At 37.5% G+C, this 144,179-nt stretch overlaps 1 protein-coding gene across 1 annotated transcript; it reads right to left on the reverse strand.

The window, feature by feature from the left end:
* Positions 1-136,926: 136,926 nt before the first annotated feature.
* Positions 136,927-141,541, reverse strand: LOC131073367 (cytochrome P450 78A4). Its single transcript, XM_058009783.2, has 2 exons — positions 140,339-141,541; positions 136,927-137,749 (listed from the first exon to the last, which is right to left on the reverse strand). The coding sequence occupies exons 1-2, from the start codon at positions 141,419-141,421 to the stop codon at positions 137,111-137,113; spliced, it is 1,722 nt and encodes a 573-aa protein (XP_057865766.2). The 5' UTR covers positions 141,422-141,541; the 3' UTR covers positions 136,927-137,110.
* Positions 141,542-144,179: the final 2,638 nt, after the last annotated feature.

Genomic DNA, 144,179 nt, shown 5'->3' on the forward strand with positions numbered 1-144,179 from the left:
AACAAAGGACTATAGTAGCACAACCATTAATTGTATTAATAGTGGATTTGAATTACAATGTTAAATGGTACATGATTCATCCTTGAAGTTATAGATGAATTACAAATTGACACAATTGATATCAATCTGCTACAAATGTTATAGTGGAAGCAAATTTGATCCAGTTGATAGAAGAATTGAAACCCATTTCTAATAGAAAATATGCTTCTAACATCTTCGTATAGGATCAAGCAATCAAGACAGAAAAAGGATGGAATTATAGAGGATAAATCAGAGAAAGGAAACATTCAAAATTTCTTAGAAACTCCAAAGTTCCTATTTGAGGGCCCCTCTCATGCCTTATTCCACCCATCCCAATCTTTCCAATTCCACCCATCCTTAGTCTGTGCAAAATCAGTCTCTTTTTCCCTCTAAAAGTACATAACTGGAGGGAGGAGAATTTACAGTACCCCCAATAATACATTTGCATCATCTTTAATACTTTTTAACCTAAGAGAATACTTATCAGAACTGAGAAATGAGAACATTGCATTCAAAACTTATGATGATCCATCCCTCGTGCCTCTTCATAGCAAAAATATGTTGTTGACAAATTACTCCATCATTAATTAAATATCAAAATTATATCCCGATGTGGATTTTGTAGAGCCTTGAAATTAGAAATGACAACAATCTCCTTGAAAAGATAAACTCAAGTTCAGTTATGTACAATCAACATCAAAGTAACCTCGAAAAAATATATTCAACTATCATGATCAGTCATTTACAATGAAAATCACATCGATAGTAGTAATAGTTACCCTTATTGACAAAATAAGAACAAAACAACCCCTTTGTCATTGTGCAAATGAATAACCCTAAGAAGACCTCAAAAGATACTTAATACAGAGGTTCAACTTCCTAAATTGCATAAAAAGACCCCATAAAGGACCCCCTTAGTTGACACCTTCACTTTCACCTTCACTTGCTTGAAATACCAGTACAATAGAGGTTTTGGTAGAAGACTACAAGTGTTCACCAATGTTACAAGTGATCACCAAGGTTAGAATTAATCTAGTTCTGAATCACCACCAAAAATAATAGAATAAGGTAGCAGAGTCCTCGAGTAATGATATGAAATAGGACTCTACAACATTCAAATAAGACCTCACAAGATGCTTAATATAAAGCTCCCAAAGTTACACAAAAGCCCCACAGTTCCTATTTTAGTAAGAGTGGCTTCTATTGTGGATTTATTTGTTAGGTGTACAAGTAGATTTAGTGATACGAAAAGTTGTATCATTAGCATGTATTGGTATCAATACTTATGAAGAGAGAAATATGGCATTAATATTCCATTACCCATTTTTGAGAGCCTCTCTCTTGCCTTATTCTACCCATTGAATTCTTTCCAATTCTACCCATGATAATTCTAAATGGAATTAGTCTATCTTTTCCTTTAAGACTACATAATTGGAGGTAGAAACATTTACAATACCCACAATAATATGATGGTGTCATCCTTATTAACCTCAAAAATCTCATCCTTATCAAAATTTAGTACTAAAAACACTCAATATTGCATTGAAAACCATTATGTGGTTGATTCCAATCCAACTTTACATCCCTATTTATAGCAAGTTTCAATAGTTATTGTTAACTAAGTACTTGATCATTAAATTAAGGTGATGATTTTGTATCAAAAATATATTAGATGTGATGTGTTAAAATCCTTGTGTCAGAAATCACACTTGAAAAAACATTGTCAAGATCAGTTAGGTACAATCAACATCTCATCAATATTAATGCTAAATGCATTGAGATTCTAGAACATGACACTGTATTTCAGAGAGGTTTTGTACACAGATTAGAAACTACCAATTCTTTATGAATTTTTTCATTTTTGTAGTCTTTTTTTAGAAACTGCTAATTCTTTATAACTTTTTTCATTCCTGTGAATTTAATGACTGGAAAATAGGAATATCACGACAAATCGTTCACACAAGATCAACTCCAGATAGGACAATCAAAAAACTCTATGTGTGGCTGATCCAAGGAATTCAAAATGGCAACATGAAAAGCTGCATGGGTATGAATAATGGATTGTGATTGAGGAAAACTAAAGAGGCGGTTAAGTGATTATAGAGCTTGACTATTTGTAGAGCTTTTGAATTTCGTGCATTTTCCAAATTTCATGATAAATAGATTGGTTGAGTGGTATTTTGAATATCCCTCTCTGTGCTTGATCAAGAATGATTTTAGAAAAGGAGCGCTCATATGTGGGTATGGACTGTGTATGTACAAGATATAAATTCTATGATACCAGGTGGAGGATACTACAATGAATTGCCTTGTAGCTAAAGTGATACTGAAAATCCAAAAGGTAGCTAAAGGGATATTAAAAGGCAACTAAAGTTGCAAAAGGCCTTTCAAAATCTACTAATCATTATCCCTTCCTCATCTGATGGATGAGAGGCAAGGGAAGAGGAGAGGAGAACAATGAGGGTAGGGGATAGCCGACTCTAGTAAAGAGCCTATTAAATTTGAATTGATTGCCAGAGATGGAACCCTTGTTCTCATTACAACATTGCTTGATGAGCTCCTCCTCTAGCTTTACTAGCCTTTTGGAGCTCCTCTTCTAGTTTGTTGAGCTTTACTAGCCTTGTTTAGCTCCTCTTCTAGTTTGTCGAGCTCCTTTGATAGTTTGTTTAGTTAGTTTTCCATCTTCAAGGTCATTCAATAATGCAATGGTGGCACGACTCAAGTAGTTGGACTTCAACGATTTTTATTCTTCATTCCGGTGATTCATCAAGGGTTTTGACGCAGTCTATTTGTAAGTAGCTTGAAGCTTGTTGCATTCCTTGTTACTATAAAAGGAATTCCAAGGCTGTGAAAAGGGATTCTGGTGGGTGCATAGTTTAGGGGGGATACTATTGGAAATGTTAGTATCATGAATACTTTTTCAGAAATTGTCTCCACAATGTATTCCTTTCCTTACATGAATAACAATATTAACTTTTAGGGTTTTGTTATTTGTCTTTAGAAAGATCTTGTGAATGTGTAATACTGTTTGTGGGTTCTCATTGAGGAAGAGATTAATTTCCTAACATGTGTAAATATAATTTTTTTTTAATGTCAAAAATAAATATAATATGTTTTACTATGCTATTCAATATTTAAATTACAATTACTAAAAAGCAAAAAGGCAAGTATGCATCACTATGTGTAATGTGGGTAGCATTACATTAAAATTATTGCATGACATGTGTAAATATAATTATTATTTAATGCCAAAAAATATAATACTTTTTTCTATGCTATTCAATATTTAAACTACAATACTAAAAAGTAAAAAATCAAGTATTCGTCACTACGTGTAACGTGGGTATCATTACATTAAAATAATTGCCCGACATGTGTAAATTTAATTATTATTTAATGCCAAAAATAAATATAATATTTTTTTCTATGCTATTCAATATTTAAATTACAATACTAAAAGGTAAAATGGTAAGTATTCAATACGTGTAACGTGGGTATCATTATATTAAAATAGTTACCCTACATGTGTAAAACTAAATATAAATTGTTATATATCTTAGTAGCAATGACTGTTGTCTGATCACTTTTTACATTTCGTTCAACTTCAATAAATTTTATTCTTCAATATTGAGAAGAGAGTGGGGACTTGACACTCGGGAGTAGGGTTTTCTATTTCTTCTTAATAGACCTGATTTCAAATTTCCTCTTTGGCTATTCAAATTATGAGTAAGGTGCAAGATTTCAATTTTTTTTATAATTGTAATTTCTTAAGGTGCAGGGTTGTCCGTTTACAAGCAGCAACACTAACCCTAAGAAGAATATGAAAGAAAAAAAATAGACTATGTCAAACTAATTAAAACCCCAGGTTTAATTGGTGAGTACCATGATATTTATGATCCTGTAATCTATGATTATCATACCTCAAGACTTAGATATTCATGTGAGAATAAGGGAAATGCCAAGGTGCATGCTCAAAAAATACCAAACCCTAGTTGGGGGGCATCATGGATGAGTGCATTGGGTCGCATGATGTTGTCTGAGGTCTTCCCTTGCCTAGAATTTATAATGGCTTATGCCCAAAATTATGATAATGAAAAAGAAATCGTTAGGAAAGACGACCAGGAAGCAGTGTTACACATTACTGTAGAAGGACTTGGTCAATTTTTAGTGTTTACTAGCACCGCAGAAGATTTTGGAGTAATCCCCATTAACCTTGAAAGTCTAGCTAGTCAATATGAAGGAATCACTCAGTATCAAAAAAGTGATTTTCTAAAAAAAATTAACATGAAGGCATCGAACTCAAACATAATCATAGGCCTCCTCATGATATTTAATTTTTTAAAACATGGGCTCAAGAGACTTTCTCGATGTTAGCATTTTGCCTTGGATTAGATAGTAATAGGGAAGTGGGTGCAAGCCTCCTTGAAATGTTATATAATATCCATTTTGTTAGTCCACCTGCTAAATATAGATTTATTGAACATGTTGCAAAAACCACACATAAACAATTTACAATGACTAAAGGAGGTTCCACTAAGACATTCAGTTTCACAACCTACTTGTGCTATTTATCTTCAAAAATATAGTAGAAAAATTGTGGAAATGGACAACAAACTTGAGATTACATTCCATAAGACTCATGGTATTCCACTTCCAATATATGAGTGGACCCATAAGATAAGAATGCATGATAATAAGAGGAACTACAAAGATTTTGTAGACAAATTTTTGGCTCCATTGTATCAAGCAATTATAGATACTCCAATGTCTCGATTGCCCAGTTCTTGTAGAAATTGCATTCAATTGAGATAAAAAATACAATTCGCTGATTGGTACTTAATGGAAGATTTTACTGTGTTAAGATATTATGGATCAACATAACAACCCTACAAACTTCTCATTCATGTCACAAAGAGGGTTTTTGCATTGGAATATGTACGACAATTAAGTAGTATAGATGACATACACTTCCAAAAATATAGTAAGAAGACCATATTTCCTTTGTTACCTTTCTCATGTGGAGGGTTCACATTTGACAAAAAAACATTTAGTGTTGTAAAGTCTTTTTTTGAAATTTATAATTTTGAATTTGTCAGTCACTGGCAGTATGACCCATGTGATGTTATCAAACAAAAAATTGTAGCCAATCATAACAAAGCAAGTTTAATTCAACATGAAAATAAACCCATGCCAGAAAGATTGAAAAACAAGAACTCTTGGGAAGAGGTCAAATAAACAATGGAGGAAACAACCGCTGAGATAAGAGTTTCTTTTGATTAGATTTCAGCCGAAATAATAAAATTACACCAACATAAAACATCAGAGATGCCATTGAATAGCTATAAAACTTTCTATACAAGAGGTGCTAAACCATGTGCCATACAAAAAATACCAGAGAAAGTAGATAAATCTTGTAAAGAAAAAATTGGACATGGTAAAAAATCACTAAGTTATGGTCTATGATGAAGAACCTAGGTGATCCAAAGAGTACTGTAGATCTTGATGACATCCCAAAGGATGATGGATTTAGAAAATTGTGGAATAAAGAGCATCCCAATGAAGATGATAGTGACGTTGAAGATGTTGGTGATGATGATGAAACTGTGGAACATGATGGTGGTACTAGTTAGGTAAAATATGGATACACACCTTGGTAAAATATGGATACACACCTTTTGCAAATGAAGCCACAAAACCAAAATATTCTTCAGGGGCACAAATTGATGAAAAAATGGGTTATGATGGTGTTGCGTTAGTATCTAGTGGACAAGGAATTTTTGTTGTAGCAGAAGTAACCCCTAGAGATGTGCATGATAAAACTAGAATTGGAGCACCATAACAATCTAAAAGTAAAATTTCCAAAGGGGAAACAATTGCAGAAGGACCAGTTCAATTTGTTTCATCTCAAACTTCAATTCCACAACCTCATATTGATAGTTAGAAGAGATAACATCTACAGGAGTCTGAACAACTATAGGATCTCAGTGAACAAACCATTACAAAGAAGCAAAAGATTATTGCAGCTCAAAGTCCAAAGGAATTATTTCTAGAAGTCACCCCTCCAAGTCCATTTTTTAGTATGACCATGATTGCAAGTAGTTCCATTTCTCCATTCAAGCATTCAATTGTTTCAACAATCCAAGGTTTTGATCACACACAATTTGAAGTTGAGATTAAAAAGAAAAGAGATACGTATTAAAAAGGAAAGAAGCAACTGTTAGAGAAAATTATTATAACTTTAGATCCTGCAACAACCAGGGTGCTTCCTACATATAATCTAGATAAAGAAACCATGGAGTACACGATTTTAGTGCCTAGAGTCAACAATAAACCAGAGCATCAGATGGATCCATCTGAATATGAAGTTAGCACATACCAAATATATTTTTTAGGAATGAAAAATACTGACAAAATCAATGTATCAAGAGGAAAAGTTTAGGCATAGGTGAAACTAAGTAATAGAAAGGAAAAGTTAGATGAATTGAAGAACAATTGTGAAAATATGAAGAAGAAATATGAAGATGAAAGAGCCCATAGGAAAAAAATAGAACAAAACCTAGCACAAGCCAATGTTGCAAAGGACAAAAGCAATAAAAAAGGAGTACAATTACAAATTGAGAATAACAATTTGAAACATGCCAATGAAAAGTTGATTGAAGACATAATGAAAGAATGAGAGGTAAATGAGTCATTTACAAAAATACTATTTGAAGTATGTAGTCAAACAATAAGGAATACAAAACAAAAGATTTGGGGGGAAATAATGAAGATGACCAATAAATTGTTAAAACCCCTAAGGCCTAAATTCTAAACCCTTAAGGCTTTTGCATTAACCTTCTTTGGCCTTATTCTTTTTATTCATTGACCGGACAAGGTGGTCATTTCACTTAAGAAATTACTAGCTGGAGGGTCCGTTCTCCATGGCGGGACTGACCCCTTTCACCCGCTACTGATTAGCAGAGTTCTTTGTTATTGCTGTGTTGCGTAGTTGGGACGTTTCCACTTTTGTTCCCTGCTACAACTATTTTATTTTCGCGCGACACCGTGATGAGCGATGCTGGCGGGAGTTTTTTGCTATTCTCACTTGATAGGAAGGTCATCATTATTTTCCCACAAACTGGAACACTATGATTGTTCTATTTTCATGCAATACAACGATGTGCGATGTGGCCAATGATATGAAGGAAGAGTGCTATCACTCCTTTGCAGTGATCAAGAACTAGGTCCCACCCTTGGCTACGAAATTGCGATGCGATAGGGTTAAGTAAAATGTTATCGCCATTTTGCAGTGGTCAGGAACAATGGTTTTCCTGAGGCTACGAAATAGAGATGAGGCTCATGGGGCCAGTTGATTTAACAGTTAATAAGGGCCATCCAATATGATTGAAGAGCTAGTTTGACGATCCTATTTTAAACTCTTTTATGAGCCCTTTTGAAGACTTCATGGCACAATCTCTGTTGTCCACCTTCATGCGATAAGGAGGATCTAATGGTCTAAATTCAAATTGGAGGTGATTGTTGAAATTCAAACAGGTACAGAGGGTGGTTGCTAACTTAATGGGCCAAAAATTAGTTTATGACCCATCGGTGGCCCAAATTAGATCAAATTCCTTCCAACCACTTTCAGATGGCTAGGAGGCAAGTGCCATTACTTTGTAGAGGATTTTCATACTCTGTCCTTGTCCATTTATTGTAGAATGAAGACTTTTGGGATAGTAGATGATATTCATATGCTTCAACATAGGATTCTCCCTATTTTGTAGGGATCATTTCTCTTTCCTAGCTCTGAGAGATATTTTTAGACAGATAACCATCAGATCAATATGTTTGATCTGATTCTCCTCTCTTTTTTGTAACCTAACCTTAACTAGTTAGGGTTTTTGAACCCAATATTCATCTGATTTATGCCTGACCTATAAAGGCAAATTTGGTATCTCTTTCAAAGGGTCCTCTCCCTGTTTCTCTTATAGAAAATTCATACTTTTCTACAACTGTAATATTTGCCTTACATTTATATCAATAAAATTGTTTGTCTTGCCTTTCTTTTAGTTCAAATATTTTATGTAATGCATATTACCTCTTATTTGAATGCATTCTTTTTTGATTCTTAGCTTATGTGATTTTGTTAACACCCTTATAGATGTTATCTATGAATTTCTTTAATTCCTCTCTTCATCTTCCAGGATTCTAACCTTTGGTTCTTAGGGAGTTGATTAGGATAGAAAATTGTGCATATCCTTGGGTAGTTTTCATTGATGTCTTGTGTAGTTATGGGCAGGGAGGATCAACTTTCAATCTAGGAGCATCACCTCTTTTCCCTTTCACCATTCCTTCTACCCTTTTCCCCTCAGATTATTAGAATAGGTTTCATAAGTATTAGGTTGGTCCAACATCGCACCCTGATTGATAAGGAAGCTGATCTTCTCTAGAGACTCAACCTAACTTTGCCCAAGGTCCCATACTTGGAGGTTGTTTCCATATTTCACACAAGGGTGCAAAATTTTGTGACAATAGTTTTTGGCATACTCAGTGGGACTGATTGAAATATTTCTAGTTCAAGCTCTCTTATCTTATTGATGATAGTGAATGTGTCTGTCAACAAGTTTTTTCTTTGGAGGCAACATTTTACATACCTAGCAACTCTAAGAAGAAATCTACTAGTCAAGTAGTCCTAAGCCCAAACCAACTGAATACTCGATGTGTTCTTTAGTTCATCAAGCCTTTTTGGGGCAACATTTTTCAAGCACTTAGCAACCCTACAATCGTTTGGTGAATCTATGGTATGATATCTATCTTTGGTTGGGCATATCTATTTGCCCTTTTAAGCATTTTGTTTAACAAGATCTATTTCTTTTACATTCTTTAACATGAGTTCATACCATGGGTGTAACTTCTATTCACCCCCGTGTTATGAGAATGCAAACATTTCCTCCCCTACTTACCAACAAGCCCAGACTATAACTGCTCCTAGTTTTAACCCCAACAACTTTTCTCCAACAACAGGTGGGTATTTTCCTAATGATCACCACACACCCACCCCTGCTCAACCTTCTTGGTAGTCTAATCAGCCCCAAAGTGATGAAAAAATGATTATTGTTGAGATGACAAGCATGAATAGCATGATGCAAAATATGATGCTCGATTTCAAAAAGCAGATAGATGAGATCTAGGAGATGTTGGCCCATCAAGATAAACGTCGATAGCAGGAGGAGATGGCCTATCAGGCTCATCAACAACAACAAGAGTGGGAGGCCCAAAGACAACAACATGAAGACTTCCTTGTAGAGAAACTTGCTTATGCTAGGAAGGAAGAAATTAGGCAGTTCACGGCTTTGGAGATGCAGATTATGAAAGAGGAAGGTTCTGCACCTAAAGACCCTAAGGTCAAAGTCACAAGATTCAAGAAGAGGAAACCTTCCAAGTGTATTCAGGATTCTACACAAGAGAGCCCCAAATTCAAAGTTCCAAGTTTTAGACAAGGTGGGTCTCATGCATCTCCCAGGTCTAAAATTCCTAGTTTTAGGAGTCCTCCCTCATTTAAAGAGCCTGTTCTTGAGAAAGTACATCCTTATGAGGAGCCCATTCATTAAGACCAATCGGTTCCTTATATTATAGATGAGCCTATAAAGGAGGAAGTTCATCAATTTTCCTTCCCAAGTTTTAGAAGATACCCTCCTTTGCATGATTATTGGACTACACAAGTTGTAATTTATCAAGACCATCAGGTTGTAGAATAGAAAGAAGTTATGTTTGAGGAGACAAAGATAGATCTTTCACATGCTGTTATGACTGTGCATGAGGTTGAAGATGATAAATCAGATCTACAACACAAAGTAGAGGTGGTTGTAGATGAGGAACATCAAGTTCTAGATCATGAGGAGGTCGATAGTTTTCAGCTTCAAGATGATTTATTTTCAGAGCTTCCCTCATTTGTTAGTTTTGATGAGATAACAAAATTGCCAGGTTGTGATTAGCAAGAGAAAGAAAATTAGCAAGGCATATATTTCCAAGGTATCATTGAAGATTTTTGCTCCAACCTTGATTATATTTTGACACCTTTGGAAAGAGAGGATGATCAATTGTAGCACGCTAGTGTTGAGGAGGCCGCAGTGGGTAATATTTTGTAGCAGATGGCATGGTGGATGGGTCGTGCCATGAACCCAACTTGGGTGTTGTAGTTAGTTGCCAAGAAGAAGAGACAAAAATAGAGAGACAACCTGAAGATTTTAGATCTTCTTGTGAGGTGTCTCATAAGCCTAAAGTTTATGCTGATTAGTCGGTTGTCAACACATAATATTTTGATTTGCCTGAGGAGTCCCCTTATGCAAACAAAGAAGGAGGTATGAAAGGATTCACATCCTCATGTGAGTTTGAGAGCTTTTCTTTTGGTTTCAACTCATACCTGGAGCAGGATAGTGGTGATAGAAATGATTCTCCCTTGTGTGAAGAGGTTTCTTTCTCTTTTGTAATGGTTAAATCTGATACTGGCCTACCCTTGGTGCATTTTCCTTTTGTTACTGAATGTGCATTTGATGCATCTCCATTTGCTTCATAGGCTTATCTTATATGGATCCCTTATGGCAGCAAGGTGAATGGTGAAGTGTTCTATCACCATGTGAGGAGTATGTATGGTCTGATACATGCATACAAGAGACTTCAACTATTGTAGCTAGGTGGTGACTACAACCATGGCATGACAGAGATCAACTCGTTCATAAGGTTCATTTTTCATAGAGGCATAAGGCATTAGTTAACTCTTATTGTATCCATGCAAATATTAGTTAGGTTTCTTGTTTTCCAAGAGGTGCACGAGCACAAGCCATTCTTTTCCTAGAATGACAAAATTTTATTTTTTTGCAGGTTGCGAGGGTAGAAGTTTATCTTCATTTTTCAGTCTTGACTCTGTGCCCAATGGATCTCCCATGCTATTGATCATGTGCCAAGCAAGCTTTCCATCCCTTACGAGTCACCAAAAATGTTGACCATTTTTGTGTCAACCTTATCCATGTAGACAATCGATTTGAGATATCTTCAACGGCTAAAAAACCCTGTTAAAACCCCTAAGGCCTAAACCCTAAACCCTTAAGGCTTTTGCCTTAACCTTTTTAGGCCTTATTCTTTTCATTCATTGACTTGACGGGGCAGTCATTTCACTTAAAAAATTATCAGCTGGAGGGTCTTCTTCATGGCGGGATCGACCCCTTTCATGCGCTACCAACTGCCAGAGTTCTTTGTTATTGCTGTGTCATGTAGTCGGGACATTTCCACTTTTGTTCCTCGCCACGACTATTCTATTTTCATGCAACAACGTGATGAGAGATGTTAATGGGAGTTCTTTGTTGTTATCACTTGATAGGGTGGTCATTTCTCTTTTCCCACAAACTAGAACATTCTGACTATTCTATTTTTGCGTGACATGACGATGTGCAATGTGGCCAGTGATATGAAGGAAGGGTGCTATTGTTGTTTCACAATGATCAGGAAATAGGTCCCACCCTTGGCTACAAAAACTGTGATGCGATAGGGTTAAGTAAAATTTTATTGCCATTTAATAGCGGTTAGGAACAAGGGTTTTCCCAAGGCTATGAAATAGATATGAGGCTTGTGGGGCTAGCTGGTTATATAGTTAATCATGAACGTCCAATTTCACTAAAGAGCCATATCGACGATCCTATTTTAAACTCTTTTATGAGCCCTTTTGAAGACTTCGTGGCGCAATCTTTTCCATCCACCTATGCACGGTAATGAAGATCTAATGGTTCAAATTTAAACTGGAGGTGATCATTGAAATTCAAACAAGTGCCCAAGGGTGGTTGCTGACTTAATGGGTCAAAAATCAGAATTTGACCTCGTTAGTGGCCTAAATCACATCAAATCCCTTCCAACCACATTCAGACGGCTAGGAGGTGAGTGCCATTAATTTGCCATGACTCTGTAGAGGATTTTGATATGCCAACATCGCCCATTTATTGCAGAATGAAGACTTTTGGGCTGGTAGAGGACATTCAGTTGCTTCAATGTAGGATTCCCCCTATTTTGTAGGGTTTGCTATTATTTCCCATTTTTGGGAGATATTTTTAGACACACAACCATTAGATCAATCTGCCTAATTTGATTCTCCTCTCTTTTTTATAACCTAACCCTAGCTGGTAAGGGTTTTTGAACCCAACATTCATTTGAGTTATGCTTGACCTATAAAGGAAAATTTTGTAGCTCTTTCAAAGGGTCCTCTCCCTATTTCTCTTATAGAAAATTCATACCTTTTTGCATCTATAAAATTTACCTTATCTTTATATTAATAAAATTGTCTTTCTTGCCTCTCTTTCAGTTCAAATATTCTAATTAATGCATATTACCTCTTACTTGAATACATTCTTTTCTAATTCTTAGCTTATGTGTTTGTGTTAACACCCCTATAGATGTTGTCTGTGAATTGGTTTAATTCCTCTCTTCATCTTGCAAGATTCTAATCTTTGTATATTCTTAGGGAGCTGATTAGGATAGAAAATTATGTATTTCCTGTTGGTATTTTGGTATGGTTTTGTCATTGATGTCAACACCCACTGAATACACCTACTTTGGAGACCCAACAACATTCATCGGCAAGCAGTAATATGTGCAACAGTTACTGGTATATGATTCACCGACAGGATATATTGTTCATCGGTACCTGAAATGACATGGAAGACACTTGGTAATGTCGAAGAAATTATGTGGACACTTTATTTTGAAGAAATAATCATTGGTATATTCATATCTGCATATTTGCTTTTACCGACAAATAGGTCCAGGTTATCTAGGGTTACACCGACAAGTTTATCTTTTCCAGATCAACATGGCACACTATGGAGATGATTTATTATTGTTGTAAATGCATTAAGCCGACATGTTTAATTGATTATTGCATTGGATATTATATTATTTGGAAAATGTTTTTATTGTAATATCTTGTAGAGCCGACCTACTAAAATTGGTCTTAGGGTATGGTATAAATGTAAGATCTTATTTGTAAGATCAAGTGTGGAATGCGAAAAAGAATTAAGTGAAGGTATATGCGAGATCAAGAAAAGGCATACACAAAGACATCATTTGAAGGTGAAGTTAGGTTTTTGTAGAAGCATATCAGATTACACCGGTACTGAATCCAACATATGAAGATGCTATTTTGTGCAGTACATTCTTATTGGATTTAACCATCCAACTGTAGTAAGTGTGACTCCCATTTGTGATTGAGCAGTGAGCTCTAGACTGTTGGCCTTTCTGCATGTGCAGACCACTTTTGTACACTTACTATCTGCAGTAGTATCATCTGATTGTGGGTAAGGTTTCCCACCGTGGTTTTTCCCCTTACAGGGTTTCCACGTACAAATATTGGTGTCATGTGTTGTGGATGACTTTATGTTTATGTTTCATGCATTAATCCTTACCGGTATAGCGATTTACTGTTAACTGTCTACCGGCATACTTAACTAGTTTACCGGTATTAAGCATTAAGTTGGTTAATTAGTTTTTGGTTTGAATTTATTAGACAACTGATTCACCCCCCCCTCTCAGTTGTCTCTGGGACGTAACAATTGGTATCAGAGCCTAGTCCTCTTTTTGTAGAAGTTTAACAACTTGAGGAGATCCAATGTCTACTAATTATTTCAGGAAGGATAGTCCTAAAATTGATGGAACCAACTATGGGATATGGAAGATCAGAATGGAGACACATCTGAATTGCATTGGTAAAGACATCTAGGAAGTTACTAAGAATGGTTATACTACTACTGTAGTTGGTCAGACTGCTCCAACTACCTTAGCCAAAGATGAAGAAAATGATTGCAAAGCAAGAGAAGCACTCTTGAGTGCATTATCAGATCAACAAATCATGGGATTATCAGATAGGTCTACTGCTAAAGCTATCTGGGATCATTTGGAAACACTGAATGAAGGAGACTCCACAGTCAAAATTGCAAAACTTGAAAGCTTCCGAGTCAGGTATGAACATCTGAAAATGGAAGAAGATGAAAGGATTTTTGCTTTTATGGAAAGAGTAAATGAAATTGTTTTGGGTATCAAATGTTGTGGAGGAACCTTGAGTGAGGATGAGATTGTTTCAAAAATCTTAAGAGGTTTGCCACCAGCATATAAAATGAAGGTTACTGCTATAAATGAGTTGAGAATAATGCCTAATACATCAGTAACTAGGGATACATTGATTGGAAAACTTTCAGCTTTTGAGATTGAGGAATTTGGTCCTGTTGCTACTGTATATGGTGAAAATGAATAACAATAATAACGATATTGAAAGGCTAAATGAATTCAACCACAAAACCCTAGCCTAACAACAACAAAGATCCACCATAACATATGAAGATTACCTAAGACAATGCAAATCAAATGAAATCACAAAGATTATACCATCATATGTCCAATAGGGTTTGGATCTCCATTCTTCCTATCTCCATTGATCTTGCTTGATATATTTGCTTTTAGATTTTATATGCACAAGAGCTCAACAAAGAGCAGAATGTGGTTGCAAGTAGGATCGCATATGCCAAGTAGTCAAATTGATCAAGTGATTAGCCATGGTTTGATAATGAAGAAAGCATCTCTTTATATAGAAGACACTATATGAAATGAAGGGATAAGATTGAGAGGTGTAAAAGGAGGTCGGCTATGATTAGAGGGTAGGTAAAATAAATAATAAAATAATGAAAGGGGTAGGTAGTGTATGAATTGAGAGATGAATGACATGTGTCATGGGTAGAAAAGGCTAATGAATTAATTAAATAAATAAAGATTTATTTAATTAATAGAAGAAGTGGGATCAATTAAATAAATAAGATATTTATTTAATTTGGGAAAATGATAATTTAAATAAATAAATGTATTTATTTGAATGAGAAATAAGGCTAGAAGAGGATAAATGAATTAATTAAATAAATAAGGATTTATTTAATTAATAGATGAATTAGGCTAAAGTAATTAAATAAATAAAGATATTTATTTAATTAGACATGACAATTTTAGGTGTCTACATTTTGCCCCTCTTTGAGACAATGCGGCTTGTTGCATTGTTTCAAAGAAGATAAGACTGATACAGAGTTACCCCAAGATGGGAATGATATGCCCCCTCGAGAGATTGGATGAAAATGTCTGAAAAGATCGCAGACAATCTCTCGATAGGAAAGAAAGGGATAGAATGGACTGACCGGATAAAGTGACAGAGTCACGGGATAATGAAGATTGACTCGGGAGACGAGGGCTAGGGCTAGGGTAGTCTATAAGATAGACCACGAGGGAAAATACATCCTCATTGTCATCCACACATCCACGAGAGAAGAGTGCAGAGCAAAAATAGAGCAGCAGCAGTCAGCAATGATGACTTTTGTTGACAGATTCGACCGCGTTCGCCGATTCCAGAGGCCAGCAGAGGTAGGAGAGCTGGTGAGTACCACAAAACCACCTCGTACTTTGTTGCATTTATTGTTGTCATTAATGCATGCTAGATAGGGTAATAAATGCACTCTAGGTTAGGGTCCAAAAAATGTCAAAAACATCCAGGTGCATCTGCGTTGGTGCCAGGCGCGTCTGTTCTTGCTAGGCGCATCTGTGTTTGTGCTAGGGGCGTCTGTGCTAGAAAATGCATCTATGCAAAATGCGGCCGCGTCTGTGCAAAATGCAGCCGCGTCTGTGCTATGTAGGTGCGTCTATGCTAGGTAGGCACATTTGTGTCGTCTAGGCGCGTCTATGCAGAGCATAGGCACGTTTGTGTGCTTATGGCGTGTCTGTGTAAAACAGGCGCGTTTATGTAGTCTGCAAGCGCGTTTATGTCAGGAAAGCGTGTTTGTGTCCAAAAATGTGAATTTGTGTCTTCTAGGTCAAATCGACAGTTCTGTGATGAACATATGCTGTCGATTGGATAAGCTGCTAAGAGGATACACTCAAGCAGGTCCTCTAGGGAAGACTAGGATAGCAAATAGGGCTAGGATTGACAATTCTGTGATAGAACATACGTTGCCAATTAGGAAACTACTCAAGAGGATTCACTCAAGCAGAGGCCCTAGGATAGGATAGATCAAGGCACTTTGTGATGAACACTGAGTACCAAGATATAGTACTTTGTGATGAACAGGGAGTACTAAAATATGAGCAACACTTTGTGATGAACAGTGAGTGCAAATGTGAGCAGTACTTTGTGATGAACAGGGAGTGCAAATGTGAGTAGCACTTTGTGATGAACAGTGAGTGCCAAACACGTAGTACTTTGTGATGAACAGGGAGTACCACTAGGATAGAAGCAACACTTTGTGATGAACAGGGAGTGTCACTAGGATAGAATACCATATGCACTTAGATAAAAAGTAGCATTTTGTGATGAACAGTGAATGCCACTATGACTGACATGATTGATTTGCTTGACTGTAGGAGTATTTGCCTATGTTGAAGTCACAGGAGAGATTCCCGTCGACGTAGAGATTGCGACCTGAGTTGACCTTCGAGGATCAAGCAACTATTGAGGCTATGGGTCTGAGACATATTCTGTATGTGCCTGAGTTTCGGGCAAACATGGGACTGCTGACTGCACTAGCGGAGAGGTGGCACTCCGAGACTTGCACCTTTCATTTGCCGATGGGTGAGATGACAGTCACCCTAGAGGATGTATACAAGATTCTAAGGATACCGATCGATGGGGAGCTAATTCCCTATGATAAAGATGGAGACAGGGAGGCCCTGAGATGAGTGTTCCGAGACCCAGGACTAGAGATGAGGGCAGGGCATGTGGCTTAGGATACCATGACACAGACATGATTGGCACTACCGGCAGTATTGGTAGGAGTTATCAATGGGTTCCTCTGTCTAGATAGAGCGACACGAGGGTTGGCTGTAGGCTAGGGGAGCACATTGGAGACACTGGTGACACAGCACACCAGATATGCCTGGGGACCGTGCGTGCTGGCGCACCTACATTACGAGTTGCATCAGTTTGTGTACCATGGGTCAGTGGGATTGGGCTATGAGGTCACATTGTTACAGGTGTGAGCCTATGAGAATCTACCAGTGACGAGACCGATACACTTCAGGGGCAGAGGTCACGGACGCAGTTTCATGCATTTGTACGACATGATCACCTTGCAGCCACGGATTGGCAGGTTAGAGCACTGGCGACAGGTTATAGATGACATTGATATGGTTATATGGAGGCCATACCTGGGATGTGAGCAGTGGGAGGATGATGTAGTAGAGCTACCCTACACCTTCCAGAGCAGGTATCTGATTGGGCGGATGCCCTATGTACTAGAGAGGCAGCTAGTGGACAGGCAGTTCGGTAGGATCCAACGGATGCCACAGGGTTTAGGCATGTATGCACGGACTGTCAGGGATCAGGTGCAGTTTGGGCCCTTACTATCATATGATCAGGCTATTACACAGCTAGTAGAGATGATGCCCCTACCCTGGGACATATGGCCAGAGATTGAGGATGCCGGCATGGATGCTGAATACACAGCATACTGGGCCAAGCATCCATTCCCACGCCTCACGGATCCAGGAGAGCTACTAGATGGAGATGGTGGTGGGGATGGTGATGATGATGGAGATGATGGGGGTAGAGGTTGATGGAGGAGGAGGGGGGCAGTTGGAGAGAGGAGGGTGGCACCGTGGAGGGAGGGTGGAGAGGACAGGCAGGCTCGGGTGGTGAGGGGTCATGGTGGATTACCGCTACAGGTGCCAGCAGCACAGGGTCCCAGACAGGTGCAGAGACAGGGATAGGTATAGGGACAGGTACAGGTACTGCCACCAGTACAGGCACAGGCATAGGGATAGGCACCCATACAGGGGGAGCCATAGGGGGCTGAGGCAGAGGAGGATGAGCTGATTGAGCTGAGGGAGATCTGCCAGGGATAGGTAGATGAGATCTAGGACCTGGAGAGGGAGAGGGATAGACTCAGGAGGCAGCTCAGAGATACTGAGCGGGAGTGGGACCAAGCCATTCAGCGCTACATAGAGGCTGAGACAACACTAAGGGTTGGGAGGCAAGCAGTAGAGGACACAGGGGCTGGATATGCCTACATCCTGCAGGCAGGGGAGGAGATAGGCTACTAGCAGGATCTCTATTATGGTGCGGTGCCAGCTGATCAGTGGGTGAGGAGCTTCCATAGACCATCGCGGACAACGACAGCTATGGGAGGGAGCTGGAGGAGACAGGCATCTAGTGGTGGGGTTATGGGTCCTCCACCACCACCAGATAGAGGGGACAGGAGGGATGATCCTAGGGCAGGTCCTTCGGGGGCTCAGATTCCATCAAGGCCAAGCGGCTCCGAGGGAGGGAGTTCATCATAGCCGTAGAGAGCTCCCTATGTATCAGTATTGTATCATTTTTGTATGATGATGTAGACACCTGCGGGTGATTGTAGCCATATGATTTTGACATCATTGTATCATGAAAATTTATATATATATATGAGATGATTCATCTTTGCGGTAGCTATATGCATGTATACCTATGTGATGAGATGTTCTTATGTGATGCTTATGATATGGATGCAAATATGTATATGATGCAATGCAATATATTTTTTTTTGTTCTTTTATGTTTTATATGTGTATGCATGATGCAAATGTGAATGTATGTAATGCAGATGAATATGATAATGCAAAAGTAAATTGTGCTAACAGGTGTTGTGTGCAGGATGTGATGTAGTTGTGATATCTATATGTATGTATGAAATGCTTATATGTGGTAATGCAGGTGCAACTACATGAAATGCAAATGTTTTTGGTGTGTCATTATACTCAATCATATGATAGCAAGCTACGCAGACTCGAGAAGGATGATGGAAGTCAATCAAGAAAGGGGGATGAAAGATAGAAGATATGAAAGTAAAAGAGCTTCTTGTGCTTTATCATCATTTAGCTTTATTATGGCAAGTAGGTTATGACAATCGAGGCATATGTTCGACCCAGAAAGTCATTGTACCTGTTTGCATGGAGATAAGATAGTCACAAACAAGGAATGGCCCAGTTCACACTAGACTCATAGTGTCCTCATATCCTTGGACAAGTCATAGCATTACTAAGAGACAATCCACAGACAACAAATACAATTAGGTGACAATACCCCATCCTCACCTTTCTAGTCAAAGACATCCCGGAGATAGAATCTCTATTCAGAGACATCCTGGAAAAGCTAAAAGACATGTCACCAAAAGATAAAATCAAAAGAAAACCAAGACTCGACACCAATATCCACTGTAGTCCTCAAATTTAGTGTCTCTTGTCACTTGTATAAGTCTTATTTGATTGTGGTCATAATGTTCACTTTCACAGAAAGGATAGATAGCACTAAACCGTATGTTGTCCGAGTCTGTTGAAAGATTTGATTTGTTGAAGCCCATTATTGCTACTGTGTCTCATCTGAAACTGACAGAATCCATGAAACTAATATTTTATTGCTGAGAAGATGAAACTTTATTGCGGATCTGTGATGTAGATGTTGCTTTATTGCGGATTGTGCACGGATAGACTGAAGGAAGCTGGAAGAAACTGTACTCCTCGAAACATGTGATGTTCTTAGTTTCACACCCATCACTAGACGTAGGATTTGCCTTAGCCACAGATAGGATCTGATTTATTATGAATAGAAAGGGAGTGAAAATGGAGGTTTATTATGAATGGCAAACCAATCTTGGGTAGATGAATAACAAGCCATGATGGGAATGTGTAAGTTTATTATGAACGAATAGGTTGTGAGTGTGTGCAAAGTGAAAGGATGAAAGTGAATCCCGAAGGAGGGAGGAGCAATGTCTCTACACATGGCGCCGGTGACCCAGTTTTCACCATGGTGCTTGCCCAGGGCGCCACCGAAGTGGTTTTCACAGTTGGACGAAATTATTTCTCTTTACTTTTTTCGATTTTTCAATGTTTTTTTTTTTTTTGTTTTATAATTTTTTTTGTATTTTTGAATTTTTTGAATTTTTTTGTATTTTTTGAATTAGGATACTATGAAGAGCTATGGGTAAAACCTGTGAAGGTGCATGCTATTTGTAGCTAGGAATCTGGAAATCATCACAAGCATTATAAAATATTAATTTAGCCCAATCACGAAAGCTTAAATGTAATGATCTATCCTAAACACACTCAATAGAGACATGAAAATTGAAACATTCAAAACTAAATACTATGCAAACCAAACATAGATATGAATGCTTCCTTCATGCGGCTCCATTGTTCTTCTTTTCTCTCCAAATAGCCTTTGTTTGTGGATCTCACTTTCAAGTGCATACACATAAGATGAAAGCAAATAGACAAGATTATGGCGCAAGAGTACTCGAAATGTGATTTGACAAAGTGATTAGAAATTCGATAATCTGATTATTCTCATTCTCATTCTCATTATTAGCCAAGATTGAAGAAATTCATCCAATTTATAGAAAAATTGGAGAGATGACAAGATTAGCATGATTCAATTCAAATGGAAATTGCAAATCAATTATGTCAATTATGACAAGTTATGACAAATTATGCACTTTCTATGCAAAATTTGTTGATTAATAATTTATGACAAAATTATGACAACTTTCTATGTCAAAATTGATTGATTGTCAATTATGACAAATTATGACAAATTGAAATGTCATTCCCATGAAATTAGGAGGAAAATAGGAGAGAATTGAAAAATAGATGAAATATAAATTAGGAAATTAGGAATTAGAAATTGATGGAAATTAGGAAATAGGTAAATTAATTAATAATTTGTCATTTATTAATTAATTCACAAAAAGAGGAATAATTAGCCAATTAAATGAACATTTTAATTGCGATGAGAAGACTTAGGATAAATAAATAATTTATTAATCCTAGAGAGAGAAATGACAAACAAGGTTAAATGATTAAATCACGAAACCCTAGAAGATGAATTAGAAATGCAAAGACGACAATTAGGTCTTGACAAAGGATAATTGATATCGATTCGATCATGATTTTGAATTAATAAATGATTTGATTGATAAATGCACCGAGGAACAATGACAAATTGATCCAAATTGACATGATTGAAGAGGACAAGGATCGATGACAAATCGATCGTAAAATGACGATATTGACAAGTTGATAAGAGATTGACAAGATCGACCAAAATCATGATTAAAGATTGTTATCGACAAGACCAAATTCGAAAGCGAGACAAATGAAGAATGCAGAAGAAAGACTCGATGCTTGCAAATGATAAAGACCAAGTGCATAAAATAGGAGAAATGTTAATGCGATGCAAAAACCTAAAATGAGGCAATGCGCAAATGTTAAAGTATGATCCCGCAAGCGTTGACCATTTTTAGGTGTCTACATTTTCCCCCTCTTTGAGACAATGTGATATTAAGCGTTGTTTCAAAGAACAACAATGAATATGCCCCAGACAATGACAATGACATATGCATGCCCCCTCGAGGAATTGGCCGGAAACATGCAGAGAAGAGGCCAATTGATCGATAATAATGATAGAAAATGATAGGTTCAAACGGCTCGCCAAGACTGATGGAAGAAATGTTAGTAAGAAGAAATTAGACAGAGGACAGTTAGAGATGAAGAAAAACTTGCTTTCACCAATGCACAGAAGTAGGTGAGAACCTTTATTTAATGTAGCAAAGTGGATGCAGAGCATCATGGCATTGAAGGCCAGAGCTGGAACACAACCCTTTTTTGCAAAAGACAGACACATCGCAGACAAACAACAATCACAACAAAAAGGAAAAGGACCATGAACCATCCCGGTCACTCTAAATCACTCAGTGACATCATCGAGCAACATAGGAACATGATCGAAGCCAAAGATAAATCAGTAAAAAGATAAGATGCACAAATTCCAACAAATCAAACAAACATCTTGATCTTCATTGTCAAAAGTTGAAAGTGTTGATAGGACGATCATGCTGTCTGATTTCAGGACATGCGGTACCCCGTCTAAGACAGGACACAGTCTGGTTTCGAGTATACCACACCCTGTATAAGACCCATGATAGTAGAGACAAGGACAAATGATTTTGAGGTTGATTGATATGACAATGTTGATCAGTTTGAATGTCTGGTTTGATGGAAAAAGTTCATCTATTAACACATGATTTTATTTAAAGCACAGTGTTGGATTGCGTGTCGTTGGAGGGATGCTCAGTGATTTGTCTTATGCACAAAAAGAGATCCTTTATTGACAAAATGCTTGTTTTTAGATTTTAATGTTTTGAAATTTTTTTTTTTGTTCATTTTTTCAAGACTTTATATGACCTTTTTGGATTATTCCAGGACATTATTTGATTTTTAGGGATTTTTTTAGGACATTTTTCAATTTTTAAGAGATTTTTTCAGGACATTTTTCAATTTTAAATTTTTTTTCAGGACATTATTTGATTTTTTTTTGAATTATTTCAGGACATTATTTGATTTTTATGATTTTTTTCGAGACATTATGTGATTTTTTTTGGTTTATTTCAGGACATTTTTCAATTTTTATGAGATTTTTTCAGGACATTTTTCAATTTTTTAGAATTATTTCAGGACATTTTTCAATTTTTATGATTTTTTTTCAGGACATTTTTCAATTTTTTAGAATTATTTCAGGACATTTTTCAATTTTTTTTTTTATGATTTTGCCCCCAGTGTCTAGCAAGGCAAGGAATATGATAGGTGAATAAATAGGCTTTTTGAAATGATGGTGGATAGGGGGAAGACAAAGGCCTTTTAGTATGGAGACAATACGGATGCAATTTTCAAGGGCTATTGCATGATGGGACAAGAGATTGGATATGACAATGTAAAGCAGTGACATGGCATGAGGGACATGTCAAGAGGTTTTTGAAACCATGTTTAAATTTTTGCGTCCTTATGTCAGATCAAGATCAAGGAATGAAAAAGAGTGTATGGATAGTGATAAGATATGGATAGGATAAGCAAGACCAAGAATGGATAAGGGACATGGACTGAAGGTCGGGGTAGGCTAAGGGATAGTGGCAGAAAGTTGCAAGAAGATAGGGAATATGGATGAAAGGTTGTAATAAGCAAATGGATAAAGACCAAAAGCTATGATGGACTAAAAGCTACAAACAAAATGCATGATGCTCATGAAGATCCTCAGCCTTGTCAAGATCAAATGTGGAAAAGGGAAACTGGACATGAGGGACAATAGGATATGAAGGGTAATGACAGGGGTTCGATAGGATAATGAAGGGTAATAGGATATGAAGGAGGAAACCTGCCCCCAAGTGTGGTGTGCAAGAAGTTCATAGACTACGCATGACGCCTGTTTGCCAGGTTTTCATCATGGTACTTGCCCAAGGCACCTGTTTGCCAGGTTTTCACCAGTGGACTAATTATTTTTGCTTAACTTTTTTCTTTTTTCTTTTTTTTTTACTTTTTTTTTTTTTTTTCACTTTTTTTGTATTTTGACTTTTTCAATAGAAGATGGACACATGATAGGGGATGGAAGAAGGACTCAAGCGTCTTTTTTTTTTGGATAGTAGCCCTGAAAAAAAATGGACCATGACCTTTAAAAGTATGCTCAAAGACGTTGGTAGGATAAGGACATGGAAAAAGAGATGAAACTAAGGCAAGGATTTATGCAAAGGATCGGATCAAAGGGATTGAAGGATGGAAAATATGCATTGGATAATGGATAGGGTATTGGAAGAATTGGGCTTCAGTGGATGGAAATGAAGGCAAGATCGACATTGGCACACACCTTGAGGGGTGATGGACTGATGGAGGAAAAATGGATCTCAGATTGTGAGATTTGGATGGAGGAAAAGCTATGGATTTTGGGACATAAGGGCCCAAAATGGATGAAGAAGGTGATGGAGGAACAAATTTGAGAGGTTTGGATGGAGGAATATCAATTTTGGATGCCAAGTTGGATTTTTCTTTAGGCTTTTGTACTTCAAGGAGCTGCTTAGGGATCCACATGGTTTTTGATTTTTCATGCTTTTGTGGTTCCTTGGAGTGCATTGCTTGCACAAGGGATTTAGGAACCCATATAGATTTTAACTTTGCTTTATTTTTCTCAATGGGCCTTTGTGGCCTTTTGGATATTTCTTTTTCTTTATAGATCATGGTGTTCTTTGTTTTGACATGTTGATTATATTGGACATGTTGATCCTTGAATACATGTGGATTGCTAGACTTGTGACGTTTACACTTGGCATCCAAATTGCTTGGAGGAGGAAAGGAATGCATGGATGGATATGAATGAAATGGACTTCTTTTAGATTGATGAAATTTACTCAAGGATGTGTGCCTTTACTGACCTTACATAGAGGACAAATGGATATAAGGACCTAAGATGGATGGAAGGGATGATGGGGAAGGGATATGTTTGGATTTTGAAGGGATGTTGGATTTAGTAGGGGTACCCATGTCTTGAGGAATTTCACTGAGGCCATGACCCTTAATATTTTCTTTAACATGAAGGGATTCTTGCTTATGGAAATCTACTCCTTTGCCTTTATGAATATCTTGACTTGTAGGATACTCTTTTCTTTGGGAAGAAGACGCGAGTCCATTATGAGGTGGATATGATATGAGAGAAATGATGAGATCTTGAAGTGGATCGGATTGCACCAAAGTGGAAGAACCCATTATGCATGTCGAGGGTTCATGAACATCTTGCACTGACATGTTAGAATCATGAGGGATATTAGGATCATGAGGGGGACTAGGATTGTGTAGTGGACATGGTTCAATGACAGGCTCTTCAAGAGATGGAATGGAAGAAATAATGGGATCATCAAAAGAAATGCGATTTTGGAGTGTATATGGAGTATTAAGACGTGGAGATGGAGGAACAAGTGGATCTTGTGGAGGATATGAAGGAATAATTTGATCTTGACAAGGAGGAAGATCATTGGAATCCTCTTTAAAGGTGCTTTTCTCTTGACTTTCAATGAGATCATCGAAAAGGATGGAAGGGATATCCAGAATGTCAATGGGATTTGAAAGGACATTTTTTTCATGAAATGGAAGGGGATCGTTTGGGATTGGATGGACTAGGATATCTTGATCTTGCTCGGGGAATGGAGTGTCAATAGGACTTTGGATAGGATGGACAAGAATAGGGGAATCATCGTGAGTGTCTGGGGAAATGGGATCCTAGTCAACAATTGGATGGGATGATAAGGTTTCAAGATCTTAATCTTCATCTATTTCAAGACATGTTTCTTCATGCTCTAAATTATCCTCTTGACATGGGGTTGGACTTTGGATATGCATGGGGGATTCTGACAAGGAATCAATGTTTTGGCATGAAGGAGATGCACTTTGAACATTTGTGATGGATTCTGGCAAGGAATCAATGCTTGAACATGAGGAAGAGGGACTTCGAATGGGGTCCTCTAAAATAGGTAATGGCAATAAAGTGCATGGTTGCATTGGGTCTTGTATTTCTGAAACATGACAAGGATGTGCATCATGAATTGGATTATCTTGGCAATCAATTATGGATAGCTCTTGGATAATTGCATCCTTGGGTGTATTGTTTGATGAGGACAATATGGAAGGTTCTTGTGAAACTTCTAAAGGTGTAGGGATAGATGCCACTGGAGAGTCAATTTGTTTGCGAGGGGATGAGGCATTGCTAGACATAAGTGTATTATCTTGATCTTCCTCAATAAACTCACTTGGTAATTTCCTTAAGAGCATTGCAATAAAGCCACCTTTCTTTCGAGGTTTTGACATGATTGGATCTGGAATTTGAACTTTTTTTTGGTTAGATGGCATGTTTTGATATTGGACTTGGTTCAATTGTTCCGACATGTTTGAAACTTGGGTTAATGTGTGCTGCAACCTTTTCTTTTGAATGTTTGGTTGTGGTTGTTGACATTGATATTCCACCATTGGTTGAACCATTTGTGGACATTGTATAGTTGGTTGGACATATTGTTGAAATTGGACCATTGGTTGTATTGGTTGTATATGTTGAAATTGTTGAACAATTGGTTGTGATGGTTGAAAATCTGATTGATAGTGAACACCTTCTTGTTCTTGTTGCGGAGGCACATAATGTTGAAATTGATGTTGTCTCTTTTCTTGAAATTGTTTCATCATCTCTATTTGGGAGAGGAGAGCTGGTATGTCTGATCGTTCAAGAAGAGATCTTACATCAATTGGCTCAATCTTTGGATTTTGACCTGGAAATTTTTGAAACACTTTGGACATTTGTGATCTATTCTTCTCAATGTTTTTCACTCTTTGTTCCAATATCTCTTCTTCTTGAGCTAGTTTCTCCTCTAGTTTTTGTATTTGGACATTTACATCATCATGATAAGTTTGATCGATGTTGCTTTGTTGTTGGGTTGGATAGAATTGTGATTGCATTGTCGGTTGATATGTCAAACTTTGTTGCATCATTGGTGCTTGGAACCTTATTTCAATAGACATGTCACTATGCAAATGCAACATTTTTAGAAATTTTCAAGGATAATGTATGATATGCAACTAAATGCAAACTAAATAGATGAAAATGCAATCTATGGTAAGAATGCAACCTATGTTTTTGTTGTTTTTCAAGTTTTGGACAAACTTTTTGAATGCAATTCTAAAAATGAGACCCTTAGGAAATTGAAATGATGTCTAGACCTCAAAGGACAAAAGGACCAAGTGACAAAAGGACAAAATGACAATGTCTCCCCTATATGCCTGGATACTAAGCAAGGTTTGACCAAATGGCATTGATGACAAAAAGACAAAAGTTTGACAAGGTCTAGACTTCCTAACAATGACTTAGGTTTTATCAAAGATTTGGATTACTCAAGTATGACAAAACCTAGTTTTGGCACTATATGCAAAGGGACAATTACTATGCAAGTGACCCTAATATGATATGATAATGACCCAAGATTGATGAAGAGACCTAGGGTATGCAATGTATGACAATGTCAACCTAAGGCAAAACCTAAGGTTGAATTATGAAATGGTATTGCTCTAATGCAAGAGGACACATGCAAATGGATGACCCTTATTGATATGCAAAGGAGTATGACCTAGGTGAAACTTAACCTTGGTAGTTGACAATGAACTTTGCAAAATGCAACCTAGGATGAACTTAAATGTAAGTGACATGAATGTTAAGACAAGATTTTGAACAATGTTTGACAACCATGTTTTGAAAGTGTTTTGAAGTTTGTTGGATGAAATGCTCTTATGTTTAACCTTGTTTTGAATCAATTTGTCTTGCTTTTGAAATGAGATGCAATTCAACTTTTGACAAGTAAAGAAGACAAGATATTTTAACATAGACTCAAGACAATCATGCTCATTCCCACATTTCTTATGGTAGGCAAGGACATTAGGTACTTGAGAGGTAGACTTGTTATGGAATTCAAGGAGAATACATAGATGCTTGACCCCACGGGCTCCCCTCCATGACACTCACTTCTCAGGGCAGCCAAGCATCAGTCCCCATGGAAATTTCCCCATGGCGAACTTAGTATCTCTTCCAAGTATCCGAACTTGTCCTTCTCAAGCAACTAGAAGGGTTTTTGGCCTCTAAAAACAAGGTGTTTAGTAAGGATTTTTGTTAAGTGTTACTCCTTGATGTCATGCAAGCATGATTGAGACATTAAGCCCACCAAGATACCAAACAAATGTAGTTGCGCAAGCACGATTTAGACCGTGAGGTCCTACTTAGATGTTGATATGAGAAAGAGTCCAAGGGTCATCACTTCCCAAGTAACTGCAATTCCCACGTAACCCTTCCTTCAAAGCTTTCGCTCATCAGGTATTTGTTTATAGTGAGTTAGAATGCCAAGGTATTCTATCTGTACTCACTTTGGGTCATTCCCTTCTCATGATTATCACTTGCTTGCAAAAGCAAATGGTCGGGAAGGCAGGCCCTCTAAAGGTGACACACAATCAAAACAATGAGCATGGTATCGAAAATCTGGATTTCTGATCACCCTAAGAAGGATGAGAGCATACTCTCCTACTCAAATGTCACACTCAACAATCAAAGCAAAAAAAATGTTCATTCCAACCTATTTAGAAATCATACTAGGTGCCTATAACATTAATGGCAAACACCAAGTTTAGTTGTTTCTCCAAGGCAACCTGCAAAACCCAAGTTAGAAGTTTGAGGTGCTTATTCTTTGACTATCGATTCTGCATAAAACATGTTAGTAGTTTCATTTGTTGTCTTTACCATGCGTATGCCAAGATGCTGCACAGATAATTAGTACCAAAAACCAAAAAGCAGAAAACAGAATGCAAAAACAAACAATTTTCAAGTAAAACACTGCATTTTTACCTCTGTTTCTGGACTTTACACAGGCGTAGAACTCATGACACAAGCACAAAACTCATAACATAGGTGCAGGTTGCTTGACACAGGTGCAAGTTGTCTTACACAGGCGCAGAAGTCCCTAGAAAACCCTGCACTGCCCTGTTTTTGGGTTTTTTGACCTGCAAATCAACTCAAAAGCACTCAAAAACACAGTTAAGGGGTTAGATGGTTAGTGTTCATGTCGGGTTCACCAATTAATGTAGCTAGGAATCTAGAAATCATCACAAGAATTATAAAATATTAATTTAGCCCAATCACGAAAGCTTAAATGTAATGATCTATCCTAAACACACTCAATAGAGACATGAAAATTGAAACATTCAAAACTAAATACTATGCAAACCAAATGTAGATATGAATGCTTCCTTCATGCGGCTCCATTGTTCTTCTTTCCTCTCCAAATAACCTTTGTTTGTGGATCTCACCTTCAAGTGCATACACATAAGATGAAAGCAAATAGACAAGATTATGGCGCAAGAGTACTCGAAATGTGATTTGACAAAGTGATTAGAAATTCGATAATTTGATTATTCTCATTCTCATTCTCATTATTAGCCAAGATTGAAGAAATTTATCCAATTTATAGAAAAATTGGAGAGATGACAAGATTAGCATGATTCAATTCAAATGGAAATTGCAAATCAATTATGTCAATTATGACAAATTATGACAAATTATGCACTTTCTATGCAAAATTTGTTGATTGATAATTTATGACAAAATTATGACAACTTTCTATGTCAAAATTGATTGATTGTCAATTATGACAAATTATGACAAATTGAAATGTCATTCCCATGAAATTAGGAGGAAAATAGGAGAGAATTGAAAAATAGATGAAATATAAATTAGGAAATTAGGAATTAGAAATTGGGAATTAGAAATTGATGGAAATTAGGAAATAGGTAAATTAATTAATAATTTGTCATTTATTAATTAATTCACAAAAAGAGGAATAATTAGCCAATTAAATGAACATTTTAATTGCGATGAGAAGACTTAGGATAAATAAATAATTTATTAATCCTAGAGAGAGAAATGACAAACAAGGTTAAATGATTAAATCATGAAACCCTAGAAGATGAATTAGAAATGCAAAGACGACAATTAGGTCTTGACAAAGGATAATTGATATCGATACGATCATGATTTTGAATTAATAAATGATTTGATTGATAAATGCGTCGAGGAACAATGAAAAATTGATCCAAATTGACATGATTGAAGAGGACAAGGATCGATGACAAATCGATCGTAAAACGACAAGATTGACAAGTTGATAAGAGATTGACAAGATCGACCAAAATCATGATTAAAGATTGTTATCGACAAGACCAAATTCGAAAGTGAGACAAATGAAGAATGCAGAAGAAAGACTCGATGCTCACAAATGATAAAGACCAAGTGCGTAAAATAGGAGAAATGTTAATGCGACGCAAAAACCTAAAATGAGGCAATGCGCAAATGTTAAAGTATGATCCCGCAAGCGTTGACCATTTTTAGGTGTCTACACTATTGATAGGATCCTACAAAGGTTCACTTTCTGTAGTTGAGAGCTGATATGCACCAGATCGATATGCTGCTATAATGATGTAAGGACCAAGCCAGTTTGGTTCGAACTTGCCTTTATTCTCTCCGTCTTGCTGATTTTTGGGGTTTTCTTTGAGAACTAAATCACCTACCTCAAATGTGCGAGGCTTGACCTTGTGATTGTAGCTGTGACTCATTCGTTGTTGGTAAGCCTTGAGATGATTAAAAGCAGTTTGTCTTCGTTCATCCAGTAGTTCAAGTTCTTGTAAGCGAGAGACCCTATAGTCTTCATCACTGATAATATTTTGCAAAGAGACTCGTAAAGAGGGTAGCTCGACCTCGATAGGAAAGATGGCTTCAGTGCTATAGACAAGTGAATAGGGTGTAGCTCCCGTAGGTGTGCAAACACTTGTGCGGTATGCCCAAAGTGCAGGATTAAGTTGGATATGCCAATTACGGCCAACGTCATCGACTATATTTTTTAGGATCTTAAGGATTGTCTTATTAGACGCCTCAGCTTGACCGTTACCTTGGGGGTAATATGGCATGGAGAAATGATGGGAAATATGGAAGCGGTCACAGAGTTCATGAACATCCTAATTTTTGAAGGGACGCCCGTTATCAGTGATAATGGAAACAGGAATACCGTATCGGCAAATGATGTAGTTGAGGATGAACATAGTAATCTGTTTTCCATTGACTTGTGTGAGAGGCATGACTTCAATCCATTTTGTGAAATATTCTGTAGCAATGATAATGAATTTATGACCATTGGAAGAAGGAGGGTGAATCTTGCCTATGAGATCGAGTCCCCACTGACAAAAGGGCCAAGGAGACGCAATTGGTTGAAGTTCTTGTGCTGGCGCATGTATGAGGTCTCCATGAATTTGACATTGCTTACATTTCTTGACAAACTGATATGAGTCTTTTTCCATATTGGGCCAGTAATATCCAGTCCTGATGAGTTTCTTGGCTAAGGTAGGACCACTAGCATGTGGACCACATATCCCTTCATGTACTTCACGTAACGCAATCTGAGCTTCGTTGCTTTCTAAACATCTAAGAAGAGTGCCATCTAGACCTTGCCGGTATAGGATATCGGCCAAAATGACATATCGAGAGGATTGGTGAATGAAAGTGCGACATTGGTTATTTGATAGATGAGGAGGTAGGGTATTGTCATGAAGGTATGTGAAAATGGAACCATATAACTGGGACTCGGGACCAACAACACATATCATCTCAGTAGGAATGATTTCATATGAAGGAACCAAAAGGTTACACACCAAGAACTCATAGCGGGTTTCATTTGGAGGTAGATCGATCAGTGAAGCAATTGTAGCCATGGCATCTGCGGCTCGATTCTGCTCTCTTGGTATCTACTCAAAGTCTATCTTTGTGAAATGTTGTTTTAGGTCATCCACCATTTGTTTGTAAGGCATTAATTTTTCATCTTTTGTTTGGTAGTCATCAGTTGCTTGACGGATTACAAGTTGAGAGTCCCCAAAAACATGAAGTTCCTAGATCTTCCACTGAACTGCAATCCGTAATCCAGTTGTTAATGCCTCATATTCTGCTATATTGTTAGTGGAAGGAAATGATAAGCAGTATGATTTGGGTATAGAATCCCCTTGAGGAGTTCTAAAGAGGATGCCAGCTCCTACCCCATGCTATGTGTATGAGCCGTTGAAGTACAGTTTCCATGGCTTTGCATGTGACATTGTTAAAATGGATTCATCTGGAAATTCTGAACTTAGAGGAACATCATCTATCATGGGGGTATCTACTAATTGATCTGCGATGGCTTGTCCTTTTATTGCTTTTCTGTCCACATACTCGATGTTGAATTCACTTAGGATCATTACCCATTTGGCCAGTCGCCCAGTAAGTGTTGCTTTATTGAGAAGGTATTTCAATGGATCGATTCTTGCAACCAACTTAGTCTTATGAGTGAGCATGTAATGTCATAATTTCTGTGAAGCAAAGACCACGATGAGACATGCACGCTCAATTGGTGTGTAGTTTAGCTCATATCCCACCAAGGTGCGACTGATATAGTATATTGCTTTTTCTTTGCCCTCAGCAATTTGTTGTACTAAGAGTGCCCCTAGTGCTGTTGGAGTAGCTGATATGTATAGTAACAGAGGCTGATATGGAACTGGTGGCATCAGAACTAGTGGATTCAGAAGATAATCTTTGAGTGTCTAGAAAGCCTATTGACAGTTATCATCCCATTTTAATTTGATGTTTTTATGTAGCAGGTGCTGAAAAGGACTACACTTATCTGCAAGTTGCGCTATGAATCTTCGTATGGACTGGAGTCTCCCTTATAAAGACTGAAGTTGACTGATATTTCTTGGTGGTTGCATCTCTAGGATGGCCTTGACTTTTGCTGGATCAAACTTTGATTCCTCTTTTTGATACAATGAATCCTAGGAGCTTCCCGGAGGTTACTCCAAAGACACATTTCTTGGGGTTTAACCTTACTTTGTATTTTTCCAACCGATCAAAGACAACTGAAAGTATGTCCAAGTGTGTATTTCTATCTATTGATTTGCCCAAGAGGTCATTGACATAATCTTCCACAGTTATGTGCATGAGATCATGAAAGATAGTAGTCATGGCTCTTTGATATGTAACACCTGCATTTTTTAGCCCGAAGGGCATGACATTCCAGCAGAAGGTTCTCCAAGGACAAGTGAATGATGTTTTATGTTGATCCTCAAATGCAATCTTTATTTGATTATAACCAGAGAATCCATCCATCAGTGATAACATTTCATGACTTGCTGTGAGATCGACAATCAAGTCAATATTTGGTAATGGGAAGTCATCCTTAGGACAAGCTTTGTTGATGTCTCTGAAATCTGTACATATTCTGATGCTATGATCTGGTTTACTGACAGGCACTAAGTTGGAGATCCATTCAGGATAATCAATTGGACGTATGAATCCAACGTCCAATAATTTCTCAAGCTCTGCTTTGACCAATAATGCAACTTGTGGATGCATCTTTCTTAATTTCTGTTTCACTGGTTTTGCCCCCGATTTAACTGTCAAATGATGCATTACCAAATCCAGATCTAATCTAGGCATATCAGCATATGACCATGCAAAGTTGATTTGTCGTTCTTTGAAGAAACTTATGAATTTTGACCTTTTTGACTTCGTCAATGATTGAGCGAGGAATATGTTGTGTGGAACCTCTTCTGTACCAATGTTTGTTTTGATAGTCTCCTCTACCAATATGGATGACTTTTCCTCATATGATGCTAGGAGAATGTTGAGCCTTCCATCTTCAGGTGCCTTAGAGAGGTTTTCGCTCTCAGATATGTCCTTTCTTTTTACTTTTTTGGGGTCAGATAGCACCACAGTGTGGTTTTCACCATAAGACCCTTGGTTTGTTCTTATTTTCACATTTTTGTGATTGGAAGGTCTGAAGCCCTCACCAAAATATGCCACGCTATTGAGTTCTATAGTGTATCCTACTTTATGGTCCCCAGGGGGAAGATCATCTCGTATGCCAAGATAGTCAATAAAAGCTTCATCATTTTGGAATGTGTCAAACTGTGCAGGTCCTTCATGATCCCAGTCAATGAGTTGGTGGTGAACAAGGGGAAGGCCTTTAATGTCTTCGAAGTTAGTAGGGCTAAGAGTGAAGATGCAGTTATATTCGGGCATGTCAAGGTAATTATCGAGGTCATCGATGGCACTCTCCTCATCAGTCTCGACCGTGAACAAATCCAAATTATCATCACTAGTAGCGCATTCTAGGACAGTTGTTCTCATCCTATGTGATTTCAACCTATGACCTTGAGACAAGGACTGTGTGGAATCCTCATGGGTTGTTTCTTGACCAACCTTGAATCTTTTATAAAATTCCTCTTCTTCTGTGGGTTCATCTGGCTCTCTGAATGTCTCAGTGAGCTCGTAGTCACTGGAGGATTTGTCTGAACCCCATTCCCATTCATTGGAGTCTGTGGAATAGCGATCCTCTTGTTGAATTTTGGTAGCTTTGATTTGTAAGGCTTCTTCTATCCTTTGAGTGTGGACCTTGGAAGTCAGGAAACCAAGTCCCTTCGAGCGTTCCTTTTTGAAAGTCAATTCAGGTTGTAAAGGTTCAATGATGCCTTCCTTTCGTAACCCAAGAGGGCTTTTTCCATCATACCCAAATTTTTGTAGGATCTTGAAACCTTTGCCATATTTCTCACATGGTAGACTGATGCAATCTTGTGTATCATCTTCAATGTCTTTGTAAAGCATTTTGTATAAGTCTTCCTCTTCCAGTTCGCCCCATCTTTGAAAGGTAGTAGGGTCCCATTTGAGTACAATGATGGATACTTGCTTGTTAGGATGTGGTCTTCCATATTCTTTTGGTGAACTCATGACTTGTTGTAAGTACATGGTCTAATTTAAAGTGTATTCCCCCATGCCCTTGTCCTGAAATTTGCCTTTAAGCTCACCTTGTTTTGATGTCGAAGGTTTAATGACTCAGGATCAATGTATGCCGAAGAAGGAACAACTTCGCGATTACTGGGAATGATGGTCTCAGTTTTTGATCTCAGGTTATTGCAGTATATGAATGGATTAGGATCACCGTTAACTGTTACCTCCACTCCATTGTGAGGAAATTTAATGCATTGGTGATATGTAGATGGGACTGCCCTCATTTCATGAATCCAAGGACATCCTAGCAATATGTTATAAGTGAGATCTAGATCTAGAACTTGACAAACCACATCCTTCGTAACTGGCCCAACTCTAAGAGGTAAGGTGACTGTGCCCTTGGATGAATGCTCTTCATCATCATATGCCTTGATGGTGATTTTGTTTGTAGAATTCACAGTTTTATCAGAATATCCCAATTGTTTAATTGTGCTCAATGTACAAATGTTTAGACCAGCTCCTCCATCTATTAGGACTCATTTTATTTGATGTTTGTGTATGAAGACTTCAATGTGTAGTGGTGCATTATGTGGCTGACTTACGGAGGCATCGTCGACTTCTGTGAATATAAGGGAATGTGGAACGGAAAGGTATGCCACCATGGCTTGAAACTGGTCCATGTTCAGATAAGTAGGAACGACAGTGTCTCTCAAGATTTTGTCAAGAATAGCCTTATGTGTGAGGGATATGCGTAGGAGCTCAAGAATGGAGATGAGCACAGGTGTTTTCCCTAATTGTTCTACAAGGTCATACTCAGGCTTGGTTGATGAAGAAGGGGTGTTTTTGGATGGAGCACCTTGCAAAGTGAATTTACCTCGATGGGTTGTAACATGACATTCAGAGGTAGGTTCAGAAGAAGATCCAACACCTTTTAGGATAATCTTGGGTCTCCGGGTAGAATTCTCATGGTTTTTGTCCTTGATGATAATGGTAGAGACGTAATTGTCCATCGAAATGTGATTGATAGTTGAATCATAGTTATAGGTTGCTCTGGTATAGTTGGTTTGGTCATCTGTGGCTTTAGCTTTTCCCTTGTCATGTTTTGGGAATGGTTCCTTAAACATCTCATGTTCTTGATTGGATGAGTGTCCCTCAATCTCAATGTCACCTCTATCAATGAGATCTTGTATGATGTTATTTAGTCGATGACAATTTCCTATCTTATGACCCTTGCTCTTATGAAATTCACAATACTCATCATCATTCCACCAATTTGGTTTAACCTTTGGTTCATATGGAGGAAAATCTGGAACTATGATTACCTTGTTTGCCACTAGCTTCTTGAAAATTGACTCAAGTGGTTCTCCCAATGGAGTGTACTTCCTTCATGATCTAGAAGTTGTTTGAGTATTCACTTGATTGTTTGTAGAACTTGATCCTGAAAAAATGAATTTGGGTCACACTGTGTTGGCATCAACAACACCATCATTGACTGTGTTCTTGTTTTTATTCCAAAATCTTGGCTTGTCCTTTCCTTTAAAGTCATCTTTGTTTTCCTTGAATATCTTAATGACTCCTTGTTCAATTAGGACCTTCTCTGTCGCTAAACCTTTTTCAATGATGTCCTTGAAGGTGGACAAACAAGCTTTCCTTAGATCATATCCAATGTCTTTGTTAACATTTTGGGTGAACATCTCTACCATTTGTTTTTGTGGAATTTCACAAGAGCATCTGCTGGCTAGATTTCTCCATCTTTGTAAAAATGATGAAAAAGATTCTCCATCCCTTTGCTTGGTGTTGCACAAAGTAGTGACTGATATGTCTGTCTCTATGTTGTAGGAGAAATGTTGGATAAATGCCTCTGCTAAGTCACCCCATGACTTAATACCAGGTGGGAGTTGGGAGAACCATTTCATAGCTTGATCACCTAGGCTTTGTGGGAATAATCTCATCAAATATGTCTCTTCTGCTGCTACCTCAATACAAGTTGTGAAAAACTATCTTATGTGTGCCTTCGGATCCCCTTTTCCTCTATACTTATCAATTTTAGGCATCACAAAGTGTGTAGGAAAGGGAGGCATTGTAATGCTCTTGTCAAATGGATAAGGACATATGTCTCTCATTGTGTATGTTGGCTTTGGTGTATTTATGTCCTCCATTTTCTTTTGTAAGTCCCTGATTTGTTGTTCCAAATTGCTCTTAGGTGGAGATCAACTTCTTGGACCATACCCCATGTTTGAGGCACCAATTGGAGGAGAAGCATGTTGCATATATGGATGATATTGATCATACACATGTTCATATGGAGGAGGTCTATAGTGATGCTGCATATATGGACCACTTGGTATAGATTCATGTTGAGGAATGCCATATCTATTTTGTCCATGTATACCATACTCTACAGGTATGTCATGTTCTAATGTGTTACCCCCAAATTTGACATGAGGTTTCCTTGTGTCCAAATTTTGAGCATGCCTTTGAATATCCAATTGCTTTGGTGGTTGATCCTTAGCATTGGTATGTGATTGAGCATATCTTTCTGCATAAGACTTCCATAATGGTCTGCGAAGGTGAGTATCATATGCTTGACCATGTGTATGTGGGACCTCTGGTTTTTGAAACAAAGATGATGGTGATTCAAGTACCATATGTGGTCCTCTATTGCCTCCACTATTAGGTCTCCTTTGATTCATGTTGGAGTGAGTTTGTTGCAAAGGTCGATTTTCCATTATTTGAGACATGTCAAAATCATGAGGTATCTTGGCTCCACTTTGTGCCATCATTTGTAAGAAGTATTGTCTATCTCTCCTCATTATTTCTTCAATCAATCGATTGAAGCGGGGTTCCATAATGGATTCTTCCACATCTGCTGAATGTACGGAAAAGTTGTCCACATTGTCATTGTGTGTATCATTGTTGTTTGTAGTGTCAATGTTCTCAACATTTGGAATGTTTCTATAGGCATCCATGTCAGGTAATGTGTTATGATCAGTATTGAAAAAGACATCATTGTCATACTCATAGACACTCATGTTTGCGGACTCTTGAGCCTCTTTAGTTTCTCTCCTAGATCTTTGAAGACGGGTTTCAACCATGAACTAGGTATTGACTGAGATGTGTTAGACTAGATGAAAATGGAAAAAGTATGGAAGACCAAGAGTTGGATGGAATGTAAATGAATCTGAGATGTACTTGCAATGTCCAAAGTGTAAGACCAAGTATGTATGTAGTAGAGTAGGTGTGACTTCCAAAGAGAGGATAGTTTCTCTTGATGAGGTAAGTTGACCTTGACTCTAAGTAAAACCAAATGAGACCCAAAGGTGATAGACCTTGATGAGGGACCACTTAGCAAAGTGTTTGTTGTATGTAGTGTGTTGACAAAGTATGATGAGGACAAGCAAGTGACCTTTTGACTCAAGTTTTGACAAATGTGAATGTAATGTAAGGTGTGAAGCAATGATGGACTATGTGAGACCCAAAGATAGGTTGAATACTAAATGAAACCCTGGAGAAACGACCTAGGAAGCTCAAGAATTCTGAAACTGACTGTGTTTGTTTGCTGGACTGTAAATTTTTTTTCAATTCTGAACACAGACGTGCCTGTATATTGCACAAACGTGATTTCTTGACATAGACGTGCTTCTGAGATTTTTTTGTAAAGTGCACTGTTGATTCTTGAAACACAGATGCGTTTCTACCCTTCACAGATGTGGTTATACAACACAGACGCTATTATATCAGACATAGACGCGTTTCTACAAAATTTGTGCAATTTTTTTCAATCTGTGAAGTCATTTTTGTTGTGACCAAATCTGACTATTTGACTGTTTTCGTGACAAGAGGACACAATGTTGATGAAGACTCAATGTTTGCAAGTGTCTAGACTCCAAAATGACTCCAAGAAAAGTGTGTTGTTTGATGTAAAATTGTTCTGCATACACTTGAAGACACAAAAGACACAATGTTTTGTTGTTTGGTCTTGAATGTTTGAATGTTTAAAATAAGTCAAGCACAATTCTTATGGCTGGCCAAGACAATAGTTGTTGATCCCACATGGGGTTTTACCCCCGAGGCTATGCTATTCAGAGTGGATACTTAGATGCTTGACCTCATTGGCTCCACCCTCGATAGTCACTTCTTGGGTTAGCTAAGCATCAGTCCCCACGAAAACTCCCCGTGGTGAACTTTGTATCTCTACTAAGAATCGTATGTGTGTGGGCCGCTACCAGAGGTCCGACCTCCTGCCTCAACAACTAGAAGGATTTGGGCTTCTAAAACAAAAAGGTGCTAGTAAGGGCATCCACTCGTGTGGCCATACATGTGACACTTTCAGCTCTGTAAATATAGAAGGCTCCCAGCTGGTAGGGGTTACGCCCTACAAATGATCAAATAAATTTGATCAAATGGGTTTATGGGGAGACATAGTGTCGGTATGAACTAATCAGCACACATTATTCATAGTTTTCACCATGAATACAGTTATTTATAGTGGTTTGGAAGAAGATGGCTTTTCTTTTGCTACCACTTGGGTCATTCTCTTCTCACTAGTAGTCCTAATGACCACACGAGAAGACAGGCCCTCTAAAGATTAAACAAAAAGAGCCTATTGCTCAAGACACAAAAGACGATGATTCAATTTTAGTGAACCAATTGAAGTGTTTGCTAGTCTATGAAAACAAAGCACACAATAAAAACCCAAAAAACCCTTGCCAAGGACCTGCACCAAAGAGTTGTTAGTAGTTTGGATTGTTTCAAATAATCACCCCTTCCTGCAAGCACACAAGCTAGGTAAATTTCAAATCCAAAAGACTTTGTGAAAATAGGGGCCTTCAACAAAATGATTTTGCTTTCAAGACAAGCTGCACCAATTTCGTTAGCTAGATTTGAAAATGTTAGCTCAAAATAAACCGGATCTGAAACCTTAAATGCAAGACCCAAAACTAAATCAATAAACTCAAAAAATAAAATAAAAATGAAACCAATGCACATAGAGGTGGTTACCTTCGACACAGACGTGACTCCCTGATGCATACGCACTTCTGTGAGACACAGACGTGGCTCCGAAACCTAGATGCGACTTCTAGACACAGACGTGTCTAAAAACACCGTAGACGCGACTGAGGAACACAGACGCGGTTTCCGAAATCTATAAAATAAAATACTATCAAGGACATAGACACGATTTCAGATGTCACCGATGCGCTAGAAAATCAAAAATGTGATCCGAAAGTATGCATATGCAAAAATATCAAAATGCTATCAAAAATGTCAGATCTGCAACTTCAAAACACAAAATTTGCAACAAGGATGTTAAATGCAAAAAGGGACAAGTGTCCCACCGGGCATGCCAAAATGTATATGGTGAAAATGAATAACAATAATAACAATATTGAAAGGCTAAATGAATTCAACCACAAAACCCTAGCCTAACAACAACAAAGAGCCCCCATAACATATGAAGATTACCTAAGACAATGCAAATCAAACGAAATCACAAAAATTATACCATCACATGTCCAATAGGGTTTGGATCTCCATTCTTCCTATGTCCATTGATTTTGCTTGATATATTTGCTCTTAGATTTTATATGCACAAGAGATCAACAAAGAACAGAATGTGGTTGCAAGTAGGATCGCATATGCCAAGTAGTCAAATTGATCAAGTGATTAGCTAGGGTTTGATAATGAAGAAAGCATCTCCTTATATAGAAGACACTATATGAAATGAAGGGATAAGATTGAGAGGTGTAAAAGGAGGTCGGCTATGATTAGAGGGTAGGTAAAAGAAATAATAAAATAATGAAAGGGGTAGGTAGTGTATGAATTGAGAGATGAATGACATGTGTCATGGGTAGAAAAGGCTAATGAATTAATTAAATAAATAAAGATTTATTTAATTAATAGAAGTGGGATCAATTAAATAAATAAGATATTTATTTAATTTGGGAAAATGATAATTTAAATAAATAAATGTATTTATTTAAATGAGAAATAAGGCTAGAAGAGGATAAATGAATTAATTAAATAAATAAGGATTTATTTAATTAATAGATGAATTAGGCTAAAGTAATTAAATAAATAAAGATATTTATTTAATTAGACATGACAATTTTAGGTGTCTACAGCTACTATAAAGACTGATTTGGCCTTAAAGCATCAACATCATCTGCTCCATCATTTGACAAATCAGATTGGAGAGCCTTTTATGCAAGAGAACTTGAAGAAACCAGAAAGGAGAATGAAGAACTTGAAGAACTTGAAGCACTTTTTGCAAGGAAAATGCCAAAAGGTCCAATTGGAAGTAAGTATGAAGGTAAAGCACCCTTTAAATGTTTTAACTGCAATAAGATTGGTCATATGGCTTCAAGATGCCCTGATAGACATGCTAGACTAAGAGAAGAAGCTAGAAGAACATACAAGCCTAATCCTGAATATCAAAGATACAGATTTAAGAAGAACAAAGATAAATCTTGTTACATTGCTGATGAAGGTGTGACTAATGATTCTGATGAGGACCCAACAAACAATGGATGGGTTTTTGTTGCTATAACAGAAGATCAATCGACACCTATTGCTCAATTGGTAGAACAAGCCCTAGAAGCTAAAGTTGAATCAAAGGATGAATGGATTATTGACTCAGGATGCTCACATCATATGACTGGAGACAAAGGTAAATTCTTGAACTTTCAAGAATACAATGGAGGTTTAGTAAGATTTGGAGATGACAAAGCCTGTTCAATCAAAGGTAAGGGTTCAATATCTCTTGATGGTAAACATAACACTGGCAATGTCTACTATGTTGAAGGATTAAACCATAATCTTTTAAGTGTTGGTCAATTAGTTGAGAAAGGTTTTCAGTTATAATTTAAAAATGGAAAATGCAAAATCATGAAAAGAACTGGTTTGGAAATTGCAACCAGTAATCAGACTAGAGGGAATATCTTTCATTTGAATAACAGTGAAAAGGCATGCTTAATTGCATATATAGATGAAATTTGGTTATGGCATAAGAGACTGTGTCATGTAAATTTTGATTGTATGGTAAAAATCAGTACTTCTAAGGCAGTTAGAGATCTACCTAAAATTGTGAAACCTCAGAACACAATTTGCAAGGAATGTCAATTTGGAAAACAAGTTAGAGCTAGTTTCAAAAGTATTCCAGAAAAATCCAATAATGCTCTTGATTTAATTCACACTGATTTATGTGGTCCAGCTAGAACTAAAATCTTACAAGGTGATAGATATTTCATGCTAATTATTGATGATTATTCTAGAATGTGTTGGGTTACTTTTCTCAGAGAAAAATCATAAGCACTTGGGAAGTTCAAACTATTCAAAGAAATGGTTGAAAATGAAACCGGTAAGAAAATCAAATGTTTAAGATCAGATCAAGGAGGATAATTCACATCTAAGGACTTTAATACATTCTGTGAAGTGAATGGAATCAAAAGATAGTTATTAGCACCTCGGACACCACAACAAAATGGAGTTGTTGAAAGGAAAGACATAACTATCTTGGATGCAACAAGAAGTATGTTATCAGAAGAAAATCTACCACATGTGTACTAGAGAGAGGCAGTAAGCACTGCTGTCTATACATTCAACAAAGTTCACATCAAAGGTGAAACCGGTAAGACCCCTCATGAACTATGGTTTGATAATATTCCTACTCTTAAGTATTTCAGAATTTTTGGAAGTAAATGTTATATTGAAAAATTTGATCCTAAAAGTGATGAAGGAATATTTCTTGGTTATTCATCTAAGAGAAAGGCATATAGATGTTTTAATAAAAGATTGCAGAAATTTGTTGAGAGTACAAATGTAAAGATTGATGAACAATTCAGAGGAACTTCAAGGTATATAGACTCTGAACCGGAAACAGAAGTTATGACAAATAAACCTACACTGAATCCACCGGTACAGAATGAAGATCCTGTTACCCCGGTATCATCAGAGGATTCCACAGTAATTGAAGAACAACAGCAAACTAAGACACCCCGGTACGTAAGACTGAATCATTCTGAAGATCAAATAATTGGAAACAAATTTAAAGGAGTTATGACAAGAGGAAGATTGGGAAATGAAGAGGTATATCTTATTTCTCAAATTGAACCATCATCTATCAATGAGGCATGTGAAGATAAATTTTGGATTAAAGCTATGGAAGAAGAATTAGGACAAATTGAGAAAAATAATACTTGGACATTAGTTCCCTGGCCTAAAGATAAAAATGTAATTGGAACCAAATGGGTATTTAGAAACAAACTTAATGAAGATGGTAAGGTTGTCAGAAATAAAGCAAGACTAGTGTGTAAGGGATATTCTCAGAAAGAAGGAGTTGATTACAATGAAACCTTTGCACTGGTAGCCAGAATTGAGGCAGTTAGATTATTCTTGGCTTTTGCAGCTCACAAGGATTACAAAGTTTATCAAATGGATATTAAATGTGCATTTTTGAATGGAGATCTTGAAGAGAAAGTTTATATTGAACAAACTGATGGATTTTCTTTGACAAATGATAATGATATGGTTTGCAGGTTAAGAAAAGCTCTGTATGGATTGAAACAAGCCCCAAGAGCTTGGTATGCAAGATTGGATAAGTATCTTTTAAGATTGGTTTTACTAAAGGAAATGTAGATAGCAATTTATATTACAAAGTAACTAATGATGACATCTTGATTATTGAAGTATTTGTTGATGATATAATCTTTGGAGGAGAAGATGGATTATGTAAAGAATTTTCTCTTGAAATGCAGCAAGAATTTGAAATGTCTATGATTGGAGAAATAAAATTCTTTTTAGGATTGCAGATTTTACAGATTGATAAAGGTATATTTTTGAGTCAATCTAAGTACTTGAAAGAATTACTTAAGAAAATTGGGATGGAAAACTCTAATCCGGTAAGCACACCTATGACTACAAATGACAAATTATCTCAAAGGGATGAATCTACACTTGTTAATCCAACTAGATACAAATCTATGATAGGAGGTTTACTGTATTTGACACAAACTAGGCCTGATATTATGAATGCAATATGTATTGTTTCTAGATTTCAGAGTAATCCTAGGGAAAATCATGAATCAACAGTAAAAAGGATTTTCCAGTACTTACAAGGCACAACAAATCTTGGATTATGGTATCCTAAAGATGAAAATTTTGATCTATGTGCATATACAGATGCAAATTGGGCAGGAGATGTGGATGATAGAAAAAACACCACTGGAGGAGCATTCTTTCTTGGAAAGAGATTAGTTTCTTGGTTGAGTAAGAAATAGAGTTGTACATCTTTATCAACAGCAAAATCAGAATATGTTGCAGCAGCAACAAACTATACATAGGTACTTTGGCTTAAGCAAATGTTGAAAGACATAAAGGTAAAATGCAAGGAACCTATTACTATATACTATGATAACACTGCAGCAATTGATATATCTAAAAATCCGGTATTACATTCTAAAACAAAACATGTTTCTATCAAACTGAATTTTCTAAGGGAAAAAGTTGAAGAAAAAGAGATAAAACTGGTTTATGTGAATACTAAAGAACAACTTGCAAATATTTTCACAAAACCTTTGCCTAAGGAAACTTTTGAGTATCTCAGAGATTAGCTTGGAGTCATACCACCACCGGTAGAGACTTAGACAGTTGATGATTGTCATCAACTAGTAGAATTAAATGGACAAATATTTTATTCCGGTATTTGATGAGGAAGCTACTTCTCAGGGGGAATAGTTGGTATATTAAATTGGTTGGTATTTTGTATGAACTTGAATTTTTGTGACTTTGGCATTTGATGTCAAAGGGGGAGAGATATCTATGGAAAACCACATTATCTTTTTGATAAGAAAAAGAGATTTTAGGGGAGAGATTTTGAAAAACACATTTAAGGAGAAATTGGTATGAAAGATTGGTATAGTTACTCCCAAGGGGAGAAATAGAGATTGTTGGTTTTTGTATTTGGCATTTCTGTTTTGGCACTGTGATGGTTTTTCCATCTCGTGTTGCCATCAATGCCAAAGGGGGAGATTGTTGGTATTTTGGTATGGTTTTGTCATTGATGTCAACACCTACTGAATAAACCTACGTTGGAGATCCAACAACATTCACCAACAAGCAGTAATCTGTGCAACAGTTACTAGTATATGATTCACTGGCAGGATATATTGTTCACCAGTACCTGAAATGACATGGAAGACACTTGGTAATGTCAAAGACATTATGTGGACACTTTATTTTGAAGAAATAATCATTGGTATATTCATATTTGCTTTTACCGGCAAATAGGTCCAGGTTATCTAGGGTTACACCGGTAGGTTTATCTTTTCCAGATCAGCATGGCACACTATGGAGATGATTTATTATTGTTGTAAATGCATTAAGCCGACATGTTTAATTGGTTATTGCATCAGATATTATATTATTTGTAAAATGTTTTTATTGTAATATCTTGTAGAGCCGACCTACTAAAATTGGTCTTAGGGTATGGTATAAATGTAAGATCTTATTTGTAAGATCAAGTGTGGAATGCGAAAAAGAATTAAGTGAAGGTATATGTAAGATCAAGCAGAGGCATACACGAAGACATCATTTGAAGGTGAAGTTAGGTTTTTGTAGAAGCATATCAGATTACACCGGTACTGAATCCAACATATGAAGATGCTATTTTGTGCAGTACATTCTTATTGGATTTAACCATCCAACTGTAGTAAGTGTGACTCCCATTTGTGATTGAGCAGTGAGCTCTAGACTGTTGGCCTTTCTGCATGTGCAGACCACTTTTGTACACTTACTATCTGCAGTAGTATCATCTGATTGTGGGTAAGGTTTCCCACTGTGGTTTTTCCCCTTACAGGGTTTCCACGTACAAATATTGGTGTCATGTGTTGTGGATGACTTTATGTTTATGTTTCATGCATTAATCCTTATCGGTATAGTGATTTACTGTTAACACTATCTACCAGCATACTTAAATAGTTTACTGGTATTAAGCATTAAGTTGTTTAATTAGTTTTGGTTTGAATTTATTAGACAATTGATTCACCCCCCCCCCCCCCTCTCAGTTGTCTCCTGGACCTAACGTTTCCTTGGGTAGTTTTCATTGATGTCTTTTGTAGTTATGGGAAGGGAGGATCAAATTTCAATCTAGGTGGATCACCTCTTTTCCCTTTGAACATTCCTTCTCCCCCTTTCTCCTTAGATCATTAGAATAGGTTTTATAAGTGTTAGGTTGGTCCAACACCACACCCTAATTCAAAAGGAAGCTAACCTTCTATGGAGAATCAACTCACATTGTGCAAGGTCCCACACATGGAAGTTGTTTCCATGTTTCATAAGGTTGTTGAGCACAAGTGTTTAACAAGGGTGCAAAATTTTGTGACAACAATTTCTAGCATGCCTGGTGGGATTGATTGAACTATTTCTAGTTCAGTCTCTCTTATCTTATTGTTGATAGTTGGTGTGTCTCTCAACAAGTTCTTCCTTTGGAGGCAAAATTATACATACCTGGTGACTCTAAGAAGAAATCTACTAGTTAAGTAGTCCTAAGCCCAAACCAACTGAAAATTTGGTGTGTTCTTCAGTTCATCAAGTCTTTTGGAGACAACATCTTTCAAGCACCTAGAAACCCTGCAATCATTTGGTGAATCTATGGTATGTTATCTGTCTCTTGTTGGGTAGATCCCTTTGCCCTTTTAAGAGTTTTGTTTAACAAGATCCATTTCTTTCACAAGATTTAACATGAGTTCATACCATGGGTGTAACTTCTATTCACCTCGATTCTATGAGAATGCGAGCCTTTCTTCCCCTGCTTACCAACAAGCCCAGACTAGAAATGCTCCTTGTTTTAACCCCAACAAATTGCAAGTGGGTTTTTTCCTAATGCTTAGAACCCACCCACCCTTGTTCAACCTTCTTGGCAACCTAATCAACCCCAAAGTGATGAAAAAACTATTTTTATTGAGATGACAAGCATGAATAGCATGATGCAAAATATGCTGGTTGATTTGAGAAAGCAAATAGATGAGATCAAGGAGGGGTTGGCCTATCGAGATCAAATTTAACTGTAGGAAGAGATGGCCTATCAGTCTCAACAATAAGGACAAGAGTAGGAGGCCCAAAGAAAACAATATGAAGACTTCCTTGCAGAGAACCTTGCTTCTACTAGGAAGGAAGAAATGAGGCAGTTGGCAACTCTGGAGATGCAGATCATGAAACAAAGTCTGCAAGTTCAAATTCCCAAGCTTCAAGCAAAGGATACCTTACAAGCCTATTAAAGAGCCTATGCAAGAGAGCCCCAAATTCAATGTTCCAAGTTTTAGACAATGTGGGTCGCTTGCTTCTCCCAGGGCTGAAATTCCTAGCTTTAGGAGTCCTCCCTCATTTCAAGAGCTTGTTCTTGAGAAAGTACATCCTTATGATGAGCCCATTCAAGAAGCCCCACCAACCCATTATATTCTAGATTGGCCTATAAAGGAGGAAGTTTGTCAATTTTCCTTCCCAAGTTTTAGAAGATACTTTCTTTTGCATGATTATCAGACTTTACAAGTTGTAAATTCTTAAGATCATCAGGTTGCAGAACAACAAGAAGTGATGTTTAAGGAGACAAAGATAGATCTTTCACATGCTGTTATGATTGTGTGTGAGGTTGAAGATGATAAATCAGATGTACAACATGAGATAAAGGTGGTTGTAGATGAGGAACATTAGGTTCCAGATCATGAGGAGGTTGATAATTTTCAGCTTCAAGATGATTTATTTTTAGAGCTTCCCTCATTTGTTAGTTTTGATGAGCTAACAAAATTGCCAGGTTGTAATCAACAAGAGCAAGAAAACTAGCAAGGCATAGATTTCCAAGGTATCATTGATGATTTTTTCTCCAACCTTGATTATGATTTGACACCTTTGGAAAGACAAAATGATCAATTGCAGTAGACTAGTGTTGAGGAGGGCACGAGGGTTAATGTTTTTGTAGCAGATGGCATGGAAGATGGGTCATTCCATGAACCCAAGTGTGTTGCAGTTAGTTGCTAAGAAGAAGAGACAAAAACAGAAAGACAACCTGAAAATTTTAGATCTTCTTGTGAGGTGTCTCATAAACTTGAATTTTTTGCTGATGAGTTGGTTGTCAACATATGTGATTTTGATTTGCCTCAGTAGCCCCCTTATGCAGATCAAGAATGAGGTATGACACACTTGCCATAATCATGTAAGTTTGAGACCTTTTCCTTTGGTTTCAACTCATGCTTGGAGAAGGACAATGGTGATAGAAATGACCATCCCTTGTGCAAAGAGGTTTCTTTATCTTTTGTAAGGGTTAAATATGATACTAGCCTACCACTGGTGCATTTTCCCTTTGCTGTTGAATGTGCATTTGATGCACCTCCATGTGATTTAGAGGCTTATATTATATCAAGGTGAATGGTGAAGTGTCCTTTCACCATATGAGTAATATGTATGGTCTGATACATGCATACAAGAGACTTTAGCTATTGTAGCCAGGTGGTGACTCCAACCATGGTATGGTAGAGATTAGCTTCTTCACAAGGTTCGTCTTTCATAGAGATAAAAAGCATCAGTTACCTCTTATTGTAGAAATGTAAATATTAGTTAGGTTTCTTATTTTCCAAGAAGTACATGAGCATAGGCCGTTCTTCCCTACAATGGGAAAATTTTGATTTTTTGTAGGTTGCAGGGGTAGAGGTTTATCTTCATTTTTCAATCTTGACTCTGTGCCCAATGGATCTCCTAGGATACTGATCATGTGCAAAGCAAACTTGCCAACTCCTCCGAGTCACCAGAAATGTTTACCATTTTTGTGTCAACCTTAGCCATGCAGACAACCGATCTAAGATATCTTCACTGGCTAAAAAACCTTGTCAAAACCCCTAAGACCTAAACCCTAAACCCTTAAGGCTTTTGCCTCAACCTTTTTTGGCTTTATTCTTTTCATTTGTTGACCGGACAAGGTAATAATTTCACTTAAAAAATTACTGGTTGGAGGGTCCCTTCTTCATGGCAAGGCCAACCCCTTTAACCCGCTACCAGTTGGCAGCGTTCTTTGTTGTTGTTGTGTTGCATAGTAGGGACATTTCCACTTTTGTTCGCTGCCACGACTGCTCTTTTTTTGCACAACACCGTGATGAGCGATGCTGGTGGGAGTTCTTTGTTGTTATTGCTTGGTAGAGTGGTCATTGCTCTTTTCCCACAAACTGGAACACTGTGACTATTTAATTTTTAAATGATATAGCGATGTGCGATGTGGCCAACGATATGAAGGAAGCATGCTATTATTGTTTCACAGTGATCAGGAACTAGGTCCCACCCTTGGCTGGTAAACCACGATGGGATACGGTTAAGTAAAATGTTATCGCCATTTCACAACAGTTAGGAACAAGGATTTTCTCGAGGCTACAGAATAGCAATGAGGCTCGTGGGGCCAACTAATTTAACAGTTAATCAGGTCCGTCTGATTTTATTGAAGAGACAGATTGTCAATCCTATTTTAAACTCTTTTATGAGCCCTTTTGAAGACTTTGTGGCACAATCTGTGTTGTCCTCCTGCATGTGATAAGAAGTATCTAATGGTCCAAATTTAAACTAGAGATGATTGTTGAAATTCAAACAGGTTCCCGAGAGTGGTTGCTGACTTAATTGGTCAAAAATCATTTTCTGATCTCGTCAGTGGCCCAAATAAGATCAAATCCCTTCCAACCACTTTCAGGTAGCTAGGAGGTGAGTGCCATTACTCTGCCATGACTTTGTAGAGGATTTTCATACACTGACCTTGCCCATTTATTGTATGATGAATACTTTTGCATCGGTAGAGGACATTCAGAAGATTCAATGCAGGATTCTATTGGACATTGCTACTGCTAGGATATGTTGTTGTCATTGATGTCAACATATTCCTGTAATTTATTGCTTTGGTGGTTGCAGATTGGCTTATTGGGATCATGGTTTGTTATATGGAGTATTTATAGTATCATTATATCCTTTTGCATTGGTTTTACAGATCTAGGAGCTTGATTGATCATATCATATGATCCGGTTTACAATTTGGTTTTTCTAATCAATGCTTTGCAGAGTTCGGTATTTCCTCTGGTATATTCCGACGTGATCAAATCATGAGTTGTAATTTTGGAATATTGTTTGGGATGTTCATGTGTATCTTCATTTTATGTGGATCATGATTTGGTGATCCGCAAGTTATCTTTCCTTGTGGCAGTTGTTGCTATTTGAGTGTTGAGTTTTAGATGTTGATCGATGAAGATTTGATAAGTGGTGTTGGTGCAGCTGTTACATATAATTCTAACGTGCTTGCTGGTGTTTCCTAATTATGTCCTATTTGTTTTGATGATCTACATTGATCATTGTGCATGATTTTGGTGTTTTGTTTATCCAGTCGTGTTCTTCATGAGATGAGACCTATTTGATTATGTAGTGTGTTACGGTTGATCTTGGCGTGATTTCTGGTGGTGTTGTGTGCTTGAGCATTTGGCTTAGGTCCATGTTATGTAATGTATCATAATATTGGTCTGGTGGTCAATCTTTGTATTGTGTGATGTAATTTTGTAATTGTGAGTTGAGGGTTTGGCCGACCTTGTTGTCAAGGTTGACGATCGATATATATATAGATGGTATTGTCATCTAAATTAGGTATTGATGAAGTGTCTGCATTATCAAAGAATGGTAAAGGTGTGAACAAGCAAATACATCCTTTGATATTGTGATTGAGAAAATATTGGAGTGTTGTAGAGAAAACATATGTGCTTAATTGGAACTGTCACCAGGCATTTGCAAATGCTATTCTTTCAGTTCATTTGATTCTGAATTGTTGTTTGAATATTTTGTAAGTCAGTGAGACTTCCTTGTAAGGTAGTGAACCTCCCCTAAGGGTTGTAGCCTTCTGGGTTATTATATTTGAGAAGTGAGCTCTAGGTAGTGAGTCTGAATGCATGTGCATTCCCCATTGTAATTATTTTCACATACTACTGTAGAGTATCATCTTATTCTAGGTAGGTTCCCACCGTGGTTTTTCCCTTAACTGAGTTTTCCACGTCAAAATTTTGGTGTTGTGTGTTTTCCTATCAATTTTCTTATCTTTTTTGTTGGTGTAGTTAATCAGATTTACATTTGAGGTTAAGTTTGCTAATCCGGTGAAAACTGATTCACCCCCCCTCTCAATTTTCCTTCATTATTTTTGCCAACAATTGGTATCTGAGCTAGATCCTCTAGAAGAAGCTTGATCACTTGAGGTGATTTGGGATGACAACTGGAGATGTTATGTTTAAGGAGAGTTAAAGATTTGATGGAAGTAACTATGCTATATGGAAGAACCAGATGGAGGTGCACTTGAGATGTCTTGGAGAGGATTACTGGAAGATTACAAAGGATGCCTATTCTATTCCTTAGAATGGACTGGTTACTATTACTAAGATCAAGGATGATGAAAATAACATTAGAGCTAAGGAAGCATTGCTGAGTGTCTTGACTAAATTTGAGATGACTAATGTGATGGGACTGCAGAATGCACATGATATCTGAGAGAAGCTTGAGACCTTGTATGAAGGAGATAAACAAGTCAAAGTTGCTAAGCTGCAGAATTGGAAAGGGAAGTATGAGATGATAAATATGGGAGAAGATGAGAACATGTCAACCTTCATGGATAAGGTGAATGACCTTGTCCTAGGTATCAAATGTGCCGGTGGAACCCTTGAAGAAGATGAAATTGTTGATAAGGTGCTGAGATCATTTTCTTCTACTTACAAACATAAGGTAGCTACTATTGATGAGATCCAAAGTGTGACGAATGTGACAAGATATATGTTGGTTGGAAAGATTGATGCATTTGAACTGAGCAAGTTTGGTGAATCACATGGAAATTCTGAGACAACATTTAGAGAATATGTATTCGGAAAGCAGAAGTATGATCCAGAAGAATGCAGAATATATAGATATGAAAAAGAGAGAAGAGAGATGGAAGAGAAAGAAAGAGAATTGGATGAGCTTGAAGCATTGATTACCTAGAGATTGCCTAAAGGAGATGGTAAGTATGATGGAAAATTGGCTCTGAAATTTTTCTCTTGTAATAAGATACGACATTTTGCTTCTAGGTGCTTGGAAAGAATGTCTAAATATGATAGGCATGATAAATTTAATGAGCATGATAGGAATGATAGATATGAGAAGCATGCAAAGTATGATAAGCCTTACAAGTCTAACCATAAGTATAAACATTAGAAGAACTATTATTATGTTGCTGATGAAGGTGTTACAAATGAAGAATCATAAGGAGATGAAATTGTGTTTATTGCTATTAAGGAAGATGGACCGGTACTTGTTGATTCTACAAGGTACACTATTGAGGAGAAATCTTTAGTTTCTAAAGTTGAAGAGAAAGATGAATGGGCGATTAACAATGGTTGTTCACATCATATGACTAGTGATAAAAGAAAATTTGTAAGTATGGAGAAGTATGATTGTGTAATAGTAAGATTTGGAGATGACAAATCTTGTGTGATCCATGGTAGAGGTTCTATTTCCTTTGATGGTAAGTATAACACTGATGATGTCTTGTATGTTGAAGGTTTGAAGCATAATATTTTAAGTGTTGGATAGATGGTTGACAAAGGTTATGATTTGCAATTTAAAAATGGAAAATGCAAGATCCTAAATGCCTCCGGCATAGAGATTGCATTAGGAACTAAGACTGAAGGTAATATATTTCATTTGAATGCCAGTGAGAAAAATTATTTGAATGCTCAGATTGATGAAATTTCATTGTGGCATAGGAGAATGTGTCATGTTAATTTTCAGTCAATAATAAATATTAGTTCTACTCAAGCTGTTAGAGATTTGCCTAAAATTGTTAAGCCTACTAATCTGGTATGCAAGGAATGTCAAATGGGAAAGCAAACAAGAATTTCTTTCAAGAGTAAGCAGTATTCATGTGATGGGTTGCTAGATCTTGTGCATATTGACCTATGTGGACCTACACGTATAAGAAGTGTGCAAGGTGATAGATATTTCATGTTACTTATTGATGATTATTCCAGGATGATGTGGGTTGCCTTTTTGAGGGAAAAATCAGAAGCATTAGACAAATTCAAGATATTCAAAGCAAAGGTTGAGACTGAGACATGACTAAAGATGAAATGTCTAAGATCTGAAAGAGGAGAATTTTGTTCTAGTGAATTTGACTCTGTTGGAATCCAAGAACACTGAGAGGGGGGCCGAATCAGTGTTCTACTAGTAATTAAGAATTTAATTCCTTTAGATACTTTTTCAATTAACAACCGATAAGAATATAAATAAGATATAATGAAGAACAAAGCAACCACAAAGATCAACACCATAAAACCACATATTTATACATAGAAAACCTCAAAGAGAAAAAACCACGATGGGATTTGTGACCCACAATATCTATCCATTGGTCAGTTGAATAAATATTATATAAAAATGGGGCTTACACATGCAAGAAGGCACACTGCCTAGAGCACACTTCTCATAACAAAGGAGCCTCACTGACTACAAATATAAAATATTAAATTACAAATAAAATTCAAAAATCATAGTGTGCATCTGATATACTGGATGAGTTTCAGTTTTAAGCACTAACTGTACTGGTTAACACTATCTCCTTCCTTACCAATAACCTAATTTTCTTTCCAATCCTCTTTACAAATAACTAAGACCGACTACAAATCATGACATTCATATTATTTCGATCAAGATCTCACTCACACAATTGCATAAATCCTATCACATCTATATCCCAAAATGACCTAAGCGAACTAACTTATATACCCTTACATACATGAACACGAACTCCTTCTGTCGGCTTACAATCATATTACAAAAGATAAATACATGTCGGCCCAAAATAAAATATAAACATTAATCTTTATGACCGTTGCCGCTTTAACCTTTGTCGGATCAATCTCCTATGTCGGCCTCCAAATACCAGTTCCTAGTTTGCTAGTTTCCCTCACTTTTCACAATGTCGGTTGTCAATCCTAGAATACTGGTGAGTACTGGATAAGTATCCAACCCAAAATGATGTGTGTTGCCATCAATGACAAAACCATGATCCCGAATGAGTGTCAATTTCCAACAATATCCCCCTTTGACATTGATGGCAACACTCACGTGAAAAATGGATCATTGAAGTTCTGTTTCGGTTCTTGTCCAAAAACTTCCCAAAAACTGATCTCTAAAAGCTACTCCCCCTGAGCTATACATTACTTCTTATGTCCCTTAACATTTTTCACATCCAACCTCTCCCCATTTGACAACAATGCCAAAGCCAAGGAAAATAATAAGAAATGAATGAAATCAAAATTTGTGTTTACCAGATCTAGATGTACTTGAATATATTAGGGTAAGCACTCTTCAAAATTCTCAAGTAAGTGTCCCAGCCGGTTTTCAATGTTCCCAAAATTGATACAAACCCATTAAGAATGTAGGCATGCAATTCTTATTCTATTAATTTTTCCGGTGTGGGCTTACTCATCTATTCTATACATTCTCTTTTGTGAAGCAATAAAGTGTTTAGCTAGGGATTGACCAAACTTCTCAATTCTCTGGCCTGCCGGATGAACCTGTCCCTATCCTTTTCCAAAGTAGAAATCTCCAATTCTGAAAGAAAAATTTGACCATCAATAGAGCTGGTCAATGACTGAGTACCATCAAAATTATTTACAACGTGCTCAATCTTGTCCTTAGTCACCTTTATTTTAACTTCCAAGTCTGCTGTTAATTTAGCCGTGTTAGTGCAAGACTGGTAAATACTACTGCATTGATGAATGGATTCATCAATCCTTGTCAATTCTACTATCAACTTTGCCTTATCAGATGCGATCATCTTATCACAAGTAAACTTCCTAGTTGCATTATACCTCTCCACCAATTGCCAGTTTGACACTTGTTGTAGCGTTTTGTACTCCTTGGCAATGTGTTCTATCAAACACTTTAGCTTTCCGAAAGGGCTAGCTATCTGACTGATCTTGTATTCTGGGGCAAGCTACTGTAGGATTGGAATGGCTTATTCTATAACTTGCTTGTCCTTGGATCCTTCCTTCATAAGACTTCATGTTGAAACAAACATTAACTCAGAATTGCTCAACTGCTCAATATTCTTCTTCTCAAAATGACTAAAATCTACTTGATCGAATGTGTCAAGTGCCAATGATGAGGGACCAACAATCGGTGATGGTGCCAGTACCCTGACTTCAACCTTTTCTTGTTCTTTCTCCTTGGCATTGGTGGCTTCACCACTTGGTGCAATTATATCCTTTGCCACTACATCATGAATCTCAAACTGGAGGAAAATTGTCCTCAATATCTGCCGGTTTATTTTCCTCTATATCCTGTATATTTGTAACCACGGGAGGAATATCCTCAGTTAATTTCTTATCCAAAACCAATGGGTCTTCACCTAATATGCCTTTACCCCTAGCATCAACTGAGATGTCTGGAATGTAAGACTTAGGAGGAACTTCTGATGATGTGAAGAATCCTGGATTATCAACAAAGAATTTTTTCCATGCCTCGTGAGTCTCTTTAACTATTTCATTCACTCTTCCCACCATTAATCTAACATGCCTTTGCCTACTCTGGAAAATCATTTTATTTTCAAATTCAAGGTACTTCTGCATCTCCTCTTCAATTATTGCACCACAAACAGTTAGCAGTTCCCAAATCTTTATATGTCTATCTTCCTCAAGCTTTTAGACTTATTCTGAGGTACAAAGCTTTGATACCAATTGTTGGAATCCAAGAAAACTGAGAGGGAGGGTGAATTAGTGTTCTACCAATAATTAAGAATTTAATTCCTTTAGATACTTTTTCAATCAACAACTGATAAGCATATAAACAAGATATAATGAAGAACAAAGCAATCACAAAGATCAACATCATAACACCACAGATTTATATGTGAAAAACCTCAAAGAGGAAAAACCACGGTGGGATTTGTGACCCACAATATCTATCCACTGGCCAGTTGAATAAATATTACATAAAAAGGGGGCTTGCACATGCTGGAAGGCACACTGACTAGAGTGCACTGCTCATCACAAAGGAGCCTCACTGACTATAGATATAAAATACTGAATTACAAACAAAATTCTGAACTCTGAGTGTGCATCTGATATGCTAGATGCGTTCCAAATTTAAGCACCGACTATATCAGTTAACACTATCTCCTTCCTTACCAATAAACTAATTTGCTTTCCAATCCTCTTCACAAGTAACCAAGACCGACTATAGATCATTACATTCACATTTTGTCGATCAATATCTCACTCACACAATTGCATAAATCCTATTGCATCTATATCCCAAAATGACCTAACCGAACTGACTTATATACCCTTACATGCATGAACATGAATGACTTATGTCGACTTACAATCATATTACAAAAGATAAATACATGTCGGCCCAAAATAAAATATAAACATTAATCTTTATGACCGTTGCCGCTTTAACCTTTGCCGGATCAATCTCCTATGTCGGCCTCCAAATACCAGTTCCTAGTTTGTTGGTTATCAATCCTAGAATACCAATGAGTACCAGATAAGTATCCAGCCCAAAATGATGTGTTTTGCCATCAATGACAACACCATGATCCTGGATGAGTGTCAATTGCCAACAATCTCCCCCTTTGGTATTGATGGTAACACTCATGTGTAAAATGGATCATTGAAGTTCTGTTCTGGTTCCTGTCCAAAAACTTCCCAAAAACTGATCTCCAAAAGCTTCTCCCCTTGAGCTATACATTAATTCTTATGTCCCTTAAAATTTTACACATCCAACCTCTCCCCCTTTGACAACAATACCAAAGCCAGGGCAAATAATAAGAAATGAATTAAATCAAAATTTTTGTTTACCGGATCTATATGTACTTGAATATATCAGGGTAAGCACTCTTCAAAAATCCCAAGCAAGTGTCCCAGACGGTTTTCAATGTTCCCAAAATTGATACAAACCCATTAAGAATGTAGGCATGCAATTCTTCTTCTATTAATGTTGCCAATGTGGGCTTACTCATCTGTTCTATACATTCCCTTTTGTGAAGCAATAAAGTGTTTAGCCATGGACTAACCAAACCTCTAAATTCTCTCGCCCTCCAGATTAACATGTCCCTATCCTTCTCCAAAGTAGAAATCTCTGATTCTGAAAGAAAAATTTGACCATCAACAGAGCTGGTCAATGACTGAGTACCATTAAAATTATTTACAACGTGCTCAATCTTGTCCTTAGCTGCCTTTATTTTAACTTCCAAGTTTGCTATTAATTTAGCTGTGTTAGTGCAAGACCGGTAAATACAACTGCATTGATGAAGGGATTCATGAATCCTTGTCAATTATACTGTCAGCTTTGACTTATCAGACGTGATCATGTTATCATAAGTGACCTTCCTAGTTGCATTATACCTAGTTGCAATATATAATTAAGAACAAAGCAACCACAAATATCAACACCATAACACCACAAATTTATATGTGGAAAACCTCAAACAGGAAAAACCACGGTGGGATTTTTGACCCACAATATCTATCCACTGGCCAGTTGAATAATATTACATAAAAAGGGGGCCTGGACATGCAGGAAGGTACACTTCCTAGAGTGCACTTCTTATCACAAAGGAGCCTCACTGACTATAGATATAAAGTATTGAATTACAAACAAAATTCTGAACTCTGAGTGTGCATCTAATATGCTAGATGAGTTCCGGTTTTAAGCATTGACTATATTGGTTAACACTGTCTCCTTCCTTACTGCTAACCTAATTCTCTTTCCAATCCTCTTCACAAATAACCAAGACCGACTATAGATCATTACATTTGCATTCTGTCAATCAAGATCTCGCTCACACAATTGCATAAATCATATCGCATCTATATCCCAAAATGACCTAACCTAATTGACTTATATACCCTTACATACATGAACAAGAATGCCTTATGTCATCTTACAATCATATTACAAAAGATAAATACATGTCCACCCAAAATAAAATATAAACATTAATCTTTATGACCGTTGGTGCTTTAACCTTTGCTGAATCAATCTCCTATGTCGGCCTCCAAATACCGGTTCCTAGTTTGTCGGTTTCCCTTGCTTTTCACAATGCCGGTTGTCAATCCTAGAATACTGGTCAGTAGCAAAGTATCCAACCCAAAAAGATGCATGTTTCCATCAATGACAACACCATGATCCTAGATGAGTGTCAATTTCCAGCAGACTCATTCTGTGAGAAGCATGGAATTGGAAGACAATTATCTGCTCCTAGAACCCCACAACAGAATGGAGTTGTTGAAAATAAGAACGTAACTATCTTGGATGCTGAAAAGAATATGCTGATTGAAGGGAATATTTTGAAGATCTATTGGAGAGAAGCTATTAGCACTGATGTTTACACATTCAACCGAGTGCATATAAAAAGTGATACCAGTAAGACTCCTTATGAGTTATGGTTTGGTCATTTTCCTACTGTGAGATATTTCATAATTTTTGGAAGCAAGTGTTATATCAAGAGAGATGAGGATATAGGAAAGTTTGATGCAAGAAGTGATGAAGGAATTTTCTTGGGATATCGAACAAAGAGAAAAGACTACTAGTGCTACAATAAGAGACTGAGAAATATAGTGGAAAGTGCACATGTAAAGGTTGATGAGAACTGTGGAAAATAAATCATAACATGTAGATATGATGATGATCAGAATGCTATTTTAATACAAATTCAGACTGAAGAATTGAAGCATAATAATCTGGTAGCTCGATAGTTAATCCAGATATTGCTACTGCCAGTGAAGAGGTGCAGGAACTTGAAAATCAGAATAATCAGAAGACTCCAAGGTATGTAAGATTGAATCATTCTAAAAATAAGATCATTGGTGATAAAAATAAAGGCGTAATGACTAGAAGAAGGCTAGTTGCTGAAGAGGTATGTTTGATTTCCAAAATCGAACCTAAAGATGTTGTTGAAGCTTGCAAAGATGAAAAATTGGATAAAGGATATGGAAGAAGAATTGAATCAGATTGAAAAGAATAACACATGGGAACTTGTGCCTAGACCTAAAGACAAGAATGTGATTGGTACTAAATGGGTATTCAGGAACAAATTGAATGAAGCTGGCGAAGTTGTCAGAAATAAAGCAAGATTGGTATGCAAAGGATATTCATAAAAGGAAGGAATTGATTATGAAGAGAATTTTGCTTTGGTAGCTATACTTGAAGCTATTAGACTATTGCTTGCATATGCTACTTACAAGGATTTCAAAGTATATTAGATGTATGTCAAGTCAACCTTTTTGAATTGTGATCTTGAGGAAGAAGTTTACATTGAGCAACCTGATGGATTTTCATTATTAGATGATAGAGGCATGATATGCAAACTAAAGAAAGCTCTTTATGGACCGAAACAAGTCCCTAGGGCTTGGTATGCTAGATTGGATAAGTATTTGCTGAAATTGGGATTTCATAAAGGTACTGCTGATAGTAATCTATATTTCAAGATTGAGAATGATAATATTTTGATTGTTGAATTTTTTTTTGATGACATTATCTTTGGAGGAGATGATGACTTGAGTATGAAGTTTGCTGGTGATATATATAAAGAATTTGAAATGTCTATGATAGGAGAAATGAAATTTTTCTTAGGTTTTGCAGATTTCACAGATTGGAAAAGCTATTTTTATATCACAAGCTAAAAATGTGAAGGAATTACTGAAGAAGCTTGGGTTAGAAGATTCTAAATTGATTGGAACTCCTACTATGGTGACTGGCTACAAATTGTCTAAGAATGATGAATCTCCAAAAGCTAATCAAACCTCTGTATAGATCTATGGTTGGTGGATTTCTATACCTGACTCAGACTAGACTTGACATTATGCGTGCTGTGTGCATGGCTGCTAGATATCAAGCTGATCTGAAAGAGTCATGTCACTATTGTGAAGAGGATATTCAGATACTTGAAAGGAACTAAGGATTATGGTTTATTGTATCTGAGGAATGACAATTTCATGTTATGTGCTTACACTGGTCCTGATTGTGCTGGTGATGTTGATGACCAAAAGAGTACCTCTGATGGTGCATTATTTTTGGGTAAGAAATTGGATTCATGGGCAAGTAAGAAACAAGATTTAGTTTCCCTATCTACTACTGAAGCTAAATACACTGTTCCTGCTAGTAACTATACTCGAGTAGTTTGGATGAAACAAATGTTGAAGGATATCAGAGTTATCTATGATGAGCCTACTATCATATATTGTGATAATTCTAGTGCTATTAATATGTTAAAGAACTTGGTGCAAAATTGAAAGACTAAACATGTATCAATCAAGTATCATTTCTTGAGAGAAAAAGTTAGTGAAGAGGAAGTGAAGTTAGCAACAAATTACTGATATTTTCACCAAGCCTTTGCCTATAGATACATTTGTCTATTTGAGAGACAAGTTAGGGGTATCTACCCCTCCTGATGAGAACTAGATGCATTGAGTTGCATCACTATGGCGGACTTCATAGTTTTATCTTTTTTGTCTGGATTGACGAGTTTATGTTGCTCCTCTGATGGAGTAGTTTATTTGTGGTTCAGATGGGCTGGTTATAATCATGATTTGTTTATCAAAGGGGGAGAGTTTGGTTTTTTGTTTTGAGATCCTTTGTCATTGATGTCAAAGGGGGAGAGAAAGCACGTGAAAAACTATCTTATCTACTTGATCTTAGGGGGAGTTTGTTGGAGATATTTTCTTTCTTTGCATTGATTGTTTTTCACATCCATATGTTGCCATAAATGCCAAAGGGGGAGATTGTTGGACATTGTTGCTGCTAGGATATGTTGTTATCATTGATGTTAGCATATTCCTATGATTTATTTCTCTGGTGCTTGCAGATTGGTTTTAGTGATCTGCGAGCTTAATTGATCATATCATATGATACAGTTTATAGTTTGATTTTTCTGATCAATGCTTTGCAAAGTTTGGTATTTCCTAAGGTATATTCCAGTGTGATAAGATCATGAGTTGTAATTTTGGGATATTGTTTGGGATGTTAATGTGTATCTTCTTTTCAGAAGGATTGTGATTTGGTGCTCTATAAGTTATATTTTCTTGTGGCAGTTGCTTTTGTTTGAGTGTTCTTGAGCTTCAAAGGTTGATCAATGAAGATTTGATAAGTGGTGTTGGTGTAGTTGTTACATATGATTCCAATATGCTTACTCGTGTTTCCTAATTATGTCCTATTTGTTTTGATGGTCTACATTGATTGTTGTGCATGATTTTGGTGTTTTATTTATCTAGTGGTGTTCTTCATGAGATGAGACCTATTTGATGGTGTAGCGTGTCGCGGTTGATCTTGGCATGATTTCCAGTGGTGTTGCATGTTTGAGCATTTGGTTTAGATCCATGTTATGTCATGTATATCATAATATTGGTCCACTGGTTGATCTTTGTATTGTGTGATGTAATTTTGTAATTGTGAGTTGAGGGTTTGGCTGACCTTGTTGTCAAAGTTGATGATCGGTATATATAGATCGTATAGTCATATAAATTGGGTATCAATGAAGTGTCTGCATTAACAGACAATGGAAAAGGTGCGAACAAGCGAATACATCCTTTGACATTGTGATTGAGCAAAGATCAGAGTGTTGTAGAGCAAAAATATGTGCTTAACTGGAACTATCATTAGGCATTTGCATATGCTATTATTTCAGTTCATTTGATTCTGGATTATTGTCCAAATATTTTGTAAGTCAGTGAGACTTCCTTGTAAAGTAGTAAACCCTCCTTGAGGGTTGTAGCTTTCCAGGTTATTATATCTGAGCAATGAGCTCTAGGTAGTGAGCTTGAATGCATGTGCATTCTCCATTATAATTATTTTCACATACTATTGCAAAGTATCATCTTATTGTGGGTAGGTTCTCACCATGGTTTTTCCCTTAACTGGGTTTTCCACATCAAAATATTGGTGTTGTGCTATCAATTTGCTTATCTTTGTTGTTGCTGCAATTAATCAGATTTACATTTGAGGTTAAGTTTTCTATTCCTATGAAAACTGATTCACCCTCCACCTCTCAGTTTTCCTTCATTGTTGTTGCCAACAGATTCTCCCTATTTTGTAGAGATTGTTGCTCTTTCCTAGTTCTGGGATATATTTTTAGACATGCAGCCATGAGATCAATTTGTATAATCTGATTCTCCTCTCTTTTTTGTAACCTAACCGTAGCAGGTTAGAGTTTTTGAACCCAATATTCATCTGAGTTATGCCTGACGTATAAAGGAAAATTTTGTGGCTCTTTCAAAGGGTCCTCTCCTTATTTCTCTTATAGAAAATTCATACTTTTCTACAAAGGTAAACTTTGCCTTACCTTTATATCAATAAAATTGTCTATTTTGCCTCTCTTTCAATTCAAATATTCCATGTAATGCATATTACCTCTTATTTCAATGCATTATTTTTTGATTCTTAGCTTATGTGATTGTGTTAAAACACATGTAGAAGTTGTCTGTGAATTATTTTAATTCCTCTCTTCATCTTGCTGGATTCTAACATTTGCATATTCTTAGGGAGCTGATTAGGATAGAAAATTGTGCATATCCTTGGGTAGTTTTCATTGATGTCTTATGTAGTTATGGGCAAGGAGGATCAAATTTCAATCTAGGTGCACCACATCTTTTCCTTTCAGCATTCCTTCTCCCCTTTTCCCCTCAAATAATTAGAGTAGATTTTATAAGTGTTGGGTTATTGAGAACATGTGTTCAACAAGGGTGCACATGTTTGCGACAATAGTTTCTGGAATGCCCATTGGGACGGATTGAACTATTTCTAGTTCAGGCTCTCTTGTCTTATTGCTGATAGTTGGTGTGTTTGTCATCATGTTATGCCTTTGGAGGCAACTTTTTACATACCTTACAACTCTAAGAAGAAATCTACTAGTCAAATAGTCCTAATCCCAAATCAACTGAATATTTGGTGTGTTCTTCAGTTCATCAAGCCTTTTGGAGGCAACATCTTTCAAGCACCTGACAACCCTACAATCATTTGGTGAATCTATGGTATGTTATCTGTCTCTGGTTGGGCAGATCCATTGGCCCTTTTAAGCATTTTGTTTAACAAGACCCATTTCTTTCACATGCTTTAACAAGAGTTCATACCATGGGTGTAACTTCTACTCACCCCCATTCTATGAGAATGCAAGCCTTTCTTTTGATGATCCCATTATTTTTCCCATTCCATCTCTTGAAGAGCCTGTCATTGAACCATGTCCACTACACAATCCTAGTCCCCCTCATGATTCTAACGTGTTAGTGCAAGATGTTCATGAACCCTCGACATGCACAATGGGTTCTTCCACTTTGGTGAAATCCGATCCACTTCAAGATCATTATTTCTCTCATATCATATCCACCTCATAATGGACTCGCGTCTTCTTCCCAAAGAAAAGAGTATCCTACAAGTCAAGATATTCATAAAGGCAAAGGAGTAGATCTTCATAAGCAAGAATCCCTTCATGTTAAAGAAAATATTAAGGGTCATGGCCTCAGTGAAATTCCTCAAGATGTGGGTACCCCTGCTAAATCCAACATCCCTTCAAAATCCAAGCATACACCTTCCCCATCATCGCTTCCATCCATTCTAGGTCCCTATATCCCTCCATCTCCTATGCAACATCAACAAAGGCACACATCTTGGAGAACCTTCCATCCATCCCACACGCCTCCATTTCATTCATATCCATCCATGCATTCCTTTCCCCCTCCAAGCAATTTGGATGCCAAGTATAAAAGTCATAAGTCTAGAAATCCACATGTATTTAAAGATCAACATGTCCAATATAATCGACATGTCAAAACAAAGAACAATATGATCTATAAAGAAAAAGAAATATCCAAAAGGCCACAAAGGCCCACTGAGCAACATAAAAAAAAGTCAAAATCTATATGGGTTCCTAAATCCCTTGTGCAAGTAATGCACTCCAAGGAACCACAAAAGCATGACAAATCAAAAACCATGTGGATCCCTAAGCGGATCCTTGAAGCACAAAAGCCTAAAGAAACATCAAAATTGGCATCTAAAATTTCTATTCCTCCATCCAAACCTTCCAAGTCTATTCCTCTACCACCCTCTTCATCCATTTTGGGTCCTTATGTCCGCAAATCCATAGCTATTCCTTCATCAAAATCTCCATATCCAAAACCCACTCTTCCTCCATCAATCCATCACCCCTCAAGATGTGTGCCAATGTTGATCTTACCTTCATTTCCATCCACTCAAGCCGAATTCTTCCAATATCCTATCCATTATCCAATGCATATTTTCCATCCTTCAATCCCTTTGATCCCATCCTTTGCATAAATCCTTGCCTTAGTTTCATCTCTTTTTCCATGTCCTTATCCTACCAACGTCTTTGAGCTTACTTTTAAAGGTCATGGTCCATTTTTTTTTCAAGGCTACTATCCAAAAAAAAGACGCTTGAGTCCTTCTTCCATCCCCTATCATGTGTCCATCTTCTATTGAAAAAGTCAAAATTTAAAAAAAAAATGTGAAAAAAAAAGACAAAAGAAAAAAGTAAAGCAAAAATAATTCGTCCACTGGTGAAAACTTGGCAAACAGGCGCTTTGGGCAAGTACCATGGTGAAAACCTGGCAATTAGGTGCCATGTGTAACGAGATCATTGCTCCATCATCTGTCATGACCTCTAGCTATGCTATCGGGTTTATCTTTGTCATGACCCAATGTTATGTTCCAGGCCTGTGATTGGTCAACATCATTGTCTTGCATACTCCGGTTTCTTGTGCATATGTTTCGGTCCTGGTCTCTATATATGTCTTTCTGATGTGCATTGGGTGCGTTCCCCTTGTCATGATCAATCATTGGAACTTTCAAATCAAATACTGTCCTGAAATAATCCAAAAAAATTGAAAAATGTCCTGAAATAAATCCAAAAAAAATTGAAAAATGTCCTGAAATAATCCAAAAAAATTGAAAAATGTCCTGAAATAATCCAAAAAAAATTTGACAAAATGTCCTGAAATAATCCCTAAAAATCATAAAATGTCGTGAAAAAAAAAAAAAACACAAAAAAAAACATTATAAAACTCGAAAAACAAAACAAAAATATCCCCCCTGTGCATAGACAGATCGCTGAGCATACATCCAACGACAATCGATCAAACATTTGTGTAGACAACAAACACTGCACTTTACTGCAAATCACACATTAACAGATGAACTTTTTCAATCAAACCAGACATTCAAATTGATCAAAATTGTCATATCAATCAACCGCAAAATTATTTGTCCTTGTCACTACTATCATGGGTCTTATACAGGGTGTGGTATACTCAAAACCAAACTGTGTCCTCTCTTAGACGGGGTACCGCATGTCCTAAAACTAGACATCATGATCATCCTATCAACACTTTCAACTTTTGACAATGAAGATCAAGATGTTTGTTTGACTTGTTGGAATTAGCGAGTCTTATCATTTATTGATTTATTTTTGATCATGTTCCTATGTTGCTCGATGATGTCACTGAGTGATTTAGAGTGACCGGGATGGTTCATGGTCCCCTTTCTTTTTTTTTGTTGTGATTGTTGTTTGTGGAATGTTTGTTGCAAACTAGGGCAACTATATCATTGGGTGTTTGTGATAAGTACGTTCGCTTTGTGAACGCCGCACATACCTCAACCCTTGATGTATGCACCCTAGGATGCTTCACTCATTCCTTGTGTGCGATGTGTCTGTCTTTTGCAAAAAGGGTTGCGTTTCAGCTCTGGCCTTCAATGCCATGATGCTATGCATCCATTTTGCTACATCAAATAAAGGTTCTCACCTACAAAGTGCATTATTGAAAGCAAGTTTTTCTTTGCCTCTAATTGTCCTCTGTCTCATTTCTTCTTACTAACATTTCTTCCATCAGTTCGGATAGTCAGTTCAATCTAGTTCTCTGATCTACATAAACAAATGCACATATGCTGCATCCTGCATCCATTTGGTTAGTACATTTGCATTATATCAAACATCACATCAAGCATCACATCAAGCATTTTATCCATTTCATATTATAAATGCATCAAAAACACATTAAAAAATATATCCATACATGTTCCACAATAATACATCAACAATGCATAAGCCATCCATACATGGAAAATAACCATAAGTCATAACATAATGTATCCCATCATATCGATGCATATCATATCATATATCAAAATAATATCGGAGTACAAAATTGGACTGTCTGTCCTAAGTATGGCCCGCAGGTTGACTACATAATGTCACACTACATAATGTCAACTGTCTGTCATAAGGAGCATGTACCTCTATCACTGGGTGCTCCCTCTATCCTCCTCATCCCTGCCATGTCCCAAGGATGATGTCCCTCTTGCCCCAGGTCCTGGCTGTGGTGGTCTCATAGGTCCACTCACCCCCATGCTGCTCATTGACCTCCGAGAGTGTGCCCTACTCTCTATCCTCGATCATGCCCGATATGACGATGCTCTCTGCTCTGGTGGAACTACACTCTCATATAGTGTCCTCCAATGGCATATCTCCTCGCTGGTCTCTGTGCCATTTCACGTGCACTGGCGTCCCTAATCGACCCAATATACTCAGTGACTCTTTGTTCTTCTCGCTGTGCCTATGCTATTGCTGTATCTCGAGCCACTGTCAATCTGGCTATCTCTGCTCTAAACTGATCATGCTCTATCCTCAAGATGGCATTCTATCTCTCTAATGTCATAATGTGATCATGCTGACTCGCTATGGTAGCCCTGCATATCTCCATCTCCTCTATCCTAGCTGTCTTCAGCTCTATGGGTATATCCTGCAATGATTCCTGATCGGCTAAATCTGGCTCATAATTGTCATCCCCCTTATCATCTCTATCCTCATCATCCCCCTCATCCTCATCACTACCCTCATCCTCCTCTCCTACGAGTGGGAAGTCCTCCTGTCTCCTGGGTACTGGAATATCAGGATCTGTCAATGGCACTGGCCGTCGTCGTGCAAACCATTGCTCATACTCCTCTGTCGTCCCTGTGTCCACCACATCTGATCGCCAATCCCACTATCTTTGTTGTAGCTATGTGAAGTCAGCATATGCTATGTGTGGCTGAATCATCCTCCCCCACTGACTCGTCTCTCTATGAGATTGGGCAAAGTGTACAGTCCCTCTAAATACATCCTGCCTCTCTCCAAACTCTCATCTGACTCTATCTGGCAGGTACATCTCAATCACTCTCTGGTGATTCACTGGTCACCCAATCAGGTATCTCTCCTATCTACAATATGATAGCTCATCATTATCATCTGACCATCCAGGGCAATCAAGATTTGTCCTCCATGTGAACTCTCTCAATCTGTCTAGCTCATGTCGCCAATACAGTATGTATCTGAAAGGACCCTGTCTCAGTGCTCCCCCATAATAGTACACATATGGTCGGTGTGGTACTACCTGTCTCTCTGTAATCGGTTGACATATGGCTATGTGCTCAAATGCCCATACCTGTAGTAGTGTGACTCCATAGCTCAAAGTCTGCACTAACTAATATGCTATTTGATGCAACTGAAAATATAGCATAGCAAGCACACATGGTCCCCATGCATACACCATCCCCTCTCTCACCATCTACTCTAGCACTCTTCCCCATCCAATAGGGAATCCATGTCCTCATCTGTCCCCTGCTAATAGGCATGCTATCACCACTGCTATCACCACATATCGTCGATCATACTCTGATGCCATATTCTCCCAGCCAATCTCCCTCTCTATGATATCCAGATCATCTGTGTTGCACTCAAATAATCTACACAAAGCATCTCTCCTTGTCACTGGGTCATACTCTATCATCTCTCCATGAATCAAAATGCGGAGGATACGCCATACATCCTCTAGTGTCAGAGTCGCCTCTCCAGTTGCCAGATGGAATGAGGAGGTCTCTAAATGCCATCGCTCTGCCAATGCGGTAAGCAGTCCTATGTTTGCCCTAATCTCGGGCATGAATGTGATGTAGTATATTCCAAGTCCTACTAATGTATCTCTGTCCGTGCTCCTGAGTCTATGTCGTAACATGAAGCAGTCAGGTTGGTTCTCCCGCATGATCAATGGATACTGTCGACTCTGCATCACAATTGGGGCACATTTTGTCAGTTTTAGGGTTTGCTCCTACGGGCTGCATTTCCTTGTTTCATGTCCAAATCAGGGTGTTTTTAATCTATTTTGACCTATCCTACCCTTATCCCCCTTTTCGGATCATCCGCATGCTGTTTTTGACCAAAATTGACTTCCCAGGGAACAACTGCACCTGTGTGCTATATCCTACACCTGTGTTGCATCAACTTGTGCTTGTGTACCCTACACAAGTGCAGGATACCCTACACAAGCACAAGATGTGCTCACACAGGTGCAAGAGTCACTTTCTGCATTCCCTGTGGGCCCCGCAATGTCCCGCAAGCAAGTCAAATTCATGAAATTGACAATATGGGTTTTTGAGATACATACCACTTCTCCCACGTTGTTCAATCGTCTGTAGGTGCGTACACGTTCCCTAAGGTGATCTACCATTGGAATGTTCACCATCTCTCTGCAAGTGTCCTTTTCCAGAGCAACAAATCCTCCTCTTTGGCTAGTGTAAATGAGCACTTTTCACTCTCTTTGTCTCATTTATAGATCTTTGTCAGTGCATAGATGGACATGCACTCTCTCCATCTCATGCTGGTCACGGTCTTTTGCACCTTCAATTGCTTGTCCTTCGTGCATCCAGTCTCTGATTGTCAGTTTGTTTTCTCCTATCATGTTCTATCATTATTATCGATCAATTTGTTGAAATGTGGTGACTGATCAGCAAAGTACTGTACACTCAGCACGTATCCTTGCCAAGGTCCGGGGCCGGGCCGGGCCCTAGGTAGGGGTTTGGGGGCGGCAGCCCCCGAGAAATTTTTTTTTTGCCTTTTTTTTGTTGATGAAAACCAACATTGTAATAAAACCCTAAAAAAGGCTGACTTTGTTCGTTGCCCTAAAAATGCATGTTATAAGCGGCTGGGATGCTTAAGGCATTGTAAGGTTGATGTACTATTTTTGCTGGATAATAAGAAAGATTGGACGGCTGTGTATGGTGGACGTAACCCATTCTGGGTGAACCACGTTAAATCTCTGTGTTATTTGTGTCCTGTTTTATTTCTTTATCTTTTGTATTTAAATCTGCATATAATTGTTAGTTCATATTTGCTTCGGATCTGCTTGAAACCCTAACAATTGGTATTAGAGCGAGGTTTTCTGTAAATTGGCAGGACTTTCGGATTTGAGTGGGAGCAATGGGGGATTCCAAATTCAAGGTCGAAAAGTTTAACGGCCAGAATTATCAGTTATGGAAAATGCAGATGGAGGATTACCTATATCAAAAGGATTTGTGGCGGCCATTGGAAGGAAAGGCAAAGAAACCGACCACAATATCAGATGAAGAGTGAGACATTTTAGATAGAAAGGCACTGGGATCCATTCGATTGTGCCTTGCGTCGTCTGTAGCATTCAATATAACAGAAGAAAAAATGACTGTAGATTTGATGGCAACATTGGCTAAGCTGTATGAGAAACCCTCGGCTTTGAATAAGGTATTTCTTATGAAGCGTTTGTTTAATTTGAAAATGAGTGAGGGAGGATCTGTAGCAGAGCACTTAAATGAATTTAATACAATTACCAGTCAATTGTTTTCGGTAAAAATTACCTTTGCAGAAGAGGTTAGGGCTCTCTTGATTTTATGTTCTTTGCCAGAAAGCTGGAATAGCTTGGTTATGGTTGTAAGTAACTCTGTCTCTGGTAAAAATACTTTGGTATTTGATGATATTGTTGGTGTTATCCTAAGCGAGGAAATGCGAAGGAAAAGCACAGGTGAGACTCCAACATCATCGGGTAGTGTTTTGAATGTGGAGAATAGAGGAAGATCAAAGGAAAGAGGAAAAGGCCCTGGGAATGAGAAGTCACGAGGGAAGTCAAAGAAAGGATGCTCTCAATCTAGAGGAAAGAAAGATTGCTGGTACTACGGAAAGCCTGGTCATCTAAAGAAAGACTGTTGGTCTTGGAAAAACAAAGAAGGAGACAAAAATGAAAATGACAGTAAGGAAGCTAATATTGCAAGTAATACTTTACAAGATGCTTTAATCTTATGTTTGGATAATGTTAATGATTCCTGGGTAATAGATTCTGGGGCTTCATTTCATGCTACACCCCATAGAAAATATTTTCTAGATTATGTTCAAGGTGATTTTGGACAGGTATATTTGGGTGATGATGAGCCCTGTCAAATTGTTGGAAAAGGAAAGATAAAGATCAAGTTGCAGAATGGTAATGACTGGTTTCTGCAGGAGGTAAGACATGTTCCTAATTTAAGAAGAAATTTAATTTCTGCAGGGCAACTAGGGAGTGAAGGTTGCATAGTTACCTTCTCAGACAGTATGTGGAAGGTCACTAAAGGATCGTTAGTAGTAGCTAAAGGTGCGAAGGTAGGCACATTATATCTGTGTATTGGTAACACTTACTCTACCTTAGCTGCTACAGATAAATTTACTGCAGGGACAACAACAATAAATGTTGCAAGAACAGATTTGATAATGTGACACCATAGGCTTGGGCACATGAGTGAGAAAGGGATGAAAATCCTTCACTCCAAAAATCTATTGCCAGGACTAAAGAAGATTGATTTAGAGTTCTGTGAAAACTGTGTTTATGGTAAACAGAAAAGAGTCAGATTTCTCAAGGTTGGGAAAGAGAAGAAGAGTGAGAAGTTAGAGCTTGTACATTCAAATGTATGGGGACCGGCTCAGGTATCATCTCTTGGTGGCTCTTGTTATTATGTTATTTTTATTGATGACTCAACTAGAAAAACATGGGTATATTTCCTAAAACAAAAATCAGATGTTTTTGAAACTTTTAAGAAATGGAAAGCTTTGGTTGAGAATGAGATAGGAAAAAAGTTGAAGTGTCTCAGATCGGATAATGGAGGTGAGTATTGCAGTAATGCATTTGATGATTATTGTTCCTTAAATGGGATTCGAAAGCAGAAGACAGTTCCAGGAACTCCACAGGAAAATGGTGTGTCAGAGAGAATGAATAGGACCATCATGGAACGTGCGAGGAGCATGAGATTGCATGCTGGATTGCCCTTACATTTTTGGGCAGATGCTGTACATACTGCTGTCTATTTGATAAATAGAGGACCTTCAACCCCTTTAGATTGTGGTATTCCAGAGGAGGCATGGACTGGTAAAAAGGTAAATTATTCTTTCCTAAAAACTTTTGGTTGCAAAGCTTTTGTCCATGTTGATAAAGAAAACAGAACCAAGCTTGATGCTAAATCTCATAAATGTACCTTCATTGGATATGGGATAGATGAATATGGCTATCGGTTATGAGTTTTGAAAATAAGAAAATAATTAGAAGTAGAGATGTTATATTCAATGAGAAGGTTATGTATAAAGAACAGATGCAGGAAAAGAAGCATGAACAGGACAAACAAGAATATGTGGTGTTGGATGAGATTCCTGAAAATGAAATGCCACAGGTACCTGATGCTCAGCAACAATAGATTGTCCCACAAACTCTTGCAAGTGTTAGACATTCTACGAGGACAAGTAGACCCCCTGAAAGATTTTCTCCTTCTTTGTATTCTATTTTATTAACGAATTCTGGTGAACCAGAAGAATATGAAGAAGCAATGCAGGTGGATGCCAAACAACAGTGGCAGCTAGGCATGAAAGAGGAGATGGACTCTTTGATGAAAAATAAGACTTGGGACTTAGTCCCTTTACCTGCAGAAAAAAGAGCCTTGCCTAACAAATGGGTTTATTGGCTGAAGGAGGAGGAAGGAGGTCAGAAAAGATATAAGGCCAGACTTGTGGTAAAAGGTTTTGCACAGAAAAAGGGTATAGATTATGATGAAATATTTTCTCTAGTTGTAAAAATGACTTCAATTAGAACTGTACTTAGTCTTGTGGCTGCAGATGATTTACATCTTGAACAATTAGATGTCAAAACAACTTTTCTCCATGGAGACTTGGAGGAGGAAATTTACATGTTGCAACCACAGGGATATGAGGTCAAAGGTAAGGAGAACTTGGTGTGCAGGTTGAAGAAAAGTCTGTATGGCCTAAAGCAAGCACCCTGACAATGGTATTTAAAATTTGATAGTTTCATGGCTGAACACGGTTATCATAGATGTCATTCTGATCATTGTGTATATTTTAAGAGATTTGATAATGGCAGTTATATTATCCTGTTGCTTTATGTTGATGACATGCTTGTTGCTGGGTCTAACATGCAACATATAAATGATCTTAAACAGAAATTAGCCAGGTCATTTCCTATGAAGGATTTGGGTGCAGCTAAGCAAATTCTCGGTATGAGGATTACACGGGACAGGAAAAATAGAACCTTGAATTTGTCCCAAAGTGAGTATATAAAGAAGGTGTTGAAAAGATTTAACATGCAGGATGCAAAAGCAGTTAGTACACCTTTGGCTAGTCATTTCAAATTGACTAAGGAGATGTGCCCAAAGGCACAGGAAGAGGTTAATAAAATGTCTAACATCCCGTATTCATCAGCTGTTGGCAGTCTGATGTATGCAATGGTATGCACAAGGCCAGATATTGCACATGCAGTGGGAGTTGTAAGCAGGTTTATGAGTAATCCGGGTATGGAACATTGGAATGCTATGAAATGGATTCTTCAGTATTTGAAAGGAACTACTATGAAGGCATTATGTTTCAAAGGATCTAATGCTGCTCTAAGTGGATTTGTTGACTCTGATCTGGCGGGTGATATTGATTCACGGAGGAGTACTACAGGGTATGTTTTTACTATAGGGGGAACTGCAGTCAGTTGGATTTCTAGGCTGCAAAAGGTTGTTGCACTTTCAACCACTGAAGCTGAGTATGTTGCTGCTACAGAAGCCAGCAAAGAGATGATTTGGTTGCAATGTTTTCTGAAGGAATTGGGCCAGACACAAGAGGATAGCCCATTGTATACTGATAGCCAGAGTGCCATTCATCTTGTGAAGAACTCTGCTTTTCATTCAAGGACAAAGCACATTCAACTCAGGTACCACTTCATCCAGACTATTTTGGAGGAGGGTCAGTTACGGCTTGAGAAGATTCACACAAGTGAGAATCCTGCCGATATGTTCACAAAGGCAGTTCCACAGGAGAAGCTGATTTCTTCATCAGTTTCTGTTGGTCTTCTTGATTGATAATTATTGAATTTATACCAGTCAAGTCCTAGTGTTTTATCCAGTGGATGTTGCATGTACAGTGGTGTCGTGTAGTATCAGTCTCCAAGTGGGAGATTGTTCGGTGTGGAGCCTGATCAGTCTCCAAGTGGGAGATTGTTGAAATGTGGCGACTGATCAGCAAAGTACTGTACACTTAGCACATATCCTCGTCGGGGTCTGGGGCCGGGCCGGGCCCCGGGCAGGGGTTCGGGGGCGGCAGCCCCCGAGAAAGCGGGGGTTCAGGGGCGGCAGCCCCCGAGAAATTTTTTTTTTTTCTGTTTTTTTTGTTGATGAAAACCGACATTGTAATAAAACCCTAAAAAAGGTCGACTTTGTTTGTTGCCCTAAAAACGCATGTTATAAGCGGCTGGGATGCTTAAGGCATTGTAAGGTTGATGTACTGTTTTTGCTGGATAATAAGAAAGATTGGACGGTTGTGTATGGTGGACGTAACCCATTCTGGGTGAACCACGTTAAATCTCTGTGTTATTTGTGTCCTGTTTTATTTCTTTATCTTTTGTATTTAAATCTGCATATAATTGTTAGTTCATATTTGCTTCGGATCTGCTTGAAACCCTAACACAATTGGCCTCTTTTCTAGATGTTTTTGGCCAATTCCTCGAGGGGGCATGCATATGTCATTGTCATTGTCTGGGGCATTTTCATTATTGTTCTTTGAAACAATGCTTAATATCGCATTGTCTCAAAGAGGGGCAAAATGTAGACGTCTAAAACTGGTCAACGCTTGCGGAGTCGTATTTTAACATTGGCGCATTGCCTTATTTTAGGTTTTTGCATCACATTAACATTTCTTCTATGTTGTGTACTTGGTCTTTATCATTTGCGAGCATCGAGTCCTTCTTCTGCATTCTTCATTTGTCTCGCTTTCAAATTTGGTCTTGTTGATAACAATCTTCAGTCATGATTTTGATCGATCTTATCCTGTCGCATCAAGGTGCGTGTTAATTTGTCATCATTTTGGACATCGTCAATCCTAATTAGGGTTTTGTCCTCTTTTCAATCTTGTCATCTTGCGATCGATTTGTCATCGATCCTTTTCCTTTGATCAAATTGTCATCAATCTTTTCATCTTGCGATCGATTTGTTATCAATTGTTGTCATTTTCAATCTTGTTGTCTTGCGATCAATTTGTCATCGATCATTGTCCTTCTCAATCATGTCAATTTGGATCAATTAGTCATTTTTCCTTGTCAATTGGTGCATTTATCAATCAAATTACTTATCAACATTGGTCCTTTGTCAGTCAGAATCATGATCAAATCGAATCGATGTCAATTATCTTTTGACAAGACCTAATTGTCATCCTTGCATTTCTAATTCATCTTCTAGGGTTTCATGATTTAGTCATTTAACCTTGTTTGTCATTTCCCCCTCTAGGTTAAATAATTTATTATTTATCCTAAGTCTTCTTGTCACAATTAAATATTTATTTAATTGGTTAACTAATTCCTCCCTCTTTGTGAATTAATTAATAAATGAAAAATTGTTAATTAATTCATTTGATTCCTAATTTCCTCATTTCTAATTTCCTAATTTCTAATTCATCTAATTTCAATTTTCTCCTATATTTCTCCTAATTTCATGGGAATGACATAGCAAATTTGTCATAATTTGTCATAATTGACAATCAATCAATTTTGACATAGTAATTTGTCATAATTATCAATCAATCAATATTGCATAGAAAGTGCCAATTTGTCATAATTTGTCATAATTGTCATTCTTGATTTGAAATTTCCATTCAAATCTCCTCATGCTAATCTTGTATTTTCTCCAATTTGTCTACAAATTGGATGAGTTTCTTCAATCAAAGCCCCTGGCCAAATCAATCATGCTTCTAGTATCCTTACGCTGTCAACTTGTCTTGTCAATCTTTCTTTCATATTATGCTTATGCACATTTAGGTGAGATCCACAAAACAAAGCCATTTGAAGGAGAAAAAAGGACAATGGAGAATTCTTGAGGAGACATTTCACATTTGTGATGGTTTGCATTTGAATTGAATGTCTTGTTTTTCATGCACCTCTATTGAATGTAATTAGGATTTATCACTGCATTTTAGTTTTCATGATTGAGCTAGGCTAATGTTTATATTGCTTTGATGATTTCCAGATTCCTATCTACACCTATAAAGAAGGAAGTTCATCAATTTGCTTTCCCAAGTTTTAGAAGATACCTTCCTTTTCATGATTATCAGACTACATAAGTTGTAATTTATCAAGACCATCAGGTTTTAGAATAGAAAGAAGTGATGTTTGAGGAGACAAAGATAGATCTTTCACATGCTGTTATGACTGTGCATGAGGTTGAATATGATAAATTAGATCTACAACACAAGGTAGAGGTGGTTGTAGATGAGGAACATTAGGTTCTAGATCATGAGGAGGTTGATAGTTTTCAGCTTCAAGATGATTTATTTTCAGAGATTCCCTCATTTGTTAGTTTTGATGAGATAACAAAATTGCTAGGTTGTGATTAGCAAGAGAAAGAAAATTAGCAAGGCATACATTTCCAAGGTATCATTGCAGATTTTTGCTCCAACCTTGATTATAATTTGACACCTTTGGAAAGAGAAGATGATCAATTGCAGCACGCTAGTATTGAGGAGGCTATAAGGGGTAATGTTTTGCAGTAGATGGCATGGTAGATGGGTCATGCCATGAACCCAAGGGTTTTGCAATTAGTTGCCAAGAAGAAGAGACAAAAATAAAGAGTCAAGCTAAATATTTTAGATCTTCTTGTGAGGTGTCTCATAAGCCTAAATTTTGTGCTCATGAGTTAGCTATCAGCACATGCGATTTTGATTTGTGTGAGGAGCACCCTTATGTAAATCAAGAAGGATACATGGAATTCTTGTCATCCTCATGTGAGTTTGAGACATTTTACTTTGGTTTCAACTCATACCAAGAGTAGGACAATGGTGATAGGAATGAATCTCCCTTATGTGAAGAGGTTTCTTTCTCTTTTGTAAGGGTTAAATATGATACTAGCCTACCCCTGGTGTATTTTCCCTTTATTGTTGAATGTGCCTTTGATACACCTCCATGTGCTTTAGAGGCTTATCTTATATGGATCCCTTGTGGTGGAAAGGTGAATGGTGAAGTATTATTTCACCATATGAGGAGTATGTATGGTCTGATACATGCATACAAGAGACTTCAACTATTGTAGCCAGGTGGTGACTGCAACCATGGTATGATGGAGATTAGCTCCTTCATAAGGTTCATCTTCTCACAAAGGAAAAATGAATTAGTTATCTCTTATTGCAGCAATGCAAATATTAGTTAGGTTTCTTGTTTTCCAAGAAGTGCACGAGCATAGGACATTCTTCCCTAGAATGGTAAAATTTTGATTTTTTGCAAGTTGCAGGGGTAGAGGTTTATCCTTATTTTTAGTCTTGACTATGTGCCTAATGAATCTCCCTGGCTACTGATCATGTGCCAAATAGGCTTTCCATCCCCTCTGAGTCACCATAAATGTTGACCCTTTTTTTGTCAACCTTAGCCATGCAAACAGTCAATTTGAGATATCTTCAATGACTAAAAAGCCCTATTAAAACCCCTAAGGCCTAAACCCTTAAGGCTTTTGCCTTAACCTTTTTCGGCCTTATTCTTTTCATTCGTTGATTGGATAGGGTGGTCATTTCACTTAAAAAATAACCATTTGGAGGGTCCCTTCTTCATGGCGGGATCGACCCATTTCACTTGCTATCAGTTGGCGGAGTTCTTTGTTATTGTTGTATCACGTAGTCAGGACATTTCCACTTTTTTCCCTATTACGACTGTTCTATTTACGCATGACACCATGATGAGCGATGCTGGAGGTGAGTGCCATTACTCCACCATGAATTTACAGAGGATTTTCACACTCTGACTTTGCCCATTTATTGCAGAATGAAGAATTTTGGGTTGATAGAGGACATTTAGATTCTTTAACGCATGATTCTCCCTATTTTGCAGGGATTGTTGCTCTTTTCCAGTTTTGGGAGATATTTTCAGACACACAACCATCAGATCAATCTGTTTGATTTGATTCTCCTCTCTTTTTTGTAACTTAACCCTAGATGGTTAGGGTTTTTGATCCCAGTATTCATCTATGTTATGCTTGACCTATAAAGGAAAATTTTGCAGCTCTTTCAAAGGGTCCTCTCCTTGTTTGTCTTATAGAAAATTCATACTTTTTTGCAATTGTAAACTTTGCCTTACCTTAATATCAATAAAATTATCTATCTTACCTCTCTTTCAGTTCAAATATTTTGTGTAATGCATATTACGTCTTATTTGAATGCATTCTTTTCTAGTTCTTAGCTTATGTGATTGTGTTAACACCCCTGCAGATGCTGTCTATGAATTGCTTTAATTCCTATCTTCAACTTGCAGGATTCTAACCTTTGGATGTTCCTAGGGAGATGATTAGGATAGAAAATTGTGCATATCCTTGGGTAGTTTTCATTGATGTCTTGTGTAGTTATGGGCAGTGAGGATAAACTTTCAATTTAGGTGCATCATTTCTTTTCCCTTTTAGCATTCCTTCTGCCCTTTTCCCCTCAGATCATTAGAATAGTTTTAATAAGTGTTGGGTTGGTCCAACTCCACACCTTGATTGATAAGGAAGTTGACCTTCTCTAGAAACTCAACCTCACATTGTGCAAGGTCCCACACTTGGAGGTTGTTTCCATGTTTCACAAGGTTGTTGAGCATAGGTGTTCGATAAGGGTGCAAACTTTTATGACAACATGAACATTTGACACACATATCCATTTTGGAATATATATATATATATATATAAAATTTGCCCAAATTAATGCAAAATATTTGCTAGCATTATCAATTCACAATGCCTATTTATTTTTAAAACAATCAAATTGTCATACTTTTCTAAGGAGAATTTAGAGTTGTCTGATACATTATTTATAATTGAACACACCACTTATTATTATATAGAATAATGTACGTATGATGATTTCCTTAATCCACTACCCTCATTAAGGGTCGGCCACTTCTTGATGGAAGGTGTGTGGAAAACCACTAGTCTTTGGTTGGAGGAAAAGCACTTAGGTAATGCTATCCTTATTGTAGTTGAAGAATATAAAAGACTTCGTTACTCATAAATATTATTTATATTTCAAAAATGACATTATTGATGATTTAAAATTCTATAATATGTTATTACTATGTGGATTCTACTTGTAATATGTAATTTATATAATGAAACATTCTTGAGAGGTGAATTATTTGATAAAATGATTTCTTTAAATCTAAAATATTCATTGTATGTATGCATTAATTTTGTAAATGATTTCCATAAAGAGATAATTTAATAGTTTTCTCTTCGGTCCAATACTGAGATATAGAATTGTAAAAAAAATAATGATTTGTTAGTGAAATTTATTATGATATGTAATTAGTCACACATTAGTTATAGTAAAATGCAAGGACATTACCAAATAATCATTATGAACACATCATTCATTATGATTTAGGTACAAATATATTACATAACATACCTTTGGTTGAGAAGAGTATATTTGCAAATAGATTTGCAAGAGATGTTGGTGAAATTATTCTCCCTATATTTTCCTTATTAGTGAAATAACAACATTATTTTTTTTATGAATAAGTTAATGCAAATGGTTACATTTGAATTGGGTTTAGGTATATCTCCTAAATTATTATTTTTTATCTCAATATTAAAATACAGTCAACTCATAGATTAAGCTCAACCAATATATATGATACTAAGGATTATATGTTGTATAGGTCAATGCTTTGAGTAGACAATAAGAGTTTGGATTTTTCTTGTTGCTTTGACTATAGTATAGGTAGACTTGTAATGCCCCACTAGGAAACCTTGAAGGGATTAAACTAAAACACTTGAAAAGAGCATAAATTTTAAAAAAAAAACTATAATAAGTTAAATGATACATGAAGTTAACATTTCGTTTAGATTACACAACGAAAGACTTAACTTAATACCTAAAGGGTTTCACAACTTGGTTAACATGATGTAAACTAACATTGCTTAGCACTAATTAATCCAATTAAGATGATTAAACATAAAACATAATTACATTTAACCAATGGTTAATTTATCCAATAGTATGAAATATTATTAACATGTCTAGGTTTCATTCATGAGAATTCTTTCCATTACATTACATCTGATATTCAAATAAAACATATGCATTAACATTTAATTTCCATTCATACATTTGTTTTGCATCATAAAATAGAAATAACATTACATTTCACTAAATCACTAAGTCTCAGATAATCACATAATGCTTACAATTTACATTTTGCCATGAAGGCATACATATCAAATAATTACAACTGACCATATAAGGTCCATGATATACAAGGAATGATCCAAAATGACAAATAGGATCCAAATGGAAATACAAGACGCTCAAATCCAAAGAGAAACTAGAACACCTATGAAGCCAACTCCCGCAAGAGGGAACAAACACACCTGATGGAAAGTGCCACTACCACCCGACCATGTGGCTCAAAAGAACCACCCCACCATGATAGGAGATAGAAATAAGACCTATCATGCCTGTGAAGTAGGGTATCTGCAACTGACACAAACACTCAATAGATCATTACAAGCATGGTTAGCAAATTGAAATCAAACGAAAGATAAACCAAGACAAAGTGACCTATCACCTCCTAAGAGACGCAAGTATGGATTTTCTCTCAGATCTGGATAAGCAATCTCAGTGACTTGACTACACCTAGATGGAGGATTTGAAATGATGATGATATGCAAGCTAGATGAGATTGATTATGCTAGATTGATCCAAGAGTCTAATTAAGCTAATGATATGCATGATCAAGCTATGATGATGATGCAATTAAGCTAGAAAAGAGATTGATTAAGCTACATGATTCAACAATTATGCTAGAAAATGATCAAATTAAGCTAATGCAATTGCCTATAACAATGCTCAAATGATATGCCTATAGTAACAATGCCTAAATTGACAATGAGATGGGATCCTTTGTGCTCCAAAATGAGGGATATTTATAGGATTTCCAAGGCCAAGGGTGAGGTGGCAGGAATCAATGGTCAAGATTGAGTTTGAAGATATCAAGGGTGAAATTGGAGGAGGTTGGAGAAGAGGTTGGAGGAAGGGAAACTTGTCATCTCTAAGGTGACAAGTGTCAAGGAGCCTTGCTCATAAGAGGGCAAGTGTCCAAGAGAGGAGACATGTGGCCAAAGTTCCATGTGTCTCAAGGGGAGAATATCCAAACCATAGGAGGTTAGGATAAGGAGGTTAGAATGTGCAAGATAGGATAGGGTTAGTTAAACCCAGGGTTAGATGGAATGGGTTAGGTTAGGGGATGGTTAGGTTAGGTGGTTAGAAGTTAGGAAGCATGTGGGTAATTTGAATTTGAAAATTCAAATAATAGGAAAAGACTAATTAATTTTCAACAACTCATAAATTGATTTGTTTTAATTAATTAGGGGATTACAAGAAATGAATTTAATGGGGGGATTAGTCAATTTAGATTAATTAATCAAAGAGGACTATTGAAATGAACCTATTAAATAAATCCTTAGATTTATTAATAAGTAGATGAAAGGGAGAATTTAATCAAATTGCTAATGAATTCAATTAAATTAGGGAGGGGGATTAATTAAATAATTACTTATTTGATTAATTATCTTCAGACCATTTTTAGCTGTATACAAGAACCACTAGCAACCTAGAAGGTATGCACAAACATGGTCGAAACACAACATTGAGAAACTTGCATAAAGCATAAACTTGCAAAACCTGACTCCACAACAAAAGTCCATTGATACCAACAAGGCTACACACTAGTGACCATAAGGGAAGAGTTTCATCACATAGCTTGGTATGGTTATCCTGATAGGCCTCCATAGGTCCCAACCCCTATCTTGGGTTATCTTGGTAACCTCTCCCGAACCCCTGACCCCATCCAAGTCTCATGCGGACCCAAACAATCCTTTCGTGAGGACAAGGTTGTTGGTCTGCCATTCTAGGCCTTCCCAATGCATCCTAAGTCTGTACAAGCACTCAACCATGAGTGAGGTACAACTATCTTACTTAATGTTTTAGCTACACAACCCCCCTAATATATTATTAGGTTATCACTTGCTTAACCAACTTTCAATGGGTTATCCTGCTAACCTCTTTGGGCGTGACCCCCACTCGAAAGCCACTCTTCCTTATGATACTAAACAAAAATATCTCAAAAGAACTCCAAAGCCAAAGCACAAAGACCAACCATACCCAAGGAGTTCAACACAACTAAACAGTTCACTTGGTCACTCAAATCCTACCATCTAGGTTTAACCCACTAGATAATTTGGTCTACTCATGAGACAAGACCATTATAGAAAAACAACATAAAAAGGTCTAAAATAACAAATGACTAAATTAACTTGCAATAAGACATATTTACGAAGCCAGTCATATACGAATAGAAAAAAAACATCATTCATTGGAGAACAAATCTCATTGTTTTCCATCTAATTCGTTTGAACAAGTTTACTATAATTTTCTAAATTTGCGATAAAAATCATCTACTATAATAATAATTTTCTCCAATTTCAATAATAACTTCAAATTCGTATTTACTAATCATCTATTTAAAATTTCAATACCACAATAGATAATTAAAACAAATGTATGTATATATATATATAAAACATATTTTTAAATCTGATTATCAACATCATAACTATATTCTTTTTCTAAAAAATATGAATACATTATTATATTCATATATATTTATATTCCAAATATAATATATATATATATTAATTATAAATATATATATTAATATATATACATATAAACATCTACACACACACACACACACATATTTATTGGCTGGGTCCCACGAACCCCCATGGGGTTTATGTGGGTCTTGCAGCCCCATGTGATGGGACTACAGCCCCCCACTACGTGGGTCTGCAGCCCCACGCAGTGGGTTGCAGCGCCCACTACGTGGGTCTGCATCTCCACTAAGTGGGCCTGCAGCTCCACATCGTGGTGCTGCAGCTCACGATAGGGAAGGGGGGCAGGTGTGGGGTTCAACCATGACTTAGCCCATGGGTCCCCAATTAATTTTTTTTATTTTTTTAATTTTTTTTTAAACAAACTTTCACTAAAATTAAAAAAAAACTAAAACCTACAACACCCAAATCTGGGAAAATTCTAATAGACCCCCCAAATTTCATAAAACAATTTACCAGTCAATCCAAAATCAAATTGACAAAATTTTAACAGCATATCCTCAAATTTGGTAAACATTAACAGTTAAAATCTAAGGAATTTTAACATCTCAGATTAACAAAATTTTAACATCTTCATACTAAAAAAAATTAATAACAAATTATAACCATTTATACTTTCCTCGTCATTTTAAAACAAAAGATTCGAGAGGGAAACAAAGAGATTTCATTTTCAAACAAACAAACCAGAGATTTTTTTTTTAAAATCCAAAATTTATGCAAACATAGATTTAAAAAAAAAAAGAACCAACCTGATAAGCTTCCTAGAAGACAAATTTTGATGGAGAGCACCCAATTCTTCCCTGAGGAAGAATTTCTTCAACCAGACAATTTTCCTCCAAAATACCTAGACTCCCATATCCAACAAAACTCCCAGCATATAAAGAAACTTTTTCTAAAAATATCTATTAGGTCAAGTTTTTTTTTTCCTCCAAGCAAAACTTTACAAATGAAAATTAAAATACTTTCCCTCAAATTGAAATACTTTTAAAATTTTAAACTTTTGAATTGAATTCAATTTTTTTATAAAGCAAAAGTCAACATGAGAATATATTTACTTTTCAAAAATAAATTAATTTTTTTCAAAACATAGGATATAAAATTACATCTATAATAAGATTTTTTTTTTTGACAACTAATTTAATTAGCTAGCTAGGGTAATTAATTTAATTGCTTTATAACATTATAGGGGTCCTCTTTAATTTAACTATTAATTTAATGAATTAAAGCAATACACATTAATTATTAATAACCATAAGGTATTAAATATTAATCTTACATTAAATAATACTAGAAGAAATTTAATAGTCACAAAGCACATAACCCATAACACACAAACCCAACTAAACAACACATGAAAGGTTGACAGATGATTGACAATGCTCTCTATCGAGCAAAGGTAAGGGTGAAACTTAGGGCCTTAAGACTATCTCCTCCACTTTCATCAGATTATTTAGGTACGCTCAGACCTGTAGAACCAGGTGAACTCAGTCACTTTTACCTGTAATTCCTGCATCACCAAACCACGCATACATATATATGTATTCCAAACACGGTAGACACATGGGTGAAGGAGAATCGTGACGTTCCCTGTCTCACCATAGTGAGTGAAGGAAAATCATCTCCTCGCACCCCATACACTTTCACATATACATGATAACATATACATAACACATCTCACACATAAAGTAAATGTGTTAGTCCATGGTCAGTAATCCAATAAAATTAACTTCTAACCATCAATAAAGAAATGATGCATAAAAACATTCACTAAATCTCAAATCAAAACATAACACAACATAGCATAATATCTAAATAAACATCACCATATAATGTATCCACTAATATCCACTGAAAAAGAACCATGGTCAAAATAAGTATCTAAAAAAAACATTCTGATCGAGGAAGGGGTACTACATCCTGCTCCCCAAAACTAGGCTTACTCCTGGAAGCATAAAACAGATAAGGCTAAAGCTCTCTCATCTTCACTGCATCCTCCCATGTAGCCAAGGTCTCATTATTTGGGTCCCATAGGACCCTTACCTGGTCGATGGTACGACCCCTGAGGGTCAAACCCCAACACTGCAGAATGCGCATGGGCTCCATGGAAAGCTGCCCGTCTTTGACTTGCAATGCGTTCCAATCAAGAAAATGGGTCACATCAGGATGATAAGGTCTAAGAATAGAAATATGAAAAAGATCGTGGATGTAGGATAGGCTTGGTGGAAAGGCAAGATGGTAGGCAACAGGTCCTATGCTCTCAAGGATCTCAAAAGGGCCAACAAAGCGAGGCACTAACTTAGAACCCTTTTCGTAACAGATTGGACTCTTTCGCGGATGCACTCTCAAGAATACATGGTCGCAAATAGGAAACTGATGATCCACTATGTGAGCATCGACATACTTCTTCTGCCTATCCTGCACTGCTACCAAATACTCATGAATCTGCTCAATCTATTGCTCCATCTCTCGAAGCATATCTGGTCCTATACGCACCGTGTCCTCTAATCGATCCCAACTTAAAGGAGTACAACAAGGATGACCATACAATTCCTGGAAGGGAGACATACCTATGTAGCTATGATATCCATTGTTATAAGCAAACTCCATAAGATAAAGACATTCCTCCCAGTGTGACTGCTGGTCCATAACATACATGTGAAGCATGTCCTCCAAAACCTGATTCACATGCTTGGTCTAACCATCTGTCTCTGGGTGATAAGCTGGACTAAAGTTCAAATGGGTCCCGAAAGTATGCTGAAGTAAAGATATGATCTCTATCTGAAATGATCCGCCTAGGAATCCCATGTAGCCTCACCACATCTTCCATGAAAACTCGTGCCACCACTGTTGCTATATAAGAAGATTGAATAGGAACAAAATGAGAAACTTTGGTCAATCTGTCAACAATGACCATGATGGCATCATGACGACGCGAAGAAACAGGCAACCCAACTATGAAATCCATGGAAATGATGTCGCATTTCCAATCTGGTACCAAATCAGGTTGTAAAAGCCCTGTAGGGTGCTAATTCTCATCCTTAACTCACTGACACTCCAAACACTTTGACACAAAATCAACAATGTCACATTTCATGCAGACCCAATGATATATATGTCTCATATCTGTGTGCATCTTCTTGACACCAGGATGTGCCGACTAAGGTGCATGATGGGCCTCAGTCATAATCAAAGTACAAAGTCCATCCAAAGGAGGTACATAGATACACCCAAGGTGTCGAAGAAGACTATCTACCTCAAGGTTATACCCAAAATATCTGCCCTCTAATGGTCTTCCAATCTCAGTCATGAATCTAACCTCCTGATACCAGGTGTCCTGAGGAATAATCCCAAGGATTCTCTCTCTCAAATCCATCCCAAGAGACAATGTTGCAACCTCATTCCATCTACAACTCAAAGCATCTGCCACTGCATTCTCTTTACCTTGAATATATCGAACCTCAAAGTCATATTCATAGAGGAATTCCATCCATCTCTATTGTCGAGCATTCAAGTTTGGCTGAGTAAAAATATATTGCAAGCTACGGTGATCACTGTGCAACTCAAACCGACGCCCTAACAGAAAATGTCACCACCTGACTAAAGCATGAACTATAGTTGCCAACTCTAAGTCATGAATTGGATAGTTCAGCTTGTGGTCCTTCAGTTTGTGAGACTCATAGGCTACCACATGACCATCCTGCATAAGCACTACTCCTATGCCTTCTAGAGAGACATCTATACAAACCATGAAATCTCTGGATGGATCAGGAACTACCAAAATTGGTGCACTAACAAGGAGTTCCTTCAAAGTATGAAAAATTGCCTCACATTGCTTCAACCAAACAAAATTCTTCCCTTTCCTCTGAAGTGAAGTGATCGGGAGACTTATCCAGGGAAAATATGAACAAAGGGGTGGTAATATCTGACCAAGCCCATAAAACTCCGAACCTCAAAAATATTAGTCGGCGCTGCCCAATCTACAATGGCTTGGATCTTAGAAGGATACACAAATACACCTTCTCCTAAAACCACATGACTAAGATAGTTCACCTCAAATTGGAATAAATCACACTTAGCCAAGTTGGCATAAAGTCGATTCCCCCTCAAGTACTGCAATACCTATCACAAGTGGCCCTCATGCTCTTCCATAGTTATAGAATAAATAAAAATATCATCCAAGAACACAAGGATAAAACTGTAGTGTCATAAATTGTACACCCTTGCTAGGGTGGTACAATTTTACACTTAGTTTAGCACTCGCCTTAGCGTGTTTTGTATCTTGCATTTCTAATATCTTTTAAGCATTTAATTAATTAATTTAATTAAATCTAAATTCATATTTCACCTCTTCACATGTTATAAAGTTGGTCCCTTTACCCTAAGCGTGCCCCTTTTCAGCTTATTCCTTCAATAAATCGTTTAATCATAAACCCTAATTATGTTTTATTTCGACTTTGAAGGCCCGATTTCGCATATTAAAACATCTTGAAATCAGCTGTAACTTTGGGATCCACTCTAATATCATCATATCTAACAACCCCAAAAATTTGGTGAAAAGTTGGTCGGACCATGTTTAAAGTGCACATGGTCCTTGGTTTTTTTCTCAAAATTTTGGGAGCATAATCCTATGATATAATAATTCTTAACCCCAAAAAATTGGCAGGAAATTCAAATCCTAGGTCGGCCTAAATACGAAATTAAGATCTAGGGTTTCGTACTTAAGAGCCCTCTTTCTTCATTTGAAGAGGTCTTCGTCTAAGAATCTAAGAGTAGGTTTTTGGAGCATTAAAAGCCTTCTTTTCAGAAAAAGAGTAGATCTCTGAAGTCTTCAACAACGTTAAACATTCATCAAACATCGATTGGGGGATTTTGGAGATATAGAAAAGCAATAGGAGATCACCGACTAAAGATTGGCTTGTACCCCTCCCTTGGGGTTGGGTATGGTTTCATGTTGTTTTCATGTCTTTGTATAAGCTTCATATTGATTCATATTCATGCTTTATATCACTTTGCATCATGGATTTAGAGCATTTACTTTGTCAATTATAAGCAATTAGGGTTTACTCTTTGGGGTTGCTCTAGATTGTTTGCTTTCATTTTAGGATCTTGCACACACACAAGGTTCTTGCACACACATTTTCAGTACATTATCAACTATTTGTTGAGGTGGAAATTATCAAAACAAGGGTTTGACTAAGGAAAAACCCATATAGCCACCCAAAACCCTCTTTTTTAGCTACAGGTACATGTTCGAATCCAAGCGTCGTTGGAAGTTACAGGACCGACAGAGCACACAAAGGATATCCCGGGGTTTAGAACTCATTAGAAACCCCTAAGATAGGGGTGTGGCACCATGGTCTTACCTAGGATAGGGGAGTGGCACACTAGCCCTGCCCAGGATAGGGATGTGGCACCTTGGTCCTGCCTATTTTCAACAAGATTTAACAGTGCATCAGGTTGCAGAGTTCAGATCCCATCTTGTCAGGTGCAACTTCAAACTTGCAGAATTAGGACAGTGGTGTGACACCTTGGTCCCATACATTTTGACTCAGATTTCAAACATAGGTGTACCTCTGATTTTGCTTCTTAATCAGTACTTTTCAACAATTTATCAATTGTTTTCTATTCTGCATTTCCAAATTGGGGTTTACTAGCTTGCTTAAATTTTAGATTAAATTGCATTTTGCATCATTCCTCTCTCTCATTTGAAGCAAAGGAATATAAATCCTAAGAATTAATCCATGACTATCTCTTTCCCACAAGAAGTAGTCGAAGTGCATTACCTCCCCAGGCTCTTTCGTATTCTGTTAGTGTGTATGAGAGTGGGGTTAGGGTTCCCATACTTAGTCTCACTTTTCCCCTTACACATTTTGGTGAAACTGACATGAATCCAATTGCATTTTCATTATATTGAATTGTTAGATCTATATTTGGTATCTTTTCATTTTGCTTTATAAACATAAAATTCCAAAAAAAAAAAAAAAAATCAAGAAAAAAAAAAAGAGAGATTTTCTTTTATTTGCTTGCATTGTGTGTTTAAATTTCATTCAATTTCCATTTCAAAATGTCAGATTTTTATTTGCAATATGTTCATGCTTTTGATGATGTATGCAATTTGTTTTATTATGATTTTAGTAAGGATGAACTAGATGAATCTCTAGATGTGTTTTTGAACCCTAAGCCTTCTAAACCCTCATTTTGCTAAAAACTAATCAACCTTGTTACTATGCCATTTTGTGGTGATGAGAAAGATGAGTTGAATGATTCCTCTCATGGGTACATTCCTATCAACTCCTCCACTAAATCTAGCAACATGGTTGACCTTCACAATTCCCTTTATGAGGTTATGTCTCCTTTTGAGTCCAAAGATAAACCTTTCAATCACTATGACCATGCTTTATTGGAAGATTCCCTTGATGACTTTATGTCTTTACCTAAACCTCCAAATAAAAAATATACATCTAAAAGGTTAATCAACATCATCAATGTGAATGAACATAGTAAACCTCTTTTTCTAGTCCAAGGTGCTTATCCTTCCTCACCTCTTTCTAATCAATCCATTTTCACAGTTCAAGGTGGATATATTCATGATTCCTGTACCACTCCGAACAAACCTATCATTACTGTGCAAGGAGGAAATCCCACTAAGAGTCCTTATAGCTATGCTAAACAATTAACTAAAGAGAGTTATAATGCAATTGCCCATACCTATAACATGAGAAACAATAAGAAACCTAATCTTCCTTTGGTTATCCCAACTTCTGTTCCTGATCCTCAACCTATTCTTCCTCAAGTACCTCACATTTCACAAGCTCTTGGTAACGATTATGATCTTGTTGAACAACTTAAAGCCACTCCTGCCAAGATATCCCTTTGGGATTTGATTCAAACCTCTTCAACTCATCATGGATTGCTACAAGATTCCTTGAAAACATTGAATGTCCCACTCGTAGTGACATCTAATAATATGGCCTCCTTGATTAATTCTATTACAAATCCTAAGGCTCAAATTGTGTTCACACAAGATGAGCTACTCACTAGTGAAATTCAACATCAATATGACCTGTTAATGATTGTGGTTATTATAAATGATAGTGAAATAATACAAACATGAGTGGACAATGGTTTTGGCCTTAATGTTTGTAGCATTAACTTGTCGCATAAGATCAATGTCGATTCATCTCTTATTAAGGCCGATTCTCTCACTATCTAAGGCTTTGATAATGTTGCTAAATCTTCATTAGGTATCATCACCTTGCCTGTTAAGGTAGGTCCTGTAACTTTACCCACACCTATCCATGTCATGTCTGGAGAATTAACATACAACTTGTTACTAGGGAGACCTTGGATTCATAGAATACAAGTTGTCCCCTCTACATTACATAGGAAAGTTAAGTTCATTTACAACAATAAGACATATACCCTGCTAGGTGACACAAATCTCCAGGCTTGTCTGCAGACATAAACTTCCAAATCCTCTTCAATTGGTTCTTCCCCAACTATCCTAGATGATTCCTCTAAAACTTCAAGTGTGTCCACTTCATCAAACCAATATCCTACTTTTGAATCGCTTCCCAGTACTTCCTCAAGTGGACCTAAAGTTCTCGAGGAAGAGTCTTCTCAACCCGATTTTACTTTTGAGGACACTTTCTCTCCTGAAAAGGTTCTTGTAGAAGATAATTGGGGATCCCTTGATTTTAATCCTACCTTCGTAGGGGAATATAAAATTCCCCCTAGAGAACCAAAGGTTGAAAGGAAGAAAGAAAAAGAAGAACCTAAAAAACAATCCACTCTGTCTAGGCCTTTGAGTAATAACTTTGTGGCGGCTTCCCAGACTTCATCTCCCTTAGTTTCTGACCTAGAGGACTTTGACTTTTCAATTTATGAAAAATCATCCTTCTCTCTTGGAAATGGCTAACCTTTATGGTCCTGGTTTTCACATCCTAGCTAGGTGTGGATATAATGGTAATGGATGTGGTGCTCAAGAAAAAGGGATAAAGGCTCCCTTGGAAAACAACTTTCGTGATATGACATTTGGGCTTGGCTATGATCCTTTTAAGCGTATTAAAGCCTCTAAGAGACCATCTATCAGTGTTAATGTCATTTCTGCCTCTCTCTCAATGAAATATCTAGAGTATATTGACTGTGACTCTCCTAGTTTCCTCGCTTTGGATGTTTTTCCTACTGATGATTCCTTAGCCGAATTCTTAGGATCTTATGATAACCTTCCTCATCATCACCATAATTGTGGCTTTCCCTATTGTCCAAATGTGAAAGCTTACTTTGGGAAAGAAAGAAATAATGATGAGATAGTTAAAGAGTTTTCTCAGTTAAAAGACACTCCTCAACAAAGCAATCTCCTAATAAGTGACACTATTGATACCAAGATAGATCCTTATGTTGAAGATAAAATCATCAAGATAGGGAAATGTCTTGACGAAGAAGAGCATAAACAATATTATGAGTTATTGCTTGAATTTCCTGAAATATTTGCTTGGATATACTCTAACATGCCTGACATAGATCCTAAGATTGTCACTCATAACATTGTCCTAATTCCTGATGCTAAACCTGTGAAGCAAAAGATTTGAAATATTCACCCTAAAGTGGCATTACTTGTGAAAGCTGAGATTGAAAAATTGTTGGATGCTGGATTCATCCATCCTATTGATTATTCCCCATGGATTTCAAACATTGTGTCTATGGCTAAGTCTGATAATAAGATTAAGATGTGTATAGACTTTCATGATCTAAACAAAGTCTCTTTAAAAGATGATTTCCCTCTCTTGAATATCGATATGATCGTGGATTCTATGGCAGGTCATGCCTTATTATCCTTCATGGATAGTTTCTCTGGATATAAACAAATCTTTATTAATTCTCAAGATCTGTACAATACTGCTCTCACCACCCCTTGGGGCATGTTTTGTTGGGTTATGATGCCTTTTGGATTGAAAAATGTAGGCACAACCTATCATAATGCTATGACTCTTATCTTCCATGACTATATGCATAATACTTTAAAATATTGCGTTGATGACATCTTAGCTAAATCTGTCCTTCGCATAGATCATGTCAAGATCCTTCGTTAGATATTTGAGAGAATTAGAAATTATAACATGCGCTGGAATCCCCACAAATGTGTTTTTGGTGTGGATAGTGGAAAAATATTAGGGTTCATAGTTTCGCATCGTGGAATTGAGGTGGATACAAAAAAAGATAGATGCCATTGTTAACATGTTGCCTCCTAAAAATGTCTCCCAACTCAGAAGTTTGTAAGGAAAGATTCAAGCTATTCGTAGGTTCATATCTCAACTTGCGGATCATACCTTTCCTTTTCCTCAATTTCTTAAAAAGAACGTCACCTTTCAGTGGAATGAGGATTACCGTGAAGCATTTGAAGACCTAAAAACTTATTTGGCCAATCCTCCTGTTCTTCAACCCACTGACCTTTCTAAACCCTTTTTTGTATACACAATTGCTTCCCTTCATGCTCTTGCAGCTTTATTGGCACAACATGATAAGGATGGTAGAGAATGTCTGGTTTATTATATAAGTCATACTCTACTCGATTACGAGGTCCGATATTCTGCGATAGAAAGGCAGTGCCTTGCTTTGGTCTTTGCAACCCAAAAGTTAAGGCATTACCTTTTGAATGCTGAAATCCATGTTATCATTAAATTTGATCCTCTCAAGCATCTTTTCTCTAAAGATAATCTTTTAGGATGCTCAACTAAGTGGGTTATGATGTTGACTGAGTTTGACCTTATGTTTGTCTCACAAAAGGCAATAAAGGGTCAAGCGTTGATCGACCACTTAGTTGAGGCTCCTTCACCCTTCACCCTTCTCCCTACCTCATCCAGAGTCCTTTCTTGATGACTACATTTTATCTATTTAGATTGATGAGATTTGGGAATTATATTTTGATGGCTCTAGATGTCGTACAAGATCGGGGGTAGGTGTAGTCTTAATTTCTCCTAAAAATAAGCCTATCCCCTTATCATATCATCTCAATTTCTTATGTACCAACAACATTGCTGAGTACGAGGCTTTTATAGATGGAATTAAAGAAGCCTTAGCATTAAATATAAAATATCTACATATCTATGGAGATTATCAACTAATCATAAGACAAGTGACAAGAGTTTATAAAGCTAAGCAAGACAAATTATCACAATATAAAGATTTAGCTATATCCATGTTACAAAAATTTGACTCTTATACCATGGAGCTTGTTCCTAGAAAAGATAATCGATATGCTGATGCAATGGCATGTAGCCTCTCTTGTATCTTTAGAGGATCCCTTGGTAGATCTTAAATTCACTATTGACAACCTCACAACACCAACTATTATTGATAATCCTAGTGATGTGGCGTATTGTTGCATTATCAATTCTGATGAATGGTACTCACATATCATGAGATATTTGAGTGATGGCACATTTACTGACTCTACAAATAAGAATACTTAGGCTAGGATTCACAAATTGGCCGTTAGATACATTATCCTTTCTAATGTTATTTATAGAAGGAGTTATAATGGTCTTCTCCTTTAATGTCTTTACAAAGCTGAAATCCCTATTGCTCTTGAGGAAGCACACTCGGGTGCTTGCGGGGGGCATTTTGGGGGTAGATCCTTAGTTCAGAGATTTCTTTGAATGGGATCTTATTGGAAAACCATGGAAAAGGATTCTTTTGCGTTTGTTAAGAAATGTCATCAATGTCAGCAACATAGCAATTTGATCCATGCTCCTACCCAAGAGCTTTGATCTCAAGTAGTGTCTTGGCCCTTTTCTACATGGGGTTTGAATCTCATTGGTAAAATATCTTTTCCTTCATCCCAAGGAAATACTTTCATCATCACTGGAACTGATTACTTTACGAGGTGGGTGGAAGCAGTTCCCCTTCGATCCACTACCGCTGAGGTAATTTGTTAATTCATCCTAGAGAACATTATTTCCCGATTTGGAATACCTTCTGCCTTAGTTTCAGATAATGGAACGTCATTTAAAAATAAGGATGCGAAGAAGTTCCTCAAGAAATATCATATTCAACATAAATTTTCTACACCTTACTATCCTCAATCAAATGGTCAAGCCGAGTCTTCTAATAGGATAATTGAAAAGATTCTTTGAAAGACTATAAATAAGCATGGTAAGGATTAGCATACTCAATGAACCTATTCTCTTTGGGCCTATCAAATGAGTGTACGAGTTTCTATGGGTTGTACCCCTTATAATCTTATTTATGGTGTTGATGTCATTATGCCTTTGGAGTTAGAAATTCCTTTTTTGAGAGTTTCTCTTAGGGGTATAGTAGATGATGATTAATATAGAGAACAAATAATTCAACAACTTGAGATGCTCAATGAACGACGTATAAATTCTCTCAAGCATATTCAAGCATATCATAACACTTTACAACAGAGTTATAATGATAAAGTCATTTAACGTTCCTTTTCAGTGGGCGATCTAGTGCTTTATGAAAATCAACGTAACGTGAATGCTTTACCTGAGGAGAAAGGAAAATTCAGCCCTAATTGGCTTGGACCATACATTGTTATCGAAGTCTATGGATCAAGTGCTTACAAGATAGCAGATGTTGAAGGTATGCCTCTCAAGGAAAGTATAAATGCTATGCACCTTCGTCGATACTATGCCTAGCCTCTATATCTTTCTTTCTCTCTCTCTTTTTCTCTTTTTAGTTTATCTTCTCTGTCTTTGTACCTTTTCTTTCTTCAAAGTTGGATAATGTGTTATCATATCTTCATTAAAGTATATGGTATTAAATGATAGTGTATTGTTTAGTCTACATTACTTCATTCTTGACAAGCATGTTTCTTTACTATATTGTTTGTCTTGGATTCATTTATGTAAATTGTAATAGATTTACATTTAGTATATGCTAGCATGTTATACAATTTCTTATGTTTTAAGTAGGATTATATCATGTTGTGTTTAATTAGAGTTAATTAAATCACATTAGTCATATAGTTCTTAAGCTTAACATATTTATCTTCTACATCATCAAAGTAGCATTTAATTAAATACTTAGTTATTTAATTAAATCACACATGTATCAATTTAATCATGAAGCATTGAGAAATCAATCATATGGAAATTAAATTAGACATACATGCTCATCACCAAATGTGTTACTTTTAATCTAAGTAATGCATACATTGTTTAAGTATTACAATAACATGCTTGAGATATAACATGGGCATACATACATACATATTTATGAGTATCATGACATATACATCAACAAAATGTCTCCTAATTGAGCAAAGTCATCTCCTATCCCTTGGACTAGTAGCTGGAGGATGGTGACTAGATTTCTCCTCCTGATCTGGCCGTGGGGGTGGGCCCATGGGTGTGTATCATGATACAGAAAGTGAGTGACTCCTTGAGGAGCTCCTACGATCCCTCTCCACCATAATCCCACGGTATGTGGCTGCCTCTATCTGAGACGCTGTTAGATCACGCTCTGTCTGCTATAATCTCTCTATATTTTGCCAGACCTCCATCTTTATCTGAATGAGGGTAAATAGGTCCTCATTTTGTCCTGCCCTTTACTTGCAAGGAACTGGGGATGTGTGTAGACATGATGAGGTTTGTCATTGCATGTTGGATAAGGGAGTGGCATTCCTGGACGCTAGCTGCAGAGAGAAAGGAAAAAAGTTTTCATTAGTAACATTCTATTTCATCAAATCTAAGCAAATAAGATGCATGAATTAGACAATCATAAAACACCTTACCTAGATCTCCCTCTCACCAGTAGGGGTTGTGGAATGGAACTGCTTGAGACTGGGACCCACTAGGCTCTCTGCGCTCATACTGTCTCTACATAGTAGGCATGGGCCGGTGGGGACTAGAATCATGACCCCTTATAGGGTCCTTCTCCACTTGCGATGGGAGGCTCGGTGGATCTAGTGCTATGGTGTCATCCCCAAAGTGATGAGGAACTGCATTTGAATCATCCTCCTCCTCCTCCTCCTTCTCATCATTCTCCTCATTGATGCAGAGAGTCTTGGAGCTTGGTTCAATACACCTTCTTGAGTGACTTGTCCTACTCAACCCTTCAACTACTCAAGTCCATCCATTGGCACTTAGTAGGGGTTATGCTAATGAGACCTCCATGTTCTGAACCTCTTTTGGCTTGCCTCCTAGGTATAGCCAATGGTTTTTGGACAATCAACTCCACCTCTTGAGGTTGCCACCTCACTGACACACACTCCACTCCAGGGCTCCAACCACTCCTGCAAGGATCTCAACACACAACCACTTCCCGTGGGCTCCCAATGTATCTACCAAGTGTCTTTAAATCATTTTGAGGCTTTTGGATCACCAAACCCATCGCTTGGGCTTTCTAACTTTTCTAGGTCTCTATCGACTCAAAATAGGCCTAATTGCATTAGCCCTCCCTTGGCAGTTTTAGGGTCTTAGTTTGTAAAATTACCAAACAAGGATAGAAATAAATCATGGATTTGAGTACCCTTTTGGAAGTTAGAAACAATGCTGGAAAGTGCATCTGGGTTATCTATACAAGTGGGGTTTCTAATGCTTCACTATTTTGGAGGGTTTAGGCCTCACCGGGTGACTTGGCAAGATGGGTCTAAAAATCTTCACCAGTCAAAAATCCTACTCCAAACAATGTAGTAATATTCAAGGGAACTCAGAGGGATTTCTATTCATGTGACACTTTCTCCTACACCAATCCCCATGTGCTCACAAATCACACTTTTCTTTCTATCCTAACTCACCTACTCCCAGCAATGAGCGTAGGGATTCATTGTTTCTCCTCCTCAAGGACCTAAAAAACCACAAATCCTATCCTAAAGCTATGTACAAATTATAACCTACCATTATTAATTATTTCAATAGGTTCCATCAAAGAATGCCTAGGTTAGAGCCATTTTCTTGCTCTTAAACCCTACTTGCAAGGGTTTTGCACCTAGTTGCAAAGTATGGAAGAAATCTCTGCAACCTAGGACAATAAAACCTGCAAATAAAAATTAATGAAGACAAATAAAATGAACACTCATGAACTACAATTAGATTACACCATCTAGTCCGTACTGGACCATACAAGCAATGAAAACAAGTGAAAATCTGTCAAAAACTAGTGAAAACAAGTTTGCTTCACAATCCAAAAACTTTCTCTTTCATTTCCAATCCTCCAACCCATAAAATGAAGTGAATGTTGAATTTTATGCTCTTGTTTTAGTTGGTTCAACCAAATTTTTAACGCCTTCAACCAAAAATGCAACTTTTGCAAGAAATTGCAAAATGTTGCTAATCAACTTTTTACATCTTTTGGCTCCAGGATGCAACTTTGCATTCTAATGCATTTTAAGACTCCTGAAGGTCCTCAAACACCCTAGAAGACCTAAAAACAACACAATTGACCCCTAATACATGAATACATTCATTTGGAGTACTTCACCCTATGAACTACCTCAGCATCTCACTTCTCAGGCTCTCAACATCCTGAACACAATTGACTCAAACCAAAACTTGGACAACTCAACCATGGCTCTACTGAGTCCTAAATGGTTGGTCCATTATTACATCACAAAGATAACTCACAAAATTGAAAGGAAACAAAAATTAATACTTGGAGTGTTAGGTGCCCTGCACCATACTCCCCTGAGACAAAGAACTGAAGTCCCTTGAGTTAAAAGGTCTGCAATCTCCACTCCATGCTGAAGTATATCTGCCTCTGACATCCACATGGCATCTAAATTAGGTAACCCTTCCCACTTTACAAGATAGTTCTTGTAGACTCCTTTCTATGTCTTCTTTACTATCTTGGTATCCAAGATACTCTCCAACTTAACCGGTTGACTAGGTGGCAAATCCTTTATCCAATCTTCATGAACCGGTGATGGCATGCCCAACTAATTTTTTGGTGACTCTCCCTTGTATGGATAAAGATCACATACATTAAAAATAGGAGATATCCCCAAGGTAGGAGGAAGTTCAACCTCATATGCATTCTGCCCATACTTGTGCACCACCTTGAGAGGTCCAATTTTCTTCATCATGAGTTTGATAGGCTGCCCTTTTGGAAGTCTCTCCTTCCTAAGGTATGCTAACACTAAGTCTCCCACTTTAAATTGTACTTTCCTCCTTGTTTTATCAGCTTGAACCTTATACTGCTCGGATTTTTGTTGTAAGGACTGCCGTACCTTATCATGCACTTCTTTAATACCTTCTGCAAAGTTCTCCCCTTTTGCACTCTTAGGTGCCATTGAACTGAGATCTATGAGCTCTAATATGACCCTAGGATGGAATCCATACACTATCTCAAAATGAGTTTTACTTGTGCTACAATTTAATCAATCATTATATGCATATTCTGCCTGTCCAAGTACTAGATCCCAAGTCTGCCCATGTTGTTTTGTAGGACATCTTAGCAAGTTACCCAATGACTAATTGACTACCTTTGTCTGACCATTCAATTGAGGATGATAGGAAGATGAAAAATATAACCTGGTGCCCAACTTCCTCCAAAGTGTCCTCCAAAAGTGGCTCAAAACTTCACATCTCTATCAGTAACAATGTTGATTGGAAGACTGACTATCTCCTTGAAGAAGAGGCCTGCAATATAGGTGGCATCATTGGTTCTCTTGCAAGGTATGAAATGTGCCATTTTGCTGAGCCTATCTACCACCACATACACACTATCAAATCCTCTTGGGGTCCTAGGCAAGCCTAACACTAAATCCATTCTCAAACATTCCCAAGGCCTCTGAGGTATGACCAAGGGTTGTTATAGACTTGCATTACTTGATGTTCCTTTTCCTCTTTGGCAGATGGTAGATTTCTCTACAAACCTTCTTGCTTTTGATTGCAACTTGGGCCAATAATAAAACCTACCAACCTGCTCCAAAGTCTTATCAATGCCAAAATGACCTCCTAGACCTCCTTGATGCTTCTCTTGGATAATATTTTACCTCATAGAACATTAAGGTATGCAAAGAAGATGACCTTTGAATAAAAAACCCTCCTATATCATGTATTCTGAGTAAGAGACATATGAGGTGTTAGATAAATCAAAACAAACATTATATATCTTTGCAAAATCCTTATCATCCTTGTAGAGGTCTTTTAACTCACTCAAACCCACACTTTGCAATTGTATCTCCTGCATAGTCATGACTCTCCTACTTAGTGCATCAGATACTTTGTTGGTTGTCTCTTTCTTGTGTTTGATAGTGAATGTATAGGATTGTAAGTACTCAACCCACTTTAGGTGTCTTTGGTTCAACTTCTCTTGCCCATTGAGGAAACTAAGGGCATGATTATCAGTGAAGACTACAAATTATTTGGGCAGAAAATAATGACACCACTTTTTCAATGCTTGAACCATTTCATACAACTCCAAGTCATATGTGGAGTACCTTTTCTTAGCTTCATTTAACTTTTATGAGAAGAAAGCTATAGGATGTCCCTCTTGGCTTAAAACTGCCCCTATCGCCCTTTGGCTTGCATCACATTCTACTATAAACAACTGATTGAAATCAGGAAATCTAAGGGTTGGAAGCTCTGCTATCTTGGTTTTCAACATTTCAAAACCCCTTATTGGCTTCCTCTATCCACTTAAAGTGACACTTAATCCCTCCTTTAATGGTATTGAGAATAGGAGCACAAACATGGCTAAATTTTCACACAAACTTCCTATAAAAAGATGCCATTCCATGAAAGCTTCTAACTTCACTTATGCCCCTAGGGATAGGCCAATTAAGTATGGCTTCTACCTTACTTGGATACATATTTAAACATCCATGAGAAATAACAAAACCAAGGTATACAAGCTCTATTTTTCAAAAACTCACATTTTTCAAGGTTAATCTTGAGTTGAGCCTCCTTTAACTTCTTCAAGACCATCTCCATATGATTGAGGTGTTCCTCCTTGGACCTGATGAAGATCAAAATTTCATCAATATACACAATAACAAATCTACCAATAAACTCAACTAAGACTTCATTCATGAGCCTTTGGAAGGTACTAGGTGCATTGGTGAGGCCAAATAGCATCACCAACCACTCATATAGGCTTGTATTGGTTCTAAAGGTTGTCTTCCATTCATCTATAGGTCTAATTCTGATATGATGATAACCAAACTTCAAGTCCACCTTTGTGAAGTAGCTTGCACCTCCTAGATTGTCCAATAGGTCCTCAATCCTTGGCACGAGAAATCGGTACCTTATAATAATCTTATTGATTTCTCTGGAGTCCATGCACATTCTCCATTTGCCTCCCTTTTTAGGCACTAAAATAATAGGAACAACACATGGACTCAAATTCTTCTTGATAGACCCTTTGTCTAAGAGTTCTTGCACTTGTTTGGCAATCTCTTCATTTTGACTAGGTGTCATTTTATAGGCAGCTTTGTTTGGCAGATTGGCCCCTGGTATTAAGTCTATTTGATGATTCACATCTCTCATTGGAGGAAAAGAATTAGGCATGTCATCCCCTATCACTTCTACACATTGTTTGAGTAGACCTTGCACCTCTTGAGGCACTTCACTCATTGGATCTTCCTTAGCTTCATCTCTAGGCTTCAACACTATAGCATGGCCTTGATGACCTTCTTGTTTCAACACTTTGAGAAACTCTTTACCTCTCATCAACATCACACTTGAGCCTATTTTGTTTTCTTCCTTTGGATCAGGTAGTGGATCCATTTGGTACTTCTTCCCATTCTTGGTGATAAGATAGTTATTCTTTTCTCCATCATGAGTAACTCTCACATCATATTGCCATGGATGGCCCAACAACAAATTACAAGCATCCATAGGCAATATGTCACATAATGATCTATCCTTATACTCACCAATTTCAAAATCCACGCATGCTTGTTCATCAACCAAGACATGTTGACCCCGGTTGAGCCATGATACCTTGTAAGGAGTGAGATGAGGTAATCTTTTCAGTTTGAGTTTGTCCACCATTTCAACTGAGACAATATTCTCAGTGGAACCTGAATCTACAATCACCTTAAAAATCTTCCCATGTGACCTACAAGTGGTCCTAAACAAACTTTTCCTCTATGTTGGCTCTTGACCTTGGGGTATCTTGAGCATTGTTCTCCTCATCATGAAGTTTTCTCCATTTGTCACTATCGCTGCCTTGCTGATTGAAGAAGTTACACTCTGATTGTCCTCCTCTTGCAACAATTGAGTTCTTCTTTCCCCCATGTATGAGCTTGTTGAGCTTGAGGATTTTCCCAAGAACTTACTCATGGTATGCCCAACTTGATTGAAATGATAACACCTACCAGTGAAGACCATGTTTCCTCTTCCTGAGTTTCCAAACCTGCCCTTAAAATTGCTCCTTCCTCTATAGGGTCCTCTAAATTATCTTTGAGAGTCCCCACTACCTTCTTGGCCTTTCTTCTCTTCATTTCTTGGTGATTTCTGCCCTCTACCAAAGCTTCCTCTACCTCTGAAATTCTTACCCCCCCTATGGTTCTAATTTTGTTCACTCCTCCTTTTGATCTTCTCTTCTGCCCTTAGGGCCAAGTGAAAACACTTATGGACAGTGTTTGGTGTGAGGATAGTTATCTCATCTTGTATATTCTGTCTAAGGCCATTCATGTACCTAGCCAACTTCTCCACTTCATTCTCATGCTTCCTACCCCTCAAACTAAGTTTGTGGAATTACTCAGTGTATGCATTGACATCTAGCTCCCTTTGTTTCAGATTTTGTAGTCTCTTATGGATTTGAACTTCATAATCCCTTGTAAGGAATTGTGCCTTAAGTCTGATCTTCATACGCTCCTATGAAGTTATCTTCTTCTTGCCTTCTTGTATCCTTTCTTCTTGCATCATATTAAACCAAACTAATGCTGATCCTCTCAATCTTGATTTGGCCACATTTACTCTTTTCTCTTCTGCGACCTCTTTGTAATCAAAATGATTATTGAGAGCCTCTATCCAATCTAGAAACTCTTCTCCATTGAGGTTTCCTCTATAGGTGGGTAATCCATCTAAGTTGTCTTTGGAAATGGATTTGACTGCATCCAAGAATAGTTTTTGGTCTTGAGACATGGCTACTACTATTGGTTCCTCTCCATATTCCACTTCTTCATCAGTCTCATCACCCCATTCTATCTTAACCTTCCCCTTCTCCTTCTTAACCTCTCTAGTTCCTCTACTTCCTTCTGCATCCTTCAATCCTTCTATCATGTCTACCACCAAATGCCAGATGGCTTCTGGAGTCATTGCCTTTGGAGGCATTGAACTTGCTTCTGATTCTTCACAATCTAACATACACCAAATCTTTCAAAGAATGGCTCTAATACCACTTTGATGCAGAGACTCTTGGAGCTTGGTTCAATACACCTTGAGTGACTTGTCCTACTCAACCCTTCAACTACTCAAGTCCATCCATTGGCACTTATTAGGGGTTATGCTAATGAGACCTCCAAGGTATGAACCTCTTTTTTCTTGCATCCTAGGTATATCCAATGGGTTTTGGACAATCAACTCCACCTCTTGAGGTTGCCACCTCAATCACACACACTCCACTCTAGGGCTCCAACCACTCCTGCAAGGATCTCAACACAAAACCACTTCCCATGGGCTCCCAATGCATCTACCAAGTGTATTTGAAGTACTTTGAGGATTTTGGATCACCAAACCCATCTCTTTGGCTTCCTAACCTTTCTAGGTCTCTTCTGGCTCAAAATAGGCCTAATTGCATTAGCCCTCCCTTGGCAGTTTTAGGGTCTTAGTTTGTAAAATTACCAAACAAGGCTATAAATAAATCATGGATTAAAGTACCCTTTTGGAAGTTATAGACAATAGTGGAAAAGTGCATTTGGGTTATCCGTACAAGTGGGGTTTCCAATGTTGCACTATTTTGGAGGGTTTAGGCCTCACCGGGTGACTTGGCAAGATGGGTCTAAAATTATTCACCAGTCAAAACTCCTGATCCAAAAAATGTAGGAATATTCAAGGGAACTCAAAGGGATTTCCAATCATGTGACACTTTCTCTTGCACCAATCCCCATGTGCTCATAAATCACACTTTTCTTGCTGTCCTAACTCACCTACTCCCAACGGTGAGCCTAGGGCTTCATTGTTTCTCCTCCTCAAGGACCTGAAAAACCACAAATACTATCCTAAACCTATGTAAAAACCCTAACCTATAATTCTTAATTATTTCAACAAGTGCCATCAAAGAATGCCTAGGTTAGAGCCATTTTCTTTCTCTTAAACCCTACTTGCAAGGGTTTTGCACCTAGTTGCAAAGTATGGAAGAAATCTCTGCAACCTAGGACAATAAAACCTACAAATCAAAATTAATGAAGACAAATACAATGAACACTCATGAACTAAAATGTGTTTACACCATCTAGTCTATACTGGACTGTACAAGCAATGAAAACAAGTGAAAAATTGTCAAAACTCGGTGAAAACAAGTTTGCTTCACAATCCAAAAACTTTCTCTTGCATTTCCAATCCTCCAACCTGTACAATGAAGTGAATTTTAGATTTTATGATCTTGGTTCAGTTGGTTCAACCAAATTTTTAACGCCTTCAACCAAAAATCTAACTTTTGCAAGAAATTGCAAAATGTTGCTCAACAACTTTTTACATCTTTTGGCTCCAGGATGCAACTTTGCATTCTAATGAATTTTAAGACTCCTGAAGGTCCTCAAACACCCTAGAAGACCTAAACACAACACAATTGACCCCTAATACATGAATATATTCATCTGGAGTACTTCACATTTGAACTACCTCAACATCTCACTTCTCAGGCTGTCAGCATCCTGAACACAATTGACTCAAACCAAAACTTGGACAACTCAACCATGGCTCTACTGAGTCCTAAATGGTTGGTCCATTATTACATCACAAATATAACTCACAAACTTGAAAGGAAACAAAATTTAATACTTGGAGTTTTAGGTGCCCTGCACCACTCATCCCCTTCCTCCTCTCCTCCATCCTCCTCATCATCTCCATAGTGACATCCCTCTCCCGTATCAAGATCATTATCGCCAACCTGATCATCTATGCCCTCCTCAAATGTATCAGGTCCCTCCTCATCTCTCGTCTGTCTCCATGGTTTAGGATTCCCTCTAAGATAGTCTGCTGGAAAGATGGCTCCAGAGTATGTCCTCCCCCACCATGTGATGTACCGTCGGTGCGCACCCACATCATCTCTATAATCTATCATGATATCTTGATCTGATCAATCTGAATCCATGATGTCAATCTCATTTCTCGTAGGCCTCAGAATAGCTCCCGGCCTAGGAATCACAGATGAGTGTCAGATGTAGACGTGCACATCAGTAGGAACACATTGCTGGAACCCAAACTAGTGCAAATCTTGGTCAAAGTAGAAGGGAATGACTATGTGACTATACTATCCCTCCAGTAGATAGTTCCTCTGCATGCAAAATAACTACCTGTGTATCCCTGCCCACATATACATCCTGAGGTAAGGTATGCATATGATCATACCCAGTGTCAATCTATCCAGACTTAATCTGTAATGCAGTAGATCCTCGAACCGCCACTCACACGTAAGTGGATAAGCAAATACCCTAGGCTACTCTGGAACTAAGTCCATAGGGAATCCAATAGGCCTAGTGCATGTAATATGCTAAAAAATCCACACCTGTAGTCGTGTGTAGGTCATCAAACTGCACCCCTGTCCAAATACATACTCTCCAAGGTCATGATAGAGATGTGCAAGCATGCTCTGACCCTAAGAGTATACTCTCCGATGTATCTCCATGGCCCTAATTATGTAGGTGAGACCTCCATGCATGTGGGTGTCACGCCCATTAGGGCACATGGCTAATGCAATGGTAGTGATCATGAGCTACCTCACCAGTGGAACCTTGCTGGTAGGGTGTATGATCCAACTAACCATGATGCAGCCCCTCGTCTCACTAGGAATCAATCTCCCTACGTAGTAGACTTTCTCCCTCCTGTATTCGGTAGCAGAGTGATTGACTTGATATCTGACAGTCTCTCCCTTGATGGGAAGGTATGGAATACGATATACATCCTCAAGGGTAACCGCCATCTCCCCCATAGGTAGGAGGAATGTCGAGGTATCTACATCCCACCTCTCCATTAATGCCATGAGCATCACAAAATGAAACTTGATGCCAAGCATAGTCATCACATACCACAAGCCTACAACATGCATCAACTATCTCTCCTCTAGGGTAAGCCTCGAAATCTGACCTTGAAGGCTCTAGAAGGTGTGACTAGTAGTGTACTCATGAATGTATGGAAGAATTTACAAATTGAAATATCAAATTATCAGTAATCCATTATCAATCGTAATCATCCAAAATAAAGACATCATAAATATATTCTATCAGGTTGATGCCTAATCCCATGCACCCTTTGGCTGGCCTCAATAGGGACCAGGGCACCCTAAGTGAACCAGGGCGCCCAGGTGGGACCGGGGTGCCCATAGAGGACCAGGGTGCCCTCATGGGACCAAGGCGCCCATGGAGGCCCATGGTGTCCTAGGAGACCATGGTGCCTAAACAGGGGGCATGATCATGATCTTGGTGATGACATCATTCAACATCAAATTCAGTACAAAAATAAAAAAGTCAAAGACGAGTCTATGACAAGTCAACTCACCTCATCCAAGGGTTGGTCGGCGAGTACGGACCGACGTAAGATGTCCATCCACGTAGGTTACTCAGGTCATCATCAAGGCATGTTGGCGAATAAGTGGGATCCTCTATAGTGAATAGTGTTGAAAAGTCAAAAGTGACAAATGAAGGTGTCACTTTCATATTTATGAGGTATGCACTTTTTCATTTTTATGATTTTAATTTATAAACCCTAATTTATGCACTGTTTCTTCAATCTATCATATCTTGAGCTAGAGAGCTCTGATTTTTGCACCCTCAGTGGCATTGGAATCGGAAATTATCCCTCTCACTCCACATTGGTTCCATAAATTGCTTGGATGCACAACCAAGCCTTGTTGTGAACATGTGTACAATATGGAGTTTGCACATATAGATAGCATGTGTGTACAATATGGAGTCTGCACATGCAAAAAGGCCAACTGCCTAGAGCTCACTGCTCAATCACAAAATGGGAGTCACACAGACTACAATTGGATGGTTAAATCCAATGATAATGTACTACTTAAAATAGCATCTTCATATGCTAGATTCAGTATCAATTTTGCTTTGATATGCCTTCTTCAAACCTTCCTTCAATCTTGAATGATGTCTGCGTGTATAACTCTGCTTATTTTTGCATATACCTTATTCACACTTACTTAAATTCCCATATCAATCTCACAAATGAGATCTTACATTTATACCATGAAAAAAAACCAATTGAGTAGGTCGGCTCACTAAAGATATTACAATAAAATCATTTAAAAATGAATCAATATCCGATGCATCATGTCAGCTCAATGCATTTACAATAATAACAAATCATCTTCATAATGTGTCGTGCTGATCTGGAATAGATATGATTGCCAGTGCATAACCTGGACCTATTTGCCAGTAACAACAAATATGCAAACCCAATTAGATCAATAACCAAATAGCCATAAAAAAGTGTCCAAACAATGTCTTCGACATAACCAAGTAATCTTCAAGTCATTCCAAGTGTCGGTGAACAATATAACTGCCAGTGAACCAAATACCGGTGACAATGCATAAGTCACTAACTTGTTGGTGAACATAATCAAGAGTCTCCTAGTGCTGATAAGTGTTGACAAGTGTTGACATCAATGACAAAACCATATCAACATATCAAAAATACCAACATATGTTGGCCTAAAGATGAAATTAAGATCTAGGGTTTCATACCTAAGAGCTCTCTTTCTTCATTTGAAGAGGTCTTCATCTAAGAATCTAAGAGCAAGTTTTTGGAGCATAAAGAACCTTCTTTGTAGTGAAAGAGTAGATCTCTGAAGTATCCAAAAATGTTAAACATTCATCCATCAAACATTCATCAAGCATCATTTCATCGATTGGGGGATTTTAGAGATATAAAAAAGCAATAGGAGATCACCGACTGAAGACTGGCTTGTACCTCTCCCTTGGGGTTCGATATGGTTTCATGTTGTTTTCATGTTTTTGTATAAGCTTCATATTGATTCATATTCATGCTTTAGATCACTTAGCATCATGGATTTAGAGCATTTACTTTGTCAATTATAAGCAGTTAGGGTTTACTCTTTAGGGTTGCTCTAGATTGTTTGCTTTTATTTTAGGATCTTAGTACTATTTGATTTAGGTGCTTCTGATTCCTTTATATTTTCCTCCATTATGGAGCGGTGTGGGCTCGTGTCTGATAGACATGCAGATAGATGGCAAGTTGAGTTGGCTACTAGTTTTTGGGTTTACTCTTTAGGGTTGCTCTAGATTGTTTGCCCTAAGAATTAAAGAAATTATTCCAGAAAATAACAGTCAAGAAGTGTGGATCAGCAAGAAAGTCGACCACATGCCAAAGAACATCAGACAAGACCCCAAATAGATCCACATGCCAAGAAACCTCTCTGGAAATGAAGGAAGACCAATCGGTAAGCACAAGAATTGTCCCAGAACTCAGAAACAGTCAACCGAGAGCGATAACTAACTGGAAAGGAATCAACATGGATTGAAAATTTGGAATTAAGCACATGAACTAGCCTGTAAACTAAAAATAAAATCTACAATTAAAAGCAAGCAACTACCGACACCTACAGGCAGGAACACAAAAGATTGCACACTCTACTAAACAAGAACTAAACTGAAAGGAAATATATTTTGGTTGATGCAAGATCACTCATAGACCAAGGATGCTCCTTACCTGGACCTATTTGCATTGGTGATCTACTGGATCCCCTTCCGTAGCTTGCGGAGCCCAAAGCGTTGATTCTGATGTTCCTTAGTGTGTGGCCGACCTTTTCATGTGATCTAAATTTCATCCTTTGGGTTTTCTAGAAGAATTTCTTTGGCGGAGGTTGACCTTGTTGATTTTGCATGTTAGGTCTTGTTCTTCGGGTTTTGATCCCTTTTTGGGCCAATTGGATCCTCTTGGATCATATAAATCATTGTAATAGAGCATTAGAATGTAATCAAGAAGTAATCAAGAAGTTAGACTGAGCATAGAAGATATATCTTAAGATTTGAGGTCTTGGTTGTGACCTATTTTGTATTTTGAGCATGTTCTAGTAGGCCCGTGAGCTGGTTTCTGTAACCCAGTTGTTACCGGTTGGTTGTAATCAGTTTTCATAATATAATTCAATTTGTTATGCATTGCTTCCATCATGTCCTTGTGTTTCCATTGCATTTACTCTTGCTGACTAGTCTGGACTGATCTCTCTGAGGTCCCTTCTAGCCGGTGACTGCTTCAAGGAGACAGATGGTTGCAAGATTGAAGGTCAAGTTCATACCGAGAGACTATGAGTTGGAATTGTTTAAGAAATTGCAAAACCTGAAATAGAGAAACATGACTGTAAAAGAGTACACTGAGGAATCGTACAAGGTGATGATTAGATCTAGACATGGAGAGATGGATAGAGAAAAGGTGGCATGATACATAATGGACTTGCATTTAACATTCAGGATGAGATGAGTATGTTGAGGGTTTCCATAGTTGAAGAAGTTTACCATTATGATTTGAAGGCTGAGGAGAAGGTGAGAATAAGACAACCAAATAACCCTAGAGGGAAGGAGAGATTCGAGGGGCAGATAAGTACAAAGAAGCAGAATGTTGAAGAAGAATCAAAACCTAAGTGGAGTAAATAACCGAAACAAAAAACATAGAGGAAAAGCAGTGGCGGTACCAATAGAGAATTTAACGGCAAATGTTTCAAGTGTGGAGAAACCGGGCATAGTTTTTATGAATGTAAGCAGGGAATCACAAGAAGTTGTGTGGCAAATGAGGAATTGAAAGGTGAAGTTACCTAAACTAATTGTACATCGCAGCAAGGAGAATCCCTTATGTTTAGAAGAGTCATGATGGAGCAGAGTAGTGAAGATACCAGATCTACTAAGAGAAAGAGTCTTTTTTGGACTGTGTGCAAATCAGGTGGTAAGTGTTGCAAGGTTATTGTGGATAGTGGAAGTACTAATAATTTGGTATCTGAAGAGATGGTAGTGAAGCTTGGGTTGAAGAGGTTTGAGCATCCTTTTCCTTACAAAGTAAGTTGGTTACAAGATGATCAAAAGTAAGAAGTAAAGGAACAATGTTTGTGAATTTAATTATTGGGCCTTTTAAGGATGAGGTCTTGTGTGATGTTGTATCTATGAGTGCTTGTCATGTCTTGTTGGGAAGACCTTGGCAGTTTGATAGAGGATCTATTTATTATTGTAGAAGAAACCTAATCACTACTGAGAAAGATGGGAAAAAGTTCACATTGACTTCTTTGAAGGAAAAAGAGGAGGCGAAGAATCAGAGTCTTGAGAAAAGTTACAATACTGAGAAACCAGTTGCAGAGGTTATACTGGAAGATGGTATGAGTCTACAGAAGGATCTAATAGATAAGCCTAATGGTCAAATAGAATTGGATGATAGAAAGCTTATGCTGACAAACCGGATGAGGTCTTGTGGTAGAAACAAATCAAATTTGTAGAAGAAATAGAGTAGTAAGCAGAGATAATGTGCAGACCTAAAGCAAAGAGAGTTAGGGGTTAGAGAATCTGGTTGAGGTCCTAGAGGAACTAAAGAAGAGGTTTGCAAATAAGGAAGATGTTTGGATTAGAAATGAGCATGGGGTCTTTATCTTGAATCCTTTTCGATGTTCATGATTTGCCTCTCATGGAACATCTCTTTCTACCTAGGGTGTCTGATGCAGGAGCATCCTTGGTCTATGAGCGATCTTGCATCAATGAAAAATATTTCCTTTCAGTTTAGTTCTTGTTCAGTTCAGTGTGCAGTTTTTTGTGTTCCTGCCGGTAGGTACCAGTAGTTTCTTTCTTTTCATTGCAGATCCTATTTTCCGTTTCCAGGTTGGTTCATGTGCTTAATTCCAAATTTTTAATCCATTTGGATTCTTTTCCGGCTAGTTATCGCTCCTGGTTGACTGTTTCTGCGCTCTAGGATAGTTCTTGTGCTTATCGGTTGGTCTTCCTTCACCGAAGCAATTTCTTGGCATGTGGATCTATTTGGGGTCTTTTCCTAAGTTCTTTGGCATGTGGCCGACCTTCCTGTTGATCTACACTTCTTGGTTGTTAGTTTTCGGAAGAACTTCTTTCATTCTTAAGGCCAACCTACTTACACGTTTCATTTTTCCTGTATTGGTAAATGTAATCTTTTGTGGCTGACCCAAATATTTTACAAAGGGTATATATACGGTATTATGTAATCATTTGTGGGGGAGAGAAAGTAGAAATCAAAATAGGGATTGAGATTCATGATTAGTGATCCGGTTGATTCTGAGAGTCCCAAATGGATTGTATCTGGCTTGTAGCATGCATGTAATTGGTTGACTACTGGATGTTCTATGATGATAACCGGTTGGTTGCCGAAGGTTCTAAGACAATAATATGATCTATTTTTGTAATCTTGTTGCTTTTGTTGTATTACTCTTGCTGCATAAGCCGATCAATTCTCTTTTGAGGGTTTACCGGTTTTGGTTGCATCATAAATGTTCTACCAACATTGCCTCATCATTACCAATATTGACATACTGTTTGAGCTGATAGAATTTATTCTCATATTGGTCAACAGTCATGCCCAATTGGTGTAGCTCATGAAACTAATCCGCGTGACACTCTTTCCACTGCACCGAGAGAAATTGAGCTCTGAACCTCTCTAAAAACAACTCCCATGACACTGTACCAATGTCCACACTGATCCTCTACTCGTCCAACCTCTACCAACTAGAAGCAAAATTCCTGAGATGCATAATAGCGTACCTCACCTTGGTGTTACTACCATATGGATGCATGGCGAAACACCTATCCAAGTCTATGAGCCAAGTCTCAGCCTCAAGTCCGCTGCCCAAACCATCAAAAGTAGGAGGATGAGATCTCAACAAATCCCTCATATGACCAATGGCTACTGCCTCCTGGTCCACTACAACCTCCTGGGAGACCTCTCTCTCTCTCTCTCCACATGATTTTGAAGGTGGGATTCCCCAAAATAAACATTTCCCTACTGCTCGGCCTTGGGTCTAGGACCAAGTCGAGCCAATACCTCCTGGAGCATCTACCACAACTCCTCCCTTTCGGGAACCTGTTGTGCAGTACGCTGCTCACTATGCTGACTAACCTCTCTGTGCTCACTCTGGTGAATGGACTGAACCTGCTCAACACTCTCATGAGTAGGCTACAGTGAAAGACTTTGATAACCTGCATTACAGCCATGACCCCTACCTCTACCACGGTCATGGTCGCGATCACAACCTTTACCTTTCCCAACCATAATCCTAACAATCAACACAAGAACACAAGTTTAGATCTACAACAAGGATACTAACAAGGTAAACATAAGCACTAAGACTTAGCGATAAGTCTAATTAGATGGGCTCAATTTAAAACCAGAGTAACCAGTGTTGAAACTTGAGATCTGATACCAATATTAATACCCCGCTAGGAAACCCCGAAGGGATTAAACTAAAACACTTGAAAAGAGAGTAAATATATATATTTTTTAAAACTTTAATAAGTTAAATGATATATGAAGTTAACATTTCGTTTAGATTACACAACGAAAGACTTAACTTAATACCTAAAGGGTTTCCCAACATGGTTAACATGATTTAAACTAACATTGCTTAGCACTAATTAATCCAATTAAGATGATTAAACATAAAACATAATTACATTTAACCAATGGTTAATTTATCCAATCGTATGAAATATTATTAACATGTCTAGGTTTCATTCATGAGGATTCTTTCCATTACATTACATTTGATATTCAAATAAAACATATGCATTAACATTTAATTTCCATTCATACATTTGTTTTGCATCATAATATCTAGAAATAACATTACATTTCACTAAACCACCAAGTCTCAGATAATCACATAATGTTTACAATTTACATCTTGCCATGAAGGCATACATATCAAATAATTACAACTGACCATATAAGGTCCATGATATACAAGGAATGATCCAAAATGACAAATAGGATCCAAATAGAAATACAAGATGCTCGAATCAAAAGAGCAACTGGAACACCTATGAAGCCAACTCCCGCGAGAAGAAACAAACACACCTGATGGAGAGTGGCACTACCACCCGACCATGTGGCTCAAAAGATCCACCCCACCATGCTAAGAGATAGAAATAAGACCCACTAGCAACTTACAAGGTATGCACACACATGGCTGAAATACACCGAGAAACTCACATAAAGCATAAACTCGCAGAACATGACTCCACAACAAAACTCCGGTGATACCAGCAAGGCTACACACTAGTGACCATAAGGGAAGAGTGTCATCACATAGCTTGGTATGGTTATCCTGGCAAGCCTCCTTAGGTCCCGACCCCCATCTTGGGTTATCTTGGTAACTTCTCCTGAACCCTCGGCCCCATCCAAGTCTCATGCAGACCCAAACAATCCTTTTGTGAGGACAAGGTTGTTGGTCTGCCATTCCAGGCCTTCCCATTGCATCCTGAGTTTGTACAAGCACTCAACCATGAGTAGGGTACAATTATCTTACTTAATGTTTTAGCTACCCAACCCCCCTAATATATTATTAGGTTATCACTTGCTTAACCAACTTTCGATGGGTTATCCTGCTAACCTGTTTGGGCGCGACCCCCACTCGAAAGCCACTCTTCCTTATGAAACTAAACAAAATATCTCAAAATAATTCCAAAGCCAAAGCACAAATGCCAACCATACCCAAGGAGTTCAACACAACTAAACAATTCACTTGGTCACTCAAATCCGACCATCTAGGGTTAACCCACTAGATAATTCGGTCCACTCACGAGACAAGACTATTACAGAAAAACAACATAAAAAAGGTCTAAAATCACAAATGACTAAATTAACTTGCAATAAGACATATTTACGAAGCCAGTCATAAAAGATTACAGAAAAACATCATTCATTCAAGAACAAATCTCATTGTTTTCCATCTAATTCGATTGACCAAGTTACTATAATTTTCTAAATTTGAGATAAAAATCATCTACTATAATAATAATTTTCTCCAATTTCAATAATAACTTTAAATTAACATTCACTAATCATCTATTTAACATTTCAATACCACAATAGATAATTAAATCTTAAATTTGATTATCAACATCATAACTATATTCTTTTTCCAAAAAATTATGAATATATTATTATATTCTGATGCTCTGCAAAATGGACAAGGTTAGTCTGAGATAAATAACACAAGACACAAGAAAATCATTAGTGTTAATCAATCAAAAACTAATCTAAACAGGCATATCAAGAGAGATACTAAAAACATGAAAGCATATTTAACTAAAGAAGCAAATATGATGAGGCATCTCCAAATACCTCCTAACATGCCCTTAGTTCCTTCTCCCTTGTTCCTCTCCTCTCCAAGTTCCAAAATAGTGTAGCTCTCAGTAGCTTTTTGCACTATGGATGCTTATGGAGGTTTGAGATTGAAATATTGCTCTAAATGTAAATAAAGAAGCTAATATTGAGCTATTGATACTAGAATGATTTATTTTAACCAAAATGACAATATAGGAGTTTGCTATGCTAAATGCTCTCTAAAATGCCTATAGGTTAAATGCATACAAGTTTTCAGGATCTGGATTATGAAGAAATGGGCTCTATTTATAAGGAAAATGGAGCAATAGATGGTTGAGATTGAGTAATCTCAACAAGGGTCAGGATTGAATGATTTCAAATCCATGTGAGGGCTTTCAACCCAATCTCAGGATGACAAGTGTCAATGTGAGATAGGTTGAGAGGGGAGGGAATAAGCATTAAATGCTTGATATGACCTTGGGAGTTAAAGTCAAGGCAAGTGGATTTGGTGGATGAGGGAAAATAGGATTTTATTAAAATAAAAATTCATTTATTTCAATAAATGTGTGCAAGTTGCATTTGTAGGAAAATGCAAGTGGGGGGGGGATAATGATTTAAATAAATGTTTTTATTTAATTTATTTAAAAGAGGAAAAGGGGATTTTAATTAAATAAATAGATTTTATTTATTTAATTGATTGTGAATTTGATTTAATGAATTAATTAAATAAATTGAATAATTTATTTAATTAATAGAAGAATGTTTGGGAATGAATTAATTAAATATTAATTTAATTAATTGATGGCTAGTGGATTTTTAATCAAATAAATAACGAATATTTATTTAATTAAGCTGGATAGATTTGTGTGACTACATTTGCCCCTCTTTGAGACGGTGCGGTTTATCGCGTCGTTTCAAAGAAAGAAAAACTGGTGTGAAGAAATACCCCATAAAATGTAAATTTAATGGGTGGTATGCCCCCTCGAGAGATGGGCCAATTTTTTTTGAAAAATCGAGCGATCTCTCGAAAAAGAATGAAAATTGGCAGGTTGTTAGAAGAGAAGAAGTGAGCAATATGGGTGAAAAATAGAAGAACATGGGGGTAAAATGGAGAAATGGGGGGATCGGAAAGTTCACGGGGACCATGACGGTGAGAAGGGGGAAGTTATGGTGACGGCAAAGGGTATAAATGGGGTGAAAGGGGTGAAAACATGATAATTTGTGACTGCGACCACTGTGAAACCAGAGCTCTGATAGTGACCTTTTGGAGGAGCAAGCAGCAGTTAGGATGCCGATACCGATTACCGAGCACAGATTTGAGCGAGTCCAACGGTTCCAGCGGCCAGACGACTATGGACCAGTGGTACGTAAATTGAAAATTTTACGCATTTTTGATAAGCTTTTTACTGGGTCCAAGTCGAGTCAGAGCAAGAGCGCTGGAACTATGGTTTTGGCGCTTTTGCTCCATGAACTAGCGCTACTGTGCCGCAATGGCGCTATTGCCCCATTGTTTGAGTGCTTTTGAAATGTTTTAGCGCTATTGTATGCAAGTTTAGGTGCCATTGATAAAGAAGCGCTATTGAGGGCTTGATTGAGCGCTATTGATCTTAATTAGCGCTACTGTGTAGTGGTTTTAGCGCATTTGTAGTTTGAGCGCTATTGGATAGCTTATTGAGCGCTTTTGTTAGGGTTATAGCGCTATTGTTGAGAAACTAGTGCTTTTGTTGGTAAAATAGCGCTTTTGTTTTAGGATAAAGAGATGCCCCAGTTTGGATGAAGACAAATCTCCCGATGCCAATGATGGATGGATGGCGATGTGAAGTGGGAGTTGTTTTGAACCATAGCAGCCTGATGAGACTTAGGTCATTAGGATAAATGCATGTTGAAGTCTAGGTTGCCATGATTGCTTACTTGTTGAGACCCGAAGATACTTGATCAAAATATTTGTTGATAGTCTAGGTTTAAACTTAAGAAAGTTTGAAAACAAAACAACTGATGATGATTGGTGAATGTCCATGTGCAGGAGGAGCTAGGCGTGTTGCAGTTATGCGAGAGACATTCTACGACACAGGGGTTGCGGGATCGATTAACAGAGGCAGAGAGAGATTGTATTGCCTCTACGGGATTGTATGAGGTGATGCACATGCCCGTGATTCGGATGAATCACGGTTTGATCACAGCGTTAGCCGAGCGGTGGCACAACGAGACGTGCACCTTCCATCTAGCATAGGGGGAGATGACAATGACCCTAGAGGATGTGTGGCGCATGCTACGGATTCCAATTCGGGGGGAGCTGGTCACATATGACAAATCCCGGGGACTCTTGTAGTTCAGAGGATTTTTGATGAGAATGTGTTTATTGATGATGGCTTGATTGCCTGGGAGGAGATAGCGGCGTTATATGAGCCTCTTCCAATAGTTTTATCAGGTATCGTGGTAGGACTTCTTTGTCCAGACAGGCGATCACATGGTTTGGCCATGGGGTGGGGATAGGTGATCGAGATGATGATTATCGAGGGGACTCGATTTGCGTGGGGGCTGTGCGTGCTGACACACTTGTACCAGGAGCTCCATGAGGTGGTTTACCGGAGGAGGGGTTCTTTAGCAGTGGGAGTGACGCTGCTGCATATTTGGGCCTGGGAGCACCTACCAGTGACTCGACTAGTGAGTCTGAGGTTTCGCACAGTAGATCAGCCGTACATGTTCATGTATAGCGGCATGATGAGTCAGCCCCACCTAGGGAAGTTAGAGTGGTGGCAGCGAGCATTAGACGACCTGGATGCAGTTATATGGTGACCATACTTGGAGTGTGAGCCATGGGATGACGATGCAGAGGCACTGCCGTATGTGTTTATGACTCGATTCCTCATTGGGAGGACCTTGTACCATGTGGAGAGACAGGTGCCCGGGAGAGTGCTGAGATAGTTTGGACGGTAGCAGGGACTGCCTAGTGGATCAGGGGAGTATGCACGTGTGATCCGGGAGAGGTATGCATGGGGGCTAGTGCTACTGTATGATCAGGCACTGGCAGAGTTCCAGACACTGCAGGCGAGACCATGGGATATACAACCGAGGGTCATGGATGCATGAGTGTCAGATGAGTACACGCAGTACCAGGCAGCGCACTCGATCTTATGGATATCTGATCCAGCAGAGCCGATCCCGAACTTTGAGGATGAGAGGGGATGGAGATGGAGGAGGGCAGGAGGTCAAGGACCGAGGGCAGGGGGAGGAGGAGAGGGAGGAGGAGGTGGAGGAGGTGGTGGTGGGTTGGGGATGTGGAGTCAGTGGAGAGGGAGAGGTGGACTGCCTCTATAGATATTACAGGGACTATTGATACAGAGAGGAGTTCGGCTGAGTGGGAGGGGGATGGAGAGGGAGATTCCGATGGACAGAGGGGAGGGAGCTACTGGAGAGGGTGGTACAGGTGAGGTGGCAATGGATACCAGGGAGGGAGCCACTGGAGATCTTCAAGATCATATGATAGCACACTTGCAGACCCGGGTAGAGGATTTGGAGGCAGAGGTGGTAGCTAGGGATGTGCAGCTATTTGCACGGGAGTCAGAGTTGGCGGTGGTGCTGTGGGAGAGGGATAGTGCAGTGGAGAGATTGGCAGAGATGCAAGAGAGAGTTCGGGTCGGAGTAGGAGCACAGGGGCCTACGGGGGAGGTGATGAGGGAGATGCAACGAGCACAGGCGGAGATAGACTATTGGCGAGGTTTATATGAATAGGTGGTGCCAGTTAGTTAGCAAGCTCTTAGCTATTCTTAGATGTGACAGGCTAGATCAGAGCGATCGCAAAGGGTGCAGAGTAGTGGGGGTGTGATGGGTCCTCTGCGGAGGGAGAGATCAGGGGATGCAGGAGTGAGTGGTGGTTCAATGAGGCCTCCTCGGAGAGATGGATCAGGTGGTGCGGGCACCAGTGGTGGAGCAGGTGGAGATGGTGGAGGTGGTGGGACAACATCTGGCCAGAGTGGCATTTGAGAGAGCATTTTTGCATATATGTATTGTATCATTTTTTATTTTTTGGACTGTATCTTGGATGGCTCTTGGTAGCCGATTTTGTAGACTTCATTGTACTCTGATATATGAGATGATATATATGAGGAGATCCCATATTTTGATGATATGCAGTTGATATGTATGGATGTTTATGCAGGATGATGAGTTATTGCTTAGATGGATATGTGTACATGTATGCATTTGATGAGATGTTTCTTATATGCATGTGTTTTATGATGATTTATGATGTGGGATACTGACATATGAATGCAGGTTTATATATGTATGATTTGTTTGATTTTGGATGTAATGCTTTATGTATGTAATGCCATGATGATGATGATGTATGCTTATGATGATTTATGAACAGGATTTTGATGTTTCCTATTTATGCGATGATGTTAATGCAATGTTTGAATGAATGATTTTATGTATGGATATGCATCTAGATGTTTTTAGATGAATGTAATATGGATAAACAAAATGTAAAGTACAAATGTTTATATGATAATGCCTAAATGAATGCATATGTAAAATGCATATATATAAAATGGTATGAACCAATGTGTGGAAACAAATGGATTTATGATTCTAAATGCTTAAATATGATTTTAAGTAAAAATGATAATGTGATGGTACTATAACTTATGGTTTTTAATAATTGCACCTTAATGCAATTTAAAAAAGAGGATAATGAAATGCATTGTGAACGAATCCTAAAATGAGCATAATAAGATACTTAATAATGAATGAATGCACCTTTTCACTAATGAATAGATAAATGAATGTATGCAATAATAAATGATAAAGAATGATGAAATGATGATAGATAAATGACACTAAATAAATGCCTAGTAAATGATTTAAAACAATCAAAGACAATTTGATCCTACGAATGAATCTAATTATTTATGATTGATGCAATGATGCAAATGATTAATGAAAACTAATGTCAAAAAATGAACTATATGCAATGTTAAGTTAAAAATGACATGAATGTACTTAATGCAAGATGCAACTAAATGAGATGATGATATGACCATGAGGAATGTAAGGTTTTTAAGACTTTGCATGATGTATCAGAGTACTCGGTCGTGATTATATCCAAGACCAGCTTTAATGGTCACTTTTGCATATAAAGCCTACATATGAATAAATGAATGGATGGGTGATATGCAACAAAATGCTAGATATAAACAGATGAGATGAAATGATGATCCATAGTGCTCTATTTTCATCATTGAACTTTAAAATGTTGGAAGAGAATACAAGCATCTTGACATAATGATTCAAAATGACCTGAGTATTCCTTACATGAATTTTGATATAGCAAGTTAATACAAACAACTTGATATAAGGGTCAAGTCGACCAGAGTATTGCTTGCGGAACAGACAAGGATTATCTCTATTTATGCATAACTTGGATTGTCCTCCTTGATCTTATGCTGATCATATCCTGAGACAAGTGCATACCGTACTTAAGAGATAAAAACCTTTATCCAGTTTGGATGAGGTAGAAGGAACCAAAGGAAGAGCATTGTACCTACAAACAAATAGTATATACATAAAGAATAAAGAATAAGGATCCTTGGTAATGGTTCATGCTCATATGGTCGAGGTATACGCTGTAGTCAGCAAGCCATAATGATCTATGATTGCATTTGGCATAAGATCACGTAGCTTGGTGAACTTCCCACGAAGACACCATTAGTACATGCCCCAGAACTTCATCGGAATAATGCACAAATGATACAAAACAATGCTGAAAGATCCCGATACAGATAAACAAATGATTGTACTCACAAATCAACCAAGTATTTGATAACTTAACATAATTTTCTTGTCAAAGAAAACGTCACTTTTGTCTTTGTTTTGGTAAGGAAGGATGCATCCTTGTTTGAAAGACAATTTCTGATTTGTTAATGTTGATTGTGTGGGTTGATTGGTAAATGGTCATTGTGTGAGTATTATGTCAATGTTTGTTTTGTATCTGCGCGGATGAGTATGTACAAAGTGTTGCCATGTTTTTGTGTGATTTTTGATGGTTTTTTGATGTTTTTGGACTTTTGTGAGACATTTTTGAATGTTTTTGGATTTTGTGAATCATTTTTGAATGTTTTTGGATTTTGAATTGTTTTGAATATTTTACCCAATGAATCACCAGTAATGTAGAATCCACTTCCACCAACTAGATTTAAGGTCATTTCCCCCATGTGTAGACATGACTATGACAAAGTGGGATGCAAGACGCATGAAGTACTTTCTTTGATTACAGATCAAATAACAAGCCATGGTTTGGATGGATGGATGTGTGTATGTATGAATGTGATCGCAACGAGCCTGAAAGATACTTGAGCCATTGTTTTTATGAGTGGCGCCTGTTTGCCAGGTTTTCACCATCGCACTTACCCAAGGTGCCATTGGAGTGGTTGTTCACTTTTTGGATGCATGATTTTTTTTTTCTTTACTTTTTTGAATGTTTTTGTATTTCTTTAGGACATTTTTCTGAATGTTTTTGGTATTTTCTAGTATGCAGGGGAGCCTGATGCTCTGTTCAGCTTAGGTATAAAACCGTTTGAGGTGCATGTTGTTGATTGGATCTGTGAGCGGTTCTCCTTCTGATGTAGCCAACTGATACGCCCCGGACCTGAATACAACAGTGACAACATATGGGCCCAGCCAGTTTAATTCAAACTTGCCCTGATGTTCTTTGTTTGGTTGGTTGCGAGAATTTTCTCAGAGAACAAGATCACCTACCTCAAATGTATGAGATCTAACTCGGTGATTGTAGCTTCTGCTCATGCGCTGTTGATAGGCTTTGAGGTGATTGTATGTAGCTTGTCGCTTCTCATCAAGTAGCTCTAAGTCCTGGAGGCGTGAGACTTTGTATGCTTCGTCATCTATCAGATTATGCAAGGAAACCTGTAGTGATGGTATCTCAACCTCAATAGGTAAGATAGCTTCGGCACCATAGACCAACGAGTAGGGAGTTGCACCTGTAGGGGTTCGAATGCTAGTTCGATATGCCCATAATGCTGGATTCAATTGAACATGCCAATCACGACCGACATCATTGACTGTCTTCTTTAGGATCCTAAATATGTTTTTATTGGATGCTTCGGCCTGACCATTGCCTTGTGGGTAGTAGGGAGTGGAAAAGCGGTGTTGGATATGAAATTTCTCACAGAGTTCACAGACATCCTGATTTTTGAAAGGAAGACCGTTATCTGTGATGATGGACATGGGTACACCATACCGACATATAATATAGTTGAGGATGAATGAGGCGATCTGCTTGCTGGTGACTTGGGTAAGTGGAACAACTTCGATCCACTTTGTGAAATATTCGGTGGCGGTAATAATGAATTTATGGCCGTTGGATGAAGATGGATGGATCTTACCTACAAGGTCAAGGCCCCATTGACAGAATGGCCATGGTGTTGTGATTGGTTGTAGTTCCTAGGCTGGTGCATGTATCAGGTCACCATGAACTTGACATTTCTTGCATTTTCTGACAAAGTAGTAGGAATATTTTTCCATAGATGGCCAATAGTATCCATTGCGTAGGAGTTTCTTGGCTAGTGATGGACCACTCGAGTGAGTCCCGCAAATTCCTTCATGGTCTTCTTCCACAGCCTTTGTTATCTCACCTTGTTCCAGATATTGAAGGAGAGTACCATCAAGACCGCGTCGGTATAGGGTTTCGGCAATAATGGTAAATCGAGCAGTTTGGCGAATGAAGGTTTTACGTTGGTTATTCGATTGGTTGGGAGGAAGGGTGTGATTGCGGAGATAGGTGTAGAATTCACCGTACCATAGAGATTCAGAACCGACAAGGCGACATATCATTTCGGATTCGGGGATATCATAAGCGGGAATCCAAAGCTGTTCTACCAAGAACTCGTAGCGTGTTAAATTCTGTGGAAGATCTAGGAGAGATGCGATGGTAGCCATAGCATCAGCAGCTCGATTCTGATCTCTTGGTATCTGCTCAAAAGTGATAGTAGTAAATGATGTCTTTAGATTGTCCACCATTTGCTTATATGGCATGAGTTTATCATGCTTGGTCCGATATTCATCTGTTGCTTGTCGAATGACCAGTTGGGAGTCGCCATATACTTGCAGTTCTTGTAATTTCCATTGTATGGCTAACTTGAGTCCTGTGATCAAGGCCTCATACTCTGCTATGTTGTTGGTGCATGGGAATGTGAGCCTGTAAGACTTCGGGATGCTGTCACCTTGAGGTGTGATAAACAGAATGCCTGCCCCCAAACCATGTCTAGTGTACGAACCATCAAAGTATAATTTCCATGGTTGTGTTGTTGTGATCATGAATATCTCTTCGTCTGGAAAATTGGAAATGAGAGGATGATTGCCTATGAGAGGCGCATTGGCCAACTGATATGCAATAACCTGCCCTTTGATAGCTTTACGATCTACATACTCGTTGTCAAATTCACTTAGAATCATCACCCATTTGGCCAAGCGACCTATCAACTATCAATGCTGCTTTGCTGAGTAAATACTTGAGTGGATCAATCTTTGCAATGAGTTGTACCTTGTGTGTTAACAGATAGTGCCTCAGTTTAGTGGCTGCTAAGATTACTGCTAGGCAAGCTCACTCAATAGGCGTGTAATTGAGTTCATAGCCCACCAGTGTGCGAGAGATGTAGTAAACAACACACTCTTTTCCTTCTGCATTATGTTGTGCCAGTAGTACACCCAATGCTGTACTTATTGCTGAGATATAGAGTAACAACGGTCTACTTGGATCTGGTGGGATCAGCAATGGTGGTTTCATGAGATAGTCTTTAAGTGTCTAAAATGCTTATTGGCATCGGGCATCCCACTGAAAGCGGATGTTCTTGTGTAGCAGGTGTGTGAATGGGTGACACTTATTAGCCAATTGTGCAATGAATTTTCGAATGGATTGAAGTCGCCCTTGTAATGTCCTTAGCTGACTGATATTCTTTGGTGGTGGCATGTCCATGATTGCTTTGACCTTTGCTGGATCAACCTCAATACCTTTGCTTGAGACAATGTATCCTAGAAGCTTCCCGGAGGTTACTCCAAAGACACATTTCTTTGGGTTGAGTCAAACACGGTATTGTTCCAGTCTATCAAAGATTTTATCTAAGATGTGGAGATGCCCTTCTCTGGTGAGTGATTTTTCTAGTAAGTCATCCACATAATCTTCCATCATAGTATGCATCATGTCATGGAAGATGGTGGTCATTTCTCTTTGATAGGTCGCTCCTGCATTCTTGAGACCAAAAGGCATTACATTCCAGCAATATGTGCCCCATGGACATGTGAAGGCTATCTTATGTTGGTCCTCTGGTGTGATCTTTATCTGATTGTATCCTGAAAAGCTATCCATGAGTGAAAGTATGGCATGTCCTGCTATCAGATCCACTATGATGTCAATATTTGGAAGGGGGAAGTCATCCTTAGGACAGGCTTTATTTAGATCTCTGAAGTCAGTACAAATGCGGATGCCCCCTTTTGGTTTGCCAATAGGAACAATGTTGGAGATCCATTCTGCATAATCAATTGGTCTAATGAAACCGACATCTAGGAGTTTCTTGAGTTCTGTTTTGACTAGAACTGAAATTTGAGGATGCATCTTACGAAGCTTTTGCTTGACAGATTTGGCTCCTTTTGCTACGGTTAGGTGATGCATGACTAAATCAGGATCAAGCCCAGGCATGTCTGCATATTACCATGCAAAGTTGATCTGACGCTGTTGAAAGAACTCTATAAATTTAGGCTGTTCCTCTGGAGTGAGAAGAGATGCCAGATGTATGAGATGAGGATTTTCAGGAGTCCCCACATTGTATTCTTTGGTTTCCTTGATGAGAATCATTGATCGTTCCTGTTGTGTACTAGCAGGGAGGATGTCAAACCCTTCATCCTCAGGTGCCTCGGAGAGGTTTTCACCATTGGATACACTCTTTCTTTTTACTTTTGTTGAATCAAATAGTGCCACGGTTTGGTTTTCACTGGAAGATCCATGTTTTATTGTTATATTTTTGCAGTTGAAAGGTTTGGCATCCACCCCAAAGTATGCTACACTATTAAGTTCAATGGCAAATCCAGCTTTGTGATCCCCGCTTGGTAGGTTATCCCTTAATTCCAAAAAGTCAATGATGGCCTCATCATTTTGGAAGAAGTCAAGGCATGAAGGATTTGGTTGGTTCCATTCGATGAGTTCAGGGTGAATAATGGGCATTAATTCATCAATTTGGTTAAGTTCATTAGATGTATCAGTGAGGGTTAAGACAGTGTGGTGAAGGTTGTTGATGGTACTCTCCTTGTCAGAATCAGGCGTAGGATGAGACGTAGGGTCTGTGGAAGATGTTTCCAGATCAGGAACCCAAGAAGTCTTTATCTGTGCTTCTCCATAAACAGGGATGTCTTTGCGTGGTGGAGGTAGTGATGTGTCTTCCTCATCTGAAGTGTTAAGTTGTACAGAATCAAATTCCCACTCATGTGAGTCAGTCTCTGAGTCACTTTCCAGCATCCGATTACTATACCATACTGGGATGTCTTTTGAGTAAAATACTGCAGGTGTGATTGGTTGATGTACCTTTGCAGTGATCAGTGTTGCAAAAAGGTCGATGGGGATTAAAGAATCTAGTACAGGGAGTATCAGTAGTGTTGACTCAGTGGCTTCTGCTGGAACTGCTGGTGCCATAGATGCTGCTGCGGGTTCTGATACAGTTGCTGCTGCTAATGGTGTTGTTGATGGGGTTACTGGTTCATTTGGTGGGATGAGTGGCATTGGTGATGGTTGTGTTGGGATTCTGAGCCTCGGTGGGGCAGTTGTGATGGTGTTTGATGCTTCTTTGATAATGAAAGGTGTCCTTTTGGCAGTAGGCTAACATAATGGTTTGCTGGGTTTTCCTTTGAATTTGAGTTTAGGAAAGATCTCTTTTTCAAAGCCTAGGCCTGTATTACTTTTGGGTTTTAATTCTGGTAGCAGAGGTTCATGTCGTCCTTGTTTGCAATATCCCAAAGCACTCTGACCATCATAACCCATTCTTTGCATAATGAGGAGACCTTTTCCATACTGATCTGTAGGAAGTTTAACTTGCAGTATATCAATGGTGATGGGATCTTTATAGATCCATTCCGCTAAGTCCTCATCTTGGGTTTCTTCTTCTTGACTTTTTCCAAGGATGAAAGGTGTCAAAGCACACGCTGGCGTGATTAGTGGTTGCTGGAGTAACTGCTATGGTTTACCATGTGTTCTAGGAGAAATGGGCATTTGTCCCACACAAAAGAGTTGACTCAAGTTGTATTCCCCTAGACCTTCCTTTGCTATCTTCATCTTAAGATTTTCTTGCTTGGGTATAGTGGTGTTTGAACTGGCAAGAGAGGCAGGACTTATATATGATGTGGAGGAAATGGCTTCTCAATTATTAGGAATGGTAATCTCTGGTTGATGGCTAATATTATGGCAATACGCAAAGGGATTTGCATCACCCAAGATTGTGATTTCTACACCGTTATGTGAGAACTTGATACATTGATGGTAGGTAGATGGAACGGCTTGCATGGCATGTATCCAAGGTCTTCCTAACAATAGATTGTATGGCAGAGGAAGGTCCAGAACCTGACAAATGATGTGCTTTACCATAGGGCCTACTCGGATTGGTAGTACCACAGCTCCTTTGGAGGAACGCTCCGCATCATCATAGGCTTTGATTGTGATCTTCTTATGGGGATCCATAAATTCAATGGCATATCCCAATGTTGTGACCAACTGTAGTGTACAAATATTCAGGCCTGCTCCATTATCGATCAAGACTCGCTTGATCCTATGCTAGTTGATAAGGCCTTCAATGTGTAGCGAAGCATTATGAGGTTGTTGGAAGGAAGAGTTGTCACTTTCGAAAAAAGTGAGACAAGGTGATGACTTTAGACTTCCAACCATGGCTTGAAATTAGTCTATATTCAGATTTGCAGGGACTGACACCTCTTGGAGTGCTTGATCCAAGATAGTTTTATGAGATGGAGATAGGCACAATAGCTCTAAAATGGATATAAGCGCAGGCATTTTGTCTAATTGTTCGACAAGATTGTATTGCTTTGGTATGGAGGTGGTGCCTTGTGGAGCTGCCTTTATGGTTACTTTGTCACGACGCGTAACAACATTGCAATTTGAGTTGAGATTTTTGAAGGTTATAGTTGCAACTTGTTCACTGGCATCATACAGATGATTTACAGTGTAATTATACGCAGCCTGTGTATAATCAGTGGTATCAGTGCCTCGCCTGGAAGTGGAAGGACCCCTTTGATCTTGTGATGGAAGTAGATTTTTGAACATCAGATGATCATTATTTGTTGTTTTGGGGTCATGGCCTTCAATTTCAATTTCTCCTCGGTCAATAAGATCCTGAATAAGATCTTTCAATCGGTGACAATTACTTGTCTTGTGTCCTCTCCCTTGGTGGAAATCATAGTGTTCAGTATCTCTCCACCATGCAGGTTTGACTCGAGGCTCATAGTTTGATATTTTAGGTAGAGTGACCAAATTTTGAGAAATGAGTTGTTGCAATACTGTTTCAATGGGTTCCCCTAAGGGAGTGTATGTGCATTTTTGTTTTTGCTGACGAGGTCTTGGTTCATCATGAGATGTGATGCGACCTTGATTGGAAGGAACATTTGTGTTGTTCTGAGGTGGAGGATTTTGTCCTGCAAACCGAACCACCGGTTGTGCATTTTGGATAGTCTGGGCATCCACAACCCCATAGTTGACGACATTCTTGTTTTTGTTCTAGAAGCTTGGTTTATCGCTATTGAAGCGTGGGTGAGGACCATCCTTTGGTTCATTATAGATTTTGATGAGTCCTTTCTTGATGAGGGCCCGCTCACATTTCAAACCCTTGGTGATCATATCATTAAAAGAGTCTGTGTCTTTGACATCCAGGTGAAATTCCATTTCTTCGTTTAAGTTGGAAATGAATATTTCCACTAGTTCTCATTCAGGTAACTGAAGAGAACGTCTGCTAGACATTTGGCGCCATCGTTGCAGGAATACTGAGAATAGTTCACCTGGTTTTTGTTTGGTGTTGCATAGATCAATCATGGTGATGTCGCGTTCAATGTTATGAGAGTAATGAGCTAGGAACTTCTGGATGAGTTCCTCAAATGTTCTAATGCCACCTGATAGTCGGGAAAACCATGATGTGGTTGTTCCTCCCAAGCTTTGGGAAAAAAGGCGCATTAGGTATGTGTCTTCATATGCCACTTCGAGGCAAGCGGAATGAAATTCTCTGACATGATCGCGGGGATCTCCCTTTCCTGTATATTTTTTGAATTTGGGTGTTTCGAATCCTCATGGAAAGGGTGGCATATAAAGATTCCTATCAAAAGGATAGGGATAGATGTCATTGAGTGAGAATTGGTTAGTCTTGACACCACTATGAAGTTGTTGGGTGAGATTCTCGACTTGTTGCCGCAACATCTCCATTTCAGTTGGAGGAGGAGGTGGTGGGTTACCTCGAGGAATGTTATATCTGATGGGATCTCTACCTCTTTCCTCTTCATGGCGACTTTGTCTTTCTGATGCTTGTCTTAATTGGGCAAGATCAAAGTTAGAGGGGAGTTTTGCTCCTTCTTGAGCGAGTTTTAAGAAGTGAGCATCCGCATTGCTCCTGAGTATTTCGTCAAATAGTCTGTTAAAGAGAGGGTTATGTTGGGCCCTTTCTATTGTTGCAGGAGTAGGAGTACTGGGGTTTTCATCATTCACATTTCCTCCAAGTGCTTCTTGAAACTCATTGATATTTTCCTCTTCTTCTTCTTCTATTTCCATTTCTCGTTGCCTTGATTGTGATCGGGTTTGGGCCATTTTGTTTTACAAGCTTTTGTTGAAGTTGTATGAAAATGATGATGAGTTGTTTGATGAAATGAAAGATTGATGGTTGGTGAATTGTGTTGCACGTGGATCTCTAGCACTTTTAAGGTAGATGTAACCGAAATTCCTTCTTTGATTTGCTTGCTTGTTTGATAAGTTTTGATGTGATAAGGTGTAGAGAAATCTGAGATGTGTTACAGATTGAACTACCTAGTAATGAGAGGATTCACTCATGAACTAGTTTTAACCTGCGTAGATGTGTCTCTTAGGATGAGCTTATCCTAGATGTAGAAACAATCTAAAAAGTAATGTGATGCGATTGATTCAAGCAATATCTAAAAGAGAACTTGGGTCAAGAACCTCTTAATGTTTTGAGAGTTGGAACGGATTGATGATGAAGTGATGATGGATGAAATGGATGAAAAATGTTTTCAACTTCAATAAAAACTGTGTTACAAATGGGACAAACTCTACCTCTTCCCTTTCAGGTGTTGGTGGTATTTCTCGAGCTGTGTTGTAGGTGATACAGACGTTTGGGAAAAAGTTGGGATTAATCTTACCTCCTTGGTTTTTGTGATAACTCAAAGCTCTATATTGCATAAAAGCTCTGTGGTTCAATGATTCTGAATCAAATTCGTTTGTTTTGCCTTGAAAGTAGAGGCGCATGTGATGCAGAAAGACTCTATGTGAGACAAAGATTTGTCTATTTATATAGAAGAATCTCCTCCTTTTGATCAAAGCCTTTGAGCTTAATGGTCTTTTTTTCAAGTTGATATTCTGATGATGCTTCTTCTTTCGCAAGATGTGAAGAATGGTCATAAAATCTGACTCTTTTGTTGTTTGCACTTTGTTTTTGATGTGTTTGGTTGGATGAATACTTTGTTTTTGGAAGTGATTTTCTGATTTTTCTTTGACAAGAAAACAAAGCAAGCACACAAACACAAGAATGTTGCCTAAAAGGCACAAATGAGTATGGGTCTAGATCAACCCAATCCTTGGACTTGTATATGACCCTTCCTTTAGATGTATTTTTAAGGTGTATTTCCAAAGCCTAAAGTCGGCTCAATTTGTACTTGGTCTTTGACTAAAATGAACACACTTCAAACACTTTTTTTCCCTAAGGTCAAATGGCCAGTTGTGATAAATTTAGCCCACATCTTGATATTTCTTCGACTTTGGTACTATATACCTTATGAATCCTGTCGTGGTAGGTAAGGATGTGATATACTAAGTCTTGCACGAGCATAACAAATAGATGATCCCTATGATGGGGGAGTCACCACTTTTATCAAGTCACAAGTGACTTTTCAAAAAGCTATGTTTCTACTCAAGGAAATATGTATGGTGAGTATCTTGGGAGCAAAACCATCTATGCTCTTGCACTAAATTATATTGCAAATATCCTCAATCAATAGAATGGGTGGGCTACTACTTAAAGGTGTTTAGTCATGTTCGATGTTTTTGGACATAAGTTCATTCTGTAGTGACTCACTTAAGAGCCTTGTAACTGGTGGTGGGGCCCATTTGTCCTTTCGGCCAGTTACACTATAGGAACAGCTATACCCAAGGCTACAGCTTTCGCTCTCACCTGATTTCTATAGTAGCTCGAAGGATTTACCATGCGAGGTCGTTCCCAAGAGTGATGTGTCTCTTGGCAGGCCTCTCTTAAAAAGATAAAATTTTGAGTGTTACTAACACTTTTCTCTTGCACCTAGGACCACGAAAGCCAAGGGAGAGGATAGTGTGTGTTAGAAGTAGGACCATTCGACTGACTTTTTGCACAAGTGTGCCAAGCATGAAAAACACTTGTTCTTTTTAATCTTCCATTGCAATGTGATCTAGCTATTTGGAGATGTTGCTCCAATAGTCATGGTGTTCTTTTTAACTTCAAAGGCAAAATATTTTGTAAACTAGGAACTTTGAAATCCTAGTCAACTGAATTGAAAACACGTCTTGCTTGAAGTAAAGTTCTTTTTGAGCTTGAAGGAAAAATGGCTTGTTGTTTTTAGATTGCCCAAAACAAAGTGTTGATTGTAAATTTCTTTAAGTTGATACAAGAAAATAAATTTTGTTTTGTTGATTTTAAGCACCAAAACGAAGTTTGTTTCCTAACTTGCAAGAAATAAAGTTGTTTTGTATAAGTTTGTGGTTCTTTTTACCTTGGACCAATGAAATTCTTTTTAAGAGCCCAAACAAATGTGTGATTCTTTTTTAAAAGCCCAAATTTGAAATGTGAAGTTAATTTTAAACCAAAATAAAAAGTGAATTCATTTTTAAAACCAACTTCGAAAACAAGTTAGTAAAAACTATAAATCTACCTTTTAATCTAATTTAAATCTGCACAAAAGAGAAAAATAGTTAGTAAAATCCGCCTATTCGGTGGGCTTCTACAAGCCTAATTTTTTTTGGTTTTTTGGTTAGAAGGTGATTTGTACAACACTCTGTTACAATAGCGCTAGTCTGTGTTTGAACAGAAGCGCTATTTAACACAAACACGCTAAAAGAAAGGGAAAGACTGAGAAGGCAGAAGCACTGAAAAAGGGTGAATAGCGCCAAAACAATGTCAAACGCGCCAAAACAGTGTCAAAAGCGTTGAATTTGATACAATAGCGCTATTGTAAGAACAATAGTGCTAGAACAACAAGTATCAATAGCGCTGGAATGAGTTCAATAGCGCTGGAACGAGTTCAATAGCACCAAAGCGCAACCTGTGTGACATTTTCAACACTCAAACATGTTATTGGTTAAAAAAAATTGATCTTTTTGGTGTTTGGATTCACGTCGGGTTCACCAAATGATGCTCTGCAAAATGGACAAGGTTAGTTTGAGATAAATAACACAAGACACAAGAAAATCGTTAGTGTTAATCAATCAAAAACTAATCTAAACAGGCATATCAAGAGAGATACTAAAAACATGAAAGCATATTTAACTAAAGAAGCAAATATGATGAGGCATCTCCAAATACCTCCTAACATGCCCTTAGCTCCTTCTCCCTTATTCCTCTCCTCTCCAAGTTCCAAAATAGTGTAGCTCTCAGCAGCTTTTTGCACTATGGATGCTTATGGAGGTTTGAGATTGAAATATTGCTCCAAATGTAAATAAAGAAGCTAATATTGAGCTATTGATACTAGAATGATTTATTTTAACCAAAATGACAATATAGGAGTTTGCTATGCTAAATGCTCTCTAAAATGCCTATAGGTTAAATGCATACAAGTTTTCAAGATATGGATTATGAAGAAATGGGCTCTATTTATAGGGAAAATGGAGCAATGGATGGTTGAGATTGAGTAATCTCAACAAGGGTCAGGATTGAATGATTTCAAATCTATGTGAGGGCTTTCAACCCAATCCCAGGATGACAAGTGTCAATGTGAGATAGGTTGAGAGGGGAGGGAATAAGCATTAAATGCTTGATATGACCTTGGGAGTTAAAGTCAAGGTTAGTTGAATGAATAAACTCTTTATTCAAAGAATAAAGCTTTTATCCAATGGATAAACACTTGTGCAAGTGTAAAAAGGATAAATATGGTCAAAACAATAAATGTTTGGGGAGACAAGTTTGAAATAACCATAAATGGTTATGTAAGAGCCATAAATGGTCATGTAAGAGCCATTAGTGGTCTTGGAAGACTTTGGGGGTTAATTTGTTGAACACACAAAGCATTAAATGTTTTTCAAAGACTTTTGAAGTCTTTGAGAAGTGACTTCATTTTGCCTAGGAATGTGACAATAATTAGGGGATGGATTAGACTAATTAGGAAGGGGTTAGAACAATCTAGAAGGGGATTAGATTTTGCAAGTGGATTTGGTGGATGAGGGAAAATAGGATTTTATTAAAATAAAAATTCATTTATTTCAATAAATGTGTGCAAGTTGCATTTGTAGGAAAATGCAAGTGGGGGGGGGATAATAATTTAAATAAATATTTTTATTTAATTTATTTAAAAGAGGAAAAGGGGATTTTAATTAAATAAATAGATTTTATTTATTTAATTGATGGTGAATTTGATTTAATGAATGAATTAAAATAAATTGAATAATTTATTTAATTAATAGAAGAATGTTTGGGAATGAATTAATTAAATATTAATTTAATTAATTGATGGCTAGTGGATTTTTAATCAAATAAATAGCGAATATTTATTTAATTAAGCTGGACAGATTTGTGTGACTACATATTCATATTCCAAATATAAAATATATATATTAATTATATATATATATATATATATATATGTACATCTATATACATATTTTTATTGGTTGGGTCCCACGAACCCCCATGGGGTTTATGTGGGTGTTGCAGCCCCACGTGGTGGGACTACAACCCCCCACGTAGTTGGTCTGCAGCCCCACGCAGTGGGTTGAAGCCCCCACTACGTGGGTCTGCATCCCCACTATGTGGGCATGCAGCTCCACATCGTGGTGCTGCAGCTCACGGTAGGGAAGGGGGGCGGGTGTGGGGTTGAGCCATGACTCCCCCACCGCTCAATTAATTTTTTTTAATAATTTTTTTATTGGTTTATTTATTTATTTTAAATCAAACTTTCATTAAATTAAAAAAAAAAACTAAAACCTACAACACCCAAATCTGGGAAAATTTTAACAGACCCCCCAAATTTCATAAAACAATTTACCAGTCCATCCAAAATCAAATTGATAAAATTTTAACAGCATAACCCCAAATTTGGTAAACATTAACAGTTAAAATTTGAGGAATTTTAGCAACATCTCAGATTAACAAAATTTTAACATCATCTTCATACTAAAAAAATTAATAACAAATTATAACCATTTATACTTTCCTCATCATTTTAAAACAGAAGATTCAAGAGGGAAACTGAGAGATTTCATTTTGAAACAAACAAACTAGAGATTTTTATTTTTTTACAATCCAAAATTTATGCAAATAGAGATTTAAAAGAAACAAAACCAACTTGATAAGCTTCCTGGAAGACAAATTTTGATGGAGAGCACTCAATTCTTCCCTGAGCAAGAATTTCTTCAACCAGATAATTTTCCTCCAAAATACCTAGACTCCCATATCCGGCAAAACTCCTAGCATATAAAGAATTTTTTTCTAAAAATATCTATTAGGTCAAGTTTTCATTTTCCTCCAAGCAAAACTTTACAAATGAAAATTAAAATACTTTCCCCCAAACTGAAATTCTTTTAAATTTTAAACTTTTGAATTGAATTCAAGATTTTTATAAAGTAAAAGCCAACATGAGAATATATTTACTTTTCAAAAATAATTTATTTTTTTCAAAACATAGGATATAAAATTACATCTACCATAAGATTTATTTTTTTGACAACTACTTTAATTAGCTAGCTAGGGAAATTAATTTATTTTCTTTTTAACATTATTTTTAATTTAACCATTAATTTAATTAATTAAAGTAATACACATTAATTATTAATAATCATAAGGTATTAATAATTAATCTCGCATTAAATAATACTAGAAGAAATTTAATAAAGTCACAAAGCGCATAACCCATAACACACAAACCCAACTAAACAACATAATAAAGACGTGACTCGCAGAACAACACAGGAAAGGTTGACAGACAACCGACAATGCTCTCTATCGAGCAAGGCTAAGGGTGAAACTTAGGGCCTTAAGACTATCTCATCCACTTCCATCGGATTATTTAGGTACGCTCAGACGTATGGAACCAGGTGAAGTCAGCACCTTGTCCCTGTAATTCCTGCATCATCAAACCACACATACATATATATATGAATTCCAAACACGATAGACACACCCGTTAAGGAGAATCATGATGTTCCCTGTCTCACCGTAGTAAGTGAAGGAAAATCATCTCCTCACACCCCATACACTTTCACACATACATGATAACATATACATAACACATCTCACACATAAAGTAAATGTGTTAGTCCATGGTTAGTAATCCAATAAAATTAACATCTAACCATCAATAAAGAAATGATGCATAACAACATTTATTGAATCTCAAATCAAAGCATAACACAACACAACATAATATCTAAATAAACATCACCGTATAATGTATCCACTAATATCAACTGAAAAAGTCAACCATGGTCAAAATAAGTATCTTAAAATAAAAGTCTGATCGAGGGAGGGGTACTACAAGACTACATAAGGGCCATCATATTTATACTAAAGTTATAATTTAATGATAGTTTTGTGTGCAATATAATCTCACTAACAGTAACTACTCTTATATAGTAATAAAAATGAATATATTTGTATATGTATATTGTATATACATATAATGAGATTGATTTATGCATGTGCCTATAAATGAAAACATAAAAAGTTGAATGGGTTAGGTAAAAAATCCACAACCTTTGTGGTCTACGATAGTTCTTATATTAGACTTCAAGGTGAACTTGAACAATATAAAATAATGATTTATATTTTGATAAATGTTGGAGGCAATTTTTAAGTACTTGGTCATTAAAGACACGACTTCTAGAGATTTTGTTAAAAGTATTAGTTTGAATAAATACTAGGAAAACATAGTAGTGCACAATCCTAACATTCTTTTACTACATTAATTTGGATAATACTCTTTCACATACTTGTTTAAGTGGGTTTTAGTTGAGTTAAACTCATAAATGAACAAGCCAAGCCAAGTTAACTTACAATATTGTGTCCCACTTTTTTTTATCAAAGTAAGATTAACTATAATTTAGACATGGGTATGTGTAGGATCATGAGGGGCCAAAAAGTGGTGATATTCTGACTAAAGTCCTGATTGATATGCTGATTGATAAATATTTATAACTTTCAAATGATATCACATTTTTTGAATCTGAAACATGCATTACATTCTATTCTTTGTATAATATAGGATTAAAAAATAAAAATGTATTTCATAAAGTTTAGACCAATTTATGGTGGCCAGCCATACAAGTTTTTATATTTTTAAAAAGTTGTAGTAAAAAAATCATAATTAACTATTTATTAAAAAAAAAAATACGTCACATCTAGACATGAGTCTTCTACTTATATCTAAAATCTTATTAAAAATATTATGATTTGATTATGATTACCGTGGTTAGACAAACACAGGTGCTTCTTATATTTTCCTAAAAATTTAGTACTACTGCATTGAAATTTTAATTTTTTGTCAAATAGATTTTTTTTTTTATAGAAAACAACTAGTAGCTTAGAAAATATATTAAATTTGCTACAAATTCTATTCTTACATATTTTTGAAATAATGATAGCTTATTCAAATTTTTACGTCAAGTTGTCTAACTCTATTTTTTAATTTTCATTGCCATTTAAGGGCCTGTTTGGCCCACCATGATCCTGCACACTCACATATGCCAATATGATTTGGATGTGCTCATTTAGTATTACATAATTTTTTGTACGCATCTAAATTAACTTCTTCTCATTGAAATACAAACATTAATAGCTAGGAAATGAATATTTTTAGATTTTTTTCCTATTTTATTTCTTTCTTTTGCATGTGTGAAACATAGACCTTAATGTTCAGTGAAGATCCTACATTAGCAAGAAATAAAAATAAATATAATAGTCAAATTAATTATATTCAATATTATACTTTTCAGAAAGCAATTCATTTGATCCCCCAAAATGTAAAGTAAAATTAGTTTTTTTGTCAACAATTTGATAGGTGCAAAGGAGAATTCATTGTGAGTATGATTTAAGACTAGACAGGGTCTATACAAGGGTATTTCATCTAACTCTTCAATTAAAATCCTTTAAATAGAACATTTAGAGGATTAAAATCAATAGATTTTCAATATATATATATGTGTGTGTGTGTGTGTGTGTGAGAGAGAGAGAGAGAGAGATTTTAGACAAAATTAGAATGTCCTAGAAGTGGGAGACACTATTGTGACAACACACAGCCTATGATAGGAGAAGTATTTTTTATTTATGTAGATATTATTGTATTTGAAACAATATACTGGTGTGTATGCTAGAATGTGAAATAATAATTTCTAATAACTAGTTTGATATAAAGGTGTGTGAACATTCGACGCACATATCTATTTTGCAATGTGTATTTTTTTTTTCAAAACTTGATCAAAGTAATGTAAAATCACTACTAGCATTATTGGTTCACAATGTATATTTATTTGTAAAACATTTAAATTATGCCATACTTAACTAGAGGGAATTTAGAGTTCTATGACAAATTATTTGTAATTAGAAACAACACTAATTTTTCAATAGCATGATATACTTGATGATTTCCTTAATCTACTACCCTTGTGAAAGCTAGGGCCACCTCTTGATTAAATGTATGTAGTGGATCACAAGTCTATGGCTAGAGGAAGAGTACTTGAGTTATGCTCTCCCTCTTGTTGTTGAAGAATGTTGAAGAGTTGGTTACTTAGAGACATTATTTATATTTCACATAATAGTATTTTTTGATGATTTATAAAATTATATAACATGTCATTACAATATGGATGGTAGTTGTAATATGTACTTTCTATGATAAAATATTCAAGAGGTGATTGTTTAATTAAATTATTATTTAAAATCTCATAATTTAAATTATGAGTTAATTAAAGTATTCATTAGAAGTATGTAATATTTATTTAATGTAAATGGATTTGCATAAAGAGATAATTTTATATTTTTCTCTTAGGTGCAATAGTGAAATACGAAATTAAGTTAAAAAATAGTGATGTGTTGGCAAAATTTTATTATGTTTGGAGATAACAGATAGATAGTTCATCACACATTAGTTATAGCTAAATGCAAGGATATTAATAAATAATTATTAAATGGACTACATCATTCAATATGTAGATGCAAATAGTTAACTCAATACCTTTGGTTGAGAAAACTATATTTGTAACTAGATTTGCAAGAGATGGTAGTGAAATCATTTTCCCTGCATTTCTTTATTTAGAGGAACAATGGTGTTATCTTTATACAAATACTTAAATGCAAATGGTTATGTTTGTATTGGGTTTAAGTCAAATCTCCTAAAACGAGTTTTTTTCTCTTAAACTAAAATACTACTTACTTATAGGTTTGGATTAGCAAGTGAAGCTTGGCTAATATATATGGTACTAAGGATACTTGGAGAGTTATAACCCCTTGAAAAAAATATTAGTAAACAAACAAATATTTGTGTGTTGATTAAAAAAATTATTATCATTATTCTTTTATATGAACATTGCTTGCGTTCAATAGGTAATTTAAATCTTGTTCCTTAATATATCTTTCTCAATAGGTCTAAGTGGACTATGCTATATATTGTATGCGCCTTGATCATTTCGTGTAATCCAAATTTCAAGCATACAACCTAGTTGTGGAGGAATTGAGAACTTAATTTGTTGATTTTTTTTTATAAATGGAAAGTTATTTTCTTATATTTGCTTTATTCAAGGTTAATATTTATTTAGCTTTACAAATAATCAAAGGTATTGAGTAATTAGTGACTTTATTGACTTTATTCAAATGTTATTATTTATCGACTTTTACAACTAGACCAAGTAAGTATCTTGTGACTTCAATAGATATTTTTTTCTTTTTGGAAACAACTAGATTGCCTTAATATTAACATTCAAATTTACAAGAGCTGGATGATATGAAAAACTCCGCGATCAATATGAAGCAGATGGTGGTTCATGCGGAAGAACTCATAAGAAATATCTAGCTGTCCTTGTCCTTGAGCTGTCTCGGTGTTGTCTTTGTGTTGTCCTTAGGTTGTCTAGTGTTGTTCTCTTTGTCTTGTGATCCCTTTTTGTTTTAACTAAGATCTGTTCTTTGTATGGGTGTCCAGGCACTGTTATTTCTTGCCTTTTTAATGCTTTATCTTTCTCCTGCTATGTAACAAGGTTCTGGGTTCCTTTCAAAAACCTATTTTTAATTAATCAAAACATTCAAATTTACAATATTATTAGAGTACATACAAGATAAAAGCTATTCTTCAACTAAACTGTTACAAATAAAAAGATTAAACCTAATCCACTTACATCTCCACAAGATTAATTAGACAAAACAACATCATGCTTATTAAACTGATTAAGAAATTATTAAAAATCTCTCTGTAAAATGTATGTAATAATCTAGTCTTAAACTAGATTGACCAAATTCAGTTAATGTTAGCCTCCAAGAATTTTTAATACATACCTTGTCCCAAGATTTGTAAGCAGTTTAATCTGAAATAATGATTGAAAGTCAAATCTCAAATCATTTCCTCACTCACATACACATTGCTAGTGTGTTGTAATTGACGTATAGACGACAACATCAAAATGAACGCAAACTTTCAAGACTACAAAAGCTCTCTAATATTAAAAAAAAAAAACTTGTCGGAATACCATAAGGTTTTAACATTCCATCAAACCATTTTTTTTATTTAATTATAATACCGTTGGGAGCACACAGCAAATTAAGCGACAAATGACATAATATATTATACAGCAGAGATCTCTGTACCTTTTATTTAATCGATTTATAGTTCCAAAACATAAGCGCATAATAAATGCAAACTTTGTATATCAAAAACAAAAGTAAAAAAACGCGTCTGCTGAGGAATTTCTGTGACAAAACAGAAATTGGTAACTGAGCTTGTCTGCAGTGAAGCTGGAATTATGGGTCTGGTCTTCTGTCACTTCCGACATTAGCTAGTGTTAATTAAATTTATGTGATAAACACGTTGTTTAGGAAACTTCACACTACGACCATAACAATTGTATAATAATAATGTATGATAAACATTAAAAATTTGTTGTTTTTGGTTTCAAATGTTGCATCAAGGATCGCATTCTTCAATCTATTATAATAGATTGTGGTAATCTAATGTGATTAACTTTGTGAGATTTTTTGGAGATCACATTCTATGATCCATCATCATAATAGATTGTAAAAATAATAGATGGTAGAATTCTAATATCATTGATTGTGTGAAAGTTTTTGCATCAATGTTTCAGATCACATTCCACGATCTATCATTATAATAGATTCTGGAAATCTAATGTCATTAACTGTGTGAGACTTTTTGCATCAACGTTTGATCCATCATCATAATAATTGGAAAAATAATAGATTGTGAAAATCTAATATCATTTACTGTGAGAGAGTTTTTGCATCAACATTTCAGATAAGTGGATCTATCATTATAATAGATCCTGAAAATCTAATGTCATTAACTGTATGAGACTTTTTACATCAGTGTTTAATCCATTATCATAATAATTGCGAAAATAATAGAACATGAAAATCTAATATCATTTACTGCGTGAGAGTTTTTGCATCAACGTCTCAGATAACATTCACTGATCCATCATCATCACAATAGATTAGAAATAATAGATTATAGAAATTTAATATCATTAACTGAACCAAAATAATTACATAGAAAGACCACACACCTTTAAGCTAAAAGTCAAAGCTTAGTGTGTGTGTTTTAAGTTGTCCGCATAGGGTCCCTTAAAGACCCGCTACATAGACAACTAAACTATAACAAAAATAGACAGAAAAGTGAGACTAGTCCTTTCTTAAGACAAATTTCTGGGCAAAGGATTCGCTACAAGAGGCTTAGCCATTTGGCAGGACAACTTGAGGACTTCTGAAAGGTCGACGGGGTGACTGGCAACCGGTAGCCAGTGGAAATGATAGAGCAGAGTGGCGACCCAGCAATGGACAGTGGCGAGGCCGAGAGCTTTTCCCGGGCAGACTCGTCGACCGGCACCGAAAGGTGCCAGTCGAAGGTCGTTCCCACGCAGGTCGATGTTTTGGCCTCCTTCCGACAGCAAGAAACGGTGGGGCATGAACGTGGAGGGGGAATGCCAGATGGTGGGGTCGTGCGTTATAGCCCACATGTTTACCATAGCGGTGGTACCCGCCGGCACACGCCATGAGTCGCCTATTACCACGTCCTGCGTTGCCAATCGGGCCCACGACAGAAGTGGGCCAGGCGGGTGGATTCGTAATGTCTCTTTTACCACAGCTTGCAGATACGGCAACTTCACCACGTCCCATTCCCATTCACACCCCCCATTGCTTCTAGTTCTTTGTGCCCCCTCCACCTCCAGTTCTTCCTGCACCTTACGTTGTACTTCTGGGTTCAGCACCATTTCCGCCATTATCCATTCTGTGAGCAGTGCCGTTGTATCCGTGCCTCTGAAGATCATTTCCTGGTCCAAACCCAAAAAGGAACCACTGTCAGTTTACATTGAGGTAAGTCATCTCTAAAAACAACTCAGTTCACATGATGATCAAAATGTAAAGTCTTTCAAAATCAATCAACCAGTATGAAAACAACAAGACATTCGATTTCGATTTTTACAATTTTTACAATGATTAGTGTTTTGATATTTTTGGATTTAATTGCGTGAGTTTTATTTTTCGTCAATGTTTCAGATCATACTCGATCACACTCGATGATAGAAAGTTGGAAGAGAAGACGGCTTTCAGATCACACTCCATGATCAAATGATAGAAAGTTAGACAAGAAAATGACTTTTGATCACACTCCACAACTATTCAACTAATCAAATTATAGATAGATGGAAGAGAAAATGCCTTTTGTTGAACTTTGTTTGGGATCAATATTTCAGATAATCAAATTATGGATAGATGGAAGAGAAAATGCCTTTTGTTGAACTTTGTTTGGGATCAATATTTCAGATAACTCTCCACAGTAAGGATAGAGGGTTGGAAGACTCCAACGAGAAAATAGCTTTCAAATCACATGCCACAATCCATAATCAAATAATAGAGAGTTGAGACAAAAATGATTTTTTTTTAAGCTTTGTTTTGCATCAATATTTCAGATCACACTCCATGATCTATCATCAATATTTCAAATGATTGAGAGTTAGAAGAGAAATTGGATTGTTGATCAAATATTCTGACTACACTCCATAATCTATTTCCATGATCTATTATGGACATGATAAAAAAATCTATTTCCATGATCTATTATGGACATGATAAAAAAATGGAAAAGAATTGTAAAAAATGGATTGTTAAACTTTTATTTTCTTTTAATAAAAATGAAGATTACACTCCATGATCTATCTTCCACTCGATGATCTATCAGATGGAGAGATGAAAAAGATGATAGAAGCTGAAAGTGTAAACGGGTTTTTTTGGCAGAGACTGTAAGGTACAGACAATATTCTTTTCACGTATGGACGGTCACTCAAGGTTGCTCCCTATTGCTTCACGGGTGGATTGAATCAATAATTTTGTTTTGACATGGAATTTCAACTTGAGAGGTGCAGATTCAATGTAGAGAGCATGGAGTACATTCCATAGAGCTGGGAGTACCCCGTACAAAACTTCTCACGGGAGACTTGCACAATTATAGGCAATTCTGAGAAGATCTGCATCCAATCTCTAACGTAGGAGGATGATATGAATATCCTACACTATTTACAGTCCGGCCTAACAGAGCCCACATAGTGGTTAGACGTACATACAATCTCTAACGTAGCACGATGATATACTAAGTTATTTGACAGTCCAACGGAACGGAGTCCACATGGTGAGGAACAAGTACACCATTAATAAACTTGTTGTCCAGAACAAATGGGCATATTTGACGTAGCAAGCAGCATCAAACTTGTCGGAATTAGGATTTTCTAAGAAAGAACCAATGGCAGAAACAATATCATTGACCAAATAACTGGTTCACTTTCCAATGACAATATTAAAACAGGGAAAACTTTTTATAGGCATGAACAAGGACAATCTGAAAATTATCATCCAGATTCATTCCCTGATTGTGGAATTTCATACATTTCACATCCTAATACTTTAAGCCTGATGAAGAAGACTACCCATAACTCTAGAATCTAAAAGATTTTTTGTAAGGGCCAAAAAAAAGAAACACGCCAAACTTCAATAGAAGCAAAACGGCAATGGTGGGTACTAGAAATCGCATCAAGAAATTTGCTTTCTAACAAATGGTAGGTACATGTACAGGTCTTACCCAAGTAAAGATAGTAATGCACTTTGACCATTACCATCCATCTAAATCCAAACCTAGTAAAATCTCCACATTTACTTTAAGCTGTATGTTAAGTCAGTTACAGACAAAACCATACGACCACCACTACCGACCAGAACTTTATCAGAAACAGGAGATTGTTAGCGATCTACCCATTATCAAAAACAGTGGCTGTTGTTACATCATAACAGTGCTCTTAAACAGATTTTTAAGTTGATCTACACTACGCTCATTGGATCCACGCCACGTGCCTCTCAAGATCCAGAATTTCTCATTCTCTCACCCCTACAAAAGATGATGGGCGCTTACCTTGACGTAACACCTCACAAACCACCTGTCTCCATTTCTTTATCATTCTCATTCCATATGGATCTGAATTCCCACATAAAACCAATACAAAAACTTCCAAAACATGATATTTTCTTCTCTAGGCTCTCCATCTCCATTCTAATTATGAAGAATGGACATAATCATAACGTTAATGATCGAAAAAAGAACAAGAACATAACAAAAACAAGAACACAACCATCAAAAATCTAAAAACTCAAATCACACCATCTATGAACTGTAAAAATCTAATGTCCATTAATAGAACAACATCCAAGAGAGATGAAACCAAATCAAAAACTTCCAAAAGATGAAGAAATCAAAGATAAAAGACAAAGGACGAAACAAATCAAAATCCCTAGCCTAGAAGCTAATAATTAACCTGTCTCATTTCCTCAAATCCTTGTATTTCAATTGGCTATTTAGAGAAATCAAAACATACCCAAAGAACAGCGACCATATCATCATCTTCCAATTTATCCTCCTCCTTCAACGAAAGCAGAACGTCGACAAAGTCAGCGTCAACTGACGGACATATCTCACCCTTCATTCTCCTGCAACGGTGCTCATCTATGATATTCTGCACAAACTTCTTAACCCGGGGCACAAGCCTAGCACAACGGCTGTGAATTCTATGAGGATCCAGCAATCTCAAGAAGGGCAAATGATCAGCCCAGTTAAACTCCCCCAATAGTTCGAATCCCTCCCGCACCATATTTCTCAACTCCTCAAGCTCATCACTTGCATTTTCAACATCAAATCTCTTTCCAAACACACTCCCCATGATATTATTCAGCGCAGCATCTTGCAAAAGTGGGCGGAGCTTCACAGCTCCATGAACAGCCCATTCTTCTCTGATCCGCCTCACCATTACAGCCGAATCTGCTTGGCGGCCGGTCCCATGGGCCGCAATCCGACTCGGGGAAAAAAGATAAGTTGCAGAGATTCTCCTCAGCATTCGCCAGTAATCTCCACTGGGAGCAAATCCTATAGCTCTCTCAAACATGAGCTGCTTAGCGGACTGCTTAAGCGGCCGGTCTGCAAAACAAGGGGAGTTCAAAATCTCCCTCGCTACATCACAACTTCCAGTTATGACAGCCGGTGTAAATCCCATGCTAAACGCCATTAACCTTGTGGCACCATGACTTGTGGCCAGTTGTGCCAGGTTACGATGCGCTAGGCCCCTGGTCATATGCACAAGACTTCCCACCAGGGGCCAGCCCCGTGGGCCTGGAATACGTTTCTCTCCCTTCATTTCCATTTTCCCCTTCCGTGCAACTCCTCCTCCTCGCCGCAACCACACCATGCAAACGGCGGCGGCGCCGGCGAGCGCCGCCATATATAAAGACCATACAGAAAACTCCATGCGAGGAAAACTACAAGCCTTGAGATATGCATCTTTTGTAAGCATTGGAATGGCCGCAAACAGCCACAAGAATGGATCTTTTGATCCTCCTGTGGAGGAAGAACCTATTCCTATTCCTATTCCTATACCTATTCCTCCATCCTTTGAATGGTCTTCCATTGCAGAGTTTTTATGCTTTAGGACAGTCTACAGATGGATATACAGATATACCACCAGGTACCTTGTTCTTGGGAACAGTACACAGATTTTCCTACTCCTCTGGCAATTACTTGTGGAGGTGTGGATCGCCTTATATAGGCAGGTGGAGAACATTGTGTTCTATTGTGCATTCCAATGGTAGGTGGACTTCTTTTGTGTAGGCCTAGGCATGATTTGAAGTTTGAGTCGGTCGTTGGCCAAAGCTTAAAAACCCTAACTAAAGTAGCGACTTCGAATCGTACCTTTCTCTAAGTACGCTATCTACGGATCTATGGAGCTAGGTTGTCTTCAGTTTATTTAAAAAAATATTACAAGTTGATATATTAGTTTTTAAAATATTACTCGGGATCAATTAAAAATTTATTAGTTTCTATATAAGATGAGGTCGAGATTGCGCCTTAGACGATTTTGGCGGAATGGATACCCCAGTCTTTTAGCTCTTAGTCAGAAAGATTCAACATGTGGCTCATGCTCTCGTAGCAGATAGCTAAATGAATATGTGTTTGATATAAAACCCTCCATAAAAAAATATTATTTTTATTAAGTTTTATATAAGAGTTTTTTTGTTTTTGTTTATTAATTTTTAAGATTCTCGAGCTATTGTTCTATAGTTTTTTAATGAATGTTCTTTGTTTTTTCAAGAGGGAAGATAAATAAGATGTTTTGTTTTGAGAATATAACTATGACCTTTTTAAAATGTTATCGTTATAGTGAATGATTCATCTCTCTTCAAAGTATTCCAGAGTCTTAAAATTGAAGGTTTTCTCTTGTATAATTTAGAGTCTATTCCCACTAGAGTCACATTGAGACATGCCACAATATTCCCCAGAGTCGATCATGTCATATTTGTTAAATTTACTCCTCAGAACTGGAGGTTGAGGAACATTATATATTTAGATGCTCTGCATGTTATGATATTGGACGATGGTCTTCTTTGTCTCTTCAAAGATTTATTTGGTTCTTTCCACATTGTCATGGCTTATATGAACTAGAGATGCTTTACTTTGTTTCTATAAGAGATGTTTGACATTCATAGACAACTTTCCATAGGTACATCTACAAAAAGGGCTTATTTTAGATTTGATTGTTTTATATTTCCAATCATATTTGGTAGGAAGAAAGTTTTGGCTAACTTACAAGTTTATGTTGTATATTTGTGAGGCATCACAAACCTAGTGACCTTCATGATCTTATGTCCATTGTTGTCACAAAAGTTTGCACCCTTTTTGAACACTAATGCTCAACAACCTTGTGAAACATGGAAACAAGCTCCAGGTTGTTAGGAATAAGGTGTCTCAACCTTGGATAATTCCTATTCTTATTATTTTTTTTGTAAAATGTATTTCTTGCAAATAATGTAATTAAGTGTGAGTGTACATGTCTAGTTGGCATGTTGATGTGTCACTCCACTTGATGTGTTGGCATCTTGAATTGTGTGTAAGGAGATCATGGTTGAAATGGTTATGACAGATTACTATGACATGTAAGAGCTATTTCTAGGAGATTTCAATGACGGGTGAAGACATGCAAGACATGTGGCAACTTATAAAGTTGAGTACTGTACACTCTTCCTCAATCGTGGGGTTCGGGGCATCCTCGAAATTTTTTTTAAGGTTCCTATTTTCTCGGAGAATGGTAAAACCCTAATACAGCTATCTTTGGAAGTTGCCCTAAAAAGGAAAGCGCATAAGCATTTTTTAGGGTTACAAACTGTGATACGAAAAGAGTGTATTGTTGGTATGATATCATGCTACTGGATTTGTCTTTAAGTGTCGATTGTCTCCTGAAAGAACTTGCATTGCAAGTGTGTTGTAACCGTTGTGTTGAAGATAATACATTGTGCAGGTTTTGGAGTGCTGGGGTTTTTTACCGAAAGGTTCTCCCCAGGGTAAATCATTGTGTCATTCTCTATTTTCTGTATGCATGGTATAAGGTTGCAATATCTTTGTTAAAGTTGTTAACGAATCTGAAATTGTAAGGATTTAAAAGAATTTGCACAATACTTTCCTCTAGAGATTAGTGTAGGAAGTTGTTTCCGCACCCGAGTTTCCTTACACAGGTGTGGGACATTGCGCATATGAGGTTGAGTCTTCGGAGAAGGTCAGCTTCCTTTCCAACTAGACTGCAGTGTTGGACTAACCCAACACTTGTAGAGCTTTTTCTACTAATCAAGAGGAAAAAAGGGGAGAAGGAATGTTGAAAGGGAAATGAGAGGTGATGTACCTAGATTGAATATGTTTCTTTCCCTTCCTGTGAATGCACAAGACATCAATAAACCACCCAAAAGCATACACAAATCTCAATCTAAAAACTATCTCCAAAGAAAAATAGGAAGGTTGGAACCTAGCTAGATGTTGAGAGGGAATGAGGGATATCCGCAGATAACACATATAGGCAAAATTTAACATAAACTGAAATTAGGAGATAGAAGGAGAAAGATTGCAGAATAAGAGGTGAATAACACACGGTATATTCGACAAGAGAGATAAGGTAAAACATATAATCTATTAACATAAAGGCAAGGCAATTACAGTTGCAGAAATGATAGAATTTTGTAAGAGAAAAGGGAGAAGAACCCCTTGAAAATGTTACAAATTTGCCTTTATAGATCAAGCATAACTCATATGGAACATTAGGTTCATAAACCCTAACTAATTAGGGTTAGGTTACAAAGGAAAGAGGATCAGATCTGATTGAGCAACGAACCCTGAACTTGGAT

This window comes from Cryptomeria japonica, chromosome 10 (assembly GCF_030272615.1).
Source record: "Cryptomeria japonica chromosome 10, Sugi_1.0, whole genome shotgun sequence".
Lineage (NCBI taxonomy): Eukaryota > Viridiplantae > Streptophyta > Pinopsida > Cupressales > Cupressaceae > Cryptomeria > Cryptomeria japonica.

What these genes read in the sequence shown, in the direction of transcription:
- LOC131073367 (XM_058009783.2), bottom strand. Translation starts at nt 141,421, where the DNA reads ATGGAAGACCATTCAAAGGATGGAGGAATAGGTATAGGAATAGGAATA. An exon ending in ATATGGTCGCTGTTCTTTGG is followed by an intron (nt 137,750 to 140,338) that starts GTATGTTTTGAT and finishes GGTTTGGACCAG; the next exon opens with GAAATGATCTTCAGAGGCAC.